The sequence below is a fragment of the Falco cherrug genome, chromosome 13 (assembly GCF_023634085.1).
Source record: "Falco cherrug isolate bFalChe1 chromosome 13, bFalChe1.pri, whole genome shotgun sequence".
Taxonomy (NCBI): domain Eukaryota; kingdom Metazoa; phylum Chordata; class Aves; order Falconiformes; family Falconidae; genus Falco; species Falco cherrug.
In genome coordinates, this window is record NC_073709.1 from 27,003,657 (window position 1) to 27,147,835 (window position 144,179).

Here is a 144,179-nt window from a genome sequence, read left to right on the forward strand (position 1 = left end):
CTCCAACGCTGTGATTTGCTCTTTGGAAATTTCTTGTTATAGAGTTTTAAAGGTTTTCAAATTAATTTATTATTTTTTTTAAAAGACAAATTCCTCAAGATAACACACTGGGTACATTTCTTCATTTAAAAATTACTGAAAGAGTTATGTTAATGTGGCGTCTCTTTGGTACAATTTGATTTTGAGCCAGCATCGGTTACCTCCAGGGAAATCCATCCTCCTCAGCTCAGAAAGGCTTTTAGTGGGAATAGGCGTACTTTTGAAAATTTTCCAAGTGAGGATTTTTTAGCAATGCATAGAGTTTTGGCAATTTGCGACCTTTTTTTTTTCAAGGGAAAGGAACTGAAAACAGATAAAGCATTCTCGGGGCACTGCACAGGACAAATCCTGTAGCCTACCGTGCACAAGCTTATGTATTCATCTCCTCTGTCAACAGTCAGTAAACTTCAGACAGCATATAAACACTGGATAAGAACGTAACACTCTGTGGCTGTAAATTAAAGTTAACACTATATCTTAAAAATGAAATTGGCTAATTGATGCCAAATACACTTGTTAATGGGTATCTAATTTGACCTGATTTGTCTATGTATAATTTACCTCCTAACACAATTATCTTCTCTTACCTAAGGCATCCTGGTTTATCTGATTATCGGGCAGCAGTAATCTTTTATCTCCTGAGGTACTGGAACACGACGCAGGCTGTTCTTGCACTGTATTAATGTGTAAAATACACACATGCCAACCACTCTTCTCTTGCAAGTGCAGCTGTGAGGGGCAAAGCAGAGCCCCTGATGGGAACTCATCACACACAAGTGTCCCCATGCCACGGTGCCTGCCATGGCAATCAGGGTCCACTTGAAGAGGTTTTTTCCTCTTCTACAAAGCTCTACATGGGCTAAATCCCTGTTATCTCAGTGACTAGTGAATTCCTACCTACATCTTGGCAAGGACTCCAACTGACGGACCCCAGTTCTGACTGGTGATGACAAGGCAGGGGCATCTGCTCGCTATGTTATGTATTTTATTCAGGCTGGAGAATGCTTTTTCCCCCCCAGTGCTATCCCAGCCTGACTGAGGTGAGTGTGCTGCCGTGCAGTCCCTGACTCAGAAGCATAGCTGTCTGAATAGACTTGGCAGACGAAAACTAAGCCAGGAAACAGAAGAGTGAAGGGACTTGCCCAGCAGACAAGCCACAGCTCAGATCCAAGCTCCTCGACGGGTACAGGGACCTGATCTTTGGATGGTTGTTCTTTGGCTGCAGGGTGGTGCAGTACTCCCGAAAGGCTTTCAGACAGCAGGAAAGCTCACTGGGCAGTGCTGTATGCCACTGAAGGAGGTAGCTGCCAAGAGTGGCATCTTGATGTAACCTGCCCAAGATGACAGGGTTACACTGAACAAGTGTCTGTGTGTGTGTTTCCCTCAAATTCTGCTGCTTCTGCACACAAGGAGGGGCAGGGACGGGGATGAAGAGCCACAGTGGTTGCTGCAAGAGGGGAGGGAGGGTGGTTTGGCCTTCCCTGCTTCTAACCCCAGCGGCTGAACTTCCATGAGACTGCTGCCTTCTCTTCCCCCCCTCTTCTTCTCTGTACCCACACTCCTTCCACCTCTCCCTCACCCTCACAGTGTTCAGGCACCATGGCACTACCACACTGTTTCTCTTTCCTTTTCTCTCCCCCTTCCTTCTTTGCCCTGGGGGCTACTTCCTCACATGTCTTTGTGGACCACAGCTGTCTCCGTAGCATCCTCACACTCACCCATCTCCCCCCTGGGCCACCAGCAGAAACCCAAGTGACTTCATGCAGTCGAGAAACCTCCAGTCATCCCTACTGATTCCATAATTTGTATTTGAGAGACATACATAAACAAAAAAAAAATTAATGAATTAGGACTTTATAATTTTCATCCTTCTCTTTCACCTCTAAGCCACTTTTATTTGCAATGACATGCAGCCATGAGGTTTCTATTTTCCCCATAGTCCCTCATCCCCAGAAGTCTTGTACTAGCCATTAGCATCTAGGAACTGGGTATGATGCTTTAAATGGTCTGTAAGTCCTTTAGTTACCCTTGTCCCCATCTATAATTAAGAAGCTTATCCAACACTTCCAGGGAACCAGTTTAATGAAGTATTGCATATTGCCTCTGCTAAGGTTGGAGCTGTTCAATCTTTTTATTGTGTCATTGCGTAGAGTATGCTTACAAAAATTACTGCTGCTGCCTTCCCGTACTCATTAAAAACATAGTCTTGCAAAGACATTTGGTTTCAGTGCTCTTTCAGAAATTTCACTATAGTTTTTCATGCAACTTTTCTGAAAAACACACAACCTCAGTTTTCTTCACCCAGTCAGTAAGAAATGCAATCCCCCATTGCACCTGGAAGTGATCTCTCTTTCTGGTCCGACATTTGTAGTACGTCCAGCTAAGCTGGTAATTATGATTGCTAGTGTTGTCATGCTTTCTTAAGATCCTATTTTAATAGAAGGCAATCATAAAACAATATTAAACATGCCATTGTTAATTATGCTTATTTTTCAGCCAATTGTGCTGTCACTGGACTGATGTGTTAGAAAAAATTTGAAGACCTTTGACCAGCACAGTGCCATATACTCAGACATATGTGGGCACTCAGTAATGAAAAAAATAATGCCAGATGTATGTTTGCACAACAGTATGATTCATGATTACTGAAATCTGTGTGATGGAAGAAATTTAGTGCTTTTTAAACCATTTTGATATTATTTTCCGTTGTAACACTGCCCTTCTTTCATGGCTTTGACAGAAAGGACTTTCCTATTTCCCTTTTCTTAGTTCTTTTCTTTCAGGTAGAAAGTGTGATGCCATAGATGCCACCACTCCAGCTTTAAGATAGTCTTCAGACATAATAGGGTTCCCTTTAGATGTCATCTGCTAGCCTGTACACTTTGAAAGTTAATAATTTTATTGACTTTACTCAATAAAGGTAGTTAGGTATTTAGTCAGCTCACATTTTTACAGTCAAACGTCACAAGCTATTCACTCACATGTCTAGGAGCTGTGCTTGTAACCCTTTGTGTGCCCTCATACAACCCTCACTCATAGATGCATTGCTTCCATAAAATTCTTTGTAACATTGTATTATACTTTCTGCAGAAATGTGAAATCATGTACTTTTATATGATTTTTATTGAAGTAAAATATAAGAAGACTTTTGTCCGGAGAAAATGTCCTTCACAGGGAATTAATTCTAAAATGGTTTTACATTCAGAGTTAAAAACAAACCAAACCAAACCAAACCAAACCAAACCAAACCAAACCAAACCAAAACAAACCAAACCAAACCAAACCAAAACAAAACAAAACAAAACAAATACCCAAACACATCATTATTCCTGTTTGAAGAACCTGTTCAGGGTACAGCAGGATTTCTGTGATTGCTGCTTGCACAGGTGACCATTTCCACAGCTAGGCTTCTATGCAGTAAAGGCTCGTGCAGGGAGCAACGGACAATGTCACAGCCTCACACCTTGTAGACTTTGTCAATAACAGCCTATCTTCAACACAGCTGCCGTCCCCTCCTCTGCCCACAGCTGTGCTCTGCATTTGTGAAAAGCCCACGCTGTTGGTGCAAGGTAAGTGAAAGGAAGCATCGTCTGGGAGAGGTTGCAAGCTCTTGATAGCAACATGCCACTCTAATAAACACTGATGAGCATGTTCCTGCCTTCACCACGATCTCAGGCATTTCCAGGCTTTCTGTCTTTACATTCAATTCCATACCTCATTCCACGAGGATCTCAAGAGCACCTAAAAGATGAAGGATCCCTTGCAGATGTTGTGTACAGATATAGATGTAGTTCTCAGGCACTTGCCTGCCCTGGCCCTTACAGATGACAACAGAACAGATATTTTTTCTGCACACAGTAGTTTTCCCTCTTCTGTTAGTTCACCATTCCTGCCAGGTGTCTTGCTTTCCACAGGTTTAGGCTTGTTTCATTTTATGGCTGAGACTATTTACATGAATATCTTCACAGAGGTATTAAGAACCTGAGTGGACATGTGCCTGGGTCACCTGTTCCAGCTGACCCTGCTGATGATCTAGGAGGTTCCTTCCAGCCTCAGCAATTCTGTGGTTCTGTGAAACAGAAGCCAATACAAATTTTCTTACCGTACATAAATGAGATTTACATTTCCCACACTTCAGAGAATTCTTATAACTAATATAGAGGAAAATAGAAAACAGCATTTAGCACTTGCTTGAAGATTTGCAATCTCCCATGAGCACTTAATGACACAGATGATGACATATTTCAGATCATGTATATATGAAGAATATTAAAGTTTTTTTTGGCGCACAACTCTGCTTCTTCATTTTCACCCTCGTTTCTGCTCCATGACTATATAAAACAGAAACTGTCTTAACAACATGCTTAACACCACAGAACAGTGTAAGCAAAGTTTCTTGCAGTTGTTATAGTCTCCTCGTCTTTTCAGCTTGTCATAAAAATAAGTGACCCGGTTCAGAAACAGCACAGTTCTCAGATAAAACAACCTTTTCTGAACCAAGGAGATCCAATACCTGATAAGTCCTGACTCTGAAAGGATGCCCTAACTATGTTTTTAAGGAGCAAAGTACCTTTGAGTGAGATTTGGTGGACACACCTACTAAAACAGACATTGTACGCCCCAGGCACTGTCTGCTTTGGGGTTGAGGAGGAATTTCATACTCACGTATGGCACAGAGATGTCTCCATTAGGAGTTTTGCAACATGTTTGGAAAAGGCAAAGGATAGACTGTGCACACCTGAGCAGTGCTCAAACTCTCCTGTCCGAAGCTATTACCAGATTAGAAAGAAAATCTTAATATTCTGCATGAGCTGCTCTAACAAGCAATAGCAAGCTGGCCAAGCAGATTTTAGCACAGTTAGTATTTTCCAGGAGGAATGTTTTTTCCTCCTCAGAATGGGGTTTATTGTGCTAGGTTGCCTATCCAGTCACCTGCTATTTCTCAGCTCTGCACTGTTGGCATGACACCTTGCTTCAGCTTTTAGAAAAGGGGAGCCTGAGGTTGTATATCATTCTGCCTGGCATTCAAATTATATGTAATGCATCCTTTGGAATGTTTTGCTGAAATGCATGCAAGTATCTGGAGACTTGAAGCCTAAGGCCCTATTGTCCAAGCATATGTAGTGTGAAGTTAAATACCTCTTTGTTTAGCTATTAGTTTCTTCTCAGCTGCTACAATAACATCTGTTACAGGCTGCAAGCCACTCCAGCACCCAGAAATAGCCTTCCACCTCCCTTTCTTGCCAATGCTCTTCTTTTTACTTACTTCTGAAAGTATTAATTCTTTACATTACATGACTGGCAAAAAAAAGACATAGGTGGCATAGGTGCTTTCAAAACACAGGAAAAGACAGTGTTACAGAGAATATACTGTCCAAGAAATAAACAGAACTGTGAGATGAAAGGGTGTAACATGGAAACAGAGAGGTAAGAGTAAGCACATGCCTTAGTAGTTAGAATATTATTGCTGATTAAAGAGATGTCACTACTCTCCTTTCTTGTTACAGAGCAGGCTTTAAGGTCCTGGGTGACTGTGTGTGGAAAAGAGATTGGAAAGATGGTCTTTCAATAATTTAAAGAGCACTGCTCTCCCCCAGAAAGCAGAAGTCAGAAAGCAGAGGTAAGGAAGGCAAACAAAAGAGCCAGGCAATTTCATTTAAGCTGTTAGCTAGTTCAAGTTTTATTTAGGGGGGAAAAAGTGATGAAAAAATGCTTTAAGCAGAATTCTGAATAACAGTGCCCAACTATATTAGGCAATTAGGTGTCAGAAACTTGAATGTCATGGTGGAAGACAGTTTCTGCCACAAAATTTAACAATTAAACTAATAAGCAAACAAAACCCATAGTTCACTTGTTTGGGCTTGCTCAGGAAAATATAGCAGGTCTTAGGAGTCTGGGAACAGACACACCTACTGTTTGTGGACCTGCCTACCAAATTTTAATATGGGTGATGGAGAATCCAAATCATTACATCAAAGCAGAGTTAAAATCAGGATGAACTCTCCTGACTTTTGACCCATTGCCCTTTCTGCATTTGCTTTGATGACTCTTATGTGCTAGTTCCCTTTCTTGATTTTTATACTACAGTAAATGTACCCCAACTTATGGACAAGTTTTTACCAGCAGTACAGAAAGCTGTTCTCCTAAGTAAGTAAAGTATTGGAAAAATCTCAGAGAAGAAAATTTCTCTTATACATCTAGTGTACAGAATTAATCTTTTGCCATTAATTGTTAGCACTGTATTATATTAAGCCTTTAAGAAAGTGCTGGGATCTATTCATAATGTTCTTAATTAGGATGTTATCTAATGTGTCCTTATTTTTTCATATTCAGATACAGAAAGTTTCAAGAAAGTTTAATGTCTATACATATCTCCAAGTATTTTCTGTAACTGTATATGATGCTTTCCTCAAAATTAACTTCAAAATGAAATGTACTTTGATTATAAGTGATTGTCCCTGTCTGTTTTTTCATTAGTCAACACAAAATTGCTCAGAAAGTGAATAGATGGTGATGTCTGTGAAATCAGTGTTAAACTTTTATTATGCCAATATTTTCTCCTGTCAACTTGAAGAGCTAATGCAATTTCTTTAAAATCATTTAAGAAAAATGTGATAACACATAGGACTGTCTGACAGTAGAAACATCATATTTGCTCATATACAAATCAAAATGTATCAGAAAACAGCCACTGAAACATTTTTCCAATTGCCTGTAAAAGGAGAACTCTGAAGACCTACAGCAGGAATATAGATGCATGCTCTGGGGACATTTCTGGCTTTCAGATTCTTGCTTTTTTTGCTGCCAAAGACCAAAGCCAAACATATTGCTAAGGCTTTAAGACACATTTTCATCAGTAAAATATCTTATAAAATAGATCCCAAAAACATTGAATGACTGCCAAAATGACAATTTAATTTTTTATGTCCTCATTGAACAATGAAACATTTATGTTTATAAAGGCTTGCTATCATTAATTAGTATTATGAAAACCACCATTCACAGTTTTCAATTAGCAGTAAGCATTGCAATTAAAAATTAGGGGACTTTATGCTCTCCCTTCTTTAAGTTCTTTTGTCAGATAACAATGCTTTGCACTACAAAAATTTTGCAGAGATATATTGCAGCAAAAATGTATGATACTCATTCTAATTTTGTTTTTTCTGAAGTTATTTATGAGTAATCAATGTTACCCTGTTGCATCATCGGAGTCCAATCTGGTGCTGTGAAATTGTAATTGCAACTGATCTCGGTGTAGGAAAGATGCCGGTCCTATATAGAATTTTCACTGCCAATCTTTGAAAGTGAGTGTTATTGCATTCACTTAAACAGTTCTTTCACACCCAAAAGCACTGGTGGTTCACAGAAATGCTTTAAAGTCTAAGTGCTAGAGTTGTTAAATTTCCTTGCATGCAAAAGCTGCAAGTTATCACTCTGACATTAACAAGTGCTCATTTCCAGCATCAGTAGGTTAAACAGTAAAAGTTTAACACATGGAGAAGCTTTTATTCTGTAATTCAGGGACCTAAATGATATTGCGTTACCACTCCTGACCTGACAGTTGGAGTTGAGGCAAGGCCTGGCACCGAAGCTTGCTTTGAGAGCAGGCGGTGCTCCAGATTACTATTTCCTACTTTGGACTTAAATTTGATCCGCTTGCAGCTGATGTTGAATGTGGCAGATAATACCCTGGATATCTAATTTATGTTTGATTATTTAAGGTGAGATTTTCCAAATGGGCTCAGTGCTGGAATAACCCCTCTCCCGCTGAAGTCACTGCCAAAACTAGAGGAGGCTGAAAAAGCTCCCACCCTTCCTAGCCATTGAAATATCTGGTGAAGGAACAGGGAGCCAGATGTAATGTTTATGCTGGTACCCGGAAAATGCAGTGCCTTTACAAATTTTCTTTATGAGCTTGGACTCCTCACCTGGCTCCCTGTAGAAACTAGCATGCAAGAGCAGGTGCAAAATACACATTTTTCACTGCAGTCCCCTGAGAGGGCTGTTATTTCCCTCTTTCTCCTCTAGATAATGAGTATCTGGAACTGTGTCAGGCATCCTAGAAACAAGGATGCAAAAGGAAATAGAGTCTGAATTTGACGTAAGTTGACAGGCAAGTAGAAGGGATAGTGACAGAAGAAAGAAGCAGGGAGAGAGTGAAGAGGATGATCATACAGTAATTTGTCTAAACATGCCTCTGAACTGATACACATTCTTCCTGAAAAAGGTTATTTCACTTTAGTCTAGCCTTCCTTTCATCCGTTTTTCTCTCATGCAATATAAGAAGCAATACTTTTTGGATCTTTAAATGCTGTGATTTCAGTAAAGCTATAAAAAAAAATAATAAAAATATCAGGGCCTCCTTGGAAAAGGAGGGAGAGAAATGTGTGCTATAAAGACAAGAGCCAGATGTCATTCATTAAGCATATGGGTTGAGAAGGGTGAAATGAAGATCTGGATGCTTAGAGAAGTATCAGGGTATTCATTCCTCCGGCACAACACACTCTGTCTTGTAAATAATTGCTATGTGTCCTCACACTCACGCAGCTCATGGATTCCACAAGGGTGAGAGCATAGGGCAGCCTCGCTGACACACTTTTGAGGTAACTCTGATGTGAGCTAGGAAGCTATCCAGTTTTGATGTCAGGAATTTTTAGTAATAACCACGGCACTTGGATAAGTGTTTCCCATGGTGAGCTGGCCTCACCAAGGAAAATAAGTGCCCTATATTGAGTCAAATAAGGCCAGCGTGGAGCATCGGTATCAAAACTTACTCTTCTTTCTTTGCCAAGCTGAAGATGTTGAGACAATCAGGTCTATGGTGCACAGGATATCTCCTGTCACCTTCCAACAGTGAGAGGTGGCTGCAGCCAGGGTTGGGCATTGGACACATCTCCTCAGGAACAGATGTTAAAGGGTTTATTTCTTACAATATCAGAGTACATTCAACAACAAGACTTCAGGGACTAGGTGCTCTGCCCCTTCCATGCCCCACTGCTCCGCAGCAAAGAGCTGTGGCACTGCACGAGTGTTACCGGAGAGGAGCTCTGCTCGCTGATGCCAACCCTGGCCCTTCCCTGTCTCTGCACAGGGCTTGGGAAGCAGCTGTGATGCATCTGCCAGTTTTCTGGAAGCACAGAGCTCTCCTGGCAGGGGACATGCCCTACAAGCCGTTTCTGGGCAGATCACATTCGCATTGTGCTGTGTGAGGGATGCAAGGTAAACCTGGCCAGCTGGAGGATCTGTTCCAGTGCATTTTAGCAGCAGTACATCGAAAGTCACACTACTACAGTAAAAACAAGCCAGTCAGCTCCTCAGTGGGTAGAGCTGCAGTGATTTACACTAAGTTGAGAGCTTGTCAATATTATTTATTATGTTGTTATATTTATGTCATATTATATTATATCAATATATTTAACTGGCATGGCTGTGGCAACAGCAATGTTATATGTGGACTCATATGCCTATACATGCCCATCCGTTTGCAAGATTCAGGCATGCTTGTGGGCTAAGTGCTGCTCCCTGCAACAGTGTATGCATCAGATACTCAAACATGATAATGATGGGAACAGATGTGGAAATATATAGATAGAACTGGAATCTGGTCAGAGAGCTGCCTCTCACAGTGCAATGCCAGAAAAGAGGGGGAAAAAAATCAAAAGAAACAGAAAATATCCTTCTCATTTAAAAGAAACCACAACTTGTTCTAAATTTATTGTTAATATTCTCATTCTCTATGCAGGCCTTAAAAATGAACAAATGCTTCAGGAACACAAAGCTCTCCCTGTCTGCTGAAATGGCAAAGTTAGTTGAAGCCAAAGTAAAATTTCAAGATTTCCACTTTGAAGTGGAACTTGGAGTTAATGGGCTGGGCATGCCCCGATCCATAACACACAGCAACATACCTTGGTTGAATCATAGAAGCTAGAGATGGAAAAGACCTATTAGGTCATCTTTTCCATCTCCCTGCCAATGTAGGATTATTCTCTGCCAATTCAGGATTATTCTCGAATGTTTTCTAGTCTAGCTTTAAATGACTCAGGCTGTGGGGCTTCCACCGCTTCCCCTGGGAGGCTATTCCACAGGCTAATAGACGTTGCTGCTAGGAAAATTTTCCTGATATGCAGCCTGAATTTTACTTTGTTCCATTGCATCCTAGTTCTCCTTGTTATAAGTGTATTACACTACCCTAGGTAATTTGTCTCCCTGCGTGGCGTTTATCACCTTCAAATACTTTGAGATGGCTTCAAAATCCACCTTAGGATGAATCTTAAAGTAGCATTATCCACTACTGCTGACATACATAATATACGTGCAACATCAGTTATAGGATCATATGTAAAACGTATTCATATTTTTGCCATCATGCTGTGAGATCCTCCAGTGAGGAACACATATTGCACCGCTTAGTAAACCCAAACTTGCCTCCCGCTGTGTGACAGCAATTGTTCCCTAAATGATTGAAAAGCACCTACAGCTTGAAAAGTGCCTGATGGTGCAGTGCTGGCTCCCACCTGTGGAATCACGATGTGTGATGGGTTAAATCAACACAAGTAGTTTCAGTATTGCCTTTTCCATACATTTTCCACAGGGACATTTCAGAGTTAGCAGCTGGCAGGGAGGTGGAGGAGCTCACTGGGGGTGTGAAAAGAGGGGGCAAAGGCAAATCACTCTGCATGTGTGGTCCCTGAAAGGGTGGAGACACCCTGGTTTAGATGAGTTTGGATTAAAAAAGCATCATGTATGATTAAAGCTGTCAGGCCACAGTGTGGGCCAGCAGCTCCCTGAGGCCGGGGCACGGGGACTGGGGGGGATGCCCACGAGGCAGGGTTTTGCAGCCAGGACCATCCCACCACCCTCAGTGGGGAGCAGGGCAGGATGGGGATGGAGTGGTAAGCTACATTTCCCAGTGCCCTGTGAAATGTATTAAGATATTGCTCTTTCATTATACAGCTAGCTATATTTTAAAGAAATCCCTGGCTCTGCTGACACCCACAGAGGGATGTGAATGACCCGCTGATCTCTAAAAACCGGAGCTCTTTAGCACCCACAGCAGTGTGTACCTTAGTCCTAGAGACATTCTGTGCACTTCTCTGCGTGCTGGCCAAAGGGTGGCTGTGTTACTTACAGCTGACCTCTGACACTGATTTTTGCTATTGTGATGTGACCATGAAGGGAATTGTGAGAAAACCTTGATATTCACTGAAGGAGACACAGACATTTTTCATCCTGAGCAAAATTTTCAAAGTTCTTTTCCAAGAAAATCTTGTCTTTTCATCTTTTTCTTATGGCAATCACTAGCATTCACAGGGCCAAGATGCTGAGACCCCAGGGACCATCCATTTATACTTTAAATATCCCTTCATTTTTAATTTGCTGCTTGATTCATAGTCAGGTGTTTTGAACACAAGAACTTATTTAGTCACAAATCAGTCATAACATTTTAAAATAGATAAAATTCAACAGAATTAGGAGACATATTTAATGAGGGACCTTCATAAGATTCATTGTGCAACCACAGTCTTTCAGCTTTGTTGCATACACTCACATTCATGTGCATGAAGAGTTTTGAAAATTAAAGCTTTTTAGCTCAAAATGTTTATTAACAAGTGGAAAGCCAAAGGGAAGATATTTCTTAGATGTCAAGCAGGAAAAAAATATCCATAAGATATTGTTGTAGGAGCAGTAAAAAACCCCCACAAAATGTCAGAAGATTTGAGATGTATCTTAGTTCAGCCTACAAACTTGCACACATGGAACATCTGCTGTTGCTGTGTGATTGCTCCTGGCTGCTCCACGGAGGTCAATAACTCACTGACACCATCTCTTTATGTTTAGTTGTATGTGTGCTCAGGGTCTATAAAACACATGTACAGACCTTCTACATGCTTCCAGCACTTTTGGACCATCTATCCCAAGGCAATCTGTCTTGTCAAGAACATTGGATGTACAACATAGTCACTTTGAAAACCACATTGCCTTTCTCACAGGTTTATATTGCAGCTTAAGGACCAGGTGAGCAACAAAAAGCAGTTCCCTCTGAAATCAAAATGGTCTTAGGTAAAATAATGTTGTGCTGGTTTTTGGGTCCTGCTCCAGCTGTTTCCCCTTCCCCTGTCCTCAAATCCTAGTAGAGGGTATTTGCTTGCATGGAATTGTAGGGCAGGTCAGGAGAGGAGCCAGATCTGTGTCACACTGTTACCCCTGAGCTGCAATTGGTGTCAAAAAGCTGCAATAAACCTTGACAAGATCAGCTGGTGGCAAGTGCCACGATGAGGGCATTGTCACCAGCTTCCAGAAGGATGAAAAATTGAAAGCTTCCACTGAAGAAACCCACAAATGTAATTTTCAACTTTCCAAAAATGGTTATTGCTGTTTCTACTCATATCCGTTTTCACTGAATTCAGCCTGGGCATGCACATTAGACTGGTTAATTAGCAACTCCATTGCCTGGCAAAAAAGCTACTGGCACGGCAGTCGTTAAGTATGACAGCTGGTGGAGTCCCATGGGGTGCACTGGTCAGCTGTTTTCTCTGTACTTCATCTTCATTATAGTTTATCATTTCTCTCGCATCCTACGATTTCTAGCTTCTTCAGGGAGCTCTAGAGTTGATGCAATATCATTCCTGTCATTTTTAATGGCAATAGTAAAAATTACCTCAAGCAGGGCATTGCTGGATTAGACACTCGTATTCCTAAAGTCAGTATCTTTTGAAAGATGGTATAATGTGAACAGACAGTACGTTTGGGAAACATTACCATTTTAACCCTGAAAGACTGGCCTAGACAGCAGTTACCTTCACTCTGCAAACATTTTTAGACATACTCTTAACAGCATATTACTGAGGAATTAATTTGTTGGCTAGACAGTGGTGGTTCATGAGAATGTAAAAGAATCACATCTGTTTTGTGAGAGTCAAATTAAAAATGAGAGGCATTCTTTTCTGGCCTTTCATTAGTATATATAAATACATTTAATTATTTTATTCCTTAAGCCAAACAATATGTACAGCATTGTTTTGAAATACAGAATGAAAGAAGTAGCACAAATTATTTCAAGATATTACATGTGTGAGATATGGATCACAGCTAAGTTACAGTTCCTTACTGGACATATATCCTTCTGGTTCCTTCTTTATCTCTTTGACGAAACATGAAAGCACATTGACAGCTACAAAGACTTTGGAGAACCCTATTTTTTATTGAGGCTAAATGCTTTAAGTATAACAGCCATATATTTTTAATGTTTAATGCACACATGGCAATGCAGCCAGACCACACAATGCTGCTATAAGCGGAACCATGTGGCCCTTCCTTGCCCTATGCCATGTCCCCCCATGCAGGGGTGACAGCTTCTGCAAAGCTGCATTACCTTTTCCACGCAGCAGGTGGGCGAAAGGGACAGGGAAGATGGAGCCAAGGGTTGCATTGAGGCAGCAGCAGTCACTTGGGGCAAGTGTATGCCAAGATGGGGCTATTGGCCCAGCAAACCTCTTTCATAGCACACTGGGTGGACCATGACTGACTCTGGGATGCTTCTGTGTTTAAGGATGCTCCAGCGACAGCGGAGAAACTTCCCTGGCAGCACTGCAAGAGCTGTGACCGAGGCAGATGCTGCAGGTACAGGAATAAGGCAGCACAAGTCACAGATGAGAAAGTGGCCCAAACAGCAGAACGCCAGACACTAATACCCTTACTCACAGTCAGTAGCATTCTGCCTCATAACCTGTCCCTTGTGGTACTCCTAATTCTGTTCTCAGAGGAAGGTTTTATTAAGTCAGAGCGTCAGAGGATGATCTTAGCGTTGAAGACTTAAATTAGGCAATCACTGAAAATCCAAGGACCGCTAAGGGGGAGAGGGCCAGATCTTGTATTTCTGTTTTCTTCAATGAAATGTGGTTTAAGGCCTTTAGGGACAGTTCATGCACTTTTACTGATTGGTGTGTGAAGCCAGCTGAACCGAGTCCCTCCCGCCCATGCAGCAGTAGAGCTGAAGAAGCTTAAGAATCAGAGCTCGGAAGACTTTCCAATTGTTTGTTTATCAAAAAGAAAAGACATTAAAAGGTGCAATTGAAAGGAAAATATCTAATGTCAAACCAATTAAACTCATAGGCATCCCTAATGACTGCATTAAAGGAATTACTATTCAGTGCAAAAACAAATAGTACTGGATTAAGTGCTGGGCACTCACATTTCAAATGCTGCTAGTAATGTGGATTTCTCATTACAACATTTACGCCAGAATAAGACTCTTGCCAAGGATGATTTAACTATTCACAGTGTCAAACTGACCTTGTCGCTCATAGAAAGAGGATTAATTGCGATTCATTGTGGTTCATGACAAATTAAAAACTGGGCAATGTTTCAAAATATAAACTCAAACTATAATCTTCTCTATTGGCAGCTGTATTTAAAAGTACTATATCCTATCTAATATAGACTAAATCAGCAGTTTATTATTTCATTGAAATCAAAGGTATTTCTCCAATGATAAGGTAGGACTTGCCCAGATAAAGGATGCCACTATCTTCCTGGTGCTTTCTGCAGTTCTGCTTTCCCAGCATCCAATTAAAATGTAAACATTTGCTTTTCTTATCAGTACTGTGCTGGAGCAAACAAGGCTTTAACAAGACTTTCAAAGTGACAGAAGGGTATAAGGAGAAAAAAGCAATGATGGCATAGCTGAAAGAAAAGGATAGAAAGATGTAACTGTTCTATTTTCTTTATTTTATTTCATTATACTCTACACAAGAATAAAACAAAGCAGTGTTTAACTCATCCAATGGGACAAACAAGTGCAACAGACATAAATGTGTCTTAGACCCACAGGTGTTTATAAATTCTAAACCTTTGAAAAATATTTATTTATGCCAATATTCATGTGTTAAATTTAAAAATTGGCTTAAAAAGCATGTATAATCAATATTCTAGAGACAGCAGTAGAAAAGCCTTATATCATCTCAGTAACTGTTGAAAAAAGTACATAGTGAATGCTAGTGCAACTTCTTGTTTGCAGTTTCCCTTCTATAGCTTGTTAGGCTGTGTGCTGTGATTATCCCTAAAAAGTTTGCAAAATGCTACGGCAACAACTGGTTATTTATAGTTTACGATTAATGCTTTATTTGCTGGTGAAGTTTATTTGGTGCCAAGTCTCCATCACTGGCTGGTGAAGTTTATTTGGTGCCAAGTCTCCATCACTGGATTTAGCTCACATTGCTTACGTAGAGTTTAAATAACAAGGTGCAGCAACAACTGTTTTTATGCTTAACATCAAGCTGAATATGAATGTACAGTCCTACAATTAATGAAGCACATTGTATGGTGCTATTTTCCTCTGCAATCCTCAACAGCTCCTATTGCAGGGCATATTAGTGCAATATGACTTTTTGATATGGAAATGGATGCGCCTGATTCTGTACAGATACAATCCTATACAAACTAATGATTTCAACAGCAGAGAATATGGTTAGGAAATCTGAGAGATAAAACTTGTGACACCTGAACAGCAAGAGAGAATTTTGGCTACTTCCTATGCAGGTAGCCCAAGTGCAAACAGTGAAAGTATTTCAGAATGGTAGGGAAACCATAGATGTTAACAGAAAACTCTTTCAGGTCAACCACTGTATCCCTTCAGGGTTCTCCTTTACAGGAAGAATAACATTACAGTAACAACAAGAAGAATAACGAGTATTTCTAGAACGCTAAGAATACAGAACCACTTGGCAAATAGATCATGACTGAGCCATGCCTGAGTGCAACGTGTGTCCTTGACATGTTATTTTGCAATTCTGTGAAGGAGATGGCATGAGTTTTTTCCCCCCGGGGTGCCTACCCTTCGCCAAGTGTCCCCACATCAAAGTGCAGGGCAGAAAGAGTCACGAGAGAGCAGCGCAGCGTTTGAAGTCCAGCTACAATCTGCAGTCTGGAGGCATGCTTTCTATCAAAGGCTCTTACACCCAGAGCAGAGAGAACAAAAACTGCTACAAACCTGTGCTACGGGAACAAATTGTTAATGGATACACTTGCTGCCCTTCGCCAGCCCCTGCGCTAGGCAGCTGCTGCTGCAACCTGTATGTTAGTGCTGGTCCTGCCTGTAAGGGAAGGAGCCACGCTGCATGTCATGCGTGGATTTGCAGCAAACTTATTACACCACTTACCATTTTCTATCAACTGTTGCTCTCTCCTCTACTCCAAATGTCATTTAATACATGCTGAAAGACAATGTTTTCATGGCCGAATGCAGCCAAGTGCATCTTTGGGAAAAGTGGGAATGAAAAGAAGACAAAGTGTAATACAGGGGGTGTGAGAAAGGGTGGGAGGTGAAGGACTGGCAAATCCCTGAGTGGGGAAGTATCAGTTCTTGGGTGGTTGACACTGCCCTACTCTAAATTTGGTTCTGGCTTAAACAGCCTCAGAGTTTATCAAGGTGTAGATATTATTTTTGTCGCTAGATTATTCTTATTCTCACCTTATTTTATAGCTGTTTCCATCAGCGTGTCCGTAAACACTATGGTGTTCAGAACAGCATCTTCCTCCCTTGCTGGTGCCAGATTCTGCACCTTCAAAATGTCTATTATTTCTCTTCAAAACACACTAAAGAGAGTGAGACAGATGTGGCAAAGATAATATCTGATGCGAGAGGACCTGCAGTAAGTGTATTCCACTGCAAGGGTAAGAAATTGTAATACAGTCCGTACTAGTGCCTCAGCAAGACTCAGAAAAACTCCAAACCAACTGCAAAAACCTGTCTCCAGAAGCTTTGTCCCCATTCTTTGCTTCTCCTCAGATGTACTTTCTGCAGTTTTTGACTCTGTAGGATGCTCCTTCCTCTCCCCTTGTTTGCTCAGTCTGACCCAGCTGTATTCACCTGTGTGAAGGGGTTACAGTCTGCCTGGTCCCTGGGGAGTCACTGGACTCACGTCTTCATTTGCTGACTTGTACCTCTGGCACCATTATTTCTTTGGCAACACATTCCTGAAACCAGACGGTGTCAGGGATCAGGTAATGATTTATAGTCAGGTGCTGAACAAGGCAAATACAGGGACAGTAGAAGTGTTACTTCTCACTTTAAGAGTTCATCTGATGTTAAAGGCTGGCCGTTCTTGAATCACCCATACAAGAAGGTCTCCACACAGCACTGCTATCTATTAGTTTTATTCTTCTTTACCTGGTTTGTTTTAATGGCACTGAGTAAAGAGGAGGCTGAATTACAACTGCATTACTTTAAGGAAACAAATTGGAATGGGAAGAGAGGTGGACAATTGATGCAAGAGGCTTCCAGAGCCATTACTTTTCAATCAAACCTACCAAACGCTGTGAGTTGCCCAATTTGTTTCATTTATATTCTCCACTTTACAGTGACCGTGGTAATCCTACAAGAAATACAGGGATGTACTGCAGCAAGTCAAGGGGAAGGCCACCAAGACAACAAGGGGTCTGGAAAATGTGAGATATGATAAGAAGCTGAGATGATTCTTAGGGGAAGCGTGGTTGAATATCTTCTTGTGCTCTTCAGCTACAAAATGGGAGGGTGCAGACAAAGTGGAGGTCAACTCTTCTTAGAGGAGCACAGCGACAGCCTGAGAGTCAATGGTCACAAGCTGCAAGAAGGGAAATTCTGATCAGATAACTGTAGTGGTCATTGATAGTTACAATAATGCTTTGTGCAATTCATGGATAAATAGGTATGACTAGATATTAAAATGATTTCATATTCTGATAATTAAACATTGTTGAAAGCCAGTTTGGCCACAGAGAACTTAAAGTTACACTTAAACAGTGATTTTCATATTTGTTTTCTTGACACCACTGTAGATGTGGTCTAGGAATCCAGTGGAGAGTAAGAAAAATAACAACTGTTTTTTATTAAAAGCGAGAGATTAAATCAATTCATTGGACCTGAAACTGCATGAGTAGGTGAGGCAACAGTCCAGTTCATCTTAGTTCCAAAATACGCCTTCTCACACTGAAGCTCCACAGCAGGATATGAAATCACAAACATCACATCATCAGAACAAATGTTCATTGCAAGATCATGAAGGCAGGACACCATAAATCAACGGCTCCTGAGAGCTGCTGGGTTTGGACTTTTCTTAAGACAGATGAATTTTTTTATGGCCTGTCATTGTAAAATGAACCCAAAATACAGAAAACAAAAATATGGCCATGCAGAAACTGTAATTTAGTAAGTAGAGTTGGCTGAAAAGCATGAAGTCCCCCCCAAAATGCTCCTGAAAATGGGCCTTGATTCAACAAAATACTGAATCATAGGCATAGCTTGGAGTGTCATTCCACCCTAATTCTACAAATAATTTAAGCACCTAATTAAATTTAAAGTTATGTATATGTTTTGCTGTGCTAGACATTCATTTACATTTCTAATTAATCTGCTTCAGCCTCAGTAACATCTCTCTGTGTGCTTGTTTGCAATGCACATGCACACAAATGAATCTCTAGCCATGCAAGTTGATTAAAAGGGTTCTGCAGTTGTACAAGTGGGTATTTGCATCAGCTTGTTTTCTAATATGTTAATAATGGTGGATACACTTACGCAGCACACTTTGGGAACTGGTAAATGCAACGTCTCCCAGTAGCCTAATTGCAACAGAGCTCTGATTTCAAGTAAAACTGATTAATATAGAAAGAGTAACCAAAATACATTCAAACAGAAAAAGCATTTGAGAAACCTGTGATGTGCCGTTAGATATCCCACTGGCACACCCACAAAAAGCCCAATGTAAGCAGAAGGTGTTCTGTTGCAAAACGATTCGCTCAGCTCTTGCCATCAATTATTCTGGCCGAGAAGATTGGTTGCTTGGCATCACTGCATGTTGTATAGATTCTCAGTGGAAGGTGCCAAACTCTTCTTATTTTAGCATTATTAGTGTTATTACTGTTCTTTTGTTGTGCAGGGCTTTGTTGTTGGTTTCAAAACACTTGATGCTGGGTGTGGTAGGCAGAAGCCCTCACCCTGGGAAAGAGAGCTCTCCGCGTCCCTGCAGTTTCCAGAAGTGGTTGTTATTTTTTTTCCCCTGGTTGCACGAGGACCGTTCTGCTGCCTGAGTGCTCAAGATCACTATGCGCAGCATCAGGAGAGTATCCTGGACAATCCAATTCCTGCCTGGCTCCGCTTCTTTGGTTGTTGTTGTTTGTGTTGCTTAGGGTACCAAGTCATTTCTGCTGTGGCTTCTCCTTTCCTGTTCTTCTCTAAATTCTGCTACTACCCCCTGCTGTAATCTTGTACATTTAAACTGAATGAATTGCTGCTCGATGAGCCACAGGAGCCTGCTGGCGAGCACACAGGGCACTATTTCCCTAGAAACAACCCTCTGTAAACTGAAACCACCTAAGCAGCACCAACAAAATCTTCGCACCTATTCTGACACGTAGACTCAATTTTTTAGCAGAGACGCAAGCAAAGAAAGAATTTCCTTGGGATAACAGATTTTGGATTAAATACACCAGCCTTCAGGTTGTCAGTTTTTCTTAGTTGGTAATGAATCCTCAAATCCTGAGGAATTTATTTGAAAATGTACAGATGGAAAGGCAAACAGATGAGAACACAGGCAAGTTTGCATAATTGTTTATTTCTAATTTACACAAACATTTTCATATGGGTGTGTGCTCCTGAAACTTAACACTGAATTTCAAATGCCCCGTTTAAATGTAAACATCAAAAAAATAAATCACAGGCGAGAAACTGGCATGGATTTCAATCGGATCTGTCAATTTATACCAGGTGAAGGTCAGGTTTTAACTTTCTTAGCCTCCACTGTTTCCTACAACCACAGCTCTGAGTAGATGGTAGAGTAGCGCAGCTCCCCAGGAACCTGGAGGTGATGGATGGTGTTTCTGTGTGATATACTCCCTCTCTGAGCTGTAAAGCACAGAAAAGGAGTACTGCACCACTGTATTAGGAGCCTGGAGGGTTTCTTTTCTTCCTGGTGTGGTGCATATGGGGAAGGCATCAAATCAAACGTCTGTTATTCCTAATGGAAAGAGTCTCACTTCAGTATTCAGTAGGTCACCTTTAGGACATCTGTGTAGTTTCACGAGACCAGTCAAAATATCAAGGATGAATTGGTCCTCATTTTTTCCCATTTGAAAAGTGACAATAATGCATCTTTTTGCAATAAGTTCACATTAAGCTGCAGTTAAATAAACAAACCACAGCATTACAAAGCAGTCTGTACAAATTAACTGACTTTTGGGGGTTTGGGCTATTTTAGCTCGAAGGATGCCTACGCTTACTCTTGGGAAAGTCCTGAGAAAGACATTTTTCTTGGCCATAATCAGAGAGAAGACAAAAGCTATCAGCTAGAATGAGTAAATGTCAATTACTCTATTCTTCTCCTTGCAACATGATTTATTATTTCTTATTTTAGCTTTTTCAAGTTTTCTCTCCATTGCTGAGAAGAAAGGACCACTAGAAAATCATTAGTTTCACCTGCTTGTAGATAACATGTCTTACTCCAGTTTTACAAGGTATTCATGGCTGAAAGCAGGTCGTGATTTCTGAATGCTCCTCTGTTCTCTGCAAGCTCAAAAACCCGACAGTTTTGTTTGCACATTTCTTCTTCTGGGTCCATTTTCTCTCTCTTAGAGTATTATATTTTCCTGTAAAGCTCTGCTTTAGGACTTCTCACATTGTTGTTTCAGATAAAGATTGGGTGATCTTGCCAGAACTTAAAGAAAATGGCTACAAAAGCAGCACACAGCTTCATCTTTTTTATGCCGTTCCTTTTTTTACTTAAGCTTGTATAAAATATGTGCAAAACTTCTACGTGAACCTGTGAGAGGAATCTGAATGCAGGGGAGCTACCTGGTTTAGGGAGAAAATACTAATCTGAAATGAAATGTGAGTACAACACACTGAACACACTATGTGAGTACAACACACTTTTCTTCCACGAGTTTCAACATCTTTTTGGCTTTTAGATAAATGAATGCTTAGAAAAAAATTATAAGCAGAGTCAAAATAGTACAATAATTTCCTTTTTAAGTGGAGTTTTCAGATGCATATACCTGTCCAGGATTTGCATCCTGAGTAAACAAGGAGTGCATTTTGGTTTTGCCTAGTGTGACATCCTTGAGACTAGCTGCCAAATAGCACGTATGAAACTAAAACCTGACATTCCTTTAAACCAATATAACCTAATGAAGCAGAAGGGGCAGGTAAATCCGTTAGATTAAAATAGTCCAGAGCATCTAGAAGAGGAAGAAAAAGAGACACACTTAAAGGAGATTGACTTTATTTTTTCTTCTTATAAAATCCTGTAGTCATTTGACAAAATGCACTGAGGCACAATATGGCAGGGTTGTACAATGCCTTTTAGCTGCATGTTGCTATATATACGTTATACATTGTGCCATCCTGCATAGTCAGTCAAGTAGATGAGCTGGAAGAAGAGCACTGCAAGCTTCCAGGTCGCAAGGTAACAGCCCATGCAAAAAAAAATCAAAACAACCTCTGCCCCAGTGCAGTCCCTTTTCAGGCAATATTATTTTGGCAAAATTAATTTCTTCCTGTGTCATTCATCATTCAAAGAGGTTTATATGACTTTAAGTTTACAAACGTATTTTCTCAAAGAATAGAAGAAATGGTTCTGAAATATAACAGGTTCTGTCATACTGCCATAGGATCATGGGATAATGCAGGTTGGAGGGACATCAGGAGATCATTTAGTTTGACCTCCTGCATGCAGCAAGGCCATTGATAAAGTCAAATGGGGTTACTCAGGTTTTATCCAGTAGGATTTTCAAAACCTACAGAGATGGAGACTGCACAGCCTTTCTGGGCATCTTGTTTCACTGCTTAACTGTCCTCATAGGGAAGAAATTTCTTTACAACCAGGCTGAACACTCCTGTTTTAACATGTATGTGCTGTCTCACCTTCCTATTATGGACCACTGTCAAAACCCTCACTGTGTCTTTTTGATAACCTCCCTATAGGCAGCGGTGGACTGCTACCAAGTCCCTCAGAAGTGTCTCTCCTCCAAGCTCAACAGCCCCAGGTCCCCAGGGCCTGTGCTCCAGCACCATGAACAGGTTTGTGTCCCTCCATTGAACTCACTTCTGTTTATCAGTGTCTGTCTTGTATCAGGGAGGTCTAAAACTGGATGCAATATTCTAGACGGTATCTAGCAAGTGCTCAATAAAAGGGGGTGATCACTTCTTTCAGGGTGTCCAGAACTGTGAAGTCTGGGTGTTGCTGCATGGGAACCATCTGTGTGTCTGAGTATGGCCTCTGGAGATTCACTTTTGGGTTCTTGCTTTTGAAAGTCTTGATCAGTTATGATGCATTCCTAGTGAGGAACTGAATCTATAGTTTATTTGTAGACTTTATCAGTAAACACTAAATAGATAGCTAACATATTTAGTCATGGTACAACACTTTTTGTTATCAGTCAAGCTACCCCAGGCTGGCTGGTTGGTTTCCCTACAGAAGGGATGGGCTGAGCTTCATACAGATGAACCTAATGACAATATGCTGATAACCTAGCAAAGGAACTCTGTATGTTCAGGCCTGCCAGATTCTCCTCTCATCAAGATGATTGCCCCTTTCACCTGCTTTTCTCCCATTTCACAAATTGACCTGAAGCATTAAAACTCCATTTCCAAAAATATTTCAATGTATAGCTGTTCACTTCTGCTGCTGCCACTCATTACAGAGACCAAGACACCTGTAACTCATTACATGGGACAGCAATAAGTAGTCAAGGCATAACATTATTTCTGCACCAGCACATCATGTCCTGCAAGTCCTGATCTGGTTTCAGAAAAGAAAGGCTGTTCAGTACATGCCACCAAATAAAAGAGAACTACACCAAGTAAGGACCAAACTCTAGTGCTGGCTTTGGGTTTAGCATCGTGGGGAAGGCTCAGTGCTAGTTTTGATTTCTGGCTGGGATGCATCTGAATGAGCCAGACAGAATGAATGGGCTGTGTTGTAGTGAACGTTTCCAGAGGGGCTGAGCAGGTTCAGATGCACAGCAGAAAAGAGGTACTTTGAAATATTGGTTGGATGAACTAAACTGAAAGGTTAATCTGCAGATAGGCAAGAGATGCCCCTGGTGCCTTAAACAACTTGTTAGAGATGGTTACAGATTTAGACAAGTAGCATATCTACAACTGAGGAAAAAATAGGTTGGGTAACTAGGAAAACCCTGTACCAGTAACTACATTTGAGAACCGTATGTATTCCTAGTACTTCAAGAGAGAAGGGGTGGATGGTTCCCTCCACTTTACAAACTAGAATGTTGGTCTCCAATGAGCCAAGTACAAAATCCAGTCCTTCTGGAGAGCTTGGATTGTCTTGTCTACTTGAGTAAATGAAAAGAGAATATGTGCTCTAGATGTTGTTCCATTTTAGGAGCTGTTTTATTTTTAAAGATCCATAACTGGGAAGTGTTTTGAAAGGCTATTAGAAAGGCTAACATACTTTTCATGGAAAATCTTAAAAATATTTCTAACTAATGACAAATTATCAGATATGACAGAAAATTCTCAAGGAACACATTCAGAGCAAGTGATGTAATTCTGTGTGTGTGTGTGTGTGTGTATGCTGTGCTTTTATGCTCCTTGAGAAGATTTAGTTCTTGCTATGACTGCAAATCTCAGTTCAGCCTTAACTGTGAAGCCTCTATTCACTGCCATAATAAAGATCAGCCTTGAACTGCTCTCACATCTTGAAGACTTGAGAATTGGTGCAATTGCTTTGTCTTTTAATTTATGGAGTGATCACACTGAAATGTTTAAAGTATCATTACCACAAAAGACAAGACCATTCCTGATGTAGCTACATTTATTTCAATAGATTCTATTCTCCTTACTAATGCTAAAACCCAGAAGATTTAAAGACTGTAGATTTTTTTCCCTGTGTGTATTGACATTATCTCACTTAATACCATCAAACTACCTTAAAAACTCAGCTTGGCTCCAAAGAAACACATCTGTATGTACAGGTGTTCATATATCACTTCCCTCATCCAATTTGGATTTTACTGTTTTCAGATACACATTAGTCTTTCTGTGCAATACAAAATAAAGAAACGTACAGTGGCATTTACTTTTGCTCACCATCTATCTCTTTAAATGTCATCGTGAGAACACAGTTGTTTAACAGAAGGTGAAATGTTTAAGTATAGACGCAGGAGAGTGCATAACTTATTTGAGATGAACCACCAGTGGAAATGAAATGGAAAAATGAGTTTGAAGGACAGCAGGAGTTGGTAGATGGCAGGGGTGTATGACAAAGCAAGTATGAAATTAAAAGCTTTACAGTCACAGGGAATAGTTAATTCAATGTATGCATGGGATTGCTGTGGTACAAATTGTTGTTACAGATGCAGCCCAGTACTATACAAAATATAGTCGATATTACTGTGATTAGTCCATTTATATAAATCTGTATGTCACTTCTTTTTTTTTTTTCCTTTTTTTCAAAAAGAGGCATGGCCGATGGCCACAAGGAAATAAACTTCAGCAGATGACTGGGCTGCAGTGATAAACGAAACGGGATTTGCCTCTGCCCAGCCCTTCACTCTGCTGATAGCCCTCACCTCCCTCCTCCCCTGGTGCAAGCCCGGGCTCACTCTGTTCAGACCACCCACGCTACCCCAGGGTCTGCAGAGACGAGGGGCTCTGCAGCACGCCCTGCAGAGGCATCTTCAGGCTGCCCCGAAAGGGCTGAAGGGTCACAGAGCACCAGCCACTGCATCACAGTGAGCCATGAGATAGCACGTCTGCTGCTCACAGCTCAGGACTAAAACTGCATGTGCCTTGCCTCAGGAGGACCTGGAGCAACTGGGTTTTAAGAAGGAGTCTTCAAAATGATTCAGTTTTCCCAGTCTGTCTGTGTCAAGTGTCCTTTCATAGGAAAAAGGAGACAGGGACAAACACTTCCACATAGATTTGCCATAGATGGAGGTACAGGCATGCAGAGATACAGGTAGATTGATAGATGTGGATTAGATATAGATATATAGATACAGAAAGGGCAGGTGAAAAGTTAGGGCAAGGATTTGCATCAGCTACAGCCTTTTCAGCCCCCAGACAGGACTAGCTGTGAATGGGAGAGCACTTGGGAAGGATGAGAGCATGATTCAACCCCAAATTGTTATTAGAGTGTTATTATTGCTGCAAATGTTAATACGTAATCTAAAGAGATTTATTCAATCAGCTAGACCTAGAGAAAATATACTTCTGTTCAGAATCTTTCTGGGTAACTGAAACACAGTTTTATATGTTACTGAGTAAACTGTATTCCTACTCTCCTCATTACAGGATACATCTGGCTTGCTCATTACTGCGTAAAAGAGGAACTGTGGTGTTGTACCAGAGAGTAACCTGAGGCTATCTGTAATCATCATTTCCATTTTTCTCTTGCTTTAATGAATGCTTCTCCATTCCTGCTCCTACTACAACAAGAGCAGTAGCTTTCCTCACCACTGAGTTATATCAGCTGTAATTGCAAGAGGAACATGGCTTAGAACTTTCAGAAAGCTGGGTGAAAAATTTTTCAGTAGAAATTATTTCTGGTGGAAAATACCAGTTGGGCTTTTTTTTAATTGGAAGTTTTTTTGAGGAAACGTGCAATATCAGCAATGTTTGTGGATGAGAAATCTGAGAATGTATCATTTTGAACATCATATTAAAATGTTTCATTTAGATAAGGAACAATACTCTGATTTTGTTCTGACTTTTAAATTGTATTAGGATTGTAATTTTAATATTAAAGCTATACAGTGTTTTCAGTGAATTATATACTATTACTTACAATACCTGAATTATTGAAATGCAATATACTGTGGCCAATTTAAAATGTATTGACAAGGGAATTAATGTCACAGGAAGTTGATGCTATCAAAATGAAACACTTCAGTGATTTTGAAGCAAACTTTTGTTCATGGGGAAACATGAATATTTTAGTTTTTATTCCTGATTCAAATGAAAACCAGTTTTGAAATATGAAGTTTCCACTGGGGATAGAAATGCTGTTTTTCTGACCAGTTCTTGCTGTCAAATAGATTAGCCCTTTGAGAATCGTTGTTACAGATGTTCACACCTATATGCATCTACAGATACAGAAAAGCGATACTATGATTCAGTATTTTACTAATAGGTATAGAAATCCCGAATACCACAATGGTAATTCTGCTTTCCTATTGATTTACCACACAGCTTTTCATTAACTTATCAATTGTTCTGTTTCATTTCATCCAAGTATAGTTGAGGTAATATATCATCTGGCTATTGTGAAGGTTAAAAAGCTACTTTTTGCAGTGCCCTTTGAAGGAATGAAATACTATAGTCTGGAAAAGATCACTATGATCATTTAATCTGATCTCCTGTAGTTAGGTTGAACTAAAGTGTATGTTTTTTGAAAAACAAATCTGTGCTAAAGACATAAGGATTCACAGTTCTTACTAAGCTGTTGAGGTAAATATTATACTGATTGTTGTACTCATTGTAAATAAGGGCTTATGTCTTACCTCACATCGGCTAGAGGAAATGACCCCTGTAACAACACGTGCAGTTTCCATTTCTTAGTCCTCTAATGCAACGCATTCAGAAGAATGCTATGAAAAACAATAGTAAATCATACAATATTTTTTTTTTTAGTCCAGTATCCTTTCTTTAATACCAGACATGCCAAAATAACATGCAATAAAAGAGCAATTACTAAAAGGCATGTAATACAATTTTTCCCTAATGCCATTCACTTAGAATCTGGCTTATACCATGAGGCAGATGAGTTTATATCCCTTGCAAATATTTTAATATAACTGTATCCAAAATGACAGTGAATATTTTTATTATCCATATAAATGACCCATCATTTCTTAAATCCTGTTAAGCTTTTGGCCTCCATGGTATCCTGTGGCCATGTGCTACAGAAGTATAAGCTATGTGAAAAAATGTTTACTTTTATTCTTTTTAATTATGCTATCTTTCAACTCCATCAAATACCTCTGGGGGTTTTTAAATACAAAAAGGGAGATAGCTTTATTCTCCCCTTTATGCCAGTAGCACTTCCAGTTCCTCTTTTCTGCTCTGTCTTCTGTAGAACAAGTTTTGGGGAAAAAAAATATCTGAAAGCTTCTGAACCCTAAATTTTTCTAGAACGAAACTCAAGCAGCAGATTTCCAAAGCTGGGAGAGGTCTTATATATCTCCACCACCACCACCACCCCCTCCACTTCTGGTTTGCATTTAGTAGAAGAATTGTTGAAATACCATGAGGACGGCTGTTTCACTGCCATGACAGGAAGCAGGAGTGTTGGAAATGTCACGGGAAAGCCTGTTCTTACAAGATTTCCAGCCCAACAGAGAGGTCTCAAGAAGTTACTTTGCATAGTTCAGATGTGGTTCAGGCAGACATCTAAACTTCTGGATACTTAGACAAGCTGAATCCCAACTCTGAAACTTCTCAAGTTTCTGTCGCAGATGCCAACATGGTGTAAAATCTAAACAAAACAAAACAATGTGCTAATGGCCATGGAATCATTGCTTCTCTTGCCCTCTGCTCCTGCGTTTATTCTTCTTTTCTACTGTTCTTTATCAGAAATAAGTTCAGAGACCACAGGTGCTGTTCTGTTACACAGAGGGTGTCTAGTGGGACTCAGGCTCTCCGGCTCATGCTGGCGGAGCCCTGAGTGGTCTGACATGGGAAACCAGATTTCCTCAGGAAGCTCCATTCCCATATCCCTGCCTTCTCTCTCCTTCCTGAGCCTACCTAATTGTTCCCGGGGGAGCACACAGGAACCATTTGCCTGAATCCCCCTGGTCCTGACAAACATGAGAAGGGCAGGATAAGAAAGAAGAGAGGAATAAGAGCACCCTTGCCAGCCCCAAGAAGAGAGGAGAAGTGGAGTAACATGGTCTTTCTTAGCAGGAGAGGGAGGTGCTAAAACTTTTCATGCTCTTGGCCTGGTCTTGCAGCTGTGCAGCCACACGTTGACCCTCATCTGTGACCCAACAGGTGGTGGTGTGTTAGTTATACGTGATTTCCAGAGCATTGTGCACCCCCCTCCCCATTGCTCCTTTTCCCAGTGCTTTGGTGCCAGTGGTGGGCTATCAGCAGCAGCAGGAAATATCTACTCAGTATACACCCAACTGAAACCGCTGCATTGTCTCTTAATAAATGCTGTGGGTTTTCTGTGTACTAAGTGGACATTGTCTCCTGGTGGTAATAGCCCACCACTGATGCAGAAGCTTCAGAAGAAGGAATAATGAGGGAACACATTAGCAAATTCAGGAAGTTATGCATAACTACCAAGTAACTAAACTATGAGAACTTCTTCAGCTGGGGCTGTTGCCAAGCCAAAATGGAGTGTTAAAACTCCAGAACAGCTGCTGTGCAGGCAAGGAAAGGCACTGAGCACTTGCTCTGTTTGTGCAACAGGGAGCCTTGGAGAGAGGTCTTCTCCTCCCTCTCCACTCTCAGTGCGGCTTTAAACTGAGCTGAGGACATGGGGGCAAAGCCTCATCGTCAACACACTGGCAATTTCCCAGTGGCTTCACTGGGCTCCCAGTACAAATGGTGTATCTGCATAGAAGGATCTGCATTTGAAGGGCTCTGCGGTTTCTCCAGATGTGTCTTGACATTTGTGTTTCCTATAGATCTATGGCCAGACATCTGACTTTACACATGTATCTCCTTGGGATTCAGACTCTAATAATGATGGACTAGCAGGTTTATTTAGAAGAAGAATCAGCGCAAGCCCTAGCCTAAAACTTGAACTGAACTGTGTTTGGGGTTAAAAAATTATCTCAACTTATTTTTTCTTTTAAGTTATTTACATATGTGTGCCCTCTGCTGTTCCCCATCCCAGCTTAGACAAAATACGGAGATGCTGATTTACCATGAGAAAGACTGTTCTTATGCCATTTCTAGCACAGATGGAATTAGGAAGTACTAGAGATCTCACAAGGGAAGAACTTCTCAAGAGCTCCTAACTCACTTAGGATTTAATTAAGTGTTCAGGTTTTCCTGAACTCACTGCAGTCAGTGGAACTGCAGAAGAATTAGAATCAATTTCTAAACTTTTTCCAGTTGGTCAGGGCTACCAAGTGTTTATCACTTATCATGTATTTTTGACCTTAGAAAAAAAAAGGTTCTAATTCACTTTTTTAAGACTAGACAGAGTTTTTAAGGTGAACCAGACCTGCACAGAGCTAAAGTTTGAATGCTTGTGTGGTTGTGTGTATACATGTAAAGGTGCCTTAGAGCCCTGCAAGACGATCCCTCAGGTCCATGTTATGACCCACAGCCAGCCACTGAGGGCTAAAAATGTAGCTGAAGACAAGGTAGGATATCTTTACTACATTTCTTCTGCCTTCTTCTGTCCATCTGGTAGGAGGGAAAAAAAATCTGATAAAAGCTAATTTTTCAGGCCAGGGTACTTTCTTGATTTTATACAAAGAAGTCACACTTTTGCAAAGTCTATACATTTCAGTTCCTATGAAAAGCAAGCAGTTAAAATGGCTTTGTTTACTGAGACTTAAAAATAGTCTGAACTGTAACAACACTTCCTATTCAACTACTAAGCCTGATTTAATTTTTTGTTTTGTTTCATTGCAATAGAAGAATCAGGATGATGCAGCCCACATGGAATGCAAACCATGCTACTGAATGGCAAATTATATGGAAATATGCCTTTCATCTTAATTATAGGCTGCACAGGGGAATGTACTATATTCTCTCATACATACAAGCTGAAGGAAACTTTCCCAGGGTATTTTGCTTTTACATTTCTGACTCTTATTTGGTTGAAAACTTATCAACCCATGTGATCCTGAGCTGTCTGACTTTCCATGATAAGGCTGAAAGTATGTAGGAAATGTTTTCGTAGCACTGCCAGAAAAGGTCTAAGATGGACTGGGATATTAAAGTCACAGATGTCTGTTTCTTCATAACCCTTTAGAACACTGTCACTTGACTGAAATGGTGGCTTTATTTTCAGACAGACAGCTAATTCTACATAAAACTTCCCCTTCTAACTGATTTTTTCATATCTTCAAACTTCACTTTTCTTCCCTCATACTTTCGACATTTTGATAGTCCCAAGCTGGATTGTTTTGGTTTGTTTTGAAGTAAAACCAAAGCAGGGGCTCTTAGCTTTTGGGCAAGGGCCAGATCCCACTCAAAAGAAGTGTACAGATCAGCTGCCTCCCTTCAAGCTGCCCTAGGGAACAGGTATCACCACTTTTTTATCTGAGAGGCCTTCTGCTGTGACCCCCTGTCATTCTCTTTACAGATGCAACCTGATAAGATCTGACTTCAATGTGAACTGCTGTAAGAAGCAGCAGGCACCTCCGAAACATTCTACTGGCATGCAAAAACATTGAAGTGATTATATAGTTTTCAGAGTACTTAAAGGGACTGATATAATTCCAAAATACATTTACACGTTAGAAGTGAAGTGTCTTTATGTACCATCGTCTTTACGTACCAACACTTCCAGTATCATTTCGTTCCAATGACTTGGACAAAGTAGATTCCTGTTGAGACCACTAAGCATCATGCTCTCAGCAGTTCTTAAGTTGCTCTCACTCATCTGGGTTTAAGCCCTTTTGAAGGTTGTTCCCTCTTCATTTTTGATTTTTCAAAGGGGAAAACCTGCGTACGGCCTGCTCCGTATTCAGACTTTTACCTTGTCATGGTTATATACCATTCAGAACTAACATACAGAGGCCTTCAGTTTGTCCCTGGGGTCAAAAGCTGTTGGCAATGAGGAAATGTTAAGGGAGCTAACATGTGTAAACAATTTGGCAGAGGTGTCCTAAAAATAAACCTTTGGAGTGGAATATAATACTAGCACTAGAAGCAGACAGAATACAAGGAACAGTGGAACTGAAGTCGAGACTTTAGATCATTTGAGATGATCTGAGCCAGCAGGTGGTAAATGCAGTTCAATATTAGCACATCAAGTAATTTGTCTGCAAGCAAGAGACTGATGCAAAAACTATTGTATGTGCTGAATTAAATAGTCATCCAGCACCGTCCTCTGGAAAAAGACCTGGGAGTTATTGTGGAAAAATAATTGAAGCCAGCAGCCAGCTGCACAGCTGTGCTAAAAAGAAGATGACGAGAAAAAAAATTAAGAAAAAAAAAAGTGCAAAAAGCAAACAAAATGCCAGTTTGTAGTAGCCAAAGGATAGGAGGGCAAAGACAGGCAATGCATTTTCTGTGTTAGCCATTCGCAAGAGCCTGTACAGAATCCAGTGACTGTACTGGGGGAAAGATACTATTGCCAAGGAACGGGGGGATGATGAGAGCAGCTCAGGAGAACGCAGGGAAGAGTTAGGGCTAGAGAGCCTTAGTGAAAGGAACTACCAAGTAGCTTAATGCAAGTGATGTGTGTTAAGAAAGGGACTGACTGAATAGTCAGAAACATAAAATACCTTGTAAGGAGCTTCAAAATGAGACATATAAGCTTAAAATTACAATACAAGAGTTAAATAATGAAATTAAACATAGCCATAACAGAAAAGAAACTTCATGTTTCAAAGATCAGGTCCTCATCTCAGCTGAAATCAATGAGATAAGACAGAATTACATCAGCTGAAGATAGGGTTTATCCAATGATTTGCAAAGGAAGAGCATAAATCAGTGATGAAAGGAGTTTGTGTTTCATATTATTCACTCACAAAAGCTCTGAGGAAGAAAACAACTGACTCACCTCTATCAGTGTGGTAAGTGGAAAGTGTGTCTGTTTGTATGTCTGGCCTCATATAAAGTCTCTGGTGGCCATGCCTGCTGTGCTTAGGAAGGGGAAGCCTTCTGAGACTTTCCAGTTGCTTGCAAACCAGCGTTATTCCCATGGAAACTCATTTCCCTGAGAAATTATTGTTCTTATATGTCTTACCATCACCCTGTTCAAACTGTCCCTTGAAACTGTGCTTTCCTTAAAGAGGTTGAATTGCAGAGAGCCAGTACTAATTTGGGATGCTTCTGAGGGATCCCTGTAGGTTGCATGAAACCATCAGCTGAGTCAATATTTGACACTCTTCCTTCTGAAGCACAAACTCATTGCAGTGCTTTTAACTGCAATTTGAAATTATTTGGAGGCTCCTTGCTCTGTAAGGGAGAACAGGCCATGCTGGCAACCCATGTAGCAGCACTGCATGAACAAATGACATTTTAAAGCTTTTCTAGATCATCTCATTTTCATATTGTCTCAAGTCACCAGCAGAGCTGAACATGCAGGTCCCTCATGCTCAAAATTCAAGGAAATGGAGCAGACCTATTACAGAAAATAAATGAGTCTGAAACCAAGCAATAATAATAAAAATCCATGTTATTAAAAGAAAAGCCATAGGAAATGGGAAGGAAGTAATTAGAAAGTGTTTTAATACTTTACCTTAACTATTAGGATTATATTAACAGAGTTGGGGTTTTCTGTTTGAAAGCAAGCTCTGCTAGGAGAGTAAAAGCTCTCAGCTGTGTGATTGCAAATCATCTGAGAAGACGTTCCTCAGCACAGCAATGAATAGTGGTTAGTGATGCAATCTGCGAGCGTGGCTGGAATTTCTAGGTGTAATAACGCACGGTGAACCCACAGGGTCAACCCATCTGTGGAAAGGAAGGAAAACATATTGTTGATTCAGGGATGTGGTTAGCACTTAAGGTAAAGACTGACCGACAGTGATTTATAGCTTCAAATTCCTTTTCACACTTGTGTGAGAACCTGAACCAAACAAAATACAGACATTTAATATTGTACAGGATATAGAGTTTTTCAGGGAGTGCTTGCATATTAGGTATCAGAGTTACATCCTATGTATATGACGCTACAACATAAATATTTAACATAAAATAACAGCCTCTGTAGGGGAGGTAGGGTAGCAGTGTGGGAACAAAACGTAACTGCAAGTTAAAAGGTTCATTCCCAGATGCACAAACTTGCTTCACACAACGAGGAAGTCACTTGCACACTCAATCAGGAAGGCATTTGAACACAGGTGTGATCTTAAATTCATTGCTATCCCTAGTGTTTTTTGGTAAATTATTCATATAGTTAGATGTCATGTAAAAGCAGAAGTGCCTAATAGATCTATCAAAACTGGATGAACTACATGATTCTTGAGCTTAGTCCTGATATATTCAAGTGACATTTGGTAGGCTGGTAAACCAGCTGTGTCAGGGATGGTTAAGTTTTCTATCATTGGATTTCATTGACTTGAAGGAATCCAGAACTTCTTGAAAACAAAGATTATGAAAGCTTTACTCACATTTGCTAATAAAGAGTAAAGCAGCAACACAGGCAAAAAAAACCCCCAAAACCAAAAAACCTGAAGCAATTTAAAGATCACACATTTGAACATGACTTTTCTAGAAGTAGTTCTTACAATACATAATTTTGAAGATTTTTTTTAAACTGTGACATAAACTTAGAAGCAGAAGAGAAAGTGATGGGCTTAAGACTGAAGATTACTTTTATATACTAATGAAAAATTTAAGTATTTCAGAATCAGCAGCTCACTTGTTTGGTTTCAAGTGTTTTTCAGTTATGTCACAGTTCTGTGGCATCCAAATATATGTTGTTATTGCTGATGCTCATATATCTAGGCTCCAGGTATCTAAAAGATCTAAACATGCTAGCCATTGTCAATGATTTCTTCTGCTGTACGCTCCAGATAAAATTCATTTGTGTATGTTTTGTATTAAATACAAAATCTGGGGATTTAGCCCTTTTCTTCTCTGAAGCAAACACACAGAAGCAGGTATATTAAAAAATACGTATTTTTTCCCCCGCCTTCTCCTTACAGCCCTTAAAGCAAACTTTTGCCAAAACTACATTACTCTGAACATCTTTTACCTTGAAGAGAAGATTAATATAGAAAATAATGACAGGACTAATGTTCACATTATAGATGCACTGCTGAAAGCCATGCAGATACTTAAATGGCAAGTAATGTAGTAAAATGAATGCAGACAAGAACAGCATTTAACTCTGTTTAACTCAGGCTTGTTTCCATCCTGTGTCATTTAACTACATAAACAGCTTGGGTTTCTTTCACTTCTCCCAAATCAGGTGCTTGGGACTTTGCTGAAGTACCTTGGGGGAATGGCAAGAAATGGATTCTGCTTTCAGTTTCAGAGAACTCTTCCAACTCAGAGCAACCTTGAACAGTGTCTAGCATTTATTTCCCAAGAATAGACATAAAAGAGGATTCCCTTTTCAAGTATAATCCACTCTGTAAATCCCTCAAGAGCCATTTGACTCAGCCAACATTATCCTCTGGCCTTCCATGGCTCAGAGTGCTGGCAGAGGCTCCACAGCCAGGCTGTGGCTGTGCTTTCAAGAATGATCAGTGTTGTCATTTATAAATCGTGTGGTGGCTATGCCTTTGAGACCCAGGCATGGAGGAAAACCCCTCTGTACAGAAATAATAATAATAAAAAAGTATAAAAACCACTTGCCACAAAGACCTTACAAAGTAGCAGCTGCCTCCTCAGCAAAGCATCCTTGCTGGAGACAGCTTGGATTAGCCCATATATTCCCACACCTCTGTGTCTGGGTCAGTAGCACCATTCACTCTCCATGGAAAGTTTTGCTTTGCTCTGAGCCAAGAGTTAGTCCTGCCAAAAGAGGTATGATAAACGTCTGTTGCCTCCAAGCAAAATATGGAAAACTGCTTCCTTTCTCTGACTTCTTGTTTGTTTGTTTGTTTTCTCATGGTGAAAGTCTCTCACTATTCTGCTGGGGACGTTACAAGCTAGTATGACACTACGGGTTTAGTTATTTCTAAGCTGCTCTCCCAGCCCAGTTTGGAGCACCACCTTTGATAACCAGAGGAAAGCAGAAGTTTCTGACCTTTCAGAATAAAGCTCTGCAAGTCATCAGAGCCTCTCCATCACCTTTCTCCTGGCTCCAGCTGAACTGGCCATTCACATCACCAGGAGAAAGATGTAGCAGCAAAATGGGGGGGGGGGGAGCCCCACTGCTACAGTCCTGTCCCCACTCCCCTGCAGCCCCAGCCCCCAGGGCAGAGCACCCCCAGGTAGCCACCACCAGCTTCTTGCATCTCTCCTGTGAGCATGAGGCTCTCCTTCGTGTCCCTCCTTTGCTTTCACATCCATCCACTTCTGATCCTGTATCTTCTCCCCACAGCCCTTGTCTTTCATACCTATTTGCTTCACAGCCTGCTGTTTTTCTCCATGCTTGTTTTTCCTCCGTCTCTTTCCCTTCCTGGGAGGGCCAAAAGGTCTTGCTAGGGCTGAACTAGTGCCTGTCCTAAAAAAATTACTAAAGGAGTAACTGATTTTTCAGTTTCTGACTTTTTTGTCAGAGCTTCTCACTATCACTTAAGAAATGATATCTGAAAAAAAGGGGAAATTATTTCCTCCTCATTTCTTCCCTGACTTTGTGCAGAAGCAGAAAGGGCTTATGCTTTAACATGGATAGTGGCTGAGTGACTGGTGGGATAAGAGGAGATGTTCCCACAACTTTGCCTAAACTCTTGTTTTCATGATGCTAAGTATTTCACAAACATTTTTAACCAATAAGATGATAGCCTGAAGTTCATCTAAGGAAGATCCCCAAATTATTAATGCTACCCTTCCCTGTCTCTGCCCTCCCCCGCCCCCCCCCCCCCCCAAAAAAAAAACCCAACAAAAAAACCCAAACCAAACACCACACATCTTCACCTCTCAAAAAAACAAAACAAAACAAAACCTGAATGAAAGACTGCTGCCACAGGAAGAGGAATATAAAATATGAATTAATGAGAACCTTGACCATTTCAAAAAATAAAAAATACACAGCCTGGGCAAAGAGGCACTCCCTTAGAGGTAGAAATTTAGAGGTCACCAGCTAGGAAAGAGTAAAACACAGATCGGACATTTTTAGTCCAGTTACAAATGGACATTTGGTAGTCCTCAAAGAAATGTGTGTGTATTTGTGCCAAAGAGCTGCTATCGAAAGATGCACCAATATTACTCACATCTGTTGTTTCGGTAGTTGCCCCATTCTGCAGAAATGAGATTTCCTCTTAGCCTGAACCAGTTCTACTATTCTTATATACAATGAGTACTTTACGTAGGCTTATCTGAAACTTCAGTGTGGGAATGTCCCCAGCATTGTACAGGACCATAAGCTCACATATACAGGCAATTATGCTGCTGCTAGCCACAATAGCATGACAGGACTTGCCATATGCTAAAACAGGTGTTCATCATAAATTTAGCATTAAAACAATGGATTTCATAACTTAAAAAATTATCATTCTGCTGTTTTATGAAATGTTTACAAGAAATTCCTTTCTTTTCAAGTCCACCTTTCTTCCTGCCTATTCTGAATTCACTATTCCCCCTACGTGTTCTCCCCTAAGTTTTATAGTGACACCATTGTATTGTGATTATGTTATTGTGTCCCTCTCCTTTTGCTCACCCCACACTCTTAAAAAAAGCAGAGTCAATTTAAACTTGAAGTATTTGACGTATTTAAAGAAAGAATAACCTAAATCCTGTTCTTAGCAGGGGTTTCCTAGCAGATGGTGTTAAAAGATCTTTTGTCTCTAAGATGTAACGTTTCTTAAAGACTGAACCTGCAGTATTTTTGCTCTTTGTTGTTGGTGTTTGTTTGCAGAATCACTAATGATCACTACAAAGGGATCTGAGCCAGCATTAGAGCATCACTGTGCTACACATTGGCTAATACTTGTCAGAAATTAAGACCAACTCCAAACCACTGGTACGTGGCAGCCTGGAAACACTATCCTACCCCTTGTAAATATGGAAAAAGAAATACTGGGAAAGCTAGCCCACTTAAGAGAAAGCTGACTTACCCTTGGCATTGAGAAGAGAAGCTTACCCATGGTCATGAAGGAAGTCTGGGGCAGAGACAGGATTGAATCTGGTTTGTCTGAGCACCAAGATCTTTAATAAACCTACAAAAGATCTTCTATGCACCAGTACCAGTTAATGAGTTATCATTATACAACTACCCAGTGTGAAACTGAATTGGGACTGTTAGCATCTAAGTTCAATTATTGAGAAATTAAATGAAGATGTGACAAGAGAATAAGACAATTGTCCACCATTGGAAAACAAAATTAGAATTGTTTAATTTAAAAATGACTGGGCTAGAAGTAAGAGAATAATGTTGTGCAGGACTTGGAAATTAAGGGGATTAACACTGTTGTCCGAGCTGTCCAGAACAAAGTGGTATCTATTGTTTCAGGAGAATGACCTGGGTTTTGTTACAGGTAGATGAAAGGGGTGATGATTATCCATAAGCATTTAGGGAACAAACAAAATGGTAAGGAGCATTTCTATGTGTGTGAAGATGTCAGTATCACCAAACAAATCATCTGTTTGACAAACTTTCAGGTTCTGACAAAATCAACATTTTGTAAGAATGTAATTCAACATTTAGCAATCATACGAGACATTCTCCTTTCAAATAGGATGGCAGTGTGTACTTTTCCCTGATATATGCTAATTTCATTCTTGGGCATCTGAAAAACCCTGCAGGGCTCTTCTCTGATGGACACCCTGGGAAAATACACCTCTATCGGTCCACTGATGCCAGAGATAACAAAGGAATTGTGTGCTTTTCTTCCTTATACATGGCTAATGTGCTTTTTTTAGACTGATTACCAGAATCTCCTTAAATGCAGTTGAGCTCATTCAAGGGAGGCCTCGAGTTCCTGGGCTTTGATGTCAGTGTGCAAGCACTGAGGACGCTGCGCTGCCCTGTGAGTCATTTTCACACTGTACTCTCTCACAGCATAACCAGGCCTGCCACTGAGCTGTAGGAACGGTCTCTGCTGTTATCAGACTTTTCCAAGAATGTGGATGCAGTAATTGCTCCACTCTTTAAGCCTCTTGTGGTTTCTGCAAATTGCATTCTTTCAAACTGCAGCCAGAATGAATTAACCCAGAGACACGGAACTCTCTTTTAAAATAAATGGGGGGGGGCGGGGGGATAAAAATTATTCATTTTCTCCGATAGCAGAAGATGCTGAAAATGTTGATGTGTTGGTGGTCAAACGTATTTTTTTACTGTGAAAATCATCAGGCGGGCTGTTTGTATGGCCTTGAAAGCTGGAAGCGCTGGGTATGCTCAATGGGAAGGCAGAGGCACAGTTACAGCAGGCCCTGGGTAAGGGGCTAGCCGAGGGAGAGGAGCCAGGCAGGGCCGGTGGAAGTGCCCTCACCCCCCAGCTCTCCAAGCAGGGCACAGCTGCCTTCTCCGTGGCCCTCTACAAGCCATATACTGGGACTGGGCACAGCCCCATCCCCTTCAGAGCAAGCAAATGCTGAGCTCAGTGCTTCCACGGGCAGCCGAGGCAAACCCTACAGCTTTCTGGCTGTGAAAGGCAGAGTGCAAGCCTTTCACCCACAGATGTGTTTTCTCTGGCCCTCCTGTGCCACCTTCTACAGCACAGGACTGCAAAGTTCTTTTTCTTTGGTAAATTCCAGCATCTCTTACATGTTTACATTGGGGGATGCAGGAAAAGTGAGCGTATGTTTCAAATGAAATGTAACTACTGTCAGAAGCTACTGGGAAAAATGGAGCTACCACCCAGCTAGATCTGTGGGTAAAGTTTTTTTTTTTTTAATAATTCAATAGAAAAATGAGACAGCAACTCACACATGCTACATCCATCACACTTCAAAGAAGAGTGCGTATAAAAACATATTTGTGGTGGTGTTCAGCATGCTGAACAAGCTTCATGCAACAACCTGTATCTTCCATCTGTCTGCAATTTCCACTGGCTCCACTAACAACTTGCCGCATGAAAAAGCATCAGCATTAACATGAGTTTATATCAGCAGTACTTGTCAGAAAATGTTCCCCTACCTTCCTGTACCATGCACTATCTCAGAATCGCACAAGATATTTTATTGCAAATGTTTTGGGTTTTCAGCCAAAAGCTGGAATTTACCATGGAAAGCAGACAATCCATGAGAAGAAAAAAAAAAGTTTAGCTGAAAATCTAATTTTCCTTCCAAAACAGGTTATACAGCAGCTTTTCAGCCAGCTGTGCCTGGAATACTGCTCAGACTGAGGTCCTCAGAGATACGCACAGGAGCACCACACCAACAGATGGACTTAGAGGTTCTGCAAGCTGCAAGCTCGCAGGATAATCTCATTTTATAATGGGATAACACCACCACTTTTATAAGCATAAGGAAAACGGTATGGTTCATGGTACAGTAAATGAGTGAGAGATCATGGGATGTCCTAAGTACAGCTCTCTGTGTTTGAGAAGCCTTTGATAAGAACAAGGTAAGCCCGCTTGTGTGGAGCTCCATGTTTCCACAGCTAATTTGCTGGCGCCCAAGGAAACCCATTATGCAGGTCTCTTCATACAGCATCACAGACGTTTCAGATACCTAAAGATCTCCGTACCCTTGCATGAGTAATTATTTGGCATGGTGCAGAAATAGTCATTCCTGTGAAGTTTCATCCACGTCTTCACAGAAACTCTTGCTTTCCAGAATCAAGGGTGAGAGAGCTGTAAAGACAGAAATCTCATCTCTTCTACAGGGCCATTTGAAACAATTTGGGAGTTTCATTTTAATTTTTTTCCCCAAGTTGTTGAGTGAAGCAATGAAGCACAATGGTTCTGTGCTTCATTTCATAACTGGCCATCCTGACATGGCCTAACCTTAAGAGTCTGAAATGAGTCTCCTGAAATTGAATATCATTGAAGCTTTGGGTAAAATCTTTGCTCTGGTAAGTTACTGATAAAAGTTATCATATATTTTTATCATATAATGATAAAAAAAAAGTTAGCTGGCTTAATTAGAACCAGGGAGTCGCTGTTTTGTGCCTTGTAGCTGTGCCCAAGAGGTGCCTCACCTCTTCAGACACATTTCTGTATTAAGGGCTTGATCCGGAGCACACTTGAGTGAGTCTGAATCTTTCCATTAACTCCAGAAGGCTTCAGGCCCCCAACACCAACACAAATTTCCCGTAGGATCTGGAAACAACTCCCACCCGAATGCTTGCGGTTCCTTCCTTGTTTTCATCCCACGTGCATCCACAACACGGCAATTAAACCAGCAAAGCTGTAGGGCATTTTTGTTGTTGTGTTTTGGTTTTTATTTCCACTTTCTCCTTCTCCAAATGAAAGGCTCAAGAGGATTCCTGCACTGGTCTCCCTGGGGTTCAGTCTCTGCATGGTGGGAATATTTTATTTCCAGTAATGACATTTGTAGTCACATATGCGTCCAGGGAGGAGATGAGACCCCTGTTGTGCCTAGCGGAAGAGATGAAAGGAGGCTCTTGTAAATATATCTTGCACCTCATGCATGTCTAAGAAGGTTCCATATAAATAGCACTGTAACTTTTGCACTTGATGGCACTTGAGCACATTATAAGCAGCAACAGGTGGGAGGCATGTTTGAACAATTGAGCGGGCTGTAATAACCATGGTTAGTAGGTCTATTATGTTTCTAATGCAAATTCCACATGCATATTTGGTTATTTCAAACAGGTTGGGCTTTCTGACTGGATTAGGGGCTGTTAGACAGGCTAGACAATGTGAGTCTATGGTTTTTAGAAAGACTGATTTTGTTTAAGCAATTTCTGGGAGGAGAAGTAAGGTGGAAGAAGTGCCAGCCACAAAGCCATTTTGTTCAGCTGAGTGATGATGGGCAGCTAAAATGTTCACACTTTGTATTTCACACAGGGTTAATGCTACCCTGAATAGCTGTTTCCCCCCAAGGATTGCATAGTACTGCAGAATGCAAAAGGAAAACTAAGTTTAGAATTAGGATATACAAGGGAAAAAATGCAGATAGGTTTTTGGCACTGGACTGTGTACGAAATCCAAGCCAAGAGCACTTTGCATTTTCTAAAGATACTTGGAAGTAAATCGAAATTACAGAAATGCCTACCTCTGGGAACTGGAGAACAGGGCATAGGAATCTGGAAAACTAGAAAAAAAAAAAATTAGAAGAGCACAGCCAAAAACTTCATGTGGCTCAGCACTTGATGGTATAATGTTGCTCAGCAGGACAAGAATCACAGTCCCTGCACCACAGCCCTCAGCCAGGGAGGAAGGTTACTGTCTGCAGTGCCCTTTCATGAAAATTGGGAAGACAGCAAAAGGAAGTGTTACTGTTTTTTGAGATTATCAGTAATTTATTAATTGCAATGTTTCATATCTGAATTAGAAATGTATTTTAAAGACTGCATGAGCTATAGTCTGTAAACTTCTCATTCCTTCAGTCTCAATCAACACCACATTCTGCATGAAATGAAATTCCATGCTTCGGAAAATCTGCATGGAGGAAAGTAAATGACATGTTGTTAAAGCACTAATCCTAATTATCCCAAAAAGCCCAGCTCCACTGAACTATTGAGACTCACATTGTAAAAGGGCATGGAGAAACACATTGCCCCTTATGGTCTTTGCCCATGAACAAACCCGTGTTATGTGCCTTATTGTTGCTTTGAACTTCTTGATATACTCCAACAGGAACTTGTGGTTACTTTCCAAGCAGATAGAACAGGTCAAAAAAACAACACTGAAAACACAGCAAAATCTAAATAATGTTTTTATTTTTCAAGTTTTAAAACAGACTTACCTGATTGATCAAGTGTAACTTCAGATGACATTTTATCCCTAAAAAAATGAAATCATTATGTTTATTCTTCAGTTATCCAAAGCAAGGGTTTTGTAAAACAGCCATTTTTTATTTTTTTTTAATAGAATAAGATTTTATTTTACTCAGAAAACAAGATTGAATTTTCTGGTTTATTTAAAACCTAAAATAAAACACGCTATTCCTATTTCAATAGCTACGTTGATTTAGAAATGATATTTTGAAAATAGCAAACCCTCCAAAATGACAGAGATTCAATCACTTTTGTAATGGATTTCAATAGAGGCAATTCTTTACATGTAAATGTTTATATTCAAATACTTTCTGCCTGGCTTTTCTCCTGAGTAAGTAGTGGTTAATTTTGTAGGCACTGAATATGCAGGCTTCAAAGCCACACAGAAGAAGACAGTGGGAGTCTTGGTACTGACTTACTGGGAGAAGGATTAAGCTCTCAGACATTATATTGATGACTGTCTTGGAAACAAACTGTCAGTACAAACTCACCAGATGCAAGGCAGTGGTTTGATCTCATATGCATAAGTATGTGAACCACATCTTCTCTTTGGTTATTCCCAGTTATGGTCCTGTAGAGTACCTTTCAGCAAGACCCTGTTCAAGGGACACTTAAGAGGACTAAAAAAAAAAATCCAGTTAGCGTTTTTTATTCTTTGCACTCTTGTTCAGGAAAGAGAATATCTGGGTTGGTAGTTTGTTGGGGTTTTTTGTATCCATGTAAAAGTTAGATGTAAATTGGCCTGTAGCCAATAGCATTTCCTTCTATTAGTTTATTTTAAGAGGTTTAGTTATTCAATTTGAGTGACACGGTTTCTGTAATTGAAGTTCTCTTAAGATGCACAACACCTGTAAAGGCAACATAAATTTCCACAACTTGCCCTCCTTACTTTCCTTCCTGCCTCCTTTGTCGAGACACTACTTCTAAGGATGAAGGGTAAATTCCAGTTTCGTCTTCACTGAAGTCTTGGCTTTCAAGGAGTCTTAAGTCAGGCAACTCTGAAAATGGTTCTTACCTGTCTAAAACACTTAGGCCTTGCAAGACTGAGCAGAATAATGACTAAATACCTTTAAGAATCTGGAACCTTGCCAAGAAATTTGTGAGCACCGACTGTGATGGTGGGCTTTGATGTGAGGACCAGTCCAATGAGAACTGGACTGAGATCACTAAGCAATGTCAGAAACATATACGTCGGAAAAGGGATTTGTTTCATACCACCAACTTTTTTACTCAAACCACTTACATGACAGTGTCATTTAATAAGTATCAGACCCAGCTAAATTTAAAGTGGGTTTACATAGCATTGTTGGTCATCTGTACCCTGCAGTTCTATCTCCACTACACTTCACAATAAAAGTACTTAGAACTGTTTGGATAAATTCAATGGGATTAGTGAAGCTATAGGCCAATCTTGATTTCACTACATACACAAGACACTGGTCTCAAGTTGCCACACAAGAAATTCTGGCTCAGTATCAGGAAAAACTTGAGTCGTAGTCAAGCACTGGAACCAGCTCCTTGGAGGGGTGGTGGCATCTCCATCCTCGGAGACACTCAAAACTGGCTCGACAGGGATGTGGGCAACCTGCTCCTGCTGCACCTGGTCCAAGCAGGAGGCTGGGCTAGAAACCCCTAAAACCCCTGTCCACCTCAGGGATTCTGCAGCTCCAAAGCCCTTCTCCCCAACAGTAGTGTAAGGTGAGAAATGGGATGTGCATGTGCCTGTCGTGTATAACACTCCAAAAAACCCCAGCACTTCCACATCACACAGCGTTTTGTGCTCAGAAAGGCGCACTTCATATTTTCATTAATAATGATCTTTGGTAACTTTCCTTTGGTTTCTAGCTGCTAAGGGTTAAGGCTGAGAGGTTCTCAGGAGCCCAGTGCTGGGATTGTCAGGGGTTCCGTCTGGTTTTCATCTCTGAGAGCTGCCTTTTAGCCAGCCTGCTCTCCTTTTGCTCTCCCCTGGCATGACTGTTTGCCTCCTCTGCATCTGAGTACATTAGATACGGGGTGTGGGGGATTTACAGCGCTGCTGGCAGTACCAGACAGAGAATAGCTTTGTAACCATATCCCTGTCTTCCAGCAGAGAAAATCTTTGATGGAGATCTTTACACACTAATGTACATGTAAGAACATAACCCCTCGATGCACGCCTTTCATTAACGTTAGCGATAGTTACGCACGTGCTGTGAGAATAGTGAAGCCTGTGTATGACATGCTTGTGCCTCTATATGCCAAGCCAGATTCTTCCTCGCTATAAAACTGTGTAGCTTAAATATTGCTTCATCATGCCGCGCTCATTTACATCAGCCAGGGGGAATCTGACCTACGGCATTCTCAAAAGTATATACTTCTGATGTAATAATATCCATAGGTCATCAAAATCTCACTGGCTCACACTATCTCAAAACTAGACCAGGAGGCCAAAAGTCAACATTTAAGGGCATGTGTCCTTGGAGAATTATTTCTGAATGACAAAGTTGAGCTCTAAAGTAATGAAATTTATCTGCATTGCATCTCAGTCACCAGAAATGCCGTGAGCTGTCTGGATATTTGGCTGAACACATCAGCCAGATGGTTCCCCGGTGGGCAGAGCGGTGAGAAACATTTTGAAAGATTTGCACAACATCATGTTACATGACATCATGTTGCTTCGTTCAGGAGAGCCATAAAGAGGGTCTGAGCCTCGCAGAAGCTATCTGTTCCAGGCGCTTGGAGATTGCCTAGGAAATGAGAGCATAGACTGTGTCTACAGCATTGCCGCAGAAACAGTCTGGGCACGGGCGGATGGCAAACGAAGGAAATCCAAATGTGCTTCTCTGATGGCAGGTCTCTACAAACACTCTCCATCATTTTTTTTGAATGACTTTCAAAAATCATCCACTAATAAAGGTGGGAAAACATCAGTTCCCAGTGCTCGACCCAGCAGTGAAAACATAAACCATCCGGCTTTTCAGAGGAGATCTATTTTGTTTATTTATAGCATATTAAAGAATAAACATAATGCTTCTGGTTGAAACCTGTTCCTAAACATTCCTGCAAGATCCCAGCTTACAGTAGTTCTCTCGGAATTATATTCAGCAGTTGACTACTAAAGAAATTTCTATTATTAACTAACATGTAATTAGTTCATTAAAAAATACCTCAGCTGAATACTGTGTAACATAATACAGCCTACTACTAGAGCGAGGAGATTTCAGGCTCAGCATAAATGGAAGTGAAATTACAGCGCAAAGAAGCAGAAAGGAGACAGTGCCAGCTGGCAGGGTACTAAGTGTTTCAAATTACTGTATGTTTATGACCTCTGTGTTCTTAAACAAAATTAATTAGATTATGCTATTTGAGAATCTTGGAATGCAGTGGCCACATGCCAATCTTATCTGAACCACACATCTTAAGTTTAATTAAGATGTTTTAAATTTCTCCAGGTATTCCTTTTATACACACATATACACACATGTGTGTGTTTCAAGTGGTGCCTGTGGGAAGTGATAAACAACAGATTGTGATTCCTGAGGTGTGTTTAAGGTGGCTGCTTGCTTAATAGGACTTGAGGGCTAAATCCGTGAAAGCTCTTGGATACAACTTCAATGCTCACCTGTTACTTTAAGCTTCCAATCAAAAATTCAGACCCTCAGGACCTTGTTCAGCTGCCTCCTAAGTATGGGGCATTTACACTTGTTGTAGGCAATGAAGCTTTCCATGTTAAAGTTTTCTATGCGCTCAAAGTGAAGTGCTGCTTCTTAATAAGGCAAGTCCCTCTGCCTTATTAGTGCTGATAATTTAACACCTCTCCCATGCTGAGCTGGGTTAACCTTCCCCAATGTCTCTGCAGGCTGGGAGGTGCTGTGGGGGTACCCACCCAGCAGATTGAGTGCCACTGGAAAGAGGAGTTAGGGAGGTGGGAGATGGTGCTCCTGCCTGATGCTGCTCCCGAGGTCAGAGCATCACCCAGATGCGCTACGAAACAGATGGGTCCGCTTCCTTCTCTGGCCGAGGGCATTGCAATCCTCACCTACCACATCGCAAAGAGCATCCGCACCTTTGAGGATGGTGTAAGAGGGACTTTGGAGAAAGTAAGCCTGGTCAAGGGAGTCAGAGGTGTGAAAGAAAGGAGGTGAGGAAAGGTTTACTGCTCCTTCAATGGTGACATCTTAGCTGGAGCAGGGAACAAAGGCACTGCCTCTGAATCATCCTAATGAATGTCATTCCTGCTACTTTTCTCTGACACAGTGAACGCTCCCCAGTTGTGAGGAAAGCAGAAAAAGCTTCAAAGAAAGATGAGAAAGTCCTTTGCCTGAAGAACCCCGGGGTCTGGATGGTAATGCATATTCCTGCAGAAAGTGAAACGTGCTTAAATTTCATCAGGCTTCCAACATCCTTGTTGCTTACTCAACACTGAGTGATGGTGAAGACAGACTATCACTGTGTACTCCTCTGGGCATGCCTTGGAAGAAAGAACAACCTTTCTTTCCTCCATCAGTTTTGAAACAATTCAGAAGCATACCCTTTACGAGACATTTCAGGACACTGAATTCTTAGGAGAAACACTTCGGGGCAGGGGAGAGAAAACCAAAAAAACCCCTAGAACTGAAGTGAAATTTAAGCTACTCTTCATTGTCGATGTTGACCAGTGGGCAGTATTGTGGTTTTCTACTAAGCATGATGGTCTTTTTGGAGTCCATGCTCTTAGGCATGTAAAACTCACCACATGCTATGTCCTGTGTCAGGGCTGCTGATTCTCCTGGGGGGCTGAGTGCCGATGCCCGCCTCTGTGCCCGGGTAGATCCACCGAACTAGTGCCAAAATGAAGCTATGGGGTGTGCCTATAGCACCCAGCTCATAACAATACTGCTCAGCGGCTGTGTGTCACTTCACATGCTCAGTGCACTGCTCATACATGTAAATTCAAGGAGAGATCTATCTGTATGAACAGCTCCTTTAAGGGCTTGCTTAGTCCTTGCTGGACAGGCACTTTAATACAACTCTATCCCCTTCTACTGCTAATTAACAAACGGCAAAGCTGAAATATTAATCACTGTCATACAAGAAATCAGTGGCAAAGCCTGTGTTAGAAGTCAAGACTTCCCCTGGCCTCCAGTTTTCTTATTCCTCTGTGTACCATTGAATTGGCAAAGAAAGTGCAAAAAGAAATCTTTGTGACTGTTAAGTAGCTGCCATTTTGGCTAAGAAAAATAGATCTGGTTGCTCGACATCACCTGTTGAGACTGAAGGGACTCCGGCTCAAGAAACAGAGACCAAAGCAGTCACCTGTAGCAAACACATATTAGTTATCAGATGTTATGGGAAGGCTTCTGTCAAAAATTAATCATCTTAAAACCTGATCATATAGTCCCAGAAACAGCTGGCTACTTCTCCCTGGGATTTGATTTCAGCAGGCATTTGTTGAAAATGCCTCTCTAATACACCTTACTGAACTAGATTGAAACCCTTTAACACTCTGACATGCAGAATTTCTTTCATTGTTGTGAAGAATGCAACACAGGCTTCAGATTTAGTGGATTTCATTGTTTCTCTTAAATGTATTCTCAGATTCAGTTATTTCCTCTTGACATGTCTCTTCTCAAAATATTAGCATCCTCCAGCTGTGGCCTGCTAGTACAAAGAATGCTAAATCAGCATTTTAGACTATACAAAAGGACCCTCCAAAGCAACCTCTGTTCTATGTTGCAAGTTATTTACTGTACGTTCTAAAATCACAGAATAACTTCTTTGTGGAGCCCACTTAAATGAAATCGGAAATAAGAGGGATACTTTGGAACAAGCCAAAAAAACTGTGAAAGGCATGGAGATCTTCACAGTGATTCCCAACATTTAAACTTTATATTTTGTTCTAACATCAGCTGGGTGCCACTATCCCTTTTCATGTGAGACCCAATAGATAGTGTCCTTATTTGCAAAGGAAAACTTTTCACCAGCTACTTTTTCTTGAGATTTTTGGTTTGGGGTTGGGGTTGGTTTGTTGTTTGTGGAGTTTTGGTCTCTTACCCATAGCAGAGTAAAAATCCAGCTAAGAAAGGTAAAGGGCAGTCTTCTGCACATAAAGTTGAACATGCTTTTCTAACTCCCACGATCTTCCTAGACCTTTCCCATATCTATTCCTAATCACTCCCGGACAAGAGTTGGCTGCTTCACAGTCTGCATGTCTAAGTCGGAATAACGGCAGGAATGCATTGTATTGGGCTGGTGCAACCCTTTTACCTCTGTACAAGCGTTTAGTGAAGCGTTTGCTTCACTAAAACATTATTGTTATTTCCTCCTCTTTGACAGGGACTTTTCAACTGATAGATCAGCAAATAAAATGCCTCTGGAACAGAAAGGGAGTAAAAAATTACTCTGGCAGAATGCTGTGCTGTTGACAGGTGATTTTTCTAAGTACTTGCCTAGGGGTAATGGGCATAATTGGATACTGTTTTACTCCAGCTTAATGCCAGGTTTTGCAGACTCAAACAAGGCCCTCTGAATTCAACAAGCCATTATTTAAAATAGAAAACAATTATCTAGTGTTCTGGCTAATGTCTGGTAAAAAGTAATTTGATTAACCAAATATGAGAATGAGAGGAAGTGTTGGTGTTGGCTCGTCCCAGCATTTTCCAAACAGTAGGGCACAGTAGTTATGCAACACATTTCCATGCAATGAAAGACTTTTTTTCCCATGTTGTAAAATGGACGATACTTATATCATTGTGGTAAATGTACATGAGGAGGGGTACAGGCTTCCACTGCTTTCATTTTTTATGCTGACATCTGGACAGTTTCAGTGGGGCCAGAATTAGTCCCACAAGCTTGTGTTCCTTCCCTCATGGCTCTCTTACTCCTGGAGAAGTTGGGTCCTTGTTGCCACAGCTAGAAGTAGTCTGATTTGGAAAATTTATATGAAATGTGTTAAAAGCCAATGCATTAACAAAAGCTGTGGAAAACGAAATGTGCTCAGGATCCAAAAGGCACAAAATGGAAGGTGGGTCATGGGCTGATTACGCAGAAAGAGAATCTCTGCCACAGATTTCAAATCCATGGGCCCTTCCACTCACAGAGAAAAAGGAAAATAAGATCAGAATGACCCCAACCCTTATGTAAAGTATAACACCTCCAAGCGCAAAAGCCTAAGGAATGAAAACCAACATATTAAGGGTAAGGGTTTCAAATGTCTCTTCTATCTTTTTCTGTTTCAGATCCAAAGAACAACTTGTATACTTATTTCTCTGGTCAAGTAAAAGATTTTTTTTTTCCTAGCTGGCCTTGCTTTTTCTTCCTTCTCCACCCCAAACCTCCTGTTTACTCATTTATTTACCCATGTTTATTCTTATAAAATCTGTGTTTTTCTTTTTCTTCCTTAAGCTGCAGAAAAATATTTCTGTATGCTTAAAAAAGAAAAAAAATATCTAAGATTCTCCCTAATTGCCTCCCAGAAAGAGGCAAGCAGTCACAGTGCACTCCTCAAGGCCTGATTCAAAGACATATATAGCTTCTTTTACAACACTGCCTCTTCCACAAGGGTCCTTTGAAGAGTCTGTTGACAAGAAGCATGGCTCCTTGTCTCTCCCTCCTTGCAACTGCAGTAGCAGGGCCTTTCTGTAAAGACTCTCTTCAGAGCTGGAAGATAAACTCAGATTATCTCCAGAACTGGCATCTGTTGACATATGCGCATTTTTGGTCTGCCGTCAGCTGTGCTTGTATGTGATGCTCTTCAGAAAAACCTATCTGCAAACATAAACAAGATGCACTTTTGGTCTCTTCATTTTTATAAGCTCTGGGGTTTATGTACACTACAGGTAGGTTGTGAAAATTAGCTCTGGGAGTGACTTGCAAAATAAAACTTTTATGATTTAGAGTACAATAGCTGAGTATCTATTGACTGTTCAGCAAGTGACTTTAGCATAATACCATCTGTTTTGATCCATTTATACCCGGGGCCATTTAAAAGCAATGACTCAGGTACGGCTGCTGACCAACAAAGACCAACTTCAGAAAAGTCGTGGTGGACACTGTCAAAACTTTCTTTATATTTCTCACCTCCTTCTTTTACTGAACGAACTTTAGAAGACCAAGAGCTGAAAAATAAAAGCCAACAGTTATTCCTGACCTCACAGCTGCTGGCACTTATTGTTTGAGTTGTTTTCCAGCCAAAATAATTCCCTACTCTGAGCAGAACTGTGAAAATTACATGAATTCAGTATGCACAGCCATTGTTATCTAATGCATCCCTAACAAAGTGTAATGCAGTCTTTACTTCTAATTAATACTGTTTTTCTAATGATTTCATATTGGCCACTGTTGGCATCAAAGACCCATGTATTTTCTGCATTATAAACGTATAATCCATTTACACTTTGGTTCTAAAGAGCTTACAACTTAAACAGACAAAAGCATTCTTTTGCAGACAGCGGAAAGAAGCTGCAAGAGATTAAGTGACTCTCTTGAAACTATGCAGAAAGACTAAGGAGGAACCATGAACCGAATCCCATCTACTAAAGACCCTTCCCTGTACAACCTTACTGACCTTCTTCCATCACTGATCCTTCAGTGGCCACTCAATACAACAGCAAGTAGGCTATGAAAAATACTGTTGCAAATTTTTGAGGTGATTGTCATCTACAGTTACAATTGTAGTCAGTGCGTAACTGCTGTCACATTTACCCTTATAAACTCCCTGTTGCTAGCACTTTAGGACTTTTGGGTGGTTTTCTTAGAAGTCACCAACGTCTGAGACTGACGATGCTGCAGCACTAGGCTCACTGATCTCCGTGAGGCTGCTGCCTCTGCCTGCCTGTTCCTGGTGGGACAGCTCTAGTTCAGCCGATCAGAGCACACTCAGAGTCAATCAGCGAACAGCAGTGGCAGTTCAGAGCACCGTTATGGGTTCTTCTCTCCTGTCAGGGATAAATCACCGCTGTGCTGCCTTGAAAAGCCAACTGATTGCCTTGGGATGCACAAGATGCACTTCTGTAGCAGTTGCATCTCATAAAAATACTCACAAGAGAGACTACCCCTGAGTTCTGTCATAAGGACTTCATTCTCTCCTTTCAGTCCCAACCCCACTCAGACACTGAGCACAGAGGCAATTATTAATACCAGACATTGTAGGGTTCCTATCGTTTTATAAAGATGACATTCACGCTGACTGTTAGTTTAAGCTTTAAAAGAGGAGAACAATAGGATTACTTTTCCAAAGCAAATACAACTACTCAATATCGTGATTATAGTTTCCATGCCTGAATCAATGAAAGGTCACAGTTTCCTCAATGCTTGAAGATGATACTAAGCCATGGAAAAAATCTGGACTGATATATACTTGCTGAGAACAATATAGGATTGTTGGTAGACACTCCCTGAGCACAGCTAGCAGACACTGTGCAGATGTTCTGTGGGCTTGTTCGGAATGGGCATGAACAGTGTTTAAAAGCCACTAAATAATCTTAAACAGTTGTAGCACAAAGCTTGCCAGAGTTCCCAACTGCAAAGAAGACCCTTCCAAGAGCACTCCATCCTTGACTTGCTGCCTTTGCCACCGTGGGCAGGCAGGTGGCAGGCACGGCTGCTGGCGCAGGGAGGGATTCGTGCCTGAGGATCAGTCAGCTGTGGTGATAAGACACATGCAAGTACTAATATTTGTACCCATCTCGTTTCTAAGGGCCCACGCTCAGACTGGTGACAGCGCACATGGGAAGAGATACCTTCTGCTTCAAAGTTAACAAATATAAACTGAGCAATAGCTTTTTCACAACACCAGAATAAGTAGCCACTCTTGGCTCTGCTGTCCAAGCCAACAGATTTGGTGGAAAACCTTTAAATCAGTCATCGGCTTCTTTCTAATAGTTGGCTAATCCCAGGTAAGTAGGAAGCCAAAGCCTTACACAGAATAACTATGCTTGCAGAGCTGGCAGACACAAATGATTGAAACCTTGAATACAAAATAGGAAAAGATTGGCAAAAAAAAAAACCCAAACAAAAACAACCAACCAAACAAAAAAACCCCTTACAATATGCATGCGTGAATCTTTCTGTTTCCCTTTGGACTTCTAAGTCTTCTGGGTTGTTTTTACAAACTTCTGCCTGCAACCAGGTATGTGCAGCAAAACTATTTTAAATCCCTGCATCTAACAGCGCTAGAGCTTGTTAATGTCTTAAACTCACAAACTAACCAGCTGGCCTCTGCAGAGAGAATATATATCAGATGTAGTCCATGTTTTGGATACAAATATTCATAAATTTAAAGGAATTCTCACTTCTAAAACTTTTCTGCACCTCACTTCTAAAACTTTTCTGCACCCACCAAATAAAGTTTCTACTTGTGAAAAAAAAGATGTGACCCATACATCCACTCTGTAATCAATAGATCACAAACATATAGAAACAAACAGCTAGTTTGCAACAACTTCTACCTTCAGTTTTGTGCTAGACAGTCTTGGTTTCCAGTTCATAGCTTATGCTGTGCCCTCTCGACACTGTGATCTCTCTTTCAAGGTGGTGTCAGCCACAGATTTAGTCATTGTATCACTACTGTTGGGCAGCTGAACATGACCAAACCAGTGCAACACCAGTTTTTCAAGAAGAGAAAAAGTAGAAGACAGCAGCTACCAAGGACAAGGAAGGTAACGGGCAGAAAAAGAAGTCAAGAAACCCTTCCATCTACACAGGCTAATACAGAGCACTGCAAAGGAGGAGGGTGCAGTGACAAGACTCCCTCACTAGAGCTGCTAGGGAAAAAAGAGGTGCATGACCAGAGGCTGCCGTACAGTAAATTCTGGCTTTGGGTAAGAAAGAAGGAGGCAGGAGGTGCCACGAAGAAACACCATCAAGATCAGTGATGATGAGTATCATCACCAAAGTAAGTTCACACGTCTCATCAATACAAAGCTGAAAATGAGTTTTTTTTCTGGGGGATTACTGACCTGCTTCTTGCTGATTCAAATTCCTGCTCTTTGCCTGCTACGTTAGGGTGAGGTTATGATCAGCCCTGAGTATGGACAGGCTTGTGCCTGCATTACCAGGGTAGCAGTACTAGGAATGATCTGTAGCCCATGCAGAGGAGGTATATCTTGGCTACGTCTTGCTCTGTGAGCTAACTTGTCCTTCTGTTTGATCTGTACCCCAGAACAACACACAAGGTCAGGAAGAAAGTCCTGTTGTAACATGGCCATACCCTTTTCCTATACCTTTCAGTAGAACCCACAGCTGTTTGTGGCTGGGGAGCACAACACATCTCTTGTCAGTTCCTCACCTTAAGGTTGTCAGAGCGCTGTGTCATATGTGGCCAAGGAGATGAATGGGGACCCCATTCCCTTGTGAACCAGTGCAGAATGGGAACCAGCCTTGCTGCAGCTGTGTTCTCATACAAGATTTCCTGGCATGTGAACAACAGGCATTTCTCGTGGTTTCACGTTAGGCCTTCTGCAGAAGAGGCGAAGTCACTGACTCATTGAAAGGAGAAAGACAGCACAGAGCCAAGCTTTTAGTGCAAATTAACAGTGCTGTATAAAGTCACTATATAGTACTTTGTTATTCTGTATCCCCAAGTCCGGCAAGAGCTGCCAAAATATGGAGTGTGAAATAGGATTTTGCTTCTATTTCACGTGAGACGTGGCTAAACAAGCAGAAAAAAGGGCTGAGCACATATGGATGTGGCATTTGGGTGGTCAAAGAGAAGCTGTCTGTAAACTGGACATCCTTCAGGAGCAGCTGCCTGAGGACAAGGCTAAGACTTAGCACCCTTCGGTTTTTTCAAATCGTAAGGAACAACACAACAGTATTTCAGACCTGCCTACGCCAGGAAGAGTACTGACAAATCCGTGTGGTCACTATCGCACCCAAGGTATATTCTGTGTAAGAATTAATTATTCTTACACCCTTAATTATTATTACATCTGTTTATACAGAAATGGTGTCAGTCCAGCTAAATGTGCGTATTTGGCCACTGTCTCTGCTTCTTTTTTTGATGCAGAAATTTCTGGCGTTGTTCCCAAACCTTCAGCAGAGCCATTGGAATGGCAGTAGGGGACAATCTGGCAGAGTGAGACCATGTGGCCGGGAGTCTGGAGACCTGGATTCTGGTCTGGGCTTTATCACAGATTTCCTGTGGACATGGGGTAAATCACTTAACCTCTCGCTCCCTTACTTTCCTCTTTTGTAAAAGGATGACAATAATCACCCACTTATCAGGGGAATTGTAAGACTGAGGCGATTAACGTTTCCAAAGCCTGTCGATGTCCATAAGTGTAACCACTAAATAAGCAAAATTTATGGCGAGTATTATTTATATTACTATGTGAATATTGCCAAAGCCTGTAAATTTCCCTTGAAGTTTGTAGATGAATTAACTGTTCTCCTAAATATTCAAGTGAGAAAGAAACTATCACCAAAGAAACTATCGCATCGTACTTGAAGGAAATAACTAAGGAATGAACAGTTCACTCTGGAAAAGTAGAATTTGGACTTGAAATCCAGCTGCCTAATGTTCACAGGGCACTGACCATGAACAAGCTGGTGGTGTAGGAACCAGCGATTATTTTGAAAGAATCCATGACCTACTGTTGTACTGATGTACAGTTTACTAACCGGAAAAATAAATATTAGACTTTACTAAATAATTACAGGTGTTGATGGATTTCCCAAGTTCTGATAGCAACTTATGGCTTAAGTACTTAACTCAAAATCTAAATATTTATGCACTATGTTATTATTGTCTTCACGAAGCCATCCTTTTAAAATAAAGTAAAAGCATGATCTGGCACATATTAATAAACCCAGTGTATTTTTTCTCTTCATCAAAATCAATAATTTTTAATTCTCATTGCTTCATTGTCATGACTTTTCCAGGATTTCATGGATAAACTCTGTTGATAATATTTTTAATTTAATATATTTCCAAATGTTTTTTGATAGAACCATTTAACAGAACGGAAATTTAAATACCCACTGCCACAAATATTTTGTGAGATGTTAATTTCTGATAGGTCTAGTGGCATGAACCAGTATTTATCTTATTCAGATGTGCAAAAGGCTCAGAACTTCATAGATCAGCTAATGTACCTGGACATCACAAACTAGAAAGCATTAACGTCTGCTAAACACTCATATGAATATTAGATGTTCCCAGTATTCCACAGACATTAAAGTTTCCTGGTTTACAATATCCCAGTACATCGATCTACTTATTATACGACCGTAAAGCAAGCAATTTGGAATGTAAACATTCAAAAATATGTAGAGAGAACCTGTTCCAAATTCAAGAGGGTGCTGGAGACCTCCCTCCCAGGGAGAAGATACAGAGGAGAAATTGCACAGCCTAGCTCACAGGTCTTTCACACTGTTTCAAGACTGTCTTTAGTATGTTACAACCCCTATTTAACATCTCTTTCAGATCTTTGTCAATTCTGTTTTTCCACTTAAAAATTTGTCTGAAACATATTTTCCTGTGTGATTGTCCTTAAAGAGTACAAAAACCACAAAGCAAAACTGACCTTCTACCCTGTGCAACCCTTCATCTCACCCTGGATCAAAACTGTGCTCCAACTCTTTTTAAAAAATACAAAATCAAGGACTTGTTCATCACAGTAAAAGTAATAGTAGACCAGATTTAATCATGATTACCAAACAGGCTAAGCCACATTGATATTGCTACCATGTACATAAATATAGAGGATTTTTAATCAAGAAGGAATTTTGCAAGAAGGAAATACAAAGGTTATAAAACAGCACAGAAAACCAAGCCAATATAAGAACGTGCCATGTATATGGAAGTCCATATTTCATTTAATATATGTTAGATTTTAATGACCTTGCAGAGAGAATACTCTAAAGTACGTGATTCAAATATTGCATATTCTTTACAGTATTGACTGTCATCGGTCCAACTTAATGTCTGACTGGCAATGCAAAATACATTCTGACAGTCCTTACTTCCATGTAATGAAATAAAAGGTTCTTTTCCTTCCCCTCTTCCCCATCCAATTCCCGCTACCTAACCGTAGTATGGAATTCTGTGTTTGAAATGAGAGGGAAGTGGAAAGTGTCTCTTTGTCTTCCAAGGTACCAATCCAGCAAGGAGCAAACTTATTGTATGTGATAGTTAGTACCCCTTACCCTACCTGAATGGGTGAATAAATGCAATGCGCACAGCGCAAAGCCAAGCAGGTCAAAAGGGGTGCCCCTCACATCCTTAAAATAAAGTACAGATGGAACACACGCAGCAGATAATGTTATATGTACAGTCAGGTAAACATATTCCTAAGAAATTTGTTTATAGTTAGCACCACAGCAAGAAATGATCATGATCATTACCTATACCTAATTGAAAATAAGCATTCTCACTTTATCCAAACCTCTGTACATTGCTTTGCATATATTGCCGTTGCTGTCTCGACAGGACTCCAGAGAGCTGCATAGCTTCTGCAGCATGGAGGGATTAATTGCAATCCCTGGTCCAAAAGTTTATCATCCAGGTTAACATATGCATCAATTAATAAATCAGGCAAGCAAACCCCACTAACTTACGTGATCAGATTCTGATCTATATCTCCAAATATAATGGCAAGTCTGTACTTGATAGTTTGATTGCCTTACTTTGGGCATGCTATAATAAATTTAGTGTATGGATACTGCTGTATTCCTTTTACAAACATTTTCCCACCATCCACTGCACAGGTAGGCGTGATTTCACCATCACTTGGTGGCAACAGGAAGAATAAATTCTTCCTCCAGGACCCAGAACCAAAGAGATTTTTCAATGGAAACTTCTCTCAAATTCTTTTTGCAGAGCCTCTGCACTATATGAAAGAGCAATGAAAGATCTGCACTCACTGCTCTCTGAGTATTTGGGAGTGGAATTATCCTGTACAAAGAGAGAGTGTCTGCAGCTGTCGGAGCAGAGCTCAGAGAAATATGCCAACATTTTCACAGTGCAAGAGCAGATGTGGTTGAAATTGTTGACATGAAGCAAGGGCACGAGGTCAAATGCAGATTTTCCATATCAATTTTTTCAAATGTCTTTTCCGATTAAGGCAATGATGGTACTTGGCCAGGGAATACAACACAAATCTTATGAAAGGCATAATTGGTCAGGGAACAGAAGCTGGTGTAACCTGTTCCAGCTCGTAACAATGCTGCCTCATGTATAATGCTTTGTATTATTTTTATTTCACTTTTTAAACATTATGAATATGTAGTACAAGGCCTACTCTCAGTCTTATTGATGTATGTAAACACCCATTAATGTTAATGGGAAACATGTATGATTTTCAAGGAAAATGTAGACCTTTCCTCCTCACTCCGCACCCTGTTTTGCTAGGCAGAGTTGGAGGGGAAAACCCCATCGGCATGCTGCTTCAGCTGGTGGTTTTGATTGGCACTATTGTTTTACAAAGAAATTTTATCTCATGTTTTATACTGAAATATGAGCTGTGGCTGTTGGTCAACAGAGCTGCGTACCGGGCTGACCAGGAAGCCAGCACACCAGCACTCCCGAACACTGCCAACCGTAAATCGAAGGGGGCAGACCCCTAGAAAGCAGACTGGGTTAAATAGTTATGTTAAAAAAAAAGCATCAGTATCCATTAGGATGTTTTACTCACCCCCTTCACCTCTTTTGAGTCTCAAAAGTACAATCAAGTCACAATTATTTTTTTTCAGTTCAATGTGAGGGTTTTTGAGAAACCTAACTTTTGAAATGAAAACAGAGATTCTTTTTTTTAATCCTAAAGCTGGGAGACATGGAACTATAAGGAAAGCATCAAATGTTGTGAGATTCATGATAAAAACTCAGGATTTGGCAAGGCTGCATCCCAGTTTATAGTCGAGAGAACTCATATTCCAAGCAAGTGTTATTTGCTGCTGAGTACTGCACTCCTGGGTCCTGGTGCTGCAGTACACGGCTTGAAGTCAACTGAGCTACGCTAGCGTGATACTGGATCAATGCAGTGGTGAACCAGACCCTAACTTTTATTGACTTTTCAGGCAATCTGCCACTTGGCAGGAGAACTTACATTTAAAACATAAAAGCCACTTTTAAAGCATAAGGGATTCACTAGTAACAGCAACTGAAAAGCTGAAATTGAAACCAAAAAGGCACAGTACCACATTACCAATTCCCTGAGCCATCTTGTCCCGTTTACTGCTTTCTTAATCTCTATGCACTGATCATTAATCATTTTTATTTGGACTCACAAATGAAATTAAATATTCCATTTTTTTTTAAATCATTATTTTCTAAAAGTAATATTTTTGTTCATGCAACCTTATTTTCTCACAGAACAGATTGGAGTTGCTTTTTTATTTTTTCAGTTCTCTAACTTATTGTGAATATTTTCAATATTTTTAACTTCTGGACAAGTGACAAATATTAGAAATATGAGCTGGACTGGGCAGCTTTTGCCAGACAGATTAGATCTCCTGAGAATTTTTTTGCTCCTGGCATGGACAAGCAACCAACTATTATTTGCTGGAGCCTGTATGTGCACAGTTCAGTTTTGGTTTTGACAAATATTCATGTTTGTGACTTGGACATTTTCCTCCTACAGAGATTTTTGTCAGTAAAATTCTGTTGCTCCAGAAAGCAAAATGGGAAGTGCAAAAACACTGTGGAAGCAAACAAAATTAGCATTTTGTAGTACAAATTACATCTAATGTACTAGAAGAATAATATCTTTCTCCCAAATAAGACTTTTTTGTTTTGTTTTGTTGGGGTTTTTTTATAGTCTCTGTCTCATTCCAATCCTATGTTTTGACCATCTTCAGAAGCAGGTATATTACACACCCAAGCAGATACTATAGCCTACAGTAGATGTTTAGATTTTTTTTGAAAATTTTTCTCTTTAAATGTTTCATTCTGAAAGTGGGTTTTCCTTTGTGTGCAGTCGGTTTCAATGAATCCCAGGTTTTCAGCCAGTGATACTAGCTCAGGTGTGGGGGCTCACTGTTCAGTGGCCCTGTGAGGTGACTTTGGTGCTTTCACTAAATTTCCCAGAAGATAAGCAGAATGAAGCAACATGTTGCATTAGTAAGCGCAGTTATTTGCTACTGTAATAAAGAGACCAGGTTTGAAATAGTGATAAAGATACAGCCAAGGGAGGTCATGACAGCCAAGATATTGTGGGGATCCTGAGCTGCTTGTGTTTTACCTTTTCAGAGGTAAAAACAGAAGTCTTAATAATACTGTCACCAATACTGTCAAATGGAATCATGTGGCCTTTTGTTCTTTTTGCCAAACATTTGTGACAAGAAGCCAAGAGATAAGAAGCCAAGAGAGTGGTTTTCTCTTGGCCCTGTAGTCCCTTATTTTTCACATAAAAAGTGAGCTACTAGTTTTAGAAATAACCACCAGGTAGTACGTGTGTTCCAGAACATTCCTCTGTGTTAAAACCTCCTGTAGCTGGAGGATGGGTCCCTCATGGTGAGAGCAATTAGAAAGACAAATGTGGTAAACTAACTTAAGGTTCGCAATACACTGAGCGCCTATAAACAGAACAAGACAGGGATCAGTATCTGAACACCCCATCCTAAATTCTGGCTGTGACAGCTCCCTGACATAAAACATGGAGACCAAAATATATATGTTTCAGATAGGGAGACAACTGATTCAGAGAGAACTGAAATAAGTCTCTACGACTTTACAAAAGGAGAAAATATCAGAAGTTACTTGTTTATTAGGAGCTGACTCCTCTCAGCCAAGCATAATTTCTAAATCTGTATTTGTGTAGCTGTAGATGGACAGAGCCACAGCTTGCTGAAGGCTCAGGCAAAAGGCTGCATTAATAGTGCTGAGCAGAAAAAGCAAAAGAGGTGCCCAAGCTTGAAAATCAGTAAGTAAAAATAACTAAACAAAACAAATTTTAATTTCAAGGAGCTCCAGTCTGGGCTATGGCAAAGAGCCTGAGATCTGTTTGCTGGTCTGATTGTCAAATTTTGTGGGGACTGGGAGAAGAAAGCAGTCTGCACGACATACCTCACCCTATACATGTTAGTCTTGTTTTATTCAGTGGAACATTCCCTTCTTCTAGCCTTTGTCTAATCTATTTAGATAGCAAACCCTTCAAAGTCATGACCATTTCTTGTGAAGTCTGTGTTTCTGCATTTGCCAGCATGCTGAGGGCCATAAGAGCCAATATATAATACGCCACAACCAAAATAATAGAAGGTCTCCTGAAGTACAAAGGCCTTGGAGAGTGTGGAGATATTTTTTATGTCTCTTTTGGCTTTTAGTCCATAACCTTCCATATTTCACTGGCTGTATAACAGACAGCTTAAGAAGCCACTCATGGTGGAAACGGGCAGAAATAGCAGAAATTTAGCAAAGTGACTTTTTCAGGCAACTCAGGAAAAATGTCCTTTCACCCTCTCCTCTGGGCACACTCTACTAATTTTTCATATAATCATTTCAGTATTTGCATCATACACTGGAAAATAATAAGGAAAAGGAAAGGCTGTTTATGAGGCAGTAGTCTCCAAAATTAAGGAAGAAACTAATCTGTTTTCAGATGGGCATATCAGTTTGGCTGAGAATTTGAGACATGGTAGGTGCCAGTTTTGTAACTGCTCATTGACTTTCCTAGATGTTCTATCTCATTAATAGATCAAGACAATAGTTCTAAATTTAACTGTTTGGGAAACAGGAAGAAAGTTGACTGAATACATTGTATGGAAGGGTTATAATCTGCAAAGGCTACAAAAGGGCATTTTCTAGCTGAACATTTGCAGTGCTGTTTTTAAGAACTCTGGCTCTTTAGAACACACAAAGCAGCAGATAACAAAGCCTCAAGGCTAAAAAATTCCTTGTTCCATGACTATATCACTAGCCAACACATGATGAAATTCAATTTGTACGCTAGACGGAGGAAAACAAATCCATCAAGATGGTGATAAAACAACTGCCAAGATACAACAGTTCATGATATTGATGCTTGTTGTTACACCAACTCCAGAACATCACAGCCTTTCAATGCCCATTTCTGCCTATTAATCTAAATGATAAAGCCATTGGTGACTGAATGCAGTATTTGTAAGTGAAACAATTACCAAGGAAAGTCCAAGAAGCAATTTATTTTTTATGGGATTAAACTGTTGACTGAAACATAGAAAGGAAAAAGGGAAAGTAATGGTAAACCTGGCTAAAAGACTTGTTTACATCTCTGTAATTTCCTGTGTTTCATCTGGTTGTGAACTCCAGAGACTGAACTATTCCTTTGGGCTTCAGCATGTTTCTAAATTTTCTCTCTGTTCCCAAATATCCACATTTAATGGCTAGTGTAAGTTTTCTAAAGTGCTTTTAGATTTAAAAGCAGAAGTTTCACCATTTTTGTGTTAATTTTAGCATCTTAATGCAGAAATTAAGACCCCAAAGAATCCTTATTCCTCCTTTAGTGCCTGCATCCCACTGGTGTGGGTGTCTGACATTCAGTGCTGCTACAAATACAATCCATGGCCAAAGAATAGATTGTTTCTTCATGTATAATTTATATTACATATATTTTATGTTCCACAGCTCTATCAGAGACCTAAGTCTCCATCTCTAGTTTGTGGGAAGGCTTGTCTTTCGTACAATCCTTCCTCTGGATTTGATAAATCATTTCTGTACTTTTCCAAAAAGTATGAGGAAAAGCAGGTGGTATCCTACAGTGGATGCAGTGACTCAGTTGTGAGAGTATTTAGATGTAAATTAAACATCTAACCATCCACTCAGTGGTGAGCTTTCAGAAAATGAAGGATTAAATGATATTGTCTGTGTCACGAAAAGAATAAGCCAAAGAGCCTGTGTGCTCAGCCTGCTGGTCTCTCTTCCCTTCCTTCCTTCCTTCCCACCCTCCTTCCTTTCTCTCATTTACTCTTTCTTTTTGAATCATGAACTCAAAACATTATTTTTATCTGGTATTTGCCTGGCAACTTATTCAATGCATTGGGCTGCTTTGGGAACTGGTTATTAATTAATGAAGTTTTTATGGCTCCATAGTGAAGATACACGTAATTGGACATTAATGAAAAACATTTGGCACTCAGGAAACCTGGCGGGGGGCACTCCTACTTCCCTGTGTGCTATACTAGTGTCACTCTCATTGAATACAGCTAACTATATCTGCCTACTAACCTGCTACAAAGCAGTCCACAAAAGTAGAACGGTCTTCTTACAAAGAACTGACAACACTCTCCTTGACTTTGAGCCTCTTTAAGTTACCCGTTGTTCTGGTACAACTAACTTTTGGGATCGTTACTCTTGCACACCCCTTCGAGTGTGCCCGGTGAGACAGCACATGTTGTAAACAGGTTCCCGAGGAGGAACATGTGGGGGAATGTGTCTTAGATGACCCAAGATTACTGCCAAGTCTTTCTCCCAGCCGAGCTCCCCCTGAGGCTCTTCTGCCCAAATCTAGCAATTAATTTATTTTTTTTTAATCTTCCACAGCTGTTGAACTGGGAGATACCACTGACCCTGTGGGTGCTGAGCAGCTAAGGCCACTGACTTTTAAAAACGTAAAATGAATTTGTGAACCTAAGTGTTAAATATCGAGCTTCAAACCTTTTGCCTTTATATCGGGGAAGTCACAGGCTACTTGCTGCTGTCAATAAAATGTGGGACAACTTTTACGCGAGGTCAAGCACTTAGTTAAGCCCTGGGCAACAGTGAAGCTCTGCGTGTGCTGACAGCATTCCCTGGAAAGCCATCCCATCACCAAGCTCAATCTGGGATTAAGGTCAGTTCATGAACTAGGTATTAAACAGAGAATGCAGATACTCTAAATGGAAAGTTTACAGTTTTAGCAGACTGCACTCAAGGTCCTGGAGATTTTTACTTCACCTGTTGACTCAGACATTACAAATCTCCGCAGTCCCCACATCTCTTTTCAAAGAAGCATCTGTTTCTCATGGTTCATAGAGTTATTAACCATTTCAGGCACCAGGTGGCTTTTATGATTAGATTTAAGGCTTGACCCTACAGCCGGTACTCGAAGACTGTTATACTGTGCAAAGTACCTTTAATAACAAGGGGACGGAGGGGAGGGAAATGGCTTGTTTATTGTCCAGCCATGACTTTCATATCATGTGTAGTCAATTAGATAAAACCTGGAGCTTGTTCGCCTCCCCCCCCTCCCCAATCAGCTTCACACATTCAGATCAACACGTGAAGGTCTAGCTGAGTTTTTCCCTGCCATAAAAACCTGCAGCAGCGAAAAGACCAAGGTGCCCTGCAGAGCTCAGCAGATGATGTTGGGTTGCCCTGGTCTACCCAGCCGGCAGTGAACATGGAAGTCCTGTCGGGGACCCCCAGGATGGCCGCAGTGACTGTGGTACAAGCTGCTGCTGCACAGGAGGTGAACCGGGGTATGAGGTGCAGTGTGCTGTCTGCTCCTCTGCCCTCTAGCAGCTCCATGGAGGCGTGCTTTTCAGTTACCGTTTCTATGACCCACCTTAAAGCTCTTCCACTCCGTGTTTGCTGTGGGTGGGAGGCTGCCCAGCTTGCTGCTAACGTGCCCCACATCACTCAGTATTTCAGCCTTCCCAAGGGGGTATGGCTTTGTGAAACACTCAGAACGCACTTTCCCTTTCTCCATAGGTGAGGAGCAGAGAATTGGTCTTGCGTACTAGATCCTAGTCTTAATACTTGATACGGCACCATAAGACGTTCCGATGCATACTGTCAAGACAATACATAATTCCCATAGAGGTTCAAAGAGTATGAAGTTTGGCTTGTGCATTTTAAGTCATTCTCTGTCTCCTAAAGCTTCATTAGATTTGAATGGAAATGGTGGAGTCATGTTTTCCATGGGTGTCCTTCGAGATTTGTGGGTTTTTTTTTTCTTTAGGACTCAGATATCCACTTCTAATTCATTTCTGGAGGCTCAGCAGGGACTGCGGTTTTTTATCAACACAGATTATCTTCCTAAAAAGAGGCAGGGCCTTGGTGAGACAAGCAGGGGAAGCCTGTCTCTGTAATGATTGTGCTGTGGATAATAAAGAGGAATTATATCCCAAATGATAGCTATCAGCCTGGCAATATTCAAACCCACTGGAAATGAATGGACAAATTAGAAAAAAACTCTTATTTTCCTTTTCAGTTTCTCAGTAACTTCAAAAATATCTTTTCAGTTATTTATCTGAAGGCTTTTCATGGCACATGACACAACAGTTCAATGAAAGCCCAGCTTTCCACCCACAGCATTCGCTGCCTATCTATAGATATGAAGAGCTGAGTAATATTTTTCTCTTGACCATATGCAGGGCTCAAGCACTGGCAGTCAAGAGGTTACTGCTTAATTCAGCTGTGCTCAGTGCTCAAAGCAGGTGAAACACACTGATATAACGAGGTAAGACACTTGTGGAAACCAAGAGTATAAATCAAGGAGATGTGAAAAAGCAGCACCAGAGTAGCTGGAAAGTGGTCTAGGTAAGAAGGGAGGGGGGGCTGCTCCTCAATCTATGTATTAAGACTTGCTTATCTTTATGTTTCTTGTCTCATTTTCTTTTATAATTTACAGTGCCTCTTTAATTTGGAAAACAGAAAATGGAAGGTGATTTTCAAAAGTTGTTGTTGTTTGGAAAGAATGTCATGAGCTCTGTTGTTCTTGTTGTAAGAAAACTACTTGGAGTGGCCAACTGTTTTGTCATGTGAAAGTTTGTTCCGCTCAGGAGGGAAAAAGTTGTATTTTCTAGGAAAGAGATTGTATCCTAATGATGTTTGGAGAAAGAAAGGAAACTGGCAAAAAGTAAAATATAGCCTAAGAGTAAATGGCAGGCCTTGTGGTTTTGTTACAGTAGTTCCTTGTTAAGCTAAGTTCTTCCAGAAAATTATGTTTTGTTGGGGATTGTGAAATATCTGACTTAACGAGAAACAAGCATGCTGCTAGGGGCCCTACACAGATACTAACCAAGGAGGAATGTCTTCTACCAGCACCATCAACAGGAAATCAAATGCAGGCAGTTTTAGGAGGGCAAGGGAGAGCCTGTTGGGACCCAAAAAGTGTAATGGAGCAGTGGGGGAAAACTACAGGCAATATAATAATTTGGTTTTAGTTTAGGTTTGGTGTGGTTTTTCTTGTTGCTTTTTGGTTGGTTTTGGTGGGTTTTTTTAGTTCTGCCTTCTCATACCTGGTTCCAGGAACTGAAGCATCTATTAGTTTGGAGAAAAACTATACGAACTGTTAAACAGAAAATTCTCATTTTCAGAAATTCTGAAGGCAATGTTTGATAAAGAAGGTATCCTATATTAGAATATGTAATTATTTACTTCTATGAAGTAACCTAGGTCTCCTTCTCGGGTGAGGACAACCATTCTGGGCAGTGGTGGGGTCTAATCGGCTCATAGCAGATGGAGATTATACAGATCTCATGCACCCCAAAGCACATGACTACATAGCAAGGAAAATAGCAAACAGGAAGGATTGCTTTTGATTTTACATATCAGGTACAGAAATCTAAGTCTCTCAGATGTCTAGAAGAGAATAAACAAATAATAACCATCACCAGAGCTGTTTTACTGCAGGACTCTCTCTTTCATCTCTAATATATATGACGTGTGTTGCACCTTCAGGGAGAATGGGAAAGTATATAACCTGAAATTGCAATTAGAAATTATGGTTAAATATTCCATACTACTTGAGTTACAAAAAGTGTGGCAAGACACTTCCCCCAACCCTGTATCCTTTGTGTGTAAGAAGTGTGCACAGTAAAGAATCTTGTATGTTATGTAGCTCATACTAAGGGTTACTAAGCCACCCTAAGGTTAAGATCCGAACTAAACTGAACTTCAGCTGTAGAGACTAAACCAGAAAGTAGATACAGAAAATGGCAAGGCTGATATGGAAAGCAAAAACTGGCAACTGAAAGGCCTTGAATGTCAGAGCCAGGAAAAATAGAACTATTTTTAATAGTTTAATAGTTTAATCAGAAAGAAGAAAAACTATGAAGAGGAAGGCAATATGGCATGAGTCTGTATGTAGTAGGTAGCACAAGAGAAAAGAAATAGCTTGGATTCCAAAAATGTTCGTATCTGACAATCTGTCATGCATCTAGAATATATTCACAGCTACGGAACGTAGAATATAGGCACAGGTATAACCAAACTGAGATGCAACTAAAGAAGCCAGCTGATTTTTCTTGCCACCAGCTATACAAGACCTGTTCATGAGGTGATATATTGCCTTTGCTGGCACAACACCTGCATGTACATTAAAAAACTTCATTGGCAGGAATTTGCCTTTGTCACAGCAGTGGGAACTTCAGTGATTTCTTCATCCACAAATTTCAATAGTGAGGAAAATCTTAATCGGTGTGCTACCAATGCTATTTTGAATATAACAAATACATATTTTGAATATATGAGTATGAAACTAAAATATAAGCAGAAAACATTCTATATTAACATATAGTGACTATATTAGTATCTATGAAACGTAATATTTAGTAAGGATAATATTTTAAATGTAATAGATGTTTGCGACACAGAATAGCAAACCTCTTGATTTTTGTTCATTACTAGATGCCAATTTACTTATGTGCTGATGGTGACAGCAATTACAAATCAAACTATCGCTTTCTGAAGTGTGACAGACCTTGATCTGGGCTGCAAGTAGAAATGTTTCCTGTCTATTAGGAAAATGCCACTGTATGTCAGTAGTCTCTGTCACCAGCTACCTGACCCCAGGCATGAACTGTAAAATGATGGCTAACTTAGGCACTCAGGCTAAACCTGGGAAGGGGTCGTCACCCAGCTGCACAATCCCAGCTAGAATCTGTGGGAGTGCAGGAGAGATGCTTGGTCTCTAACCCCGTACCTTGACATGATGCGGTGGGCTCATAGCAGTTGTTCATAGCTCGCTTAGATGACTACGTGGGAAAAGCATGTGTCCTCATGACATGCCTGATGTTACTAACCACTGGGATTTACCAGGTGCTCTTTCCTCTCAGATTTGAGGGCTGTGATTATGAGTGGTTTTAAAAGATGTACCAGGAGAGCAGCACAAGCTCAAATGGTGGTCTCAAGAGACCTGCCCCAGAAGAGTGCTGTTCCCAGCAATATAGCACAATATTCTTACTCATGCATTCTAGCCTTAGTAGAAAAACTTTCAAAAGGCTGACAAACAGTTATCAATTTTATAGATTTAGGAGGTGTGGAGACTTCAACAAAGCATCCAAATATTCCTTGGGCTTATGAAAATGCTTTTTGTAGCTTTTTGATATCTACTATATGCACAGGCTCATGATTTGTAGCATCAAACAAACAAAACTTTCTCAGATACTTGGTAAAAATGGTTTTAAGAGTTCTTACATCTACTGTACGTTTGTAAAAAAATGAACATATTTTGGTTTTATTGCTATTTGTGCTCATTGTGGCTTTCTGGGACTATAGAATTGCAATGTAGAGGCATTGCTAGAAAAGGACAAAGGACCCTTGTGCAGAATCTACCTTTATTTTGTTCAGTTTAACTTTGGTAGTGTTCCAAGTCAATACCTTACTTTCCTTAGCATCAAAATTCATTGATTTACAGAAACTACAAACACCATCTCTTTAAATGCTTTCTTAAATCTGCAATCGTGACTAGGAATTAATGAGGCAGTCAGTTGTGGGTGTTTGTTTCAGACAATCTTTCTGACTACTATTATACTCTAGGTTATTATACCTCCTTAAACAGTTCAGGCTCAACCTCTGCAAAATGTAAGAAACTTTTCAATTCTTGTTGAGTAAGATGCATGTTTAAGTGCTTGATGATCTTTTACATTTGTTGGGAACTATAACTGTCTTAATGAGAAACGAAGTGGTGAAGATTTGTGTGTTGCCCAAAGCCAAGCTGTTTAATTTAGGGTTTTCCTATAGCAAATGCACAGATTTGAAATATGTTCTGGGTTATTTGCTGTTGTTGGTTTGGTTTGGGTTTTTTTTTTTTTTTTTCCACTCCTGGCTCCAGTCCTTTGAAAGCTTAGTGCTAAAGTTTCCCTAGGCAGCATTTTCCAAAACAGCTCAATTTGTTGGTGTCATAGGCTTGCTCAGCACACACAAGACACATTATTCCCTATTTATTTTGAGTTCCAGTATAAACACATTTGCAGCATTAAGACCAGCTCCCTTCTGCATGCCTGTGATTTCTGATTGGTGGGTGCCAAGCTGCTCCTGTAAACGGAAGGGTGTAGCCAGAATCCACTTTGGGTGGCTTTAGAAACCCCGTCTGTCTTTCACCTCTTATGCCTAGTAATATTAGGTAATAAAAGTCATGTTTGTAGCGGAAGATTCTGTGTATTCTTGTGTACTTGCACTTCGTCTAAAACGGGGAGAGGAAAAATGACCCTGGATTCATTTACAAAGAGATGCTTATGATGAAAATGCCATGGGAGGTCATTAATTCTGTATTAACCCTGGGACACATGTGCATGTAATGTATGTGTTAGCAGATATTTTTCTTTGCACGTGTGCTTCACCCTCCCTACCAGCCTGTTACAGGTTCCACAGCAAATATTACTCAACAGCTACTCAAGCTACATTGCTCCTAAAAGTAACACACACACAGAGTCACAGATCTAGGCATGGTACAGGTGAAAAGAAGCCACCACAGATACCACAAGCACTGGCATTCTGCCCTTCCCTTCTTGTATGCATCCAGCTGTCTTCTCCATGCCTGGCCATACCACCACCAAAGCAGGCCAAGTTCATTGCTGGTCTAAACCTGCATAGCTCACTGACATTGTGTACCAGTTTAAAAAGGAAGCTGGCAGCTATTCTGAGTTGAGATGTTGGTTGGGTTTTTTTTTTTGGGGGGGGGGTGTATATTGTATGGGGAAAAAGGTATAGCAGGTTGCTCATGTGATGCACCATCTGCTCAGCTGTAGAGGTTGGATGTTTGCTGATTCAAAATGTTTACCATCAGCACTGCATAATGCAGCCCACAGTTTGCCCTATGATTATTAATCCACACAGTACAAAAAAAAAAAAAGTGGGGATTATCTATGATGATGGAATTGTTCAGGTCTGCATTTGGCTTTGCTTGACACTACTGGGTGCTTACAGGTTTCCTTCTTTTTATCTTTTTTTGAGATAAAGGTCCAAGGAGGCACACAGGTTTTGAACATTTCACCAGGTGTTTTCTACACTTTGGTAGTAGAGTAATAGTGGATTAGAAAGACAGGGAATATGTGTTAGGGCCAGAGTTTCAGCTGGCATGAAGAGGTATATTTCCACTGAAGTCAAGGATCTGGCCTTATACTATCTAAGCACTTGAAATCTTCAAGACTTGGCTGCAGACCTTGTGAGAACAAGCTTTGTTGCAAGACTTTCAGCATTGAAGGCTTGCACTTGGACCACAAAAATATCCTTTCGTACAGTATTTTGGCTCTTCACTTTCTGGTTTGGGCCAGAATAGAGATGTACATGAACATGGAAAATAAATTTTAAAGCAATGGAAATGTTCAAATGGAAACTTCAGATGGGTCTGTGCTAATGTTTAGTTTGAGGGAAAACTTCTGATCATAGCTATTTTTATGGTACCGTTTCATTCATCTGTCATTCAGTAGTGGTCATTTTGAAATGCACGGAGCTCGAATCTCCCAGGAGGGGAAAGATAATCCTGCGGTTAATGCACAGAACTAGGAGTCAGGAGTTCTGGCTTCTCAAACATCTAGAGTGATTTTTAGGCAGTTCACTTAAGCCCTGATTCAGCAAAGTCTGTGAGCGTGCAAGTAGCTCTAAGTACAACTGAGTGGCCTTATTAAATCCAGTAGTGCGTTTAACAGCACTGTACAGCTATGGAGTACTGTAAACAATTTTTGTTAATGATGAATAAACAACTGTTATTCCTCATGCTCTGTGCTGAAGCTTTGGAAAACGACAAAAGAAGGCACAGGGCAGCCGAGCAGTTCCCAGCACAAAGAGGAATACTGATAAGTGTGTGACAGCAGACGAGCTTTGAAAGGAGCCCTAACCCTTTCCTTGGTTTTGCCTGGACAAAAACCTCCTGTGTGAAGTCTCCAGGCATCCTTCTGAGTTTCGGTGGGGGTGTTGATTTTCTGATGGAGTAACTAAACAGCCACCTAAAAGCACAAAACCTAAATAAAGTCTATTCAGATGGAAAATGCCTACAAGGGTTGCAGGGAACGGCTCTAAAGAGGTGAAAGCTAAGGAAACAGTTCCTTCTGTGAGGAAGAACATTTGTGTCAGGGGACTCTTGGATAGGGTCTGGAGTTTCATAAACACCAGTGCTGATTGTCAGGACTTCCTTCTCCAAATACTGAGAATAGTTTTATGTAGAAATGCATAATAAAGCACAGGGAGTTCAGGGGTGCATTATCCATCACTCTGCTTTATTACTCTTGCTCAGGAACTGCAATGGCTAGTGTGAAATATGTTGTTTCTCCCAGCAGAATCTCTATAAATGGGAAAATCAAAACTTATTCTACCGCCAAATAAACACACTAAAGGTTAAATAATGTCGTGCTAGCTAGTGCTATTTGCACACAGCCCACACTAAGAACTGCTGAATGGGGAGTGCCCCCTGAGACTCTCCAGTTATGCTTGGGTGGGGGTTAATTTGAAATGTCTCTTTAAAATGGTGTTGCATCCTTGCTTCCTACTGCGAAACGCTGCAGGCTACGACTGAACCAACTTCACATCCCTCAGAGCCCCTCACTGCCCCTTCTGAACTAGGATAAAAGATCTTTTGCTCCTCCTATGCGTGTTAGCATTGCCAAGGTGGTGGGCACTTACCACAGGTCTGCAATAGAAAGAGATCCTTTCCCCTTCCTTTCGTAGCTCTGAAAGAGTAGGAGTACTTTGTCTTTTGCAAGTACTTAGGGACTCTAGCTGCAGTCCTATGCAAGAAAAAGTTCTATAAAGACAAGCCTTCTTACTTTTCATACCAGGCTACCTGTATTGTAGAGGAATCTGTTTTACTTGAGACTTCTACTCCTCCTGTACTTTTTGCCTTGGTCCCACTGCCTTATGTCCTAGCTGAACTTATTTAGTTAGGTATTTAGTGGGGAGTTTGCTTCTTGCTATTGGGAACCTGACAGCAATCCTGCATATCTCCATGTAATTTCTGGTTTCTGAGACAGTGCGACTTTGTCTACAGCAAAAATAACCAGAGGGCAATGCTTTATGTGGCATTCAGACTAGAGTGCAGTTCTCCGTGTCACCACAGATTTCCTGCATAAGCCGGCACATCTCATTTAAATGTCTGAAAATTAGTGTAGACAGCTCAAGAGTATAATCATTAAGACACATTTACACAACTTATGTTCCTTAAGCACCTGAAGCTTTATCTCTGCAAAACCTTCCTGACTAAAGTGGACATCTTGGCACCTCTGTCTCTCCTAAGCATGGTTGGGATTCACAGGGTAGCTCTCTTGATGCCGAGGTGGTACGATTCATGTGTGGAAATGAGAATGGCTCTCACCTGGTTTTATTAGAAGTTTGATTGAAAGGAATGCAAAGTCCAGATCCAGATCCCAACACTGTCCAAGTATTTAGTCCCTTGAGAAATGACCAGAGCCTAGGTTCCTTCCAAAAATGTGATTTTTCACTCTTACTTAATAAAGATGTCTTAGCAGGCTGCAGGCTTTCTGTCCTGCAAATAGAGATGATGATGATTCTCTACCTTTTTAACACTGGAGGGATTTTGCAAAGAAAAATCACTGAAATAGTGGGACATTGAGATGCTATGTTAACTGAGCCTGCATAAGTATCTCAAGATCCTATTCTGAGTTTGCAAGAAAGTTATCGGTGAATCTCCTCTCATCTACTTTGTTTGTTAATGAAAGTCAGTTAAGAGGATTTAGTCTTACATATTAGCTGGTGTGATTCTAAGAAAGCCCTGAAAATTCAGAATAATTTTTAAATAGCAAAATAATCCTAGAAACTGAATTAATTTGATTTATACTTGTATTCAGTTGCCGAAATATATTTCTTTCTCCATGGCTGAAGCACAAAATCAGCACACAAAAATGTTTCCAAGGGGGACTCAGTAGCTTTGTTGGTCCCCAGGATCATCATTCTCAGCATGACCAGTCTGAGGAGGTTCAAGGCTCTAATTTTGATGTTATTTTTGGAAATGGCTTGGGTTTCTGCAGTTTTGGCTTTAAGTGAGATCGGAGTCATGCTTCTCAGCCTCAGCTGCCAAGCTAAACTTTTCCCTTGGTGTGAAAGCACGTGTTTACCCATGTGCAATCTAAGCTACAATGTCTTGCTGTAATTGCATTTGTAAAACTCCTTCCTAAAAATCCTACCTCTTAAGAGCATGCTCATTTTTTGTTTGTCTGCACCCAAAAGGGGAAAAGAGTGAAAAAATGCAAGTGGCATGTATTGTACATGAGTGAGTTTATTTTAGAATGAAAATAACCTGCAGCATCAGATGTTATTATTACTGTTAATTCATTGCCTCACAGTATCTGCCTCTGTATTACTCGATGAGTTTCCACCACCGGTTCATTATTGCAAATGCATTTCCAAACACTTCATATAAAGCACGCTTTAGATAGCTCACCACATTCTTATGAAAAGCAACATTGTGAAGCAATGCTGGGGAACAGTCATTTAGAACAAATCCTCAGCACACACTCCTCGGCAACACAAAGAGAATAATCAACTGACAAGAATAAGTTGTTTTATACACGTAACCTTGAATTCCTGTGAAACCTTGTTTCCTGCACTAGTATATTAAATTCTGTAGAGTAGTTTGAAAAGGCTGCTCTGGTTCTGTATACCCAAATTTGGTACCTACCTGTTGCATGTCTTCTGCTAGACTGTAAAACCGAATGGAACTGGGAAGCCTTGTAGAAGGGCTAATAATGTGCCATTTTGACCTATCCGAAATCTAAATCTTCATTAAATTATTTGTGCCAAATAAAAACTAACTTGAGCCCTCCCAAAACTCATCCACGTTTCCATTGTGGTCAGGAGCGATAGGGTATAACAGCTCTTTATGGTCCTAGTCCTGGCTGTCCTTGAGGACTGACTCCAAGGCAGCTCTAGCTTCTATTTGCAGCTACATAGGTATTCTTTTAATGAAGAGTAAAGGAAAGGCTTGCTGAAACAGTGCCTTATCCAGTCACTCCTGGATACTCTCTGGCCACCACTCCACACACTGCTTTGGCCACACTGGCTGCCAAGAGATTTTCCAGTAAATGTTGAAGTTGTTGCCTTTTTGCAGCCCAACCTTTACCTCTTATATTGCCCTTCGGTCAGGGACCTACGGCTCTGTTACTGACAGCAGATTCCCAAGAAACCAGAAATTAATCAAAACTGTTTTTCTTTTTTTCTTTAGCTCTTTGCACACTTCTGTTCAGGCTAGCAGACAGTGCTTAAATAACACATGAGAAAAAAAAAAAAAAGTTAATCTGTTTTTGGCATAACCAGGAAGAGACTGTCTGGTAAGTCTCACTTAGAGAGGTGGGTCTCTGAAGATTTCTACCTCCATTTTGTAGATGCAAGAGGTCTAAATAAACAATGTAGTTTCAAAATATTCATCTGCCCAGAACACTCTACCAGCTTTGATTTCCTTTTGCTACTAAGGAGTGCTATTAAACTTCTGCGGCTTTATTACCATCTAGTGCAAGTCCATCCGTCAGCATTGACCACTGCTTTCTCTTGTGGAGCAACACTTAAAGAGTGCATTTTTACTAGAATTTCTGACAAACCTTGGGCAGACAAATCCATGCACCAGGGAGGTAAATGAGTCTGTTATCCTGTTCTCAGAATGCTGGCAGACATCCACAGAAGCAAAAGTGCTGTGTGGTATCTATGAGTTAGACCCCAAAATACCTCCTTCCATTTCTTATCCCATATAAGACTCAAAAGCTATTATCTGCAGACAAGTTTTTCGTTAAGTACATTAGAATGTTCTCTTGCCATGTGTCACTTTCTCTTAGCATATGTCGCTGTGCTGTTGCGTTTGGTCACCTAAATCCATACAAAAACTTATGAACAGCCATCCTGGGGCAAGTCAAAGCTTTCTTTAATTTACTAGCCTTTGACAGTGGTGGTAGCAGACATAAACGATGACTTTTACATAACTTCTCACCCTCTAGTAACCACCTGAGCTGGTGACTGTATTGTTCTCAATAGCACTGGACCTATTCCTAATGAGTTAAGCACTCACTCAAACAATCCCTTTAAACTTTTGGCCTTCACAATTTTAGGTGGTAATGACTTCCAAAATCTAATTATATGCTATGCAAAAACATTACCTCCTTTGTGTGTGAACCAAACGTATCCCCTTGATGATGATACTTCTCCAAGTGTAGCATTTGACTTCACCTGGACACATTTGCACATGTTGATTCTAATTGGCATCAGGAAGACATGTTGCATCTTTGGAAGAAATGCAATAAAAATAATGTGACCTTCTCCCCTCATTTTAAGGGCACATTTGTATTTGCTTGTCTAATTAGGTCTATTAGTGCTTGTGTTTTTCATACATCAGCAAATGTTCGTAAGAGCTGTCAGGAAAGATCTATGTGGAATTCAGTTATTCATGAGAAATAATGATACATTGCAACAGGAAAAGTTAAAAACAACTTGTGAAAAATCCTTTAGCAGAAACACTCAAAAAGGTTGGTTAGTTGTAGAAGGAAAAGGGAAAAAAAAAAAAAAAAAGCTCTACTGGGTTTGATATTGAGTCATCTGTTTATTTCCAGTGCATGATGAAGATAAGTGCAGTTGCAAAGTTTAAGTTTGGATTATGTTTTGAATCACTCTGCATACCAGAAGGATTCAATCTGGAGGTGACGAGAAGGTGGCTCACTGATCAGTGTATACAAAGTTTTTACAGTAAAATGACAATACTGGGAAATTCACCTGTTTTCATTTTTTGTTACTAAATAAAATCTTAGACTGTGTATTTCAAGTGCTTGGCTTAAGTTCATAAATCTGTTGAATGAAAAAGGGAAGATTTATGATTTCTTATGGTTTGATATGAAGCAAGCTAACTAAGTGTGCGGTCTTTGCTAAATTTTTTTGCTTTGAGACTTGAGTCTGCCTTACAGCATAATTTGTAGGTTGCAAATTGCAATTAATTGAACCTGGCGATAGCCAAAGCTGAGCCTATCCTATAAACTGGGACCTCAAAACTGATGTTACATTCTGTTCTGTTTTAATTTCCTATATTACAGTACCCTAGCAAGCCTATCACACAATTTCTTAATTTAAACTGGAATAGCTTTGGAAAGAAAGGCTTTTGGACTCGTTAAAGAGATGGGGGAAGATGAGAATAAATTGATGATTTAACTTGGGAGAAGAAAAGCAGCAATGAGATACTATTGCACTCGGTAAACGTTTTAGAAGGAGGAAAGCCGTTGATTTTATGTAGCACTGTTGACCAAAAAGTTAATGGCTTTAAAGTTGGGAATGATTAAACATAAGCAGAAGGTGAGGTTATCAGCTCTCTGAACAGTGAGGTGCTGATCCAGCCTTCCAGCAGGACTAGGAGGAACAGAAAGAACCTGATTAGTTTTCTGGGCGGATTGTATACCGGGGTGGCTTGCAATAGTAAAGGGCTGCATTCACTGACCTACGGTTCTCATATGGTTTCATGTTCCCGTCCTCAGATACAGTACTTGGGTTTAGTTCACTGAGCTCTTAACCCTGATCCAGATTTTCAGTCCAGATTTTTGGCTAGCATGGTCTTTACTGAAACCAAAGAAAATATTTGTAAGAAAGAACTGCAGCAAAGTCAAATGCTTTGGGTTCTCAGGCACAAACAGAACTCACCAGATAGGGTCTTAAGACAAGAAGATCTAATATAAGGCATATCTTCATCCTCATATAATTTTTGAACAGATGTTATTCTAATTGATAGCATATTTGATTTCCTTCAGTTGAGGTTCCTGGTGTTTGAAGGAACACTGATACTACACCTAGGCTCACAGAGAAAACAGTTTTCAGATGTTTTTCAATACCTGAACTTCAGAGAAAACAGACAAAATATTTGTGATTGGCCTCCAATTATATCTTTAATGAGCTGAAAAGAACACTGAATGTCAGCCTTCCAAACTTTGGGGCAGCTTGGCTGTGGGTCCAGCTTTTGCAGCTTGGCCCAGTCTTTAGTATACATTCATATATCTTCTATTTGTATTTTCTTATTCATCTTACTCATCAGTAAATCTCATTTTCAGAGAATTCTCTCGATTTTTAACTAAGTCAACATTATGTTTGCCAGGCACAGTATCGTTACTGAAGTAGGAATTTCACCTTGTGCCAGCAGAAGTCATGGGACTTGTGCTTGAAGGCAGCCTGAAAATCATCCTCATTAAAGGAATACCAGCAACTAATTCTGAGGCTTGTATCATTAAATGAATAATGAAACCATATGAGCGTTATTTCACCTTTTGGAAAGGGGAGGAGGAGTAGAGCTGGAAATCCTACTTCAGGCAGAAGATAGGACTTCTTGGAAGTCCCTTCCACACGCCACTTCTGTGATTTACTGTGATTAAAAATACCGAGTTTATAGTTTAAGTATTTTTAGCTTTGGCTTCAACAATCTCTCTGAAAAGTCATATTTTCTGTGAAGGAGAACAGATTTTCTAGACGGCTTGAAATATAGCCTTAGCTGCAGGTTGGAAAACAGAAAGTGCATTGCTTCCTCAGCACAAGGTGGGTGCTTTGCACAGTGTCACACTCCTTCGGACTTGCCCTTTCTCCATAACAAAACTCACTTTTACTTCAGTGCTATATAGCCAGGGTCTCGGTGGCAGTGGATTGTCACATTTCAGCGACAATGCATTTACACTTGGTGATTGATAAAAGCCTCTTGAGGCAACAAGAATTTCTAACCATGAAATTATTTCTATTCTTTCAACTATAAGCTTGATCAGAAAGTAGGAAATATATTTACGTTTTTTAGGGCAAAATTCCTTATTGAAATTCACATTTTACAGAAAATAAGTCACCAAAAAAATAGGAGGTTCCAAAATCGAAACTGGAGGTAACTAAAGGCTGGGAATACCCGGTAACCATGAAATAGGAGCTTGATAAATGAAAGGGGATAAAGCAGGACACAGGCAAATGGAATTGAAATGCATGACACCCCTCATTAATAAATCAGATGCTACTAAAAAAGTGAAATATATTATTTGTTTATATATGTGTGTTATCTGTCTTTTGGCATAACCCAAAATGCACATGCATAATCTGTAGAGGGAGCTTTCTGAGACAGCAGTGAAACTGGAAAGAGCAACACCACAAACCCAGTGTCGCGATGACTTTACAATCTATACGGTTAAATAGTTTATTACATTTTTCAATAAAAGGCTCAGAAAGAGCCCACTAGCTTACAATTTTCTTTGGCAAAAAAAATCTGATTTAAACACAACAAAAAGACTCGCATGGGTTCAAGAAGGGTGACAAAAGCACTGTTTTTTGCTATCATTGGAACACTATCAGATTATGTGTCCAAAACAAATGAATCTGAATGGAAGTAGTTAAAATACTGAAGTAAACCAGTCCAATTCTTTTAAAGATATTATTGCTAGCAGTATCCTCCCCCATTTGAAATCTGCATTGGGAGATAGGGACCCACTTCAAGTAAATGAGTCACTTTTGCTTCCTAGCCAGAACAATTAAACTTCTTGTATAAAACATGACCTGAAGCCTGCCCTTCACCACATCATCCCTCCTCAAACTCCCAGAGGTCAGCTCTGACATTTAACAGCTCACAAATTCAGTTTCTTTGCTCCTGAGGCCAACTTCATGCTTTTAAAACCATAATTACTGAGATTCATATATGCGCATGTGCGTGCTTGGATATGTTTGAGTATACCATACATGTATGCACATGTGCAGCATACATGCAGTTCTGCTTCCAGTCTATTCAGTATTATCAATGCCTTGTTATCATTCTGCAGAGATAACATCTTTGACTCTTTTTTTGCATAGCTGCCACAAACTGTAAAGGTACAAATTGTCACCTGGAACGCTATTTCAGTGCCAGTGCCCAGATACCAGCCTGCCATACGAAACTGCACATAACAGATGACACAAACAAGCCAAAAAGCAGTTAATGCGTTTTGCAGCTTGGTACTTCTTTATTGCTGGCAGCTGAGAAGTTTTCGGTGGGGTTCCCCCCCCCCCCCCCCCCCCAACAATTGTTATTGATCTCTATTGATCTCTTGCCATATTGTGCATACAATTCCCTAAAAACATTAGCTCATTTCTACGCCAGTTTTAAAGATTAGCTCATCTGGGTTATGTACTTTAGTGTGTAGGTGTTGAGTGCTAAATACAATTTAAGAATGCCTTTTAAAAATGAAAAATTAACAATAACAGCTACTTAACTAGTTTGATCCTCTGAGCAATATATCACACTATGTACTGGGATACAGATAAGGCCATCATCTGGCAGGTACAGTTTGAGGGGTCAGGAGTAGAGAATTTTAAGTTATTTCTATATACTTCCACAGTAATTTCCTCACTTGTCCACAATGTTTCTTTTTTAATGGTGGTAGGAGTGCAATAATTTCCATATAGTGACAGTCATAGCTTGAAGGTCAGTAATTTACAATGAATAAAGACAAACAGAACGTGTCTTTCCCTTACCTGTTCTAGCTCTTTCTGAGCACAGAGGAACAGTGAATCATTTCAGGTACTTGACAAGGCCCAAAAAGAAATAAAACTACAGATGAAGAGGTTTTTCAAAATCAGCTTCCTGGGGATACACAAACTGCACAGCCAAGCTTCCCTAGTGCAAATCCTTTGTGAAATCCATTTCATGACACTGACAGAAAGCAATAACTATATATTTTTAAAATACTACCAAACAACAGGTTGAAGTGCTTTTTCTAAGTTTTCAAGGGCTTTCTTTTGCCACACTGTCAGACTCTTAGGCCATCAATGCGTCACAAAGGAGAGATGTATGGAAAAGACCCACTAAAGCAACAAAGCTATAGCTGTATGGCTTCACTTTTAAGGTGTTAACAGACACTACCTTTATTTTTGGGTTTTATGTACTGAAAGAGCTCTTTTCTAAGCAAACAACATAGCAGACCCAGCCATAATAATGCAGTAAGGTCCATTATGTTCTTGCTAGCCAGATTTCACAAGCTGGCCACCAAGGTCCTGTAAAATTAAACCAACAGCTCATCACAGAACTTCGCAATGTGTGAGAACTTCAAGATGGAGAAGCCCAATTAGATCATCTGCTCCAGCCCACCCTTCACCTCTGCCAATGACACAAACTTCCACGGTGTTCTCATTTTATGCTAGCCCAAGGAAAATGAATTTCATCTCATATAAAAGAAAGAATGTAGTGTCAAGCACCAAGACAAAGTACAGGCTGTACTTACAATAGCCAACACAATTTTCTCAAACTCCCTTCCTTCAATTAAAAAAAAAGAAAAAGAAAGGAAAACGAAAGGAGAGGAAAAAAAATGAAACCCCAAATCATCTGAGCAGATGAACACTTAAGTAACGGGCTATTTTAGTCTGTTTGTGAAAACTGCTGACATCAGCAAATGGAGTTATTCTTGTTTTTGAATGACATGGTGTGACCTGATGTTCCCTTCTTGCGGTTGCAATCATGTTATGGCATTGAAATCAATGCTGTTGCTATGCTGTCTGATGGGGGGGGAATCTAGGGGTTTTTTTAGTCAGTAGATTTTTTTAAATTTATTTTTTCTTTTCTTAGGAAAGCCAGGCTTTCCTATGCCTCTGGTAAACCAGTGTCTCACAGACAATATCCTATCTCCTTTCATTTTGACAGATCTAATTCTGACTGACTGCCTTTTAAGTTATTACTTCAGAAAACACTCTGATTTTATCTTGTCACATTTATTTGACTGACGTTATTAATAAGTGAAAAAAATTAACATAGGTTATTTTTGGGGGTGTTAGTTGGTTATTTTGATTGGCTGCTTTATTTTTCATATTTTTTTTTCCCTTTAATCTTTTGAAATCTGAATAGCCAGTTTCCAGAAATGTTGAAACTCCCTGGCTGAATTAATTGACAGAGATGAAATTGCTCAGGACCTCAGCAAACAGAACGTTTACATCTGAATGTAAACAACGCTGAGCCCCGTTCTTCCCCTTTCTGGGGAAAAATATTCGATGATGCTTTGCAGGAGGCTGCAGGAGATACTTGGCACTCTGCAAAAGGAGGTGTCCTTTATAAGTATTTTTTCAAGTGAGAACACTAGCATGGGGTGGGATAGAGTGACACCTCAAGGGACGAAGGGTGCCTGGAGGCCGCGTGGGGCTGGGGCTGCAGGAGGCAAGCAGCAGGGGAAGCCCCCCCAGGCTGGCACCCCCTCGTGTGTGTTTAATGCCACAGCCAAAGCCAGGCTGCAGGGTAGGGCTATAGAAATACCAGGTGGCTGAGACTAGCCCAGGCCAAACGAAGGAAAACTTTTATCCCTGGCATGCAGAAATGTTGCTTAGACCTCCCTAGCTCTTGCCATTTGCAACAGTGATGCCGATTAAAATGCTTACGGCAACAACCACCCTCCTCTTTTGTAGTTTGCTTTAAAAGTAATGTATATTAATTGGAATTTGAGCCCAGTTTTCCAAGTGCTCCAGTTGTGTTAAATGAATTACACACACACTCTATTTCAAGATACACAGTAAAAATAATGCTCTAAAAGTAATGTGTTTCGTGTGTGTGTGTGTTAGAAACTAGCTGTTATTTTAAATGTTTCGCTATAACCCCCCCACCCCTCACAACATCAGAGGGGAGGCCGGTCTTAAATAGTATTATACTCTAGGGGTATATTTAAATAATTACTCAAGTTCCAGGTTTTATTCTGCTGTAATTAAAGTATGTTTTACATGCTGATCAAAATTAAATAAAAAATACTACATGTTAATTTACATTTAGTTCTTCTGCAGTAAAATACTATTGCATTTCCATGGTTCACTGTATAACACACAGAATGAACCAAAAAAGGACTTTCTAATATAGGAGCTATACAGAAGAACGCTCCCTGTACAGGTTGTACAAAAAAATACTCCAAAACCATGCAGCTGCTCTCCTACCATAGAAACGCTTTGCTCCTTTCCTCTGTCAGCTAAAGACGGCTTAACCTCTCACTCATCTGAATTAGCACTTCAGAAAAAAACACATTCTTCTTGGTCTGAACCAATATATTTAATTTTCCACTTCTCACAGCTCAACAAGCTTATGGACTTCAAGTCCGTGAAATGGGGCAGCCCATGGGACAGACACGGTGATTTCTCTGAACTCCATCTCTGGCAGACACCTCCAGTCTCTTACAGCCCGTTCACAACAGACACACTGGACCAAGTCAAGACAGCAACACAAGATATTTCTGAATCGAAAATACTTCAAGTTTTTTTGCACTGAGTTCTGAATGAAAGTCTATATATGAAATATATTTCTTCCTGAATGCTTGACTTTTGCCACCCATTTTTGTATGGTTCTCTTTGCTTGTTTGCTTTTTCCTTTTCTATTTGTAATGAATTTTATGGGAATCTTTAGAAACACTAAAATGAATGCAAGCAAAACCTTGTAAGCATCTCTGACTCTTCAGCATCCAGGCTAACCTGGCAGTTGCTACCTTGTGTGACCACACAATGTCTTTTTCTCCTACTCTAGGACAGAATTGATTAGTAGGCCGAAGCAGTAATTGGTAATTGAGAAGCACCAGTTACTACCAAATTAATAAAACATAGATGGAGAGTAGATTTCTCCCAAAACTCTCTGTGTGAACAATTCACACCCTATAGCAGGTGGTGGGTGTGATTTCCTTTATCATTTGAGGCTTCATAACAAGATACTCAGCTAAATTATTTCTCTTCTTTTGGTCTAGGTCCATAGTTCTTAGAGAAACCTGCAGCAATAAAATGAATTGTATCACCTTACATTATGAACTGAATTATGACTGAATTACATTATGGCAGAATTATGACTGAATTATATCACCTTATATTATGTCAACTACAATTGGAAAAATAGACAGCTTGCCAGCTAACAAAAGATAGCTAACACCCAACAACTGTCTGCAATTTTTGCATGTTATTTCAATTTTCAAAGCATCTTTGAAATGTTGTCTTCATGCATCATGTACGCTGACAATGTGTTTTATGGTCCCATTTTTTTCTAAGGCCTGAATTTTCAGGATGAAAGTTAACAGGCTCCACTGTGAAAACCGTTCCACAGGTACCAGTAGATAACCAGTGGCTCTCTACAAGTGTAAAGCTACTTGGGTATGGAGGAGAAAGGACGGAACTCATTGCCAAAGGAACTGGTTTTCTTGTAAAACATGAGGAAGGAACATCAATGGGGAAGAACCATCCATGGGGAAGAACCATCCATGGCAAAGGACTGGAAACACAGGGCATCTTTCTGAAGGGTCTGTTCAGACAACAGGCTTCTTGAGAAGCCTTATTTAGTTTGCAGAGCCTGCTTAGGATGTCAGGGACATTTTCTCATTTAATGACTACAGAACCCTCAACAGTATAGTCAATCAATAATAATACCCCATAATATCTACACGATTACTACTTGACTGCTTGACTTTCCCCAGGCAAAAAAGAACGAGTTAGGATCACAGCTGCTTTATACACAGTACAAAACGTGGTCTAACCAAGGACAGGCATTGCTCCCAAAATAACATGGAAAGGCATTTTAGAACTGGGCAGAAGCATTTGCACTTTGCCTGCACAGCATGGTTGTTTAGCACTTTGCAATGCTGAAGTGGGTAGAACTACCTGGAGTACAGAGATCTGTCACAGCAGCAAAAGACTCATCCTGGGATAATGAAGCCCAGCTGAAAACAGGGCCGTGCCGCTTTTGGGATCTGGACCAGCACCTCTGCGCCGCGCTGCTTGGTGCTGTGTAGTGCCTTCTGCTAGCTACCACATACCTTTTCCTTACAGAGCCACAGCGAACACACATGTGCGATGTGTGTTGTTTGTAAAGGATGGTGAAAACATGTTTTTTTCAGGGACCCTCCTGTGACATATTACATGCAACTTAAAAAACCAAAGGGGGAAAAAGGGACAGAGAGAGGAAAGAAAATGTACCCATTTTATCCCACTCCATTCTCCTAAGATTAGCCATTACCATATGGGATCTTGTTTTGCAGGGCTTTGGATTGGAATCAAGGATTTTGTTTCTTCAGTTTTAAGAACTTTTCATCACTTTTTCCTTCTAGCCTGAAAATGCAACCTTAAATACTTTACCAGGGAAAGCTTCGGTGTTTGAAAAATAATTCTACTCTGTGCCAGCATCTGCATTTGAAATCAGCGTCAATCCTGATTCAGTTCTGACTCCCACAAAGGAATATTAATTTTCACCAGGAATCGTCTTTGCTTACATATGTACACCTATTGCACAGGGCTGAAGAAAGAGTGGGGAATTCTCTGTTACTTGAGAGCATCCCTTCTGTTGTTTGTTCTTGCTACTCTGATTCCCTCCATACCCTGTAAGGCACAAAGATAGAAAAATGTGCTCCTTTGGCCCACAGTTAGGGTGGAAATCGAAGTCTTGGATTACTGAGCGATGAATACAGAATGTGAACTAATTAATAGGGATGGGGAGAGGTATCTCTGGTAAATGACTATTAATATGATTACTGTATAATAGGCAAGCATGTGCAGGACCGCAGTGTGTGGGAGGCTGGAACATGGGATTTGCTCTGTTAGGTCAGGACAGCTTTGCACTGAGGCGAGTATTCTCCTGCCAGCCATCCTCAACGTGTGCTGCATCTGGATAATGTGAAAAACCACAACAATGAACCCACCCAATTGCGCAGCCCTGGAGAAGGGAGTGAGCTGAAGGTGAAGCTTCCTCCCGATCTCTGAGTGAAGAATGCAGTTTGACTTTACTTCTGCATCACCAAGTATGGTTATAAAATCACCCAGACCAAATCCTATCCTTACCTAACATCCTCTGTACACTCTACTGTTCCTGCTTCTTCCATGATCATTCAGTGTAAGGGTGGTTTTATCTGGCATGAATCCTGTGCTTTAAAACTGCTCATGTCTCACAAAACCAGTGTGCAGAGCTGGGTTTCTGATTCATGAGCTGTGCTGCATTTGGATGTGACCGCTGAAGATGCTACTGCCCACAGATGTCCTGTGTACCCATGAGCTGGGAGTTATCCAAACCATCTCAGGGAGAGCAGAACACGTACTGTCTGCTCTCCATTAGTCACAGTTCCTGGTCATTACACTAACAAAATCTGCCCTTCGTTCCATTTGCATTAATTTGTTGACTGGCAGCAGAGGAAGAGGCACGATGCCCGTCCTGCTGTTCCTGCTGTAGTTTCAGCATCCTGCAAGACTGCAGATGAGCGCGGTCCTAACTTTGCACAGCCACAATCACCTTGGCATCTGGGTCAGCTCTCTCCCAGTTTTATATACTTCTAGGTATGAACATCTTGTCCGAATCAGCTGCTTTCAGATGAATTTGCTGTGCTGAGGGTAGATATTTATTTTAGCTCTTGGCATCTTGTTAACATAATGCTTAACTTTCTGTATGGTTTGTATAGCTGTATATACATGTGTATATGTTAATGCTGTAGTGACAAAAAAATAGTACTGACGCTCAAATTTTAACCTCTGGGGCTTTGGAAATCTATGTAATTGATTATTTGGTGTCCAGAAATATTTCTATTCTGTAGAAGGTGATTTATAACCTTAGCTTTAACACAAAGCTTGGATTCAGTTCATGCTTCCAGTTGAGTGCCTGATACTCTTTAAACAAAAGACTGAAATGATGACAGCTACTCTATAATGGACTTCTGTGATGAATTTCCAGATGATTGATCGTTCATCGAAAAACTTTTGAACTTCTGAGATTTTTAAACATTTTCATGACTTAACTGTAAGTTAGCCTAACTATCTGTGAACAACAGGTGGCATGACCTTAAGAACAACAAACAGTGAAATATACCTTGAAATCATTTCGCAGAAGTATTTGCACATTATTTTTATCAATTGGTCAATTCTAATTTTCTGTCAGAGGTGAAAAATTAGATGTCACCAAACTGACTTCTGCATGGGCCTGAACACCGCCTACAGAGTCAACGGGAGGTTTTTTCCTTGCCTTCAGTGGGGTTTGAATCAGACCTTAAAAGGAAAACCCTTCTGGTTTCTATAGGACTTTCCCCTAAGGACACAGTTGCTCACAGGGGCAAAATCCTAACAAATCCTCAAACGCTCTAAAACACTGCCAGCAATCCAAGACCAAGAGATACAGCACGTTTATTACTTGTTTTCTGCAGCAGCTCAGCCATACTGAAAATTCCAGCCTGTGTGAAATATAAGTTGATTTCCAGTTTTAAAAACTGAACTCTGCGTTTTTCAGTAAATGATGGCAGGAGCCACTCCTTGCTACAAAGCCATTTTTCTCCCATCTCATTCCACAGCTGCTGTCTTTTTCTTTCCTCTATTTTTTAAAAAAAGTTCAGTACAGACATTTTCATAAGAACAAAGCGTTCATTAGGTAATAATGGCATGATGAGGAAAGCGGAGGGGTTTTAAGACCCTCAGAGGAATCGTAGGGTTACCAGGAGTTAACTGAGTATTAACAGGAGAAGCAAGGAGCATGAGGTAGAGGAAGGATTTGAGGGCAGGATGCTGTTGTTCCTGGTCTGGACCTAACAGCCACTATCAATCACAAGCATTGGGTCATGCTGGAAGAATGCAGGAATAGTGTGTTCGGTGACACTGCAGGAAATAATCTTGCCTCAGTTAATAATCTTACATTTCAGTTAATAGCTTACCTGCATAATTACGTCATATTCTTCCATCACCCCATGCTTGTTCCCAAGATGTGGTGGAATTGTGGTTCTTGCTATATCGCATGCAAAGCTACAAGTTCCCTTTTTATTAAGAGCTTTCTACAGAGGTTGAGCAAGGATGTAAAAATTTACTTGATATGCAAACATATTCTTAAAAAAAAAAAAAAAAAGAAAAAGATAAGGTTTACCAAGTGCTGGAACCTAATCAAGTTAAACTGAAGTAAATGGAAATAACCAAAGTACAGAAACTATGGACCCTAGCCAGTAGTTCATACCCTTGTGAGTGGTGCCTCTGAGGTCCATGGTCTAATTTATTCTTGGTAAAATTCCATGGATAAATCTGCACTCTTGGGACTTCTCTGTGGGATGCAGGTTCCAAGTTTCTATCAATAATGAAAGCTGAATTGCAAATCAAGAAAATGCATGGTGAGAACTGGAAGAATCTGCTGATACATATACACATCAAGAGATGGAGACTTTCAAAGGCTATCATGTGCCACAACACATAAAATATATTCATTATTAAATGGGTAGATGAAACACAGCCCTTGCAACAGTTGGGAGTGTTATTGAAAAGGTAATCATAACTTTGCTTTTCCATTACAAAATCATGAGTCTCCACTGCATTTTTTTTTCCTCACTGCTTTATCTTAGTCATTTGTGTACAAATAAACCTAGGTTTTGTACAGTGTTTTAGTGCCACTCCAATGTTTTTAGTAGGATACATATTCATCATAAAAAAGGTGACATTCTATTGTGTTGTGAAATTTCCATTCACAGACTTAAAAAAATATTCTTTTTTCCCTTTTTTCCATATATCAATGACTTTAATGGATGCCATAACATTTTCAAATAAATAATAACAGATTTTCTTCATTTTTTAAAGTGCGTGACTGCAGAGAACGAGTCACGTTCTTTGGCATCCTTTAACGCGTGCTGCACAATTAGTGGCATCCTGATTTCCAGCTAGCAGTTACGATGTTCTCAGTTCAACAAGTGATTATTTCTCTTTTTGGAAAGAATGTAGTGGCAAATACAATACAAAAATTTTTTACTTCTCATTTTTATTATTTCTATCCAGAATAAGGCAGATCCCTAACTAAGAAATTAAGGCAACAAGACAAAACTCCTGCTTCACTGAACTTGTGTCTAATATATCATCGTGGTTTTGAACTGAGGTGAATGCTGCAGAAAAAAAAAGAATAATCTGTGTAGCTTTAGGGTCAGCTAGGCATTCTCGGGAATCATTTTCAGTGTTTTTCAGCAAGTAGAGCACTTAACCATATATGTTCATAATATTTACATACCATACTGCTCTTACTTGTAAAAGCTCAAGGTCATATTGTCACACGCCTTGGAGGATTAGTGGGAAAGTTACTCACTTGTAGCTTGGTGCCTGCTTGTCTGCACATACATTGCAAAACAAAAGAAAATCCCCTTCAATTCAACCGATGCCAGTGACTCTCCTTCCTAACAGTAATAGAGAAGGTCGACTTTGGTGTAAGTCTGCTGACTTAGGATTTATTAACGTTTTGGTAAGTTTTCCAAAATGAATGCATTTGTATGAAAAGAAATCTTTTCAGAAGTACCTTGAAGATTTAGGAGCACAAATCCCACGAGTAAAGGATTTATGAACCCAGACTACATAGGTTATATTTTTCTTAAAAGCATCCTGGGAAGCTTTCCTGATCACTACCCTCTCCCACTTTCCGTACATCAAGAAGGGGCTCAGATGCAGCCGGAGCACTCAGTGCTGCAGCAGCGCTCCAAGGCAGGCGGGAAGCAGCCTAGGATCACTCCATTAGGTATCTGGATGGACAGGAGGATACCGGGAGGTGCAAAGCAGAGCTGGTGACCACTCCAGGTGCCTTTCCTTCACAACAGGAAAGGTTTCAACAGGTTTTTTCCAAGGTGCCCCAGCAAATTTCTTACCAATTCTGGTTTGTGCTTAAAAATAGCTTGAAAAACTCAACCTTCAGCTCTGTCGTCTGACATGCTGGATGCTAAGGGTGAAAAGAAGAGTTGAAGAATATAAGGGAAAGGTCGTATTACCATTGTTATAATCACTAGCATGCATTATGCGTGCATGCTTATGGCGTAGTTCACATTGCCAGACACCTCGTTTTCAGCTCATATTATCACAAACTTTAAAATTTAAAACCTGTCATCTGCACATCAGGTAACTGGTGTATCAATGCTTGTGCATCCATACAAGCGTTAGAAATTTTACAGATTTACATAGCTGCTCCTTGCTGAAAGCTTACAGCTGCTTTTGCTTTTGCTCAATTTTGACAAAAGAGCAAGTATTTTCTGCCTTTCTTGCGCTTCACTTCCTCTCCTTTCCCTTCCTCCTGACAGTGGTATTGCTTATCTACATTTCTTTCTTGGATAGTCCTCTGGCAACCCCTTTTGCGGTAAAAGATGAAAAGTATGAAGAAATCTTCTCAGAAGAATTACTGGAGCTTTTCTCACCCCTGAAAAAGAGAATTAAAACAACGGTAACATCAATGAAATTGACTGTGATGCTGCCAAACAGAAATTATTATTACAAGGCCTTTAGCTGTTAGCATAACGAAATAGATCTTGGATTACTGTTACCCAAAACAGCCTTTAATGGAAAAAAAGCCACACCCTGCTAACGTCTCTGAATTTAAGGGATGCAAAAAAACAATGATAAGGGAGACCACACAATTCTGTGCAGAGTACTGTGTTCCAAAAGTTTAACAAATAAGGGCATTGCAGAACAAATCCTGCTGGTAGTTCTCATAAGTAAAAGATGACTTCATTTATTATTTTACAGAATGACATTCTCTTATTCAAGTAATTAGTACATGTGTTGGAGGACTCAGCTCATGATACAGTCTGAAAAGTTTACATTTTTTGCACACTATTCCAGATTTCATGATGATTGACGCAGAACTAAATGAACTGATTTTTCAACATCCTGAGTGATCATGCTCCCCACGAAAACTGTATTTTGTATACATTTTCATCCCCTCAAAAGACATGTCCTTACACTGACCTTACAGCTATGCAACGGCCCTTTATGATAACATTGTAAGGAGGCCACTAAGTTACAGATTAATTTGCTATCTACTAGCAAATATTAATCTACTTAATCTACTTAAGTCAAATGGGAGCAGAATGACCAGATCTGTGTCAGTCAGGCCTTTAGGGACCATGTCACTCTCTGCACTGAAACTATGACAAGTAAATGTCAGAGACACATGGGCTCTTGCATAAATAGTATTTTGAGTTTCTTTGCTGAAGCTTTGCTAGCAGCTAGTGTGAACAGGATCTCATGTTCTACCTGCAGTGCTCAAACTTTTTCCTGTTGCCTTTAACCCTCCAACTGTCTGTAAACAAATTTGGTAAATGGAAATTCCCTCCAAGCTTCTTGGCACCTTCCTATTTTTCAGCCTTTTCCTATCAATTTTCATACATTCTTTCTTTGCACAGTTTGAGCTGAGAAGCCCTTTTTAATTAGACTACAGTGATCTGATCACCCCAGGGGCAAGGAAGGAATTTTTTCCTGGAGGGCAGCATCGCAGACTTAGCTAAGAGGGATAATGCTTCACTTGTTTTTGCTTTCCTCTCACAAATCAGGTGTTGGATTCACGATGCAAGGCTTCATGGACCAATGGTCTGATCTGATAAGGCAAGTCGTATGCTCCTACTTATACTGCATGGCTGGGATTTGACAAATCATTAAAACATACAGTAAATTCAGTAGCACATGAGGGGTCTTGAATACAAAGTGTTAACTTTTTTTTTTTTTTTTTTTTTTTTTTTAGTTAAGTAAAGACCTTAATTAGCGCACAAAAGGAATGCCAGAGTGGTATGAATCAGAAGGCTGGACACATGCAATGTAGCAATAAAAGAGAAGCCCCTCTTCAGAACTGAAGTAGCTGATGAAATAAAAGCCAGTTTTCAGGCAGCTGTGAATTTGACAGAAGAGCCTTTGTAGCGCTATAACCACCACCTCCTGCATGGGACAACCTCAGAACATTTCTGAATCATCTTTGGGATATATAAAAGCCAAAGGCTGATAAAGAGATGAGTCGATTTCCTCAGAGGCTTGTAGGGGATTTCTGTTTTCTCTGTTCTCTTTTGTTTGACTATGGGTTTAACTCTCAGGGGGAGCCCTGTGGAAGGAGAGACCTTGCAGTTGCTGTTGCAATAGGTTTTAAAAAAAACCATCCAAACAACAACAAAAAAACCTAGCATCTTTTTATTTAGAGCCAAAAGTTTATAAGCTGATTTACAGAAACATTCCAAAGGAAGAAACAAAGAGTGAAAAGAGTCCGCTGATGAATGGAAGCTTGTAGTCTCAAAGTAAAGCCAGGCCAGTAGTAATTTATTTGGAATATTTGAAATCCTCCCATGTGTATGAATTCTGTTGGGCATAGACTGAAGTTTGCTTAGTTGCTGTCCTTTAAACAAATGTAGGCACGCAGTTAAAAATTCCAATATATTGACAATTTCAGACCTAACCAGGAGATTCAGCCATACAAAACTGCAGCCAGATTTCCAGTGAGGGCCATCTGAATAAATCCTCTGGTCAGCTTTGGGAACTGTGTGCCTAAATCCCCTGTGCATGTCTGGAAACCTCTGCCATTATGTGCACACGTGGGTAAATGTGTGGGTATGTGGCTGCAGCTCTTGAGTGCACAGAACTGGAGGCCATTTCTCATCTTTAGGGATGTGTAGCTCTTGTCTAGGAGCTGGCCTTGTTATTTCTACAACACTTGATATGCTTTACTTTTCCATTGCTGTAGACTTACAATTCTTCTGCTAGATTGTTGTCAATAGTCTCCTTGCAACAACTTTGCAGAAGATCAGAGACGTGGATATTACTGCACGTAATGCTTGTGAAGATCCTGACCATGAGAAATGGCCATCACACAGTTTCATATGAAACCCATCAGTCAAAACTTCATTTTTTTACTGGTGAACAGGTAGGAGAGGGTTGGATGGAATATACTCTCACCTAAACACTTCCTGCAGTATCATCTCAAGCACAGACAGAACATTAGAGAAGGAGAAGCCAGTTTAAAAATGGGTTGAGACTGGAGCAGGTGACTGTAACTGAATGTCTGTAGACTTCATAAAAGTGTGGATGCTTCTCATAGACTAAGTAGCATTCACAGTATCAACCATTACAAGCTTTGTAGGATAGGTCTGCAAAGTTTTGTAATCTCTATCCATGTATATCCAGTATCTACCCACAGTGCTTGTAGAGGAAGCATTAATAACGATGGAAGGGATTTTATTGCTTCCATATAATAATATAAAATGGAAGTTTATAATAGTTCCCAGGAACTGAAGGTCCACTAAGAGGTTTCATTTTTTTTAATTTTTTATATAGAACAAGTTCCACCCACCATGGACACACTTTTTATCTGGAAATTGGACCGTTACGGTCTCACATGAGTAGAAATACAGTGCTATGGAGGTACCTGGGCACTGGGGCCATGCCATCATTTACAAATGCTGAACCAGTGCTGTGTTCCCTGCTCTAGTTCTTCATGAAAAACAACCAGGAAAAATAAAATAAAATAAAAATATATAGTAAAGTGCAAATCAGAAACATTGAGGAAAAACTGCCATAGGAAAGATAGAAAATGTTTCAAAAAGTTAGTAACACCCTTCACAAAGTCCGTCCTTTTATCCCATACCTGTGAGAATAACCTCCAGCTTTTTTCTCCTCCCTCCTCCCTTTCCAGATTTTCTCTGGCTGGAGTCCACATAGCAGAAATGTTACACAAGAAGGAGCTCTTTGCAGAAACTTAGAATGAAGGGTTGGTTGAGGGCATCAAAACAGGGTTTATAATGGAAACTCTTACACTCTCAGTATGGGACAGCTACTTGGGATTCCACAGTCCAGCAGATTTTATCTGCAGCTATGCAGGCATATCAAAATCTATGCTTATTAAATTACTGTTTGTTGTAACCAACTGTTTACCATCAGCTATTGCCTTTTAAGACTGAGTACAGAAATGCTCTCTGAGTCTCTGTTGGATCACTTAGAATAACTGCAGCATATTGCTCCGGTTTAATAATTTTCAAAGGCTTGTAGCCAACAGTGAAAAGTACAACCTTCCCATTTAGCACTACCACAAGCACTGTCTTCAGTTAGATTTCAGGGCTCGGCTGAAGCTGAGGATATTCACTGGGTGCTGATATTTTGAAATCACTTTTTACTTCCTTGCACTAATGTGCTGCTCCTCACACTTTTTGATATGCTACTAGACATTTGGTGGCATTTAGACAGAATGTTTGTTGTCCAAACAATTTGAATTCCAGGAAATGAAAGACAGAAAATAGGGGTTCAGGGGGACGTTCAAAGGAGCATCAAAGGACATCATGAGCTGCTGTGTCTTTGCTAGGGACAATGCCTTCAGGAGCCCTCCTTCCGCTCCCGTGATTACTTGTCCATGCCCATATTGACTTTCCCAGTGCGGGCAGTCCTTTGGTGTTTTCACCTAAATTATATTCCTGATACTGTAAAAAATAAAAGATTTAACAATATACCTACATTTGAGCAGACATCATTTTCTAGAAAACCTCTTCATTCATTTTGTGTAGGAAACAGGAGAAAGAAGTGGAAGGAAGGGAGGTCCTGTGTGCCATATCCGTAACTGGTGCACATCATTCTCTATTAACTGAGCTCTGGGTGCAGAAACTCATCACTTTTAATATTTTTCACTTGCTGCTGTGAAGAGGAGCATTAAAAAAAGAGAAAGAGTAGGCTCAATGCTCTGAGTGCTATTTAGGAATTCTCCAGAGAGGAACAGAGAGAACCAGCATGAATAACTGCTAGCAACTTTCTCGTTAATTAAAATCTGACAAGCAGCTGGCAGCTGAAAGGGGGAGCTGTAGGTGGGGGAATCCTGTGGTTCACCACCACATTCCTTACATTCATAAAAGCTACGGAATATTTCACTGTAGGCCCGCCAGAAATGTCGATGGAAATGTGAATTAAAAGAAAGCTGTCTGAAGGTGACAGAGATATTGGATGTAGCCCAGGTAACCCACAGATGAAAATGTATGAAAGTTTAGTGACATGCATGAAGCAGCTTCTGTAAAGGGCTTTTATTCTGATGAAAGGTACTATAATTCAAGTGATGCTATAGTCTGCAAGACAAACCCGTCCAGGCAAGAAACTCATTTTGAGGGAGAATAAATTCCCTCTGTGCCATCCCTCTGAGCCCAGACATTGGGGTAATGGTTTTGGCCAGAGCAGATGAGCTATTCAGCATCTCTGTGGGAGCTTTACCAGGCTGCAGCATGCTGGGGCATACCTTTCCCTGTCCTCTCATGGAAAGGTTGTGACTCTTTACATGACAGCTCTCATGCTCTGAAATCACCAGCCTTGAAACAGTGGCTTTCAGGTTTCTGATGATAGATAATTCCTCAGAAAAGGACCCACTCATTTCCTGAAGGAGGTTACCTCTATTTCCCACAGCACCTTCTGATCCGTTCCTAGCTTTGGCATTGGACTGCATGTACCTGGCTAAAGCAAAGGCAATGATTTCCCCTCACAGTTTGGTCCCTTTGATCATACCTCTTGGTCTTCTTTACAAACAATCTCCTTCACAGTCAGGCAAAGACTTGTAAAAGAATGCAATTATTGCTTCATAACCAGGAGATTTTGGGCCATATAGGATATAATAGAATCCTATTTCACACCCAGTGTCTTTTCTCTACCAAGGTATTAGTATGAAGGGAGTTACAAAATATGTGAGGTACCAGCAGTGCCATGACTGGGAGGTCCACAACAGAAGACATTTTGTGTGCAATAATTAAATGACATTTCCTTGCACTGAGAACAGTGGAAAGTTGGCCAGTCATTATCATGTGGAAAATAATTTTAAATCCCCCTGGACAGTCACCACAGACAGCTGCAAGAGTTTACCCTGAAACAAACAAAAAAAAAACCAACCTTGAAAAATTTTGTTTCTGTTTCTGGTACCATTATTCTGGATGTGAATCAAAAGTTTGCGGGGAAAAAAAGGATGGAGGGGGCGGGAAGAGAGAGAAAAGGAAAGGCTTTGGGATTTTCTGTCATCAGTTACCTTAGTTTCATCCCCATTTCAGCTTCCTAAGGGTTCATTTCTGTTCAGTGGCTGGCATTTAGGCAGAATGTTTGTTGCCAAAATATTTCCAAATTCCAGGTCACAAAGGAAAAAAAAAACAACATGTGTTTTTAGGGAGGTGCTCACAGGGACCCTTTTCTGATTCCTTTGTCTCATGAGCATTGCTCCCTATGTTAACTCATTTGCGTAATTGGACACTGCTGGAGATTTAACTAAAACTAACTCTAATCACCCTTTCATCCATGGAGGGTAAATATAGGGGACTTGATAATGTTTCCTTATTCTTTAATGAGGTGTTTTCTCTTAGTTAACCAAAATAGTAGGCTTTAATTTATCTCTACTGAGACGTCTGACTGCAGTTCTGTTTTCCAGCTGAATATTTTATCTCTTCTTGTCTAGTGTGCTACAAGTGCAGCAGAGAGTGCTAATTGCCTGCGTTGTACTCCAAGACCATCTGCTGAAACCTGTGTTTACTGTGGTGGTTCCTTTCTTCAACAGCTTGTAATTCAATGCCCTCACTCGACTTCCAGGGCTTTGGGTTTCTTTGCCCATCTTCTGGAAATCATTGTCTTCTCCACACCACCCATTGAGATAGATAATTAGCGGAGCCAAATTTATTCAATAGACAGTTTTTACACAGATTTTCCAGTTTTGTCCATTTATTTTAATTTTGTCTCCCCATTTACTCTTTTAACTTTTCTTAGAACATGTGGTGCCAGAGGTACACAATGAAAGAGGTGTCTAAGGGTAGAAAGCGTTGTAGGAGCCCAAAGTCCCTCACTAGGAACACCCTCATACAGTAAGAAGAGAACTGTGCTTGGTTAATAAGAACTTTGCTTAACTCTGCTCCATTACCCAGCGAACCTAAGCAGAACTCCCACGTTTTTGGTGTTTAACCTCTATCTGCCCGCATGCAGAGCTTGTTAGAGCTGCAAACCTGTGGCTTGAGCATGTCCATCAGCTATAACAATCCAGCTCTGACCTGTCTAGTTCAATAACCCAAACCAATGGAGTGTCTGCTGTTTCACTGGAGATGCCAGAGCTGCCCACTGCCTCCCCCGCCCAACGGCGAGCTGCATGACTGCATCCTGACACCTACAAGACCGTCTGGTGAGATAAACGGACTCTGCATCCTCAGAGGCAATATGTCTTATATTTTTATTTCCTTTCTTCTAACAGTGGGAGATTTAGCTTCCCTTTTTCTCTTGCCATAGCACTGATACAATGTCATGTCAAAAGGAAACAAGGCTGGGCAGTGGCAGAGCTGTAAGCCCAGGGAATTGAGTTCTCCATGCATTTACGTGTTGGGAAATAATGATGTAAGATTATGATTTCTCTTATAAGATGATCTTGTCCTACATCAAAACTTTCTCTGAAAATTTTTTTTTCCTTTCTTTCTTATGTAAAAAATCATGAAGTATCACAAATGTTCTGTATTATGAATATTTTTATAAGTCATGTGTTCCTTCTTCTTGCCAGTAAAGCACCAAGGTGTTCCCACCTGGGAATGCTAGACAGCTCCAATAAAACACACCTGCTCCTGGGCTGGCTTAGTGGTTGCAGATGCCCCTCAAGACTTATCTGCTGTATTGATTTGTAGGGATTTATCCTTTCCATGAAAATTAGGTGCCTGTATTTGTTGTCATCATCTGAGTAAGCATGAGATGTACCTAAAGCAGAAATTTTTATCCTCATGAAGCAAAGCTTTTGATTATTAAATAAGTTGCACATTTATAAAATAAACACAAACAATCAATAAAACAAGGATATAAAATATATCCAATATGAACCTCATGTTCAGTTGCTCCCATGGTAATCTTCTTTCAGAGAGTCTCCCAAAGACTCCCTTCTAGAATGGGATCCCTTTCTTCTTTACACCTGGGCATATGGCAGCTTCTCAGTTTGAAGGACATTCCAAAGCGTTCATCAAGTAACCTTTCCTTTGTGAATTGAGGGGACTTTGTTTTGCAGCATTGCCAGTAGCCACTTGGCATAGGGAAGAATGGTAAAGGTGCATTCAGGCTATCTGGCAGCTCAACGCTGGTGGGTGGATCAGGCCACAGCTCGTTAATTCTCCTGTCTCTGCCTTTCCTCGCAGGTTGTAAAATGAACTGCACTCATAAGTGAACATGGTCACGTTCTGCAGAATATATGTCATATGATCTAGTTTTGTTGGTTCAGGCTGCTAAGTTTCTGCAGAGACTGTAACAAATACACCCTGCAAAATCTGGGACTGTTGTGACAATCTTTCTTTTGGTATAATACCTTCTATTTTTTAATAACTAGTTAATTGAAATTGTCTAGGATTTTCAGGTGAGAATGCAAATTTTTAAGAACAGTAGAAGATTTTTTAAAAGTGATGCCTTTTGAAGAACATTTTTTCTTTCCATTAACCAATATTCTCAATGGCTTAAAAATCTTGGAAAAAATACCCAAACATTTTTAGCACACTTACACACTGTATTTGTTCTATATATGTACAATCATGCGATAGAGATATTTATATTTGTTAACACTACAGCACTAACATGGTTCCAGCAAACAGTTTGGAAGATCATGCTCACCTCTTTTCTCAGGCAAACTGTGGAAGAACTCTGTTGATATTTTTTCGTACACCTGTATTAATGGAACCCATATTTTCCTTTGAATGCTCTGTGTGTGGCATAAACAGATAAAAGCAATCAAGTAGAATGTATTACACAATGAAACATTTTTGCGATACAACTGGTTTCTGCTGAATTGAGGAGCAGCCAAAAGCAGACTAACCAGAATTATTACTCACCCTGATCTTGCTGGATTTATTCATTAAAAGGGTGTCAGCCTTTTCTGTTTCCTGGGGGGGGGGGGCGGGGGGGGGGGGGGGGGGAAGCTATTTATTTTGAAATAATGATACTGTGTTGGAACAGCTTAGCACAACAGTCTGTATTACCTTCCTCATTCTACAAACCGATATTTAGGTCTCTGCCACTGAATTCAATGAAAGATCCCAGTGGAGAGCGATGGACCCCTTGGTTGTGAAGAGGCTAGTTAACATTTCCAGTAAGGTGCTAGAGCCAGCAACTCAGGTGTGCCTCCACAGTAGGCCATCTCCCTGTCTTGCCACTTCTGTTTCTGTACCAAATATTCAGGTTTTCCTGTCTGCCCAGAAAGCAGAAAGCTGTCATTTCTTGCGTTTCCACTTGTAATACAACAGCCATCTTTTGGGGTGTTTAAACATTGTCATATTGCTGCACCCTCTTTCCATCCACTCAAAACACTGCTGTTAGGATCATATTTGTAACTTGGCACTCTGATTGCACTCTTCCTTTTGCACTTGTGTATTAATTCTTTCCCCATGATGGTATCAAAAACAAGCTTCTTATCTTTGCTTGTAAAATCCTAGTGTTTATCTCCATCCTGTTTGATCTTTAGCACACAGTGATGTGCTTCCATGTTCCTCTATGCCCATGATGCTTTATTTGACCCCCTTTTCTTAGTCTACTCCAAGCACAAGCACCTTCCTATTACTCCATCTACATCCCAAAAGCCACCACCTTGCAGTCTTTGAGGTAAGGGTGTCACATTTCCAGAAAACATTCCTGCTCATCATTTGACATACTGTGATTTCTGTCTGCATTTTTTTTAATTTTATTTTTCTGTTCTGCTCAGTTCCTACCTTAATGTCAAGAACCTACAGTGTTTCTGCATCACATCCTAACAAATATATTGAATGTGAGTGCTTTAGGCAGCATTGCCTTTTTTTTTTAATTCTTTATGCAGTACCTACCACAACATCTGCTTGACTGGGACTGCAATGGTGCTCTTAAAGATCCATCTTTCTAGGAATATAGGTATGGAAAGGACATAGAGAGTTCCCCAGAGTCAGACTACCTTGGGTAGTCAAGCTTAAATCTTGACCCTGTGCTTTGTGCAAGGCAGATTGTGCTCTCTCCTCATCAGCACAGAAGACAAGCTGGAGTAGAAACAAAATGGGTACACAACTGGCACACCACGGCGTTGCTTGCAGTGGAGATATTGGCAGTTAGTGTACTTTAGTGGTGTTCACCTCTTGGAAGCTGAGGATTAACTCTGGGACTTGAAGAATCAAGACGAGGAAAAGGCTATGCATCTTCCACAACAAAATGTGACACAGGGAAACACAAAAAGAGGTAAAATTATTTATACAATGAAGGCAGAGAGGAAGAGGAAAGCATAACTTCAAAATGAGTTTTATTCTAAAAGGAACAAACAAACTATAATTTACATACTTCTTTTTCTAAAAAGTCCTCTTCCTCCCTTATTCCATTATTAAAAATAATACAAGTGTTGAAGGCACAGCTTAAGCCTTTTGACTCCTTTCTGTAACATCCTTCTTCAACTCTAGACTTTTTCCCATGGAGATAATAAAAAGCCTTGAAGTAAACAAAGCTCAAGCAAATCTCCTAAAACTTTCAATGAATCCCAACAAGCACATCAAGTCAAGTATCTGTAATTATTTGATCATCTTTTGGTTTTACAGTTTGTGCGTGGTTATTTTTCTTTTTCCCTTGATCTTCTGGGAATTGTCCGAAAGCTGACTCTCCCTGGATTCTATGTTTATTCTGTGAGACAAAAATTTACAGCTGGGTAAGGAGGTGCGATATCTGATGATCTAATTCTGCATCCCTGAATGTCTCCTGCCTCCCAAACAATCCTTATTCCTTCCCTTTAAAAGAAATTAATATCCTTGCCAGAATTTATCTGAATTTTGCATGATAAAACCATAGTGGATATGAAGGAATAAGACACTTGTGGAATACTGGTCTATTTTTAACTGTATATTTCAGTGGTCAAAGTTACTCAAGCATTTTCTAAAATAGTGCCACATGTCCTCATAGTGGGACACGCATACCTTACGGGTTCATCATCAAATGCGGAAACAGCCCTAAGCATCACAGTGAGACAGCTTGGTGGGTGGTCTGAAACTCCTATCTCTCCTTCTCAGAGCAGAAAGGAAACTCAAGTTATCAAGTCCTTTCAGAAGAGACTAATGCGTGGCTAGAAGATCAGATAATTACGGGAGAGTTTACACTGGTAAGGTCACCAAACCTTGCTTTTCTTAGGTTCACATGCTTAACAATTTGTAATCAGTAATTCAGGGTTTGAAGAAGTGGGTGGCCGGTTAATCTCTTACTCATCTTTTCACAATAAATTTAATGATATGCTATGGATATTGTAAAGCATTGGGATCTTTATACTCATACTATAGGATGCAAAGGCAACATCTATCTCTGCAATGGATAGATTTTCCTTCATTTAGAACTACATTAAATTATCCACTACAAAAGCTATGTCTGCAAAAAAACTGCAGAAGCTTTTTTTTTTTCTTTTTTTCTTTTTTTCCCCTTGAATTGCGTGAAATCTGTTGCTTGGTAATTACTATCTTTAAAGTAGTGGTGTAGCATAGTGTAGTATTCATCAATGCGTTATATGTCCCTGCACATAAAGATTACAAGGTGACTCATCCTTAAGCTTGGGGTTTTCAGATGTGAATCTGTTTCTGTAGAATGGATCCAGTCTAAAATACAGACTAACTTTTTCAAAATGTCAAAATTCTTATTTTAGAATCATGCTTTGTGGGAGTTCCTAACTAAGGCCTTGTTCCCTCAGACTTCTCCATTTCAGTCTTTGGACCTAATGTAACTTCATTCTCTTGACAGGAGCCCGTGAAAGTATGAGTCTGCCAACAAGGAGTATAACGCAGCTAAAACCTTCCCTGAAATGTGCTGCTCCGGGGCTGCTTTCGGATCATACTAACGTCCACACACTTGCTACTTAGGACACTTGCTATGGATTTAGATGAGCAAACCAAGTGGAGTGTGGTCCAGAATGTACCCTAAAATCAGGTGGACAGTGTCTGTATCATGCAAATAGCAAGTATTCCTCAGTGTAGGTCATAGGTTTCTCTCTTTTAATCAAATCACTAAGTATGCAAATGAGAAAAAATGTAAATTCAACATACTTGTGAAACCTGGAGGGAAAAAAGTTTGGTTAAACTCCAAGCTCTGTGAACTTCTCTTTTTCACTTTGAGTGAATGACGTTCAAATTTTGAATTAAACATTAAAAAATTGAATTAAAGCATTAAACAAAGCACATTCACTTTTGTACAGCAATGCTGTCTAAGTTTTTTTGACAACTAAGAAAACCAAAAAGCATAACCAGTTTTGCCTCTCCTTCCCATCTTTTTCCCTTACTGGTGGTGTGACTAACACAACTCCTTAGTGAAGGGCTGCAAATCCTGCAGGGGAATATAGCAAAACTTTTTTTAAAACAGTTCCAACCTACCCTTACCTTTCTGAAATCTTGAAAATACTCCCATTAATGGAGTCTTTTGTAGACTTTCTATCCTTTCCTACCAAAGCTGAAAGCTCTTGGTCTAAGTTACTTGACACTGACCCTTTTCAAACGCTCAAATAAAACATGTAACTATTTGCAGTTCCTGAGGCAACCACTGTAAATGGCAGTAACACAGAGCATTGCTGTAAGTTTACTGTTATGTCACTATGGTGTCCATATATAAAAGCAAACTACTGTTTTCTCTGGAGCTGTAATAAATACATTTTAAGGCACCCAGTTGCTAAGGGCGCTGATTGCTTTCAAGAAAGAACTTGAAAACACATTTTGCTGGCTACTGGGAAGGGGCCCAGGCAGCCCCGGGAGTCCCACCCCGGCATCCAGCAGCAAATCCTGCAGCGACTGCTTCTGCACCAGCTGGCAGAAAAAGAACTGGTCCATGCCCAGGCCAGCGCCTCACATCCAGTGGGGGTCGGTGCCAGGGCAGAAGGCAGGCCTGATGGTGGGAGACCAGAAAAGCCGCCAGTGTTCCTGGATGGACCCGCTCACATGGTGTCACAGCTCCCCACCAGTTATCAACTCCGACGGCTTCCACTGCCCCTGTTCAGCAAGCAGTTGAGCAATGGGACCCCAGACTTTTGGGGGCTATCATAGCAAAGCTTCCAGCTTGTCATGTGTATCTTTGAATGCGTGCACTCTCAGGTGAGCTGTTGGGATCCGGAAAAAAATCTGAGGGTGCTACTTCAAAATTTGGTGCTGCAAGGATTCCTGCTAGCTCTTCTCTAGGTGCTTTTTTAATGTGACGTTTTCACAAAGATAGTTTAACACAAAAAAATAGTAATAACACATTGGCTCTGATTCCAGCATTTAGGCCATTTTTAGATGTGTAAATGCAGTGGCAAGAAGCTCTACTCAGGAAAGCCTTCCTGTTAAAAAACCTCTCCATGGCGCTAGGTGTGTCGGCATCTGACTCCATACAACACATCCCACCATCCCTCATAGCATTGGGTCTTCAGAGATGAGCTGAAGTGCAGAGCCAGAAGTGTCTCTTCTCTGGCAGGACCGGTTCTTGAGGATCCTGCTGACTGGTGTTAGTTCAAACAATCTGCAGCTGCTTTTGCGTTTCTTATATTTCCTTCCCAGCAATCTTCCAGCAGAGCAGTTTGTGTGAGACCCCTCACTAGGTGAGGAAAGAGGGCAGAGGAAAAAGTGCCAGTGCACTTTTGCTGACAAGGAGCTTGGAGCTCTTCCCTTAGCCCATGTCAGAAGAGTTTCTCAGGTCCTCGTGGATAAATGTGTACTGCAAGGACAGGGCACGCGTGGTTGCTGGTGCAATCTGGAGCACAGGGCCCTGTATATGTTGCACCTTTCCACAGTCAGACAGGTAGAATTCCGTTTCTCTTTCTTTCTTTCTTTGGTCTAAACATACTCCTCAAAAATGCATTAATTGCCCTGATTTCTTTCCTGGGAAAATAAGAGAATCGTTTGCCCTGGTATTCAGAAATTCTTAATGTTTCAAGCAGGTTCCGTGGGCAGATTAAAAAAAATAATCAAGTGCTAACTCACATCAAAGTGTATTTCATGGGATGCAGTTACCATCAAGGTGCTGTTGTTTATCTTTTAAAAAAATTAAAGCTACTAACTCACCAAAATTTTTCTTACTTTTCACATTACTATAAGGTAGGAGCTGGTGAGAGTGAGTAGCTATTCCCTTTTCAGAAACTGTCCTTAAAAATCTCAGGAGATGTGGACATGCATTTATTCAAATTTACCTGAATGTTGCTCCTGTCATACCTGTATGTAGTTTCCTGATGCAACTGGAGTATTTAAAGAAGCAGAAGTAATCTTTCTTATAAAACACATCTTTCAGTCCTCTGTCTTTGCTTTTACTCATCTGGGTCTGCGCCTTCTAAAGCTTTGCTTTACTATAGATAAAGTGCTTTACTTTAGCACTGTAGCATGCTATCCCTTCACAGGCAGCGTAATACAGTTTTAAAGAGAAAACAGAAAATGCAAGTATAAAATCATTATTTTAAAAAGTTCTACATCTAAGAAACTACCACAAAAATAAAGGCTCAGAAATAAGAAAGTGCTATCCCATAATTCCTTCTCTTTTGTGTCTTTTTCTTCTGTTTGGGCATCACTATTTTCCAGGGTCAGAATCCTGAAACCCAGCTCAGACCTGGCCATGCCTTCATCTTCCCTGGTTCACCTGCTTTTTCATGAAGTTGTTTCTAGGAAGACCCTCAGCTGAGGCCCATGGTCCACTAAGGCTGCACAGGGAAATAACAATAACTGATTTCCCCAGTAACACTGTGGGCAGCCAAGACCCATCTGAAAGTAAACACCCATTTAAATGTCTGCAATTTCACTTTAAAAAATTCAAAAAGCTTACAATTCCTGCAAAGCAAACCAAACACACCTGACGTTGTAAGTGATGGGACACTTCTAAGTGATAATTTAGTGTCTGTAGATGCAGATCTGTACTCCTGCAGATGCTCTACATGTAAATAAGAAATTTCTCCTTGCCTCTGAATGATAAACAGCACAATGCATGGCGCCCTGGCCATACAAATCCTTTTTACAGCTTTAGCAGTCTTTCCAACAAAATTGCACCATCTAAGTTTCTGGTCTATTTGGAAAACACAAGACTATATTTACACATTTGCATCATCTTAATTTCTTTCAAAACCCAGCAGAAGGAAGAACATACAGAGACCTGACTGCTGTCCCCATGGTATACTTCTGACTCACCTGCCAGAAGGGACAGAGCCCTGCCCTGTTTGCTCAGCCAGCTCCCCAGCTTCAGAGGTCAGTCTGCTGAACGCCCTCTGGACTCTGCCAGCTGCGGTAAGGCCGCGTGAAATTATTGCAGTCGCTCCCGTCTCGGTTAATTCAAAGTGCTGCACAAAGTTTTAGTGAGGTTAAAACTTGTTCGCCAACGACTGGAGCATTCAGGGCACAAAAAAAGTGAATATTTATCACCACAGAAGGCAGAAAAAGACACAAGGAGGTAAAATTATTTTTAAGCGAGAAAGCAAAAGAAATCCAGGTCCTCACTAAAAATACTGCATAAGCCTGTACCTACCATTGAGCACAGATGTGCATTGCAGTGGCTGTGATGAATGTAATTAATGCATATGAAATGGGAGCGTAACCCACAGCCAGCACAATACTCAGTCTCTGCCACAGTGCTACAGTGAATGGCAAGGCTACGGCTTATGCACTTGCAGCCTGCTTTTAAGAATGTAAAGCAATCTGGGGAGGCAAGGCAGCATTTCAAGAGCAATCAGTGCTCTAAAATATCGTGGCTCCTGAACAACTTTTGGAACTGTTCTAGGAGGGGGAGAGGGCATTGGGGTGAATGAGGTTGCTAAAAGTCCAAATGAAAGATGCTTACGGCTTTCTCATGTTTCCTTTCAACATTTGAAGACAGTGAAAGAAACTTTTAGCTAGCCACAGAAACACTGCTCTTAGCTTTTTCCTGTCCAGCTTCACATTTTCTTAGCATAAAAAGAACAAATTTTGAAAAAATGACCTTTTTTCTTTTTCTGTTAAAAATGGAAAAGTATGGGGCAATATATTCTTCTAGTGAGCAGAATTTCAAGCAGTATTTTTCTGTTATGCCCTTTTTGACTGAAAAAATACCCCTCTTGACTTGTTCTAGTGGGAAGCTAAAAGCAAGTTTGTGAAAATATAAGTATGCAGAAAAAATGACAGTAAAATGCTTAAGGGACCAATATAGCAAACAATTCGTTCAGCATATGTAGTGACATTCCAGGTAAGGGAATGCAAAAGAGATCGAAGCATTTTCTTGCAGCTTGTACAATTTCTGTGAGGAATAGTCTCAGGAAAACTGAGAGGACTTCTAAAGATCATTTTTAAAGTGCATGAATAGTTTTAGTACACGGACAATAAGATTATGTATTCTGAGCTACAAATGCTTTTGGCACAGCTAAAAACACAGTAGGAACCCAGTGGCCGATTATCTGGAAATCGAACAGTTTATTCGGCAAAGCCTGTTAGCATTTCTTACTATGTCCGGATTTGGCAAGTGTGGCAAAATCAGACCTTATATTAGACAGGCAGCGTGTTAAAATTCAGCATGTTAAATAACCACCCACAGTAGAAATAAAGACAGATTTATGTTTTAATTACAATTCTTTTTATCGCATTTTTTCTTCTGCCAGGAATTGAGAGGTAAAGGAAATTTAGTTTGTGCTTTGTGAACCATTCGACAGGACATATCTCATGTCCAGTTTGCTACGACAGACAAGATTTCAGTTGAGCTACTCCAGACCTGATGGTATTACCAGTGAGCGACCCAAGGCAGAAAGTCTACCTGCACTTCATTCCAAATGAAAGAAGACCTAAGAGCTAAGAGGAGTTACCAGAAGCATGTGTTCTAAGAGCAAGGAGTAGCACAAAGAAAGAACAAATTCAAGATGCAGAAAAGGGTATAAAGAATGAGATTAGTCTATCTGGAAGAATGCAGAACAGAATATGTAAGCGGGAAATAAAAGATATAGTCAGGTGTGAGATGACAAACACAGCCTTCTGAAGATAAAGTTAGGGAGTCTGAACGTTGTGATGTAATGTTAAGCCAATGAAAGAACCTCATCTGAGAAGGACAATTCTATTAAAAGAGCAAGATAAAATACAAAGTTAGAATATTCACAGCACATTACTACTAATTCATGGACTTATCAGTTCACGTTTTCCAAGACATAACCAGATTCTGCTTCTGCTAAATGAAGGGGAAAACGGTATCTTATAACATTTAACAAAGATTTACAGAATGCCCACTGTGGCATATGCTTATGGAAGATGAGTGTAGTTAAAAGAGGCAAAGAGCCCCCAGGTAACCAGAAAATAATTATTTTGATATGGTTTTGGGGGTATAACTGTAACATTACCAGGCACCTGATTGAATTTCTGTGAACTGGAAAGGGATTTCCAGTTATTTTTCAAAACTCTACCCCTGACACGTACTTTTCAGTGACTTTACACAGGCTTAAAGTCCTGAGCTATAAACTCTTCTCACTCAGTGTAGGCATAATCTCCCAACAATGTAAAACATTAGCATTTAGCTATAGCAAGTTACTCACTGCAGAACCGAGGTATGCAATGGAAGTGAACCTATTCGAACAGTTGGAGTGGTCGTGAATTTTTGGTAATTTCAGATATCCAGATGTGAAACCCCTTCAATTTAAGACCAGATTTCTGCCAGACAAGCCAAAATTAGGCACACCCTAGATGTGTCAATAGGTGCCATGCTAAACCGCCCGAACTGGCAGGCAATTTTCATGTTTGGTGTGTACTGTAAAATTGCTTATACCCATAACACCACTTGTAACATTTGAATCCTTCTTATGTTTTTCACATCTTTCTGAGGACTTCAGAATATTTTGCTTATATTAATCAAATTTCATGATGTTTCAAGGACGACTTAGCTGACTGAGGCATCAGCTGACTACATTCTTCTTTTCAGGAGGATATTTTTCTTTTCAGACAGTGTTGAGTAATCTACCCAAGTGATGGTGAGATCTCGGTAAACTCCAGCCAGTTTCCATTGTATCTGGGCAGTCCTCAGGCTTTGGCAGGTTTTCTCATATGTTTAATAATCCGCACCGCTTGCAGGAACTGAAGACACTGACCAGAGAGGATAACATTTGTACTAAAATTGTAAGTGAAATTTTTAACATGTTCTTGCAAGCTGCTAAGTGTTCTTTTAAAGTGGAAAAACCACTATTGAAAATTACAGGCAATAATCAGTTCCTCTGAGAGTTGTTTGTTTAACTTGGGTTTACTTTTAACAGGTGTTCCCATAAGCAGGAGAAACTTTATTCCCTGTTTTCATTTATTATTCCCAGATTTAATACTGGGATTTATAATGCGTTTCTTCAGACTAAATTGTGTTGTGCGCCGACTGACCTAGTACACAGAAAGAATTTGCTTCCTCTAGATCTGGTGCAATTTTTCCTTGTTATTTGATCTCCACTTTTGATCAATAACTTGATATCAACTATTTGTTTGTTATTGTTGCACTGTTGAAATGATGGATTGGACAGCTATCTTTAAGAGTCCTTTGTACAAATACAAGTAACACCAATATTCATCAAATTCAACACAGCAAAGAAGAAAGCCCACTTTTCATATGATATGAACAAATCACCTCTGGTAAAAGAGTCCAAGTTTTCAAAAGAAAATTACCATACTTAGGGTAAATGTTGCTGCTGCATTTAAACCCCCGCACGGACCCCTACCTGCTAAAGGAGAGAATGAGACTGCCAACAGGGTAATGTTACTTTGGCTGGCATTCAGCTGCTGACACCATGAGCTACATCTTTGCTCCTGGCAAGGCTTCACTATAAAGCTAGTCCAAAACAATATTTTATTTACACAGACACACTTTTCCCCCAACTCCTGAAACAACTCGGTATCCACATTCTAAGACAGCAACGAGGAACAAAGGGAAGGAGGCTTTGCTCTATAGAGGACCTCGAATATAGCAGCAGATAAAATGTTCTCTTGCAAAGGTCTTGGCCTCGAGGAAAATACAGTGATGAATAACTGCCAACTCCAGCACCACCTATGCGTAATGGATGAAATTAGGAGATGGTTTCTTACTGATCCTGGTACACTCTGCTTAAGCTGCTGGCTTTCTCAAGTGTGGGTGTTCCTGATTCTCTTGTTTATACACATAATATTTAGGAAAGCTGTGTCTTCCCAAGGGTCCAGTTTCTGTAACAGGGGTCAATGGTTCTTGAAGTCAATGGGATTTCAAAATAATGCTTAAAGATAAACACATGCTTTGGTACATTGCTCAGTCAGAGCCAAAATGAATGGTGCTGTTCAGCATTTCTAATCAATAAGCTCTCACGTTTTTGAGACATACAGTATCTGATTATGGTCTTTATCTGCTCTCTGCATTAAGAGTCTGTAAACCTTCCATTTGTCCTTTTGTTTTAGGGCTAAGTTTTTAGCTGAAATCCTGATCTGTTGATCCGAGAAAATATTCTGAGATATTTAATAGCAAAAATCAAATATCCACTCTATTTTATTTACAGCTCACATTTGGCCTTTCAAAGGCCTCATTTCCAGAACCTCTCGCATTTTCTGCTACATGAACTCTTAATGAGTTCCAGTTGAAAGTGCCACAGATCCACATTTGATCATAAACCCCCCCGAAAGGTATGGTATGGCTTCCCCGAAGCCCCCACTCCACCCCGCTGCTCTAGCCTCCCCCCCTTTTTGCTAAATGCTGGCAATTTCACCAGCAGTCGGGCCGACCCACTATGTTTTAAAATCCTTTTAATCCTCTTTATAGTAACAGAAACATTTGAGACTGATCTTTGAAGGCTTTGTACAGTGCAGAACACCTGCGGCTTAACGCGCCATGCTAGCAAACACCCCGCATGAGTCTAATGCGGTCTGGCGCGTCAGAGCACCGCTGCACAATGCCGCTGCAATAATGAGGCCGTACCGTCACCTCGGGACCCTTACCTTCATCGCTAAATCCACTGATCACAGGTGCCACTAACAATCGTTCACCGTGTTGACTGGACACTGAATGCATGAATGCCCCTTCTGCACGGCATGGTCTGCTGCTGGGGCCAGGACAGAGCTCCCTTTCTGCTCTGCGCCCGGAGATGTGAGGGTCTGGCTAACCTGAAATACTGACTCAGATTCAGGCTTCCATCTCACAAAAATATCCTCGCTAACAGCCTGAAGCACCTGTGACTTTAGGCATTAAAAAAAAAAAAAGTTTGCAAACATGCAGACAGGATGAATTTGGTAAGAAGTCAAGGTTCCAGGAACTTTTAAAGCCTTTTAGGAAACGTCACTACAAGCAATGTCATCTATTTCCTTGAGTTTCTCTGTTGTCTTTGAGATGTTAATCTTCAGTAGTTTATCTCTACATGCATCTTCTCTTTTAGAAGGACTCTGGTGTACCAAAATGCGAATTTATTAAACTGCTTCCTCAGAAACTGCTCTGAGAAGGACATAAGGAGAGAGAGCTAAGACATGAAGAAAAGCAACCTATGCTGAAAGATGTAAACCCACAATTACATGAGGAAATCCGCTCTGGTATCTTATAGCCAATAAAAAAGGTAATTTAGTGCAGAGGACAGGCAAGGAGGCCACACAGGCATTTGTGATGGCTAAGAGCTCACTCGGGGGGCTCCACGGGAGGCAGGAGCTGCACATCGCTCGCTCTGGATTTCTGAGTTTACACTGACTTTTAATGAGCACAACCAACAGGCTCCTCTGACACATACTTCTCCAAACCAGCAGAAAGGGCTTTTTAATTTTTTTTTAGCTTCCTGGCAATACTATAAAGTACATTTTATCAAGAGCATACATAAAATGCTTTGAGAACCTCAGAGGACATGGACCACAAAAGTGCAAAATGCAGCCGTGACAAAGGCTGCTAGCACTGGGTTGGGTCTTGAGACTGTAGGAACTGGTGGGGCTCCTGTTCTGTAGTGGAAGGGGGAAAAAAAGGTTTGTCTGTTTTATGTACTGCTGACAAGCATGACACTAGTTATCCCGGGGAGAGCAAATGTACATCACATAGGAAGGCAATAAAGAATTTCGGCTGGTTATCAGTGTTCCCTTTACATTCCCTCCTCAGCTTTGAAAAATGTAGGAGTCAAATGTTCCCAAACTGATAATGGCTCACCCTGAAAATTAATTTTCATTACAAACTGAGTCGGCTTAGAAGATGATTGTTTTAGTGAGAAACAGCTATAAAATGCCAACTGCATTTGACCTCTTAAATTCTCAGTTCACCAACACGTGATTAATAATAAATAATAATTTATTTCATAAAGCACTCTTAAACCGCCACTAAAATGTTTTAATGAATCTTTACTGGCTTGAAACTACCTTTGAACAGAAAATATTAAGGAGCTTGAAATAAAATGGAAAAGTAATAAAGTATCAGGCTACATTTTGCTTTTATTTACACTGGTGAAAATATGGATTTGCACTTCTAATCCACTTTTATGTAAACCTACAATCTTTTTCCCCTGGATATTTACTTGGAAGAAAAAAAGTACTTCAGTTTTGCCAGTTTAGCCAAGTAAATTCCCACCAAAACTAACTTAGGGATGACAAAAAAATAAGGTTAGGTCTACATTTTTCCGGGCACTCCAGAAAGATTTTTATGTCTCCTGTGACTTGCACCAGTAAATGGGTTTCCAGGAAATAGGGTGGTCTGCTCGCTGCCGAGCCTCCGTGCTCCTCTGCCAAAGGGCGTGACAAGCTTTGGAGCGACCATGGCTTCCACTGGAAAAAAGTTTTTTAAGATTATACATTTGGGATTTTTAAAGATTATCTAGCAAAATGTGCATCCAAACTTTTCCATTTCCAAGCTGCAAGGTGGCCCTGAGTTAGTCGTTAAGAAAAGGAGCTGAACTGTCAATATCATGTGATTTCTCACCGGTTTCATCAGCTGCCAGAGGTGCTCCAGATCACAGAGGGTTTGATACAGAGATCTCTCCCTTTTGTTTTTGGTTGGAGGTCTATGGTCATGTCCTTTACATGCTCAGGGCTGAAATGCCTTTTTATATTGACAGCCGTATAGTGTAAGACCCAGAAACTCCTATGAACTTTCCAAAAGAGAGCTCAACGCTTTTGTTTGGAAATCGCTTAAGATAAAGGTTCCTCTTCTGAGGACCTCCACCTCCACCTCTCGATTTCCCTTTGATAAACGTAATTGCTGACGAAACCCTATTTTATGATGCACAAAGTATAAAAATGAATATTTTCAGCCAGCTGTAGCTGAAAACACGAGCAGCAATCTGGGCCAGGCAGAGAGGAGCAGCACTTCCAGCTGAGCCAGGAGGCGGGGGTTTCAGCTACCCCGTGTAGACGAGCCCCATAACACACAGCCCTTCTGCCCCTGTGTGTCACAGCCAGTGCTGCAAACGCATCTCCACGCTAAGCAATGACTGACATGCTGTTCAGTGCAATCTCAAAGCCTCCTGCTTTCAAGCTATCTGGAGGAATGTGCACACATGCTTACATAAACAAAGGGGTAGTTTTGAAAGTATACCTTCGTGCCGAACTATAGCTTTTACTAATTTTTTTCTGCAGTTGCTATGGAGTCTCTGCTGAATTGTACACCATAGCGTTCAGGTCACTGGAGCTGCTACCCCACACGGGTCCGTCATCTCAAAGAGCTATTGTATTAAGTTGACATCTGTGAATGGCAGAGAGAAATGAGATGAAGATAGATTTATTTCACTGTGATTGTATTTCTCGTATTTTCTCATTGAAGGAGTACCTAAATGGCAGAACTTTGCCTGGAAGGAAATGAGATATCAAAGTACAGAAATCAAAAAGCAATTGTGTGCTTCTTTATGTGGAGTTCTGGTTCAGTTTAGGAAACAACTTGGAACATAGCGATGCAAATCACTAGCAGTACATCTCTTTTAATAATCTTAATTATGAGAAGCCTCACCAAATCCGCAGGAAATTCAGATCAGAGTCTAAATTTCACAACACAGGTCCTTCCACTGATGCAGTAGTATACAATAGAAACACACACTATGGGATGAATAAAAATCTGTCAAACTCCTGCCCGATATTCAAGATCATACACTAAGAAGGTGGATAAACTCTGTCCTGCCCACATTAGAACCAGAAAAGTGTGATTAATCTCTATGTACTCCCCCACCATGCCATCTCATCCCTGGAAATTAAGGAGATAAGGAAAAGGGGGTGAAAGTGATGTTTCTGCACTCTTCCTCCTTGTTTCAGGGGCTTTGAAAAGCTCATAGTTTAACCAGATTTCTCTCTAACTGAAATGACTAGCCTTCCTTCCATATTTAGAGAGCTGACGGCTTGTTTCTTTAATATAGTTGCTCTGAGGATCTGTCAACTTCCTAAGCTCCTTTCCCTTAGACTTCTTTTTCTCCAACCATAATTCCGAGTGTGTTTATTTTACAAGTGAAAAAAAAGTCTCAATTGATCTAAAGAAAAGCAGCCTTTTAGATTAACCAAGTTCTCAGCTGTGCATATAGGAACATTTGTAGATATGTATCAAAACATGAGCATCAACCATCAAATTCAGGCACGATATCATGTAGCTGATGTTAGAGTGAATCCGTATTATTTTTCTAACTAAGACCATGAGAAACATTCACAATAAAACCACACAATACAAACACAGAAATTTAAATCATGCTCCTTGAAAAGCTTGCCAAGGTTCATGAATCTTTTGAACCAACCTGGGCCTATTTTGTAATGAACACAAAAAATGATTTTGTATTGAAACCAGGTGGAACTCAGAGTTTTTTTGTTATTTGGGGTTGATTTGGACTTGAAACCTGAAGCTGAAATCAAAGGAAGGAACCCAAAAGCCATTCAGCTGAAGAAAATCTTTCTGATATGACCAGTGAGAAATCACATATTTTCCCTTTTTTTAAAGTGAAACCATCAAGGAATGTACGCCATTAGACTGTGAATGATATGGTATGATTGCACACGTGGTTTTGGAGCGCTCTGAAGGAAGGCGCAGTAAGGGGAACATAAGTAGCTGACACGTCTCATGCATGAAGAGACTCCATATGTATCAGTGAAGGACATACGTCCTCCTGTTATCTGCGGGATATAATCACGACAGACAAGATTCTGAAAGTCCAAAATTCTGTATTGCCATCATCAGAGAGAACTATAAGCTGTCACTTGTGATAGCGAAACAAGGAATAAAGGTTTTGTTGTCCCTGTGAGATGCTGAGTACTCAGGTTGTCCTAAAAGCAGGAGCCACTGGTGGCCATTAAAGCTGTAATAATACGATTGTGGGCTTGTACTGTTATAGAAGGTACATTAAAAAGGAGGTAGTTTTGTCCAGTTGGAGACCTCTAAACTTGTTGTCCAGAAGTCTGGACTCTGCTAGAAATGTACTCCCTTTGGTCTCAGTTTCTCATTCTACAAAATAGGTTGCATGATGCAAAGCAGATTTTGTAAGGCATTTTAAGATCCTTACAGAAAAGCACAGTCTAAAAGATGCCATATATATGCTATATATTGTGAATATATATATTTAATTATGTATATCTATAAAAAAATAGTAAAAACCTATAATATGTAATTTACAGTTGCTAAGGTAAATACTCAGATGTTCTTCTTTATGGATAAGAGAAGGAAGAGGAACTTATAAGCAAATGGTTTTTTTCTTTCTTGAAAGACATGTGAGAACAGTGGCTTTTTTAAAAAAATGTACGTGAACAACTAACAATCCACAAATGAAACAACATCTTCTGAAGTAGCTTCGTTTATGAAGGCAAACTAGTAGATGAACAAAGAGCTGACTGAAGAAGATTTGGAGTTTAAAACTATTTCCACCAGAAATTATATTTTTTCACGAGCTCCTACATTAAACGAGGAGAACTTTAAATATGTCTTTGAACAGTAACTGTTGCACATTTTACAACACAGGAGAAAGCAAGGCCAAATTAAAGCCTGCTAGATTTTCGGTACCGTGACACCCTAAAGTGAAGGCTCCGGGGAACGGTTCAGTTCATTGCTACAAAAGCAAACACATGAGAGAAATACTCTTTGGATCCTTTTCCTACCACACACAGCTAAAGACACAGGGATGTGGGAAAGGATTTGATGGAGTTTTTGAAAATTTTAGCAACATGATTCTAAAAGGTAAAAGGTGTTTCTAAAAGGTACTGGATTAAGACATCCTTTGAGATGGCAAAGACCCTGCCAGCCCAATTTTCCCACATTGTCTCCTGGGTAGCCTGCAGGTCCACCTAGCTAGCAGAAGGAAGCCAAATCCATGAAATTAATTTCTTTAAAACATTCAAAGAGGAACCTGGTGACCCATGTTGACCTTCATATCTCAGTCTCTGCAGAGTTTGTACCAGGCTCAAATCAAAGGGTGCCCTTGCCTTCCAGTTAGGCAGGACCAACTGCCAGTTATTATAATTCCCAATGTGTTTATTTTTCTTAGATATTAATTTCTGGATCCAAAGTTCTCCCAAACTCTCTGTGTTCAGATCAGCAGCTCTGGTTCACGTCCACCTCTTTACACAGTGATCTTACTTGCTTAAAAGGATGAAAACAAAGAGCTTGCCAATATAAAATGATCAAAGCTGGTGGAAAATATTTGGTTTTAATATCATTGGTGAAAGGATTTCATCAGTCTCCCTCTATAACTAATAGAGATAAGAAATCAGATAGACTTTGTGTATTTAAATGGAAGTAACCAGATAGAAGCAATTAATAGAGATAAGAAGAGTAACTTACTGCATGCAGTCTGGCTTCATGCTGAGCCGATACACTAAAGCCAGAGGAATGATTTTACATTTGCAGTTTTGCAGCTTTTAACACATGATGTGATCAAAGCACTTTTCAATCCAAAAAGTGAATGTTAGGGCAGCACAACTGCATTGCATTTTCTCTAAGGGAGGTGACCTATGGGCTGTTTTGGGTTCCTTTATCACACCGTGACCTTCTGCACAACCTGGGATAGCTTGACAAGGAGATAAGAGTGAGAGGATCCCACATAACAGTGATGTGTCTCAATCCTCCCAGTTATCCAAGTACATTATCATCAAGCCCCATGTGTATAAACATCCGAGGTGAGCATTCACTCAATTTGGTATCCAATTAGCATTAGCAGATGTGTGATGAACTGTGGAAACAACAACAGCAATTTTTACTTCCATGGCTCTGCCGATCTGCCTCCCAGGCTGTTTTCTTATTGTTTTGAGTAGTTTCCGTCCTCCCTTCCCCAAGCCATTTATTTCCATATCCTTTTTCTCCCTCCTTCCTTGTACCAAATGGGGAACAGCTACGCAGCTGAGCTCTGCCCGAGGGGCGCGATGCGGGAGCAAATGGTTGGCAGCTGGGTACAGAAACTTTAAAAGGAAATAGCAAGGTAATCCTGTAAACTGATTTACTGAGTCCTTCTCGGAATACAGAAGAGAAATGAAAAGTGACAGTTTAGAAACTTCATTATTTTAAGCCAGCCTTATGAAGGTTTGATTAATTTTTTTGCATTTGGTGTTATCTATACTGTCAGTGCAGCAGTAACAGCTCCCAGCTGTTCTTGCCACCCCACTTCTCAAAATGGAGGAGAACTGGGGGGGTGGGGGGAGCTGTCATTTTTGTTGTGTTGTTTTGGGGTTTTTTTAATAACAATGATCTCCTATGCTCACAAACAAGACCAACACAACAGGCACGAGTCTTCACTCACACATACTGCACAGTAATGAGAAGAGGAAAGTTCAGGACAGTGACTGTTCTGCTGGAAAACAAAAGAACTAACAAACTACACAAAGCACACAGAAGGATTAAAAAGAACCCCTCTGATTCAAAGCAAATATATTTATTTGAATTTTAAAATGAATGTATTTTTACTGCATTCCTTCTCTTCTGGGCTCACTTTCCATAAACATGCTAGTGAATGAACTTCATAAACAGGAATACTTGCTAAAAGCTAATTTTAGAGACTGAATTTTCAACTGTTCTCCAAAAGCAAATTCCAAACCAAACTTTAATATGAATCTTACACTTTGCGATACAATTCAGGCATGTTTGGCTCACATATGACGGCTACTGCTGACCCAGCTATGGCAAGTGCCATCCCCAGCCTTCTCCCCATCCCTGCTCCCTGCCACTGCCGCCGCTGAAGGATGCTCTCCCAAGCACCAAGCCCTGCCGGTTCAGCTCTGCCTCCCTTCGCTCTCTAGCTCAGCTCTATGATATGGTTAGGGTTTAAAAAATAATGTGAAATCTATTACAGTTTGGCATTTTTTAAAAATGGAATTGCATAGAACCAGGCCAGGGACTAAAGAAATTCCTAATTAATTATTTAACCCAGCAGATCTGACAGGACAGTAAGTTCTGGCAGAAAGGAATGGACAAGCAGTTGGGAATGGCCTGAGAGTGGTAACACTTAGCACAGGTCAGCAGCACTTTGTTACTGTGTCTGATTGCACGCTTAGAAATATGAACTTCTTGGTGGGTTGTATAAGCCATTTCTTTGGGGAGCACAGCTAAAACCATCTGACAAACTCTGTGCAACACCGTGCAAAATGAGTTTTTCCCTAATGGGTGTTTTGCAAATGCATTTAAAATGTTGATTTTGCTAAGAAACAAAGGAAGAACATAAACCATTACGTTAAGAGTAAACATGTGAACTTAAAGCATCAATGCTGGTGGATAAATTGCTATTAAGTAGTTGTCCAGCTCTAAAAAAAAAGATTGCTTCAATCACCTCTCATGGGTTGTTGGATCAACTGTTCTCCATTTCCACAAAAAGTAGATAAATGGCCAACTGCTGAAAATCTGCACACACCTTAGTGTCCCCAGAGAGTCAAGAAGCAACATATCTTCTGTTCCACCTCAGGCTCATCTCTAATAAGAAGGTTAAAAATTAATCTACCAAAAGGGATAGAGACATCAAGCAATAAAAGAAATTTGAAAGCAACACAAGAAGTTTGCAATGAAACCACAACTGTGAGAAAGTTAAAGGAAGTGAAATCCCAGCTCCGCTTCTAACTCACTGGGTGGTCTTGGGCAAGCCACAAAGGGACATATTTTGAACATCTTATACTAGTAACCAGCTCCTTACGAAGCATTTCTGCTTAACATTGCAGTCCACAAAACTTGCACTTGAATTATGGAAACAGCCTGAATATGGGTCTACTTATATGAGGACAAGTTTTGCAGTCTGCTCCTGGAGCTCTCTTTGCCTCCATCTATCCATAAAAAGCAGACAAAATCTCCTACCACCATGAGAATGGTGTTGCTGGGATTGAGTCTAATTAGTTAACGTTTGCACAGATTTTGGAAAATGTAAAGTGTGAAGTAAGTGCTATGCAGCTGGAGCAGATGTAGTTTAAACCTAATCTCCCAGCTTTGAATTTGCAGGCTTTTTAAGTAGCTGCAGCCTGTGTGTGAAAAGAGAATAAAGGACTGTCAGGATCTCCTCTCTAGTAGGACCAAAGCCTCTATAAAAGAACACAGCACATGCTATTTTGACTTGTATTTCTGTTTCCCTGCCGCGTTATCAAGAGAGCGGGCTGCCACAAGCCACAGACATTGCTCTACAAATCTTTTAGTGTGCTGGGAAGTCCCAAAGATAGCTGCGCACCACATCACTGTTATTACATAGTGTGGGTCCAACAGCAGTACATTTCACATATTCCAAATCTTTTCCATACATTTGGCACTGCCATACCTTAGTCCCCTAGATTTTGCTCCACCTTTCTTGTTTCCCTAATATGGTTAATGCTACCCAGCTGTTTGCAGTCAGCTTTAAAAACTATAACTAAGTTAGCATTCCTGCTGAAGCTTATTCCCTGAGTATGTATTCTCTACATTACTGATGTTCTCCATGCACTCCTCGACATTCAAGTATGGCTTCATTTTTATTTGCACAGTGTTATGTTTCAAAAAATAACAGTCATTTGAAAAAAGGACAGATGGGCCTGAAGAAAAGCTCTGGATCCAAACAGTCCCTGGATGCTGGAGAAGTTTACATCCAGGCTGGATTAGAAATGTGCAAGTAAACCCCATCACTCGTCAGATTCCCTGTCCTTCGGTTAAACTGTGAGTTCTTACAGCGTGTATGCCGTAGCAATGGTAAACCGCGACCTTCCCTAATGATAAATTAGGAGGAGAAGTTCATTGACAATTATTTAATACAACAATTAAATGTTTAAACTCCAGAGTTGAAATCCTGTTCTGCACAGCTTGCGCTCCAGCAATGCATTTAGGCATTTTTAAATGAATCTTGTTTTTCACCTACCCTGTAAACACTGGGGTGGGGAATCCCCCTGGAATTAATTAGTTAATTGGCAGGGCGCTGTGTAACCTGCAGAGCTCCTGCACCAGGACCACACTCTGGGAGGGCTCCGGGTGCAGCCCCACGGCCATCCCGGGCAGTACCGCTGCTGCGGCTTTCTCCCCCTGGGACAAACACCCAGGTTTGTCATTAGGCCCTTCTAAGATGGAATATTACCTTGGGTTGCTGGTTCAGATCTTTCAGTATTGGCTCCTAAAGAAAAGACACGTTTTGCTAATACCATGGTGTCAGAATGTATGATTTTCTTGGAAAGTGGTAATTTAAAGAACCTCCCAGTATTTAATGTGGCCCTACTTGGATTTCCAAATCTAAAAAAAAAATAAAAATAAAAAAATAATAATAATAATAAATTATTTAACCTCCACAGCGTCCCTCTGCCTTGGTATATATATATCTTGAGTGTGGCTTACAGACATTTCTTTGACAGGACTGTCCACCCCTCCTGTGCCTGACTCCTATGAATTTCTTCCCCTTCCTTGTTCACTATCATTTGTACAAAACAAATTTCCTGGTCTATGCCGTGTTCAAAACCTGAGCCTGCGGTGAGCGTGTTTCCCACCTCCCGCTGTGCCCCGGGGGACCGGCGAGCTGAGTCAGCTGCGTGCGCTCCTGGGAAGGTCTGAACCCCTCTCTGAGAAACATCAGCCTAATGAGGGGGCAGGCGGGAGGGAATTAAAAATGCATCTGCACAGAACAAACCAGTCCCCAGCAAGCTCCTGCTGGCAGACTGCGTACTGGCCTCCAGTTCAGCAGGACATTTAAGCAGAGGCTAACTAATGATTTCACTGGTGGAAAGAGGAGTCCATGTGGGCTGAGAGTTCACTGCGTGCTGAAATCATTTGTTCAGTCAAGTTTCAAAGGCCTCCTCTGTCATCTGCGGCATTAAGGGTTGGATTATTAATTTAATGGAGTGGTTGTGCTATGCAAGGAAGTGGAAAAAATCTGCTTCCACCTTGGCCAGAGCAGTAAAGCCTGGAGCAGCTTTACATGGGTTTTTTTGTTGCGGTTAGCCCCTGCAAGAAGTAGAACTGTGTCCCTACTGCTCCTCATCCTGAGAAATGTCAGTGTCAGTCCTGGTATGATCCTGCCTCCGCTTTTTGCCAGTAGGAAATCACTGATTGCAGCAGACCTCTTGTTTATCCGTTGTTGGTCCCAGCACAGCCTTCTCTCACAAGCCGTCAGTGGATCCAATACAAGCATCAGGAGTGCACAGCACTCAATGTGCACATTTGGGTTTCACATATTTAATGCCAGGCTTTGTTTGAGGGTCCTTAAGTGGGGGAAGGGCTCGATAATTATATGGGGGAGGGGGAGTTCGTACTAATTTCATAGGAGGGAGATACTTGGAAAGCAATGGTACTGAAAGAGACCTAATGGACATTAAATTAGATATGAAATTTCCATCTGCTAAAATGGCAAAAAGCCTCATGCAAATATGGGATGCATTTACAGACAATTCGTGTCACAAGCCAAAAAAAAGGAAACATTCTTTCTTTAAATGGCAAAGTACCAACAATGGCACAATACCTAGAATGCTACAGTCAACTCTTGACATTTTTGTGTTCAAAGGGTTCAGAGCAAATTAACAGAAATGAAGAAAGTCTGGAAGAAGAAGTCTATAAAAAGTGTTAAGTGACTGTGTGTGTGTGCAGGAGCAAGACACAGTCAATTCACGCATCGGCCCCAGAGCAGAGCCCAGGGACAGTCCAGCATAACCCAGGCTGCTTCACGTTTGCGTGAACCAAGCCCACCAAAAGGGACACACCTCCAATCCCAAACTGAAATGAATCCAAAGGTGGGGAGCCCCCCTCCACAAAACTGAGCAGGAGTAGAAGGAGATGAAAAATGAAGGCTTTACAGCAGGAAATGCTAGGAAAATAGAGCTGTTTTTTAAAGTGTTTACCAGAAACTGTATTCCAGCCTCCTTGTATAGAAAAGGAATCCAGAGATTTGCTCTGAAGATAGAGTGCTGAATTCATTGACCACAAACATTTGATGTGTGCAACTTTAATTACAACTTTCCAAAATAAAAAGAAGTGCCTGAAAATTCCAGGAAAATGATCTATTCTTTTCTTTTTTATCACTTTTAAACATAACCCATGCCTCCATTTCTTTCTGTGTTTGCCCCTACCACAATATCACGTCTCTGCACTTTTTCTCTGCTCCTTTTGTGGCCATTTCTCCCTCCCAATGAAATGGGGAATTCACTCCACTGCAGGGAGTCCAAATACTCTGACCCTACTGAACCCTGTCCTACCTTGACCTAAAGTTTTAATTGGTGTAGATATTTAAGTATAATCCAGTATTAGCATAATATGGGTGGTAATTAGTCTCATGTTTGAAGGAAGGATTACGTGCCCTGGCACCTTTCCTCGTGGCAATCCCTCTGGCAAAGCACAGTGGCACAGGGCTGTTTCCATTACTGTATATCGCAGCTTTGGAGATCTCTAGCAGAAACACAAGTTAAATGCATTTCTGTTATTATTTTATACTTAAATAAAGACTGTTAAGGCACAGGCAAACACCGTGCCAAAGGTGCTTTGGAGGCAAGGACATCTGACTCCAAGCTATTTTTGGACTTAGCATTTCGATCCAAAACTGAAGGCTATGACGTGCATTCTGACGAAATCTACACTTGGCCTACTAATTATGAAAGTTATCACAGGATACGTTGCTCACTAATAGGAAATAATAAATAACCATATCAACGCAAGACTGTTTCCTGTAGTGCTAATTGCACAAGAGAAACTCTTTCCAGTTAAAGGAAATGATCTATTCAAAGAGCATTAACATTTCTGGCCTAATTGATAAAATGGCTAACTGAGTGGGGTCAGGAAATGAAGTCCCTGTCCCTCCAAAGGACGGGGAAACGGGCTGTAGAGATGCTTCTGAGGTGGAGTTCTCACACTAGGGGTGACCAAACCTAATGAGCAGGATTTCCTTGGTGACCTGGCAGAGCTCAGGAGCAACCTGCAGGAATGTTGAATGGGTTCTGACATTAATATATGGATAGAGAGGAGAAATGTATTAAGACAAGTTTGTGAGTGGGAATCATCACGAAATTAGCATGCAACATCTTTGAAATCCCTGAGAAGAATTAAAGCATTTTGAGGAGATAATTTAAGAGTTTACCCTGGATCAAAATTAGCTATAGATGAAAACTATACACTACAGTTGGTGTAGCGAAGAACAGAAATTGGCGTAACTTTTTCTGCTCTAACAAAACTTCCAGAGGCTTGGAGTAGCTGAGCTGTCAAATTCCCCGGGGTTGTAGAGTGTGGAAGGAAATGGCCAAGAAGATCTGCCAAGGAATGAATCCATCACTATTGCCCATTCCCCATACTCCCTGTTCTCGCATCACAAGTCATTGGAGAATGGCTTGCTGTACATTTTATTTCAGCCAGTTCCCATGTGAGTGGATAAAATGATCTGGTTTTCCAGTGATGCTTCCAGGTTTTTGAGGAGTTGTACTGAAATCAGGATATTGTCCTGCAGAGTTTGAGAAGGAGGCTGGAAGGAAGAGAATAAAGGGTAAACTCACGCCAACCGAAAACATGGGCCCCCAACTCATTATTTTGTATGTTCCTTCCTTCATCGTTCATCCAGTCTATCATCCCACTGTGTCATCCTGTGACATGTGTTTCACATCCCATCCCTTCCAGATCTAAACTTTTTTTCACCCTTCTATTTCTTTCTACCCTGTCTTTCTTCCAGCAATAGCCACCCTACATGGGCTGAGCAAATACACTCACACTGAGTGTCCTTAGAAAGGCTTCCAGAACTGGCTTCCAAACTCTGATCACCCTCCCAGCTCAGAACTGATGTTGAAAGACTTGCACAAATACACACCCTGCGTCTGTTCCCCTGTTCTGTTCTTCATCCTGGTGTGAATTAGGGAAATTTCTACTAACATCAGCTATGTTACACTGGTAGAAAAATGACATGGGTGAGCAGAGAATCAGGTCCATCCATTTTCTTCCTTCCAAATGAAATGATGTAATTTGTTTGCCTACTTAAAATGAAATGGTGTTTCAAAGGTTTTTTCTTTCCACTGGATATCACATGGGTCTTACATTAATAATAACAATAGCTGCAAGAACAGATTAATTAAAGCACACAGTCTCCTTCAGGTTTGTTTTTTTTTTATTATTATTATTGCTTTCAGTATTCACTGTTGAGAGAAATGTGAATAGCAGGAAAATAACTCAAAATATTGCTTCACAAAGATTAATTCAAGTTGCTGCTCAGAAGATACTGCACCATATGGAAAATGTAACAGAGCAACTGACAAGTTTGTTTAGTTTAAACAAGGGTAGGTAAGATCTGATAATGCATGGGATCATTTTGGCACATAGTACAGCTCTTCCAGACCCATTGCATTACGCCTATCATCAAGTTAGTTCATCTAACAGCACAAAGTGGAACACTCTGACCCTTCTTATCCCTGTTAATCACTTTTAAGTAAATAATACCTCTTTGGAGAATAGTGATTCATGTGCTGCAACCAAAGATACGGTCAAGCTGTGAACTGGTCTTCCTGCAATGATAGGTAAAGTCAGGGAGCAAAGATAAGGAAGGATTTTGTCAGGCTATTATCATTACTTCACTTTTTAATTGCCTATAAAAGTTTTTTAAAGCAGCAGGACTGCATCGGAGAACACAATCATTTCTGTTTTCTTTCAAGACAGCTTCTAAACAGCTGTTCTGTTTCTCTCCCATCGTCACCTATTTAATTTTAAGATAAGGGATCCTTAGGAATCATTTCCTCTGTGAGCAGCTAGGAAAGGTTATATATCGCTAAAATGTCCTGTGCTATTTCCTTTAAAAAAAGTCAGACCAATTCTTGGTTTCCTGAGGCATTGTTATAGCCTTGATCATGCAGAGCAAAAGCTGAGCAAGATGTTCAGGAGCCTTGCAGTTTAAGCGTTTGCTTTCCCCCTTTTCTTCCTGCTTTCCTTTCCCAGGACACAGCCCTGCTTGGTGCTGATATGCTCCTGCATCACCAAAGCTTGCCATAGGTACGACCAGGCTCCTGCTGAGCTGCCTCTGGCAGGATTTTGGAGACCTGTCGGTCCTTTTCTTGTGATTTGTAAGCTCTTCATTGGATATGGAGATGAGGTGTCTCTCTAACACACTCATTAAGCTGGCAGTCATGGAGATAACTCTTAGACACCCAAAAAGGTTGTCTGCACCTCAGCGGACAAAACGATGCAGAACCGACAAGCTGCCTTGGATTGAGCTGTTGTGCACTGTGTGCCCAGGTAGAGATACCTGCTCAGGTCCTCAGGTCAGGACAGCCGTGCCCGCAAACCACAGTTCCAGGGCTGGTGACCCATATGGCTATATGACTAAAATTTTGCCCCTACAGTGTTTTATAGTAATGCCTGTTCCTGCTCTGGATAAAAACCCAGGATTTCACTCCGCAAAATGTTTAAGTCAGTTATCCAAACTGCTTAGAAACCCGAGTCAGTTTGTTCACATGAAGATAGATGAAGTGTGCGAGACAGGTACTTTGCAATGGACAGGTCAGGAAGCTCCACTTTATATGTTAGACAGACACATTAAATGTTTAATTTCTCAATCCATTTAAAGGAAACACATCATGTTTCAAGGAACAGTGACTGTATGCTTTTGTCCTTTTATTCATGAGATCCCACAAGTAAAGACTGTGCTGGAGCAGACCTGGCTGTGGATTTGATTTTATTTTGATTTGCTCTCTCACATTTTTCTGAGGCTGGGGGAAAGACTGGCACAGTATTTGACTTGCCTTCACAAAGAGTAGGTTCAAGGTATTGAGACATTTAACACGTTTGGATGCTTTTATTCCATCGTTTCCCTAAGCAGTTCGATCATGGTGCCCACTGTTAGTTTTTATCAAAGATTCTGTCTGACATGGCTGCTCAGCAGACAGCAAGAGGTCAAGTGACCATCTGCTGTAAATGAACAGTACCCCACTAATGTCCACAAAGTGAGGGGAGCTGTGCCAGTCTACACCAGCTACTTGGGCTCAGGGTTTGTGCTGGACTGTGAAGTCTTTTGAGGTGTTCACAGTTGACTTCAAACCCAATTATCTTCGACACCTCAGTTAAGAGAGCACTGATAACCTTTAGAAGCAGTCCTTGAATGCTTTATTTCCTGAGAAATTGATGCAGGCTAAGAGTATGCCTTTTGTTAAGGTCTGGGAAACACATGTAAACTGCTTTGGCAAAGAACCAGTTATTTGTGAGCAACTAATACTGAATGAAAAACTTCTCTGTAAGCCACATTCTTCCCCTATGGAGGTTTTCTGCAGATGCCCGTGTTCTCTTTTTTATCTCTTTACTCGCTATGATATACACAAGGCAGTCCTATAAGTTTCTCTATTTTTTTCTTCTCAACTATTATAAAAATATCATCTCTCTGCTTTATGGATTTTAAACACTTGTCAGGTCTGCATGGAGCTTGAAATAGTTATGGTTCTATTTACTGTAGAATGGGGGGGGCGGGTACAGAAGAACCAATATTTTGCCTTTAATAATTGGGTTTGTTAGTCATTAGAAATAGATATTTAGCATGACTTTATATCCCAATGCAGAGCAAAAATGAGAGGTCTAGAAGAACTCTACACCATGACTCTGTCCTTGCATTCTTTGAGCATCCACAAGAAAATTAAGGACCTTCACCTACAGAACATCAAAACCCCATGAGACGATTAATTCACTCACAGCATAGTGTGAAACTGAATCTACTCCATGTTAAGTACCATAAATGAGGCAAGTGAAGGACTATAATCCTATAAAATCATATACATATAGACAAGAACACACAAAACTGAGCTTGCTGAATTACAGAATAATTTGTTTTCTTTAATTCACTTCTATGTAAACAAAATAGAAAGTGCATACCCAGTACTTTATTGCTTGACACCGTAACCATACTCAAATAAATTATTTTAGTATCTTTAGAACAACGTTTCTTTGTGTGTTTGTGTCTCCTCACATACGGTCCTCTTCTATCTTTTGGAATTGAATAAAAAAAAAATTCAATACTTTTATAGAGACATGCAACATTTCACTTCCAAAAAGATGTTGTAAATAGTTTAGTGTCAGAGTACAAGCTTAAAAAATAACAAAAGAACATGTTTTTGAAGTTTTTGATCTCATCGTGACCTTTGAAACTTGCTGGGTGGTGAATTCATTAAAAAGATGCCAAAATATAAGCTCAAGGTCTCAAATTTATTTAGTGCTATAGAAGTTTTCCATTCCAGAAGGAAATGCATCACTAACTGAATGTGCATATCAAACACCAAACCAAACCATGCCATGCTAATGGTAATTTCTTGAATATTGACTACTTAACATCAAAATCCTGATTCAATGAAAACAATCATTTTTTTTTAGATTCTACATTTTTTCCAGACTTTGTTTATGACAATCAGGTTATGCAATATATAATCCAGATCAGAATTTCCACTGTACACAACCAGTAACATGTGATGCAAATTAAGGGTGTGCAAACCCATTCAGATACAGACAGGATGAACAAACCCAAACCTCAAACAAGAATTTACTCCAAGGTGTTCAAAATGCTCTTTCAGATTTGGAATGTTTATTCTTTCATTTTCAATCACTTTTATTTTTCTTCATTCTGAATAGTCCAGCAAGTATGAGTGAGTAAACATTGCAACACATGCTTTCTTGGAAGACTCTTCTTATCTCTTTTCATGACCAATACCACTGATTCTGGCAGCAGTGCCAGTCTCAATCCGCCATTCATTTCTTCTCCCTTTTAGCACTTTCTTTTCCATTATCCCTGATTCCATACATTCAGTCCCCAAACTGTTAATTTACATCACCTTGAAACTCAGTGATTTAGGAATTATATACATTCCTTTGCTTCCTTTCAAAATTCTGAACAATTCTTACAGCCCTAAGCTCAAATCCCAAACAGCAACTTTCATGAATATTGACTCAAATGAGCAAACAAGGACTGCCCCAAACTCTGAGATGTTTAGGACAACCAATACAGCATTCACTAGGTAAAAGAAGAACACAAGAACAAGGGAAACAAAGGTGGAACTTGCCAGATCTCTGTCGGAAATATGACACAGTGGAGAGGGAACAGCCTGGGAGGTTCCTGAAGTGTGTGGAAGATACCTTCCCGACATAGCTGGTGCGGGAGTCAGACCAGTGAGATGCCCTGCTGGACCTGCTTCTTACCAACAGGGAAGGACTGGTGGGTAACGTGGTGGTTGGAGGATGTCTTGGACACAGCGACCACCAGATGCTAAGAGTTTTCCACTCTTGGAGAAATAAGGAGGGGTGTCAGCAGAACTGCTGCCTTGGACTTCTGGAGGGCAGACTTTGGCCTGTTTAGGAGCCTGGTTGACAGAGTGCCTCGGGAGGCAGCCCTGAAGGGCCCAGGGCTCCAGGCAGGCTGGGCGTTCTTCAAGAAGGAAGTCTTAAAGGTGCAGGAGCCGGCTGTCCCCACGTGCCGAAAGACAAGCTGGCAGGGAAGAAGACTGGCCTGGCTGAACAGAGCTTTGGCTGGAGCTCAGGGAAAAAAGGAGAGTTTGTCACCTTTGGAAGAAGGTGCAAGCAGCTCTGGAGGACTGTAAGGATGTGGTGAGGTTATGCAGGGAGATTAGAGATGCGAAAGCCCAGCTCAAACTCAGGCTGGCCACTGCTGTAAAAGGTAATAAAAAATGTTTTTACAATTCTATGAATGTAGGGTTTAAATAGACCATCCCCTCTCACCCCTTCCTTTTTCCCCAGAAACTGTGGTGTGAGGGGAGGGAAGGCTGATATCTCCTGAACTATATCCAGTTGTAAATTTTGCACAAACCCCCTTGTTTCCTTTCACCGTAATACTAGCAATTTTAGTCAAATCAAACAGTACTTTGATATGAGCTGTTTGTTCAATTCTTGAGCATTTTTTTTTTCCACAGCTCTTGGTTGAACCAGCTGACTTCATAACAGGAATTATTACAGAAGTTAAAACTATGTGAAACCCTTTGAATACCTAGAACCAAAACCTTGCCACTGCTTTGCGGGAGCTGCTCCAGAACCTGAATGGGGAAATACTGGTCCAAGAATACTTAATCCTCTCTCTCTGGGAAGAACCATGTCAAAACAAGCTCCTTCTTGGTAGCAAACCCAGACAAACACTAAGTCAGTGGTCACACAGCTTAGGGAGTGACATCGGAAAATTCAGCCTTCACAGAAAGAAAATAGATGGAGAATGCCACAGCTCAGGCTACTGGTACCCCTTGCAGCTCAAATAGGTGACAGGTAACTCCACAGACACCATCTCATTTCTCCTTAAAGGTGCAGAACTGCACATGCAGTAGTTTTTCCCTTCCAGGAGGAACGCCTTTCATCCAATTCCACCTCTGTTGATCGGTGGGCCCCAAAGGGACAATGCAGAAATTATACCACATGTGGACAGATGAAACAGGTTAACCTGCTTCAAAGTAAAGCACTTACAGTTAGTCAGGTTTGGTGAGGGGGCACGTGAGGAAGAACTATACTTACAGTAAGGATCAAGCTTGAATGTGTTACCTGGGAAATGTAAGTTTCTTTGTAGAAAATCAAAATCATCCTACCCCCAGCACCCAGCACACCCACAACTGCAGAGCAGTCTTGTATTCAGGTGCCCGTGACCAATAGAATCACTCAGCATCGGAGTTCTGTAAAAAACTCCACAAACCTGGCAAAAAAAAAGCACAATAAAACACTTTTGCAATGCAAGACATTTTTCAACTTTACCTCAATGTTTCTTGTGAAAATTAAAGGCAATTTTCATTTGCTGTCTAAGGGTGAAGCTCTTTTCGGAACAGAAGACTAAGATCAAGCCCAGGAAAAATATAACAACATAACTCAGTAGACAGGAACTGGCTTGTCAATTGAGAGGAAATTCTGCTATTTTGAAAGGAACAAGGCTTCAAAATTCCCATGGAATACAAATGTGTGAAGTCAGTTGCAACATCTTATCTAGCTAAAAAACCATATATATTTCGGTTAAAAGTTGATTAAACTTTGTGGGTTTAGATACAAAGAATAGACAACTATCTCATTAAGAGATGTCTCGGACATTGTGGAAAGGCTTTGATTTGTTTCTTTTTTCAAAACAGACATTTTTTAAAATTCATGTCTTAACATATTTAACTTTAAATGAAAATTACTTTCCTCTTTGAGAACGTATTTGGTTAAAAATTGTTATTAATCTTAATTTCCAAGAGCTATACATGTTTTACCTTGTGCAAATAGTTGTATTCAGCCCTGCTGGGGTTAGTTCCTGTATTGCTGAACTACAACAAAGTACTTTAGCTTATTTTATGTGCTGGATAGTATATTAACATTATTTTAATTTAGATGGAGTGGTATTTCATTCTTGGTCTTCCTTCAGAATTGAAAATTGCATTTTTTTAATCATTATTATTTATAGCATCTAGTTAATTTTGCTCATTTTCTCACTATGATGTAAGAGGAGACACAAGCTACCATTAATTCCACTTCTATAAATTTATAAGCCTGTTATTAGAAGTTACAACACATTTACAGCTTGCATTACCATAAATGTAAGTGCCTGTTCACATTCGTTACAACAAAGTATGATCCAGAATCCTGTATTTTAAATCCAAGGTGAAGAAATACCAATACATTTCTAAATGACTTATTCTACTTTTTAGTCAGGTATTTTCACCCTTTTATCCTTGTACAGAACCTATTAATTTACATTTAACTTATGCCTATCTTTGAGATAATCCACAACTTCTTTATAGGCTGTTTGAAAAGTTATCATCTTCACTGTTAAATTTATGCATTCAGGGATAATTATTTTATATATGTTTATTCAGAAATTATTTTCTCTTTTTCACATATGGCGTGTTTTCTTCTTCCCAGAAAATGTGACATAACCCAAATTCAGTACTGGGTTTGGTCCTTCAGTGTAAAAGTTCCATGGATTTCTGGATGGCAGTGGTCTGCGCAGGCAGGACTGTTTTTTTTATACTTTGTTTTCAGGTAGTTGCTGTAAACTGGGTTTTGTGCATTCTGATAAAGTTATGGCTTGGGGTGTAATTTATTAAATGAAACATTTAAGCAATGCATAAAAAGAGAACAAGATAAACACTGTATCCTTGAAAAGGGGAGAGACTGAATGATATTTCATAACTATTTTTTTAGAACAGTTGGTTTAAATTTCCAAATAACTTTCTTTTCAAAGGGACAGTATCAAAACACATGCAAAAAATAAAATTCTAAATAAGGCACAATAAATTATTTCACTGCTTAGGTATTGGATTTCAAAGGGAGAAGAGAGTATGCACAAGGATATTAGAGTGGACTATATTGTATCTTTGGGAATTGCTGTCAAATATTGATGAAAACAGAGAGACTGTCGGAGATCAGATAAAAGAAAGAAATGATTACATTTGGAAGAACAATGTGAAATGTGTGGCCAACAGAGATTTCAAATGTAAGCTAATAGCAATCCACCAAAGAACAAAGCTGGAGGAAGTCCCACATATTCAATCACATTTACAGTCAGTTAGCATATGTAAAAATTTTATGGTGCATTTTTCCTCATTTTGAAACTCACAAAGTATGCCGTTCAGTAGATCTGACTGTGACACATAGTTACAGTGAATTGACAAGTATCAACAAGGCAGATGGAAAAATTATGAACAACAGTTTTCGCCATTTTGTCATAACTTGTGCTTCTCATCACAGGAACACAGCTTTTGGCCTTTCTAGAATTTAATTGAGTTACGAAATGAAGGAGACTTACTGTTTTTACATACTACACATATGCTCGCAGAAAGTGTTGTCTTTCAGATGCTGTTTCCATGAGTCTTATGATACTTGGATACAGGACACAGAATGTCTTGGTTTGAAATTTTTAGTCACAATATGAAACTAAAAGCCATGGCAGAAAGGTTTGTTATCACATTGCGTTTCCTGTAGTGACATTTCCTTTCCAGAAGAAAAGTATTTTAAGCAGTCTCTCTAAAGCACAAATTTGCCCTAAGATAACCGCTGCGATCAGTGAAGATTTTAAGAACTGGCAAATCAGCATTTCCTAGGCCTACACAAAGATTTATTCACACATGTTTCAGGTTAGCATAAATAACTACAAAATCATTAATCATTAAATAATGAAGTAAGGAAGTACAGAGTCCCTTCATCTGGACAGACACGGACAGTATTACCAGGTCCGTTGCAAGCAAGGCAGTGCTTTCTGTAACAATATTGCACTGCCAATTTTATGTTGGTTTAATGCATTTTGTGCACAGATTTTTAGATATGTTCAGTTTTGTTAAAAAGGACAATGAACTTTGTGTCCTGTGTTCAGACCCTTGTTACATCGCTTGTTAAATCTAGAGCAGCTCCATGGACTTCAGCATAATTTTTTATACATATTTGTTGTAACTCAGATCACAGTATGGTTTTATATTCATGCTGGAGAGAGATTACAAGCCATCCCTTGATTTAAGTAGCTCTTAGATCTAAATTTACCTTTTGAACCACTGCACATGGGCTCTGCAAAGCCAACTACGCCCTTAGATTGAAGATGAGATGGGGTTCTTAGTTCTGTTGCTTTGGGCTTGAATCTGGAGTTTCATTTTCCATCTTCTCTGTATTGCAGCAAAAATGTAAAATGAGAGTAAAGGTAGCTCATTATAGAAATCTTCACCCTCTTGTTTCCTTACCCTTTTGTGACCATGGGGGTGTTCCACTCACATGTACTTGCAAAGCCCTGCTGAAGCTGGGTAAATCCCCAGGGAAACAGAAGACAAAATAAAGTTGTGGCCCCTAAGGGGAAATTCTTTGACTAGCAGTGACTGCTGCATTTGGATTTGAAAAGGCATGATAACATCACCCAAAAGATTCAACACTGGTGATGTTTACCATGTGATCTTCGGCACACTTTTATTATAAATACACAGATACAGCCTTAATTAGAGTAGAGCATTTCTCTAGCCATGTTCCTCACACTTGCTGGGAGTGAAATACTGCCTGTTACATGTATCACCTGACACCTCAGATCCACACACACATCCCATCTTTCTACCAACAGCACTTTTACTGTATAAAAAAGAAATCTCAGAAGAAATATTAAGTTCAGGTAACCTGTTAGCAAGCAATACACAAAAAGCTCAATCTAAAACATATTTGCTCACTTTTTCCAAAAACACCCACCACCAACTAACAATCTTCTGATTTTCATATCCTTGCTCATTTTTAAGAAAAATAAACATAGAAGATGAAAGAATCTTTCTACTACTTATTATTTTTCTGTAGTTATGTTCTTCCAACAGAGACAATCACAAAGCAGAAGTTTTCAGAGGTGGCTGCTGGCTTAGTAATCTTTTCTGAAGGGTGCTATAGAGGAGAAATGGTCTTGGAAAAAAGATTAGATAGTATTGTTTTGATATGATACCTATAAAAAAAACAACAAAGAGTTTGTTTGCATAGATCAGTAAAGAAGCGACTTGCTTGTTTCTTCATCAAAATGAAATTACATTAAGTTTAAGGCATATCAAACTTCATCTGTCAACAGGTAATGCTGATCTGTCAGAAAGCCTTTGACTATAACATCAAATGATCTTTGCTTTTACTGGGGCAGGTCCCCTCTGTTTATAGCCAGTCCTGCATGTTGTCAAGTCAATGTTTTTTCCGTCTTGTGTATAAGGGTCTTAAAAAATTTGTTTAGACTCCTCAACAGTGTCATGCTGTTGCCATTCTCTAACTGGGATGCAGTTAGGGATAACTGCACCAGAGTTAAATATAATTGGGCAAATTATTAATTACTAACATACTGCAACCACACAAGTATTGTTTTGGGGGATTATTCTGATGAACAAAACAATCAACTGAGCATTTGGAGAAAAGGAGAGGAGTCATAAATGGAGCCCACAGGAATCGCAGATAAGAGGAGTTGTACTGGAAGTGCACATGATGACTGCAGCGTGCATTTTCCTAATATTAAGAGAACTGGTTGTTCTGGAGAAGTTAGCTGCATTTGGATTTTAGAGAAACAAACATCACTTCTGATAGCTCTGTATGTTACCCCCTAAGCTGAACGGGGGCGGGGGTTGATTCACAGCAGCAGAATGAAATAAACCTGTGCTAAGAGGCAGTGCCAAGATCCAAATGGAAAATGGTAACATCCTGACTTTTAACCGTCTGCATAGGCTATGGAAAGTAGCTTATAGGTTAAAAAGATGATGAACTTGGAGAAAACAGTAGGCCCTGTGAAATTACTATACAGGGAACTTTAGCTACGCTTGGAGTTACTCTGTAAGTCACTGCTTTAATAAAGCTTATTCTGTTTACCAGGTTTGGTCTCCTCTCAGGTTTCAGCCTCACGTGAAGTACCACAAGTTCAAGATTTAAATGCAAATAAAAATATGACACAAATACACCACACCAGTGCCAACAGGTTCTACTGGTAGACTTCCAGTTCCATGCTATAAGATTCTGATGTTTTCTTAGTTTGCACTGTGTTTATAAAGTTATTTTGTTATTTTTTTAAATTTAATTTCCTATTTTATGTGACAGTAGACAGAAAAAAACTAAAAAATCTGTAATTGAAGCTTATAAAAAACGTAGGTTTCACTGGAGAGGCTGGTGATGTGATCATTTACTGATTTCACTTGGGCTGCATGCATGTAACCAAAAGCAGAATTTGACAATCTGTCCCTTACAGTGAGAATGTGTAGACATACCAAATGTCATAAATATTCCCAGCTGGAACTGAGACCTGTAATTTTCTCATAGGGGCAACACATAGCTTGGGAATTTTGTCCTTAGTTCAGAGCTGGGTGGCCTAATTCCTCCTGTTCTAGGTTTCAGACCAAAATTAATGTGTACATCTGGGTCATAAGCGCTGAGAAGTTTTGGCTTGTAGTGGAAAAGATTACAAGCCCAGTGTTAGTGGTATAGGAGGAGCTGACAGCCTCGTGTACTCCTTTGCGGGGTTTGTGTGATGTTGCAAATCTGATTTTGCTTACAGCTATACTGCTTTATTCAGCTCCTCAGACTGCAAGTAGACGAAAGATGTAGAGATTCAAATAAATGTTTCTAGTATAGACTACCTCTGTGTGAGGGAATTCTGCTTCCACACCTTCTTTATCAGTTGTATCATCAGCTCATGGTCTTAATGGCCATGTTAAGGTTTTTCCAGAGAAAATGCAAAATGTCTTTTCCTCAGCAGTACATTCAGGTTACTAATCAGGGGGAAATGCAAAACTCCTGTGTTGCCAGGGCTGCTACTTTCTCCCTGGCCAGTGAGCTCCCTTTGCTCATCCAGTACTGTGGGTGACCTTCCAGGCTCCCCGTGGAGGAAGCAGCAGCAATGCAGTTTCAGGTAAGAGGTGGAGGGGCTGGAAAGTGTGACAAGGAAGTGTGGCAAGAAAAAAAGATTATAAGCATTGGTAGTTCATGTTTGGTGAATGTTGGTTTGTCATAAACTCAGGTTAAGGCATACTTAGAGAACCTGTGAGATGTTTGGTGAATGTTGGTTTGTCATAAACTCAGGTTAAGGCATACTTAGAGAACCTGTGAGATGTTTGGTGAATGTTGGTTTGTCATAAACTCAGGTTAAGGCATACTTAGAGAACCTGTGAGATGTTTGGTGAATGTTGGTTTGTCATAAACTCAGGTTAAGGCATACTTAGAGAACCTGTGAGATATGTCTCCGCTCCAAGCGCTGTGGATGGTTCAGGGTTGTGAACTAGTTTATTCCATCAAAACAAGGAATTCCAAGTCTCTTTTGAAAGGCAGAGACTGTTGGAAAAATGTCGGTGACTTTCCTGCTACAGAGGGAGGTATTAGGTCTGCTCCTGACACCCAGCAGCAAAATAGAGCTTGGGTATTATGTCATAATTTCTTCCTCAGTCACCCTTAACTAGGAAGGCTTTCACCTGCCTTCAATTTCATGGATCACAGATAGGAAACCTCTTCGTATTGGTTTGAAAATTTGAGCATTTCAGGGTCTAGAACATCACCTTGTCCCTGAAGATCATAATGTCTGGGAATAAGCCAGGCCAGGACAACAACGAAGGAGCAGCCGCAGGCTGTGCCACTCCATGGTTCAGGAACAGTAATTTCTGCCACCTTTTGGTTTGAGCTCAGACTTCGCCTGAAGAGGACCGAGCTGTCTGCACAGCAAAGGCAGAGGCTACACTATCTTTCCCCCAACTCTGAGGACATTAGGCAAGAATAATATATGGTCTTTCACAACTCCTCAGTATGATTCCACATTATCCCCTATTGAGTCAGATTGCACAGTTTGGCCCCTGTCTCTGAATTGCAGAGATTACCAATGAAAACACAAGTTGTTGTGGAGGTCGCTTGATAAGGTTTTGTTTACGCACTAGAAGCAGTTTCTCGGAATCTTTAAATTAAATAACACATTAACTTTTCCGCCAATATCTAAGCTCTAGTGCTAGTCAGTCATCAACTCTGACAGCAGTAAATCCAGCATAAATAGAAAATACCATTAACTTTAAGTAATTTACATAATAATTACATTACCCAGATGAGTATTTCTTCCAAAAGGAGGTCACAAATGCATTACTGAGTCTTTATTGTTCGCAGTAAATTGGGAAGCTCAGTCTGCACGCAATAATATTGGAAGAGATTTGCAAAGCATTATTAAAAAGACACTAGTGTCAAAAGACTGTTCCATAAAAACACATGCACTAAAACCTTCAGCATTAATTGAATCATGCTTGTGTTTTGGCAATGCTGGAAACCTGGCTCAGTCATAGCTCTGGTGATTCATTAGTGCTAATTAATGCTTTTTCCAGGCTAGTAACAAACTAAAGAGAGACTGTTTGTCTCTACTGATCATTCCACAGTTACAGTAATGGTTTGATTTATGTATCAGCCACTTAATGCCGTGTTTCATTCATTTCTAAAGAAGTTTCAAAGGGACTGAGGGTTCTTATGTGAAAGTTTAAGACGAGCAAACAAACAAAAGTGTTTCCTATGAGTACTGCTAAGCAACGATGTGGGTTTCCTGGGGCTTCCTCCTCAGCCTGCTCTGCCTCTTCTTCCCCAAGACACAAATGGCGCCAGTATCCTCCCGGCAGGACCTTCAGCATCTTCCCAGCAGGACCTTTGTGCTCCCTTACCCATCCCCAAACGGCTCAGCCAGGCTGGCAGCTACTCGTGCCATGGTGGGCGCAGAGCTAAGCAGCCACAGGCTGGCCAGCTGGCTGTGGGCTCCTGGCAGGGACCTGCCCGTCCCTGTGGCGGGGCCACCAACCTTAATCACTTGTCCCAGCAGTGCTGCTAATTTTTGTCAAACCTCTCACAACTTCGTACAAGCAGTTCAACCTGAGGGCGCAACTATATCTTCAGACCTATGCTGTGAACCTGAACTTCTATATTATTCTGCTCCCAGATCTACAGGGTAGATTTTGACTCCAATATTTTGCTCTCTCTACAGGCACAAAACTGTGTGTGCCAGCAGTAGCATAAAAAGTGTAAATGCTGCAAAAATATGTTACCATTTCCTCTCACTCTGCTGCCCGGTTTAGAAATTTGGCTAGAGGCATTCACTGCAGTTTGGAATTTTCTTTTAATATCATTTTTCTGTAACTGTTTTCTTTTACATTTTTGAAACATTTTTAGTGCTCAGGAAACATCTTAGAAGGGGAGCCTGGAAACAGAAGCACTTTACTTATCCATAGATCAAGAATAGGGTGAGCAGTGCCCTTTGCTGCCAATGAGCTTCGGTCCTTGGATGAAGTGATCTTGGTGGCTGAGAAAATATTTTGAGCTTCATGCACATTCAGTTCTTGGCCACTTTTGGCTGAGCAGTGACAATTCAAGTCTTGTGGATCTCTTTCCATTAAGTACAAGGCTGACATCACCAATGCGTTTCCCATATGATAGCAAAGGGTTTCCAGATGGGAACAGCTTTCCAAATGCTGTTGATTGGCCATGAACTATAGTAGTGACACAGAGGTCTGCACATCTGAGTCAGAGAAAATTGCTATTGTAAAATAATAATACTAATAAAGATAACAATAACAATAATAATTTATTATTATTATAGCAACCACATACCTGGCTCAGCATTTATGTAAAGGGGAAGGAGGAAAGTCGTGTTAGTTTTATAGAATCTGCTCATGATACAACAGGTTCAGGATCAGATTCCCTTTGACAGAAGCAGAAAAGCACCGTGGCCTTGTAAGTAAGGCAGCGCACATTAAAATTTAGAAAACTGCTTGTGCTCTTTATGCTTTAGATATGTTCATAATTAAAATACCAGCTCCTAATACACTATATGCATATGTGGGTTAACAATAAAATATTACTCTTTTGAAACCTGAACTGGTATCATTTGCAACAGTGAGACATTTGAATTAGATAGAGCTTAAAATCTAACTAGGGAGAACAAAGACGATGAATTAGAGGCGTGTGTGCAGTTACAAGGCTGCAGCCTCGCTGGGTTCACAGAGATGTGGTGGGGTAGCTCACAAGCCTAGAGTGCTGCAATGGATCAATACAGGATCTTCAGGAAGGACAGGCAGGATGGAGAGGAGGAGATGTCACCCTGTATGTGACAGAACAGCAGGAAATCATGGAGTTCTGCCTACAGAGGGATGACAAGCCAGCTGAGAGTTTATGGGCCAGGATTAGAGGGCAGACCAATGTAGGCAACGTTGTGATGGGTGTTTGCTAAAGACTGCCTGACCAGGAAGAATTAGATGTAGCCTTCTTCAGACCACTGTAAGAAGCCTCGTGTTTGCAGGCCCTGGTCCTCATGGGGACTTCGAGCACCCTGATACCTGTTGGAGGGACACCACAGTGGGTCAAGAGCAATCCAAAAAGCTTCTGGAGTGCACTGATGACAATGCCCTGACGCAGGTGACCAAGGAGCAGATGAGGGGAAGTGCTCTGATCAACCTCAGATTTACAAATAAGGCAAATTTTTCAGGGATTTGAAGGTCAGAGGCAGCCTTAGTTGTAGTGACCTTGAGATGGTGGAACTACAGGTCTTGAGAGAACAGGAAAAAAGCAAAATCAGGACCACAGCCCTGGACTTCAGGACAACACACTTTGGCCTGTTCAGAGACCTGCTTGGAACAACCCTGTGAGAGACAGCCATGGAGAAAGGAGTGGCCCAGGAGGACTGGTTGATATTCAAGGATCACCTCCTCCAGACTCATGATCAGTGCATCCCAATGCACGAGAAATCAAGCAAAGGTGGCAGGAGGCCTGCATAAAGGAATGAGGAGCTCCTAACAAAATGCAGACATGAAAAGGAAGTGCATAAGAAGTGGAAACAGGAGTAGGTGAACCTCTAGTAATATAAAGAGGATTGGAGAATGGAAAAGGATCAGGTGAGGAACATTTAAGCAGGCTGAACATCCATGGGATATCAGTGGATGCACCCATGAGTGCTGAGGGAACTGATCAATTCACTGCAAAGCTACTCTCAATAATCCTTGAAAGACCGTGGTGACTGGAGGAGGCTACCAAGGACTGGGAGAAAGAAAGTATCCCTTCTGTTTTCACAGGGGGCAAGAAGGAAGATCTGGGGAATTCCAGGTTGGTCAGCCAAACCCTGATCCCCAAGAGAGTGATAGAGCTAATCTTCCTGGAAACAATTTCCAAACATACAAAGGACAAGAAGAGCTGGGGTAGCCAGCACAGATATATGAATAGGAAATCACACACGATCATTGGTGGGTGAGGTGAGAACAGTTGGTGTTGTCTGTCTTTGCTTTGGTAAGGCTTTCAAAACCATGTTCATCCCAGACAAACTGATAAGATACAGACTAGATAAACGGACAGCAAGGTGGGCTGAAAACTGACTGAACTGTTGGGGTCAGAGGGCTGTAATCAGCAGCTAGAAATTCAGCTGGTGGTTGTCACTGGTTTTGCGCCCAGGGGTTGATACCAGGGCCAATACTCTCTAACATCTTCAGTAATGACCTGGCTAACAGCACACAGTGCAACCTCAGCAAGTTTGCAGACAAAGCAAAATTGGGAGGACTGGCAAATACACCAGGTGGTTGTGCTGCCATTCAGAGGGACCTCAACAGGATGGAGAAATGAGCAACAGAAATCCTATGAACATCAACAAAGGGAAAAGGAGAGTCCTGCACCTGGGGGGGAATAACTGCAGAGGTGCCTTCCAACCTCAGCCATCCTTTGGTTTTGTGATTCTGTGTTATTTGATTCTGGTCAGAATATAAAACACCTGTTCAGTGCATCATTACAGGGGACAAAAGTCTTCCAGTGATTATTACTTTAGGATACCTTGTGTTTTAATAACTTTAGAGCGTTATCATACAGGGGTTTTTTTACAACAACACATTTTAAAACAAGACAATAGACTATTTTTCATTGTGAGTACACACCATTTTACTAGCTGTCATTATGCGTTTGACTTAGAGAAATTATTCAAACTAGGTTTAGGACTATCCTATTAGTTTATCTATCTGAGCTGGTTCTTGAACTAGCGGTGATTTAGAGGGCCCTCTGTCTGGGGAAGTGTCACATTTTGGAAGCAACATAAATCTACATCTCAAAAACTGAGGTCATGAAACAGTCCCTGACACTTTCTCAAACAGCATTGCTGCTATACTTGCTTAGCATGGAAAATGCAGTTTCCAGTAATTATGGATTTGCTTCTAAGAAGTCCTTCTTTGATTTCAGCTGGCTGTGATTTTTGATTCCCCAATCACCCTTAGAGTTTATAATCTGTAATTCCCTAGGAATCAATGCACTTAGTTGCAAAACTGGTTTGAGAGCGGAGCCCGATGCAGAATTCTCCTAAATTATGCTTTCCTGTGCAGTGTTAAACAGCTGCCACACCTCACTGTAAAACCTTTCTGTTGGGTATATGGGGCATTGGTACATTGAACTATAACCAAGATCTGAAGACAAATATGCATATTCAGACATGTGGTCACTGAAGTTATTCCAGATTTATACTACTGAAACTTAGATCAAAACCATTAACTTCTACGCAGTAACTTTTACATGTTTGCTCAAGGTTTTCAAGGAGCTTTGAAAAATATCCAGTTGCAATACAGCTACTAGGAACTACATTTGCACGGTATTGCTCTTTCAGGCTTTAGCTAAATGCAGCAAAAAGGGAGAATGCAATGCAGACCACTTGCTTTGTGAGAGTTTAATGTGTCTACAGTAAATATGTCACTAGCACCACAACAGTGTCCAGAGGGGACGTACAAGAACTGTAACTTGCACATAAGGACATGGCAGGGTTAAGAAGAGGGAACATATTGACTGTACTAACATTGGGAAACTGATAGCTCAGCATGTAAATTTTCATGCCAACTTCAAGGTTGGTCTAAAAGCTCAAAGTTTGTAACTGTTTTTATTTGCAAAACAGCACGCAGAGCTAGAAAACTGAGCTTAAGCTAGATTATTGTTCACAGTCATAAATCTAAGGCTGATTTTCACAGCAACAAAAAAAATTATTGGCATATATTTAGACCATGCATGACCTTGCTGAATCAACTTGGCATTCTCAAGAACAACAAAATAAAACCAGATGACAGATTCTTGTTTTCAGACTCCACAGATGCATCTCACAGCATGCAAAGAAGAGTAGTTGCAGTGGGTATGAGGGAACTCATCTCCCATGGGCTTTAGGTGACATTTGCCTAATGCTTTACACATCACTGAAATCCTTCAGGTAAGTCCTGAGTGGGGCCTTCAGGAGAGACCAGAGTTTCATTAAGAATCCATGGCAGAACAGATGGTCTAATTTGGAAATAAAATGCCCTCAACACAAGCAAAATCTCCTGACAGGGTACATATAGCACAGCTAATTTTCTGAGTTTTTCTGGAATTGCTACAACATGAACCCCTGAGACAAACTTTTGCAATAAAGGTCTTCCCACCTTTTATTTTGCACCATTCCCACCATTCACCCACCATTTATTTTGCAATAAATGTGGTCTTCCCACCATGTACAGTGAGGACATGCATGGAAAAATCTAGTCCCAGCTCTATATGCCTCTCATTCATCTGGCTTTTCTTTGGATACAAACAGGCAACAAAGCCTATTACTGGTCTCTGTGGCAGAAGCATCTGAGGTTGGATAAGGGAAAATGAAACGCCATTAGTTAGGAGGCAGAATTCGAGTTGCTGTTGTTTTCCTGCACTTTCCACTAGTATTGCACACAGATACAGAATGTAAAGTGGCTGTTCCCTACCCCAGAACCTGCTCCAGCCACATCCCTACCTACCAGAGAGATCTTGAGTTACATGCTAGGGTAGCTGTGGACTTTTGGGAAAATGACTGGAGAGTGCCCCACTCGCGTGGCCAAGAGGACCACTTTGTTCTAGCTCTGCTGCAGAAGCCAGAGCCGCCCGAACCACAGACTCAGCAGCATGGAAGGACGTCTGCAACCACATTGACAAATGTATGTAATGCTAATGAGAAGGGTGAAAAACAGCATGTTGAAAGCAACATGGCCACCTCCCTGGACTTGGCTCCTCTTAACTGGATTAGAAATTGGAAACAACAGTCTTGTGTCTGTGAGTGTCTTAAAAGACTGTAAGAATACAGACGCAAATGCTGGAGGACGCTGAGAAAGGGAGAGAGGAACATTACCTGCTGAAAGAATAATTGACTATTTTCACATGCAGAAAACATTATTTCACAATCCTGAATGTAATCATAACACTTCGTTCTGCAATAGATAATCATAATACAAGTGTATTTGCAAACAAGCACTTGTCCCTCTCTAATTGCCTCATCCATTTGTTACCTACATTTCCTGTAAAGTAAATGGCACATTTTCTTTTGCGCTTTTCATCCAGAATGATGTTTTTATTAATCAAAGTTCATACTTGATTAATGCTCCTCTGCCATCACTACCACAAAACTGACATGTAGCCCAACCATGAACAAGATGTTGGCTGCAGTTCTCCTATCATTAGACTGATTTTCTTAATATCCCATGTTAATATGGTGTATATGACTAGACAACTAAGACAGAAGCAGAATTTTCATATTTCACTTCAACACATTGTATGCTGGGAGTTGATGTTTTGGCACAACACAACACAGGCTGTCGCTCAGCAAAAGTATCATTTGCTTTGCGAGAATCTTGTGTACAAGTTGTTAATTGAAAATCCTTGCTCTGCGGTTGGTTGGATTGGATGAAAAGCGAATGTATGTTCCTGACACTTTGCCTGAGAGAAAGGGAGCAAGGAAGCAGCTTGTTAAGGATTTGCTAAATGGAGATCTGAGGCTTGAACCAAGAAGGTACTCCAGTTACTCAGTAGGCAGGGGGACAGGTTCAGGAAAAGTAAGAATCCCGCATGTTAAAATAATAACCTGCCTTTTAGAAAATCAAAGCTGAAACAGAACTTGCTGAGGTTCTAAAGTACTTGCTTTTCTTTTCTTTTTTTTTATTTCTCTCTTTAGCACAGGAGCAGGAGCACAGGTTGAGGCTGAGGAAGGGATTTTGTTATTCCCAGCACAATCAGACTGGGTGTGTGAGAACGCTTGGACCTCCCAGGGCTCAGTTTTGTAGAGGGCTGATTCTTACCCAGTAACTCTGCCAGGTTTTCTCCTGGGCTTTGTGCTGCTCTTCCTTCAAAATAATTATTTCTGATTCATACCACAGGCTGTGGAAGAAGAACTGGCCTCTCAATTCCAATGCAGTTGTACCAGGGTATGTTTGACTCATGGGTGTCAGATAATCTAGGTCAGCATCAGCTGCACATGCGAGCTCTTGGGTGGTTTCCCCAATTAAAACCATGCTGCTACACTACTAGCTCCCAGCATTTTTTCCTTCACAAACTGATAGCTGAAAAACTCACACAACTCTGGATGACAGAAGTTACTGAGGAATGAGGAATATTTGAAATATCATAAAAGTAAAAAAAAAAAAAAAGAAAAAAGTGAATGCTACCTTGAAAGCTCTGCTTTCTGCTATGGTTGATTCTTTTTAATATAGTGATTCCCCAGATAAACTGCCAGGCCCATCTTCTAAAGTATGGTCAGCTACATGTGGCCCATATGACTGGACAGCTCACACACATATAGCACTAATGGCATTATGTTACCATGTTTTTATTCACCCATATTATGAGGTATGCCTCTCGCTTTAAATTTGAATTTACTCTCATCCTCATAAACCAGATGGTATCTTATTAGTAGTAGGAGTTGTGGGGTCACAGAATTTTTGGCACTAGAAGCTTAGGCTGTGAGCCCAGCCTGCTTTGGAGATCAAAGGAGGAACAGAGTCTGAACATCTTCAGAGCCTGGTGAACAGACCTCCTTTTCTTTGCAAAAATTAACCTCAAATGAGGTCAGGTTCACACTGCTGCAACTGACAGGTCCCCATTTGCATTACAGAGCTAAAAGAAAGACAGCAAGGAGAAAGATGCGAATTCAGAATTAAGAACTGGTCTTGTCTTACACAGCTGCTGGTAGACCTGGCTTTGATTTTAATACCAGGTTCATTCGGCTCTCTGCAGAAAGCTTGGTCTATACTGTTGCATGGTTTAGAGCTCTGTCAGCTTTCTAAGGGAAGTATGACAAGGGAGTTCTGTACTTGCAACTTCCCACATTCAGAGCTCTACATATAACCTTGCAAAGTCAGGGCTTTCTGTTGTTTGCACGCTATGTCAGAGGCTTAAAGAGGCATTAAAAAAGCTGAAATTGCCACAGCAAGCCTTGTCTTGGGAAATCCTTCACTAAAGGAGAATTTCCAAGGAGCACAGTGTTTCCACATCCCGATCCTCCCACCACTGCTGCTGCTTCCAGATTCAAGGTATGCTTGTAGTGGAGGGCAGTGATTAACAGTGATGGGATAGCAAAGTGAGTGGTGCTCCATTAATCCTCCAGCTACTACAGTCATGGAGAGTGACTGTACGTTCATCTCATCCCACTTGGCCACCTAAATTTTAGTCAAGCAGTCTAAATTTGTCGGTCCCCTTCTGATCTATGTGGCCCAGTTAATTCCATCCTAAAACAGATTTGTGAGGGTGCCCGCCCCTCTTCACTGATTCCAGACAGAGTTTAAAATGAGCATCGCTGAGGTTAGATGAGACAGACCCAACTCTTAAGGATCATGACTCATTGATATAATCCAGAGCAGCTCCTCAGAGATTTCAGGAAGGAGAGTTATTACAACCTGACACATGCACATTTCTCACAGTTAACTCCTGATGCACTTGGCTGAACCAGCACAGCGATGCTGGATGAACGGGGCCCTGCTTATCCTACAGCATCCAGTGTTCAGAGTGCCCATCCACTCGCCCACCAACAAAGAGCAAAAGATTATAGCCACACAACATCAGTGATTTCACTTACTGAAGGTTCTATTCAGCCTCTGATGCTTAACCTCAAAGAAGGCATGATAAATAAAATCAAATAACCCCATCTGTGATGAATTACAGCCGTAACACTAACTGAAGCTCTGCTCAAATGCCAGTCTTCTTGTCATCACTGTAAGGTATTTAAAAACTCGACACAAAAGGTTACAAATGAAATCTTTGTAATGCTTTAAATCCTTTCATTCAGTCTCTAAAGCTCTGTAGCTTTTCCCATATATTTCATTAATAATACTTAAAAATATATTTTAGTGGCAGAACCTGATAAATCCTCCTAAAGGATCATTAATTAGTTACAAGATCAATTTCTTTTTTCATTTTATTGATTGAAAATTTATTAAATCACAAAGTGGGGTTTTTTTTATTCTTATTACACCTTTTTTGAGTTACTGTTTTGCTAAAGCAGTATGAAAAAATCCACCAGCTTCCCTTCCTCCCTCCCTGCCTCCCTCCCTTCCTACATGTCAGTCCCAATCCATTTTAATTTCTTTCCTCGGGAAATGAAGGATGTGGCTGAGCAGTTTAGAATTGATTCTTTGAAGGATTTCTGAGTAGCAAAAACATCTTTAGAACCAAAGCACCCTCCCATGGGCTTCAGAATTCAAGTGGGACATTCAACAAAACACTACTTTTTCTTTTCTTTTTTTTTTTTTCCTTTTTTCCATCTACATTTCAATCAGTTCTTTACTCTCTGTGTTATCTGTTTGCTCTGAACAATGTCAGCAGATCTCTGTATTACACTGTACGTGGAAAGTCTGCAAGTTTTCCAAAACTACTGTAATTACAGCACAGGGGAATTTAATTTGATCCTTACCAGAAGCTACAATGATTTAGAGATCTTCTATTTTCTTACACTGCAAATCAGTAATAATTAGTGATCAGATTTAGTTTTGTCTTCTGTTAGCTTTGACTGATTAGTCTAGTTCATAGATGAGGTAAATTCTTGTGGGCTCTGGCTTTGTGATGGCAGCTTAGCCTTCATAAGTGGGCTGGTAAATCCGACTTCCAGGACACTCTCTAGCAGATATTTTTCAGGTTAGTTCCGCAGGTCTCTGAAAATTATACCACAGCATTTAGGTCACTAGATTAAAAAAAAAAAAAATATTCCCCAAAATGATACTTTTCAGGACCATCAGAACAGGATCCTGGAAAAGCAATAGTCTTTTGGCTTGATAGTCTTATGGCGTAATTCCTAAAGGGCAATTTATAACAGGACCATAGTAGGATGGTTATCCCTCTTTACCATTGCCCACAAATCTTCCCTTTCCATCCTCTGGTTACTTGTTCCCACTCCTATATCCCAGAGGAAAACCTTTGCCTGCAATGTTTCTGTGGCCCTTTTTCATTGAGGAAAGGGAAATTTTTGGTCAGGACAGAAATGGATTTTTTTTAAACTACTATTTTAATCTCTTACTGGCTTGATTACGTAGGACAATTGACAAGCCTGATTTTGACCTGTTGTCACGGGTGTATACACCATTGCCCTCTATTTCTCAGGACCAGAGCCCTGTCACGGACCCTTCCCAGGGAAGACCAGCTCACCTTCTGGAAGGCACTTGGGTGGTGGAAGAACAACAGGCTCCTCGCCACAGCTGCCTGGCCTACTGTCACCCTCGGGAAGGAACCATCCATTTGCTGTAATACTAAATTAATTACATCTGCCTCTCCAGAATTCTGTATGTCCCATTTGGACAACTACTTCAAGGTCCATACTTTTATCTGTACATCATCCAAAGTATGTGATCAACATGGGTCCTCCAAGCAGAGTGGGAAAACAACCACGTTTCTGTTTCCTCTCTTCTTGCAGACCTGGAGCAGAGCACCCTGGGGAAAGCCAGAGAGGACAGAACTGAGAACAAAGAACTACACTACTAAAAAGTGTATTTTCCTGACCGTGGTGACAATGACAGATATTGAGGTCAAGAACCAGTAGCCATATAAACGGTGGAAGCCTTGTTACCTGGGCCTGAAAATGAGATCACCCACATGACTGTCACCGAGGACAGTAGTCAGGCTTGGAAGATGTGCAGTATACGGAAGACCAAGAGAGGAGTAGGTGCTGTGTAGTAAGAATGATTTTCACGAATAGAGATCCAACGGCGAACAAGCCAGAAAAACTTGACTTAGTGATTTTACAGTCTAGTAAGGCAGTATTAGCATTCCTTTGGCAAATGAGGATTGATTTGCTTGTGTATGATACGTTACCAAATGTAGAGTTAAAAATTGGTGCTACGCCACGTAACTATTGCCGAAGTCCCTTTTTAAAAGCCACTTGGTATTATTGTTTAAAATCAGTG